Raw genomic sequence first — 144,179 nt, forward strand, 5'->3', positions numbered from 1 at the left:
AAGGAAGATGTGTGTGCTGTGAGAATATATTGCATAGTGGAAACAAACATATTTGGGGGAAGTGCAAATTAATTTAGGTACTTGTAGCCTAGAGAAATATCATGTTAACATAAATATTATTATTATTGTAAGTTGGGGCCTCTGCTGTTATTCATGTTATCAGAGTAAAGCTCTTATTCCTCATACTGTTTTTTAAAATCAATTTGCATAGTATGAAGATGATTCCCAGATCTCTCTCTAGCCTAACTTGTGCCTTTGGATAATGTTGGAGAAATCTACCCAGAAATTTTTCCTCCTTCCTCCCATCCCAAATATGAATTTCCCCATTGTATTCTTTCTATTTCACCTGTTCCCTTTAGGCTTCAAGCTTTGGATCCCAGAGAAGGGTAGAAATGGTTACTGAAGACTTACTTTTTAGCCTGTGCTCCTTCTTCCTCAAAGACATATCTGAATGCCTCAAGGCTACTTCAAAATCAGCATATCAGAACTTTCCATCTTTTCTCTAAAACCTTTTCACTGGTCAGTTTTTTCAAAGCTGCAGTTACTTTAGTTTCTTTGGTCTCAACAAGTCATATGTAAGGTCATAGATTTAGAGCTGGAAGGAACTTTAGATGCAATCAAACCCAACCCCCTTATGCCACAGATGAAGATCTAAGACCAAGAAAGGTTAAATAACTTGCCCTCCATTACACAGACAGTAAGCAGATATCAGATCCAAACCCAGGTCCTTTGACAAAGTCTCAAACTCTTACTACTCCCCTCCCCTCTTGCTGTTCTGGACTATTTCCTTATTGATTTTAATGTTTTTCTACAACAAAGTCTTTGTGTGTGTATTTCAACTCTCCTTTGTCCAATCTAGATAAAAAGGAATTTCATTTGAACAGCATATTCACCATCCTTTCTTCTGTATTTTTCAAGGACAGGTTCTGACAGCTCCTACATATTTGGGTTGGATAAGGAATCCCTGTACCATGCCACTGACTCTGCCTTCTATTGGTGTCTGTCCAAAAGTACAGGTAGGTCCCAAGTTTGCCTCTATCCTAGGTACAGAGCATTGAACTCTTCAAGGTGATAGAGCCTGAGGGATAATATCAATTCACAGCAAACTTTCAGAGCTCCTAGAGTGTGTCAGTTGATAGCTGATTCCTTGGAGGAGCTTTGCCTTAATCTGGGCAAAAAGCTTCCTGAGTTTAACTGTCCTGGGGTTTCTTCACAGGAGTACTCTGGGGCTTTTGGACTACCTTGGACTTTCTGGCTGGAGCATTCTGAGGCTGCTGGAGCTGAGAGGCCTCCAATTGCTATTTTACTCTTCCCAGTTCCTCTGACTGTGATTTTGATCTTATTAATACGTGCAAGTTTTTGAGTGGCTTAATTCTAGTTTCTCTGCTTCATTTATTTATTTGGTTGTTTTATTTATTTAGTTGTTTGTTTTTTGTTTTTGTTTTTTAGAAAAATTTTCCATGGTTACATGATTCATGTTCTTACTCTCCCCTTTACGCCCCCCACCCCCACCTCCCATAGCCGACGCACACTTCTACTGGTTTTAACATGTGTCATCGATCAAGACCTATTTCCATATTATTGATAGTTGCATTAGAGTGGTAATTTAGAGTCTACATCCTGTGTAATTTGGAATTTTGGGTGTTCCATTTAGAGTTATTTGGGGCTCATTTGAGTTTTAAATATTTAGATATATGACAAACTTCTTGTGACCATTTAGGGGACTTGGAAACTACATTTCCCATGATTCAACGGGTTTCCAGTCTTATGTGATGACGTGAGCGACCGTAAAGTGTAGCTTAAATAAAGAGGACTTGATTGGGACTTCTTCTCTTTGGTATGTGGGAGCCATATGGGAGAAGGTATGGCAGGAAACTTGAATTAGATCTTAGCAGGTGCATGGTCATCTTATATTTTACCTACATGGTGATAATTAAAATATTACTTCTTTTCTTAATATCCATCTATATTTATTATAATCATAACAATTTGGCAACCACAAAGGGACATAACTCTCAATTTTTCAGATCTCAGAGCATTTAAAATCCTCTCCATAGCTATAGACATGCTTCTGTCAGTTTTGTGCTTTTCTTTTTGGCCACTTTGCTCAGTTCTTTTGAGCATATTTTCATAAGGGGAAAGTGGCTTTAAATGTTGTGCTTTTGCTGATAGCAGTTTGTTTTTGCCTGCTGATTACCTCGGAAGCTGCTTCAGCCAGTTTGAGCCTCTCACACCAGACCCTCCCTGGAGTCCCTGGGTCTAGCCCTTTCCTGTTGCCCAGTGCTTATCCCTACTCCTGCTAACTGTTCCTGCCGATGCTGACCCCAACGCTGCCTGAATGCCAGTTTCCGGGAGCCTGCTGCTGCTGCTGCCTCTGCCTACTGACTCCTGAGATTCCTGCCCCGCCACCTGTCTGGCTCCCTGCCCTCCCCCACTGTCTCCGCCTCTTGATGCTGATCCCAGAGATTGCTGCCCATGTTTAAGATTTGGGAAGTATGTAAAACTCCGCCCCCCCCCCCTTCTCTCTCATTGCCCGCATCCTCGTAGACATTAATGACATTTTTTTCATTTAATAATTTTTATTTTTTAGAAAAGTTAACATGGTTACATGATTCATGCTCTTACTTTCCCCTTCACCCCCCTATTTCCCCCCTCCCCCATAGCCGATGCGCATTTCCACTGGTTTTAACATGTGTCATTGATCAAGATCTATTTCCAAATTGTTGATAGTTGCATTGATGCGGTAGTTTCGAGTCTACATCCCCAATCATGTCCTCCTCAACCCATGTATTCAAGCAGTTGCTTTTCTTCTGCATTTCCACTCCTGTAGTTCTTCCTCTGAATGTGGGTAGCGTTCTTTACCATAAGTCCCTCAGAACTGTCCTGGGTCATTGCATTGCTTCTAGTACAGAAGTCCATTACATTCTGTTTTACCACAGAGTATTGGTCTCTGTGTACAATGTTCTTCTGGCTCTGCTCCTTTCACTCTGCATCAATTCCTGGAGGTATTTCCAGTTCACATGGAATTCCTCCAGTTTATTATTCCTTTGAGCACAATAGTATTCCATCACCAGCATATACCACAATTTGTTCAGCCATTCCCCAATTGAAGGGCATACCATCATTTTCCAGTTTTTTTGCCACCACAAAAAACACGGCTATAAATATTTTTGTACAGACCTGTTTATCTATGATCTCTTTGGGGTACAACCCCAACAATGGTATGACTGGATCAAAGGGCAGGCATTCTTTTATAGCCCTTTGAACATAGTTCCAAATTGCCATCCAGAATGGTTGGATCAGTTCACAACTCCACCAGCAATGCATTAATGTCCCAATTTGGCCACATCCCCTCCAACATTCATTGCTCTCCTCTTCTCTCATTTTAGCCAATCTCCTAGGTGTGAGGTGGTACCTCAGAGTTGTTTTGATTTGCATTTCTCTAATTATTAGAGATTTAGAGCACTTTCTCATGTCCTTATTGATAGTTTTGATTTCTTTATGTGAAAATTGCCTATACATGTCCCTTGCCCATTTATCTATTGGGGAATGGCTTGATTTTTTATACATTTGATTTAACTCCTTGTATATCTGAGTAATTAGACCCCTGTCAGAGTTTTTTGTTATAAAGATTTTCTCCCAATTTGTTGTTTCCCTTCTGATTTTGGTTGCATTTTTTTGTATGTACAAAAGCTTTTTAGTTTGATATAATCAAAATCATTTATTTTACATTTTGTAATTTTCTCTAACTCTTGCTTGGTTTTAAAATCTTTCCCAGAAATATGACAAGTATACTATTCTGTGTTCACCTAATTTACTTATAGTTTCCCTCTTTATATTCAAGTCATTCACCCATTCTGAATTTATCTTGGTAAAGGGTGTGAGATGTTGATCTAAACCTAATCTCTCCCATATTGTTTTCTAAATTTCCCAGCAGTTTTTGTCAAATAGTGGATTTTTGTCCCAAAAGTTGGGCTCTTTGAGTTTATCATACACTGTCTTGCTGATGTCACTTACCCCAAGTCTATTCCACTGATCCTCCCTTCTGTCTCTTAGCTAGTACCATATCGTTTTGATGACCGCTGCTTTATAGTATAGTTTAATATCTGGTACTGCTAGGCCACCTTCCTTCACTTTTTTTTCATTATTTCCCTTGATATTCTTGATGTTTTGTTATTCCAAATGAATTTTGTCATAGTTTTTTCTAATTCAGTGAAAAAGCTTTTTGGTAGTTTGATAGGTATGGCGCTAAATAGGTAAATTAATTTGGGTAGAATGGTCATTTTTATTATGTTAGTTCGTCCTACCCATGAGCAATCAATGTTTTTCCAATTGTTTAGATCTAGTTTTAATTCTTTGGAAAGTGTTTTGTAGTTGTTTTCATATAATTCTTGTGTTTGTTTTGGTAGATAGATTCCCAAGTATTTTATATTGTCTAGGGTGATTTTAAATGGTGTTTCTCTTTCTACCTCTTGCTGCTCTAATGTGTTGGAAATATATAGAAATGCTGATGATTTATGTGCATTTATTTTGTATCCTGCAACTTTGCTAAAGTTGTTGATTATTTTTACAAGCTTCTTAGTTGATTCTCTAGGATTTTTTAAGTAGATCATCATATCATCTGCAAAGAGTGATAGCTTAGTCTCCTCATTGCCTATTTTGATACCTTCAATTTCTTTTTCTTCTCTATTGCTACTGCTAGTGTTTCTAGTACAATGTTAAATAATAGAGGTGATAATGGGCATCCTTGTTTCACTTCTGATCTTATTGGAAAGGCTTCTAATTTATCCCCATTGCAAATAATACTTCTTGATGGTTTTAGGTATATACTGTTTATTGTTTTTAGGAAAGGTCCTTCTATTCCTATACTTTCCAGGGTTTTCAATAGGAATGGGTGCTGTATTTTGTGAAAGGCTTTTTCAGCATCTATTGAGATAATCATGTGATTTTTGTTTGTTAGATATGTGGATGGTTTTCCTATTGTTGAACCCTCCTTGCAATCCTGGTATAAATCCCACCTGATCATGGTGGATGATCCTCTTGATTACTTGCTGGAATCTCTTTGCTAGTATTCTATTTAAGATTTTTGCATCTATGTTCATTAGGGAGATTTGTCTGTAGTTTTCTTTCTCTGTTTTTGATCTACCTGGCTTTAGAATCAGTACCATATTTGTGTCATAAAAGGAATTCCGTAGGACTCCTTTTTTGCTTATTATATCAAATAATTTATATAGTATTGGGATTAGTTGCTCTTTGAATGTCTGATAGAATTCACTTGTGAATCCATCAGGCCCTGGCGATTTTTTCTTAGGGAGTTCTTTGATGGCTTGTTCAATTTCTTTTTCTGATATGAAATTATTTAGGTATTCTATTTCTTCAACTGTTAATCTAGGCAATTTATATTTTTGTAAATATTCATCCACATCTCCTAGATTGCTATATTTATTGCCATATAATTGGGCAAAATTGTTTTTAATGATTGCCTTAATTTCCCCTTCATTAGAGGTGAGGTCTCCCTTTTCATCTTTGATACTGTCAATTTGGTCTTCTTCTTTCCTTTTTTAAATTAGATTGACCAGTACTTTGTCTATTTTATCTGTTTTTTCAAAATACCAGCTTCTAGTCTTATTTATTAGTTCAATAGTTCTTTTACTTTCGATTTTATTAATTTCTCCCTTGATTTTTAGTATTTCTAATTTAGTTTTCATCTGGGGATTTCTAATTTGCTCGCTTTCTAATTTTTTAAGTTGCATGCCCAATGCATTAATCTCTGCCCTCTCTAATTTGTTAATATATACATTCAAGGATATAAATTTCCCACTGAGTACTGCCTTGGCTGCATCCCAAAGAGTTTGGTAGGATGTCTCATCATTGTCATTCTCTTCAATGAAATTGTTGATTGTTTCTATGATTTCTTCTTTGACTAGCTAGTTTTGGAGAATCATATTATTTAATTTCCAATTAGTTTTTGATTTGCCTATCCAGGTGCCCTTACTAAGTATTATTTTTATTGCATTATGATCTGAGAAGCTTACATTTATTATTTCTGCTCTTTTGTATTTGTTTGCAATGTTTCTATGCCCTATTACATGGTCAATCTTTGTGAATGTACCATGTGCAGCTGAAAAGAAGGTGTATTCCTTTTTGTCCCTATTTATTTTTCTTCTCCACATATCTATTAAATCTAATTTTTTTAGGACTCCATTCACCTCTCTTACCTCTTTCTTATTTATTTTTTGGTTTGATTTATCTAGATCTGAAAGAGGAATATTTAGATCTCCCACTAGTATGGTTTTACTATTGATTTCCTTCTTGAGCTCTGCCAGTTTCTCCTTTATGAATTTGGGTGCTATGCCACTTGGTGCATAAATATTGAGCACTGTTATTTCCTCATTGTCTATATTGCCTTTAATCAGAATGTAATGACCTTCCCTGTCTTTTTTTAATCATATGTATTTTTACTTTGGCTTTGTCAGAAATCATAATTGCCACTCCTGCCTTCTTTTTCTCATTTGATGCCCAAAAGATTTTGCTCAAGCCCTGAACCTTAAACTTGTGTATGTCCACCCGCCTCATATGTGTTTCTTGTAGACAACATATGGTAGGATTTTGGTTTCTAATCCACTCTGCTATTTGCTTCCGTTTTATGGGTGAGTTCATCCTGTTCACTTTCAGAGTTATAATTAACAGTTGTGTATTTGCCGACATTTTGGTATCCTCTCCTAGTTCTATCCCTTCTTCTTACACTATTTACTTTTAAACCAGTGGTTTGCTTTAAGCTAGTAACCCTTGTCCCCTCTCTTGATTAACTTCCCTTTCTACCCCTCCCTTATTATTCCCCTATTTTTATTTTTAAGGCCTAATGAATTCCCTCCCCCTTCTTCTTTTTTGACCTCCCCACTCCCTTGCTCCCCTTGGTTTATCCCTTCTGACTTTCTCAGTAGGGTTAGATAGATCTAGAGATAGATATCCATATCCCAAAGGATATAGCTACTCTTCCCTCTCAGGGTTAATTCCACTGAAGGTAAGGTTTAAATATTACCCCTTAATGCTCTCTTCCTCTCCTTCTTATAATAGTATTCATCTCTTCCCCTTCCCATGCCCTCTTTGTATGTAATAGAATATTCTATTTTTCTTATTCATTCAAGTTTCTCTTAGTGTCCTCTAATATTCATCCTCCTCTTTCCCACCCCCATATCATCTTAGACCATATAGCACTCCAACCTCTCCCTATGAATAATTCTTCTAATTACTATAATAGTGAAAACTATAATAGTGATTAGAGTTCACTACAGAGAATTACACATAACATTTCTCCACTTAGGAATACAAATAATTAGATCTTATTGAAGCCCTTAAAGAGGCAAATTTAAAAAATAAGAGTTTTCTTTCTTTCCCCTCTGTTTCTTATTTACCTTTTCATGTTTCTCTTGATTTTTGTGCTTAGATATCCAACACTCCATTTAGTCCTGGTCTTTTCTGTGCAAATACTTAGAAATCTTCTATCTTGTTGAATGCCCATACTTTCCCCTGGAAGTATATAGTCAGTTTTGATGGGTAGGTGATCCTTGGTTGTAGACCCAGGTCTCTTGCCTTTCTGAATATCATATTCCAAGCCTTGTGGTCTTTTAGTGTGGAGGTTGCCAGATCCTGTGTGATCCTGATTGGTGCTCCTTGATATCTGAATTGTCTCTTTCTAGCTTCTTGTAAAATTTTTTCTTTTACTTGGAAGCTCTTGAATTTGGCTATTATATTCCTGGGGGTTGTATTTTCAGGGTCTAGTGTAGAGGGTGATCTATGGATCCTTTCAATGTCTATATTGTCCTCTTGTTGTAGAACTTCAGGGCAGTTTTGCTGAATAATTTCTTTTAGTATGGAGTCCAAATTTCTATTAATTTCTGCTTTTTCAGGGAGACCAATGATTCTCAAATTGTCTCTTCTAGACCTGTTTTATTGATCTGTCAATTTCTCATTGAGATATTTCATGTTTCCTTCTATTTAATCAGTATTTTGACTTTGTTTTATTTGTTCTTGTTGTCTTCAGAGATCATTAGCTTCTAATTGCTCAATTCTAGCCTTTAGAGACTGGTTTTCCTTTTCAATCTGGTCATTTCTGGTCTTCAATTTACTTGCCTCACTTTCCAATTGCGAAATTCTGCCTTTTAAACTGTTTTTTTCTTGCCTGATTTTGGTTTCCATTTTGCTTACCATTTCTTTTGATTTTTGGGTATCTTTCTCTAATTGGGAGTTTCTGTCTTCTAACCTGTTAATTTCCTTTTGAGCTATTTCCCATTTCTCTCACCAAATCTCTTTCATCTTTCTCGTTATCTCAGATTTGAACTCCAGAGCTTGTGACCAGTTTTCATTATTTTGGGAATGTTTAGATGTGATTTCTTGTTTGTTCTCCTCTGCTGTTTGCTCTGTTGTCTGGATTTTCTCTGTGTAAAAGTTGTCAAGTGTTAAAGATTTCTTCTTGTTGATCTTTCTCTTCTGGGGTTCCTGATTCTGGCTTGCCATTGTTAGCCCAGTGCCTTCTCAGCTTTATCCTCACACTCAGGGTCTGTCTGTGCTCTTTAGGCTCCTGAGGTCTCAGGTCTAGTTGTTCTCAGGGTCAAGCCTCCTGGTGGTCCCCTTGCTTGTTCCTTTGCCCGAAACTCCTTTATCAGTCTCAGGGATCTGTTTTCACAGTCATGCACCCATCTGCAGTGGGTCCCCACTCAAGGTCCAAGCCTGTGCTTAGGATCCTTTTCCGCTCCTGTGTCTGCACCTTCACCCACACCTGCGCTCAAGGTCTGTGTTCAAAATCCATGTGTTCTTTAGCCTCTTGGGGTCTTAAGTCTTGCTGCTCTCAGGAGCCGGCCCTGGAGCTGCCAAGGACTTAATGCGTGCCCCAAACTTGCTCTATTTTTCGCTGGCTTTGGCACTGTAGGTGGTGTGGGGGGAGGGGGTTGCTCAGCTCGCGTTTTAGTGAGAGCTGTTTCACCCCTTTATAGCATGGAAATGCCCCGATCCCAAGTACCTTCAACGCTGCACCCTGTTGTGGGGTCCCTTCATTTGTCTGGATTTGTTTTTAGGTCTTCTTGAGGAGTCCTATATGTTTTGGTTAGGAAATGTTAAGCAGCTGCTTTTTACTCTGCCGCCATCTTAACCCAGAAGCTCGAAAGTATCACATTAATGACTTTTAACCTGAAAGGAGTTTCTACTCCACTACCGCCCTCCACGTGGTTTTTCTAAACCTGACATAGGCTTTTCTCTAGCCCCCACCCCAGTTGGCTTCCACGTGGCCCCAGCTTTTACTCTTCAAACAGGAAGTAAAATGGCAAGCATGGGCTGCATGCCCTATTTCAAACTGAAACTCAGGGGAAAAATTCTTCCCTGTACATACACTAGGCCTGCTCAAGACTTTGAACTATATACCCCTTATGCTCAGAGCAGAGCTCAGTTAGAAGGACCTTGATTGGACCAGAGGTGGATTTTAAAACCTCAGAACTGAATGGGTTTTGTTTCGTTTTAAAAAGTCTCTGTATCTTATTGTATTTTGCTGATTAGTTTTGTGAATTAATTTTGTTGTTTTGTTGATTTTTCTGTTGCACTGAATCATTTTAAGCTAATGAAGTTTTGGCTGCTAGAGTAATTCTGTTAATGATTTTATTGTAACTCCCAAATAGTGAACAAATCTATTAGAACTGGTAAAAAAGGGATTTTTGACTGTACCACTTGTAATCTGTTACTCATATTGTATTTCCTGATTTCTTTAAGGTTTCATTTTTTTAAGTTTACTTGTATTAATCCAATTCTGTTATCTGAACCATTTATGAACATCTTAAACATTTTTAACTTGTAAAAAAGCCCATAAGCCTTATGTATACTGGATTTTCCATCTCAACTATAGGATCACATGTCTTGATAATTGTTTACAACCTTGGAGATTTTGATGCCGTGAGAATTTAAATTATAATTTTATAAGAGGTCTTTAGAATTGACTTTAGATGCCTAGTACTTTTCTGTATAAATGATAAGGCTTTATGTATTTTATTATAAAGAATTATTGTCTTAAAGTGGTAGAGGAAACATGGAAGTTTCCTACCTGTTTATCTTCCCCCCTGTATGCTTGATGTTTAATCTCTATGTTTTAGCTTGCTTTCCCATCAGAAGGATCTAGAATTCCTGAGCATAATTTAGACCCAGAAGGTTTTTTTTTTTTTAAAAAATCAGATTTTTTTAGGCTCTGCCCCACAATTGCTATGGAGGCAGTAATAGTGTTTGTTGAGAAAAGATCTTAGGCAAAGTTGAATGATTTACTATACCTGTTGAATTTGTAACAAGTATACAGTTTTTAAACATTATAACAAGTGGTTATAATAATGGGATTGTTTGCTATTGTCTTTAAATATATTATTGGAAATTATGGTACTTTATTTGAATGTGCATTATAAGTCTGCTTTTTTATGAAAACCATTTACACTCACAATTCATGCAAAAGCTTAACAGGAAATGGATCTCATTTTTGGGTTAAAAACCTTTCACTAGTTCTAAGCTATATATTTTTTGATTTTTAAAACATTCTTTTATTTTTCTCCCTTGTATGTGCAATGCAATATGTGTTCTTTTCTCTCATTTTTTTATCCTTGAGAGCATTGTATTTTTTCCCTGAATTTTTAATTTTCTTATTGCTTTTCCTTTTAATTTTTTTAATAGAGCAATTGATTTTTTCCTTTTTCTCCTTTTTGTACTTAAAGTACATATAATCAATGTTAATCCTTTTTTGATTTTACAGTGATATAAGCTTAACATAAATATATATTTGCTATAATATTAATGCATACTCGAACATCCTTAGACTATATTAACCTGCCAATTATTGATAAATATTATGGGACTGTGATTAATGTCTCTCTGTCTGATTCCAGGAGAAGTTAAAAAGAACCACAAGGTCATGGAGATTGACTGAAAATTTGTAAAGTGCCTAGGAGCAAAAGATCATGCAGATCATGGATTGAGGAAGTTCTATGCCAGTACCAAAGGGCTTGAAACTAGTGTTTGTGGTTTGGGGTTGCAGTTTTCTAATATTTTAGAGGCCAGACTTCCCCTTAACTTAAATTCCTAGTAAAGCACCTAAGATTGGATATCATTATGCCTTGTTCCCTGAGAAGGTGCAGAAAAATCAGACCAGGGAAAGACATTTCCCTTGCCCACATATTTAGTCCTATTATTTCTCTTATATATAGAATGGCAATTTTCTGTAGTCCTGGCTCCTGGATGGGTAATTGCAAACTGCTTAAATCACTTTAATTGGGCCTTGATTCAAGGACCTGTTATAAGTTTATTTTTCCTTACATTTTTGCACATGAGATTTTGACATTTTACATTTCATTCACAAGTTAATTTTTTCCTTCTTTATTTGGATTTTATTCTTTTTTAAAATTTCTTTTGCCAATTGATTTCATACAACCTCGTGACTCAGCCATGTATCCTTAGCTGACCTGGGGTACCCTCTTCAGGAGAGAATGTGTTATTTGGAATTTTCCTCAGGGGTGTGTGTAAGTTTTATAATCATAATGTCTGTATTATAATCTATAATGTAAAATTTTAACTCTTTTAGGAGTAATTTTGGGGGGGAATGTATAATTCTCAGAAGGAAATGTATGTTTTATAATCTATAATGTAAATTTTAAATTCTTTTGAGAGTAATTTCAGGATAAGAAGTTTGCCATCTCCCCAGAATCCAGACAATGAACCTGTTTGGAGAAGGTACCATGAAGATGCCTGAAGAGCCTTCACTGGATCATGAAGGTCCAAATTGAACTTAGGGGTGCAGTTGATTGAACTATGTGGAGTTGAATGCATTTGTTTTGAAAGTACACTCGTATGCCAATAGGGGACTGCCCCAAATTGTTTTTTTTTGTTTGTTTGTTTTGTTTTTTTGTCAATGCAGCTAGTTTTTATCCTCTTTTCTTTTATCCCCAAATTCCTGTAATTTAGAAGTTGATTATGTTTACAAGTCTTTTTTGCTGGATCTCAGGGGGGAAATGTGTTATTTGGAATTTTTCGGGTTCCATTGAGAGTTATTTGGGGCTCATTTGAGTTTTAAATATTTAGATATATGACAAACTTCCTGTGAGCGTTTAGGGGACTTGGAAACTACATTTCCCATGATTCAACGGGTTTCCAGTCTTACGTGATGACGTGAGTGAACGTAAAGTGTAGCTTAAATAGAGAGGACTTGATTGGGACTTCTCTTTGGTATGTGGGAGCCAGGTGGGAGAAGTTATGGCGGGGAACTTGAATTAGATCTTAGCAGGCATGTGGTCATCTTATATTTTACCTACATGGCCATAATTAAAATATTACTTCTTCTCTTAATATCCATCTATATTTATTATAATCATAACAATCCCCAATCATGTCTGCATCAACCCATGTGTTCAAGCAGTTGTTTTTCTTCTGTGTTTCCACTCCTGTAGTTCTTCCTTTGAATGTGAGTAGCGTTCTTTTCCATAAATCCCTCAGAATTGTCCTGGGTCATTGCATTGCTGCTAGGACAGAAGTCCATTACATTCTATTTTACCATTGAGTATCAGTCTCTGTGTACAATGTTCTTCTGGCTCTGTTCCTTTCGCTCTGTATCAATTCCTGGAGGTCTTTCCAGTTCACATGGAATTCCTCCAGTTTATTATTCCTTTGAGCACAATAGTATTCCATCACCAGCATATACCACAATTTGTTTAGCCATTCCCCAACTGAAGGGCATACCCTCATTTTCCAGTTTTTTTTTGCCACCACAAAGAGCGCAACTGTAAATTCTCTGTTTTATTTCTTAACTATTATTTGGACATTTTTTGTTTTATCTTCTCTGGAGTACACATGAGGGATTTGGGCTACTTTGCTCCTACTCCCTCTCTATCTTGCCTGGATTTCCCAATCATTCCTTTTCTTTTCTTTTGTTTTCTTTTTTCTCCCAATCAATCAACAAAACTTTATTTATTATCTACTATGTACCAGGCACTATGCCAGACGATGGAGATAAAAAAAAAACAAAAATGAAAAGTCTCTGCCTTCAAGCAGCATACATTCTAATGGGGTAGAAGAATACAACAGGTATACATATAAATATATACAAAATATATGTGAAATAAATATAAAGTTGTTGGGGCAGGTTGTGGAGGGGGAGAAGAGGCATGAGGAAAAGACTCATGCCTTTGAATAATGTTGGAGAAATCTACCCAGAAATTTTTCCTCCTTCCTCCCACCCCAAATATAATTTTCCCCATTCAATTCCTTCTATTTCATCTGTTCCCTTTGGGCTTTAAGCTTTGAACCCCTGAGAAGAGTAGAAATGGCTGCTGAAGACTTACTTTTTAGCCTGTGCTCCTTTCTCAATCATCTTCCATTTCTACTGTGGTCCAATGATTGCCATTAAACTGATGGAAGTCTAAGCAGACTAGGTTTGGGATAATGATTCTTGCTCTCTCTCTTCATTTTCCCACAGGCCTCCTAACTAGTTGGTTCAGACAATGGAGAAACAAAGCTGAATAGGCATAATCCTTTGTTGCTAGTCAAAGATGAAGACATTTGTCTATTTCTTTCTCAATCTTGCTTCTTTACTCCTCCAAGTGACCTTTTCAGTTTTGGGCCAATTCTCCCATTCCAAAAGGCCTAGTCTCGTTGCTTTTTTCTTCTCAAGGATTTCAGTCCTTATTTCTCTAACAAAGAACTAACTAGCCATTGTTCTATCCCAGCACCCCTTCCATGCCATGGAGTATTTGCCAAACCTAGAAAAACTCTCTTGGGTTCTGCCTCTAGAGATGCCCTGCTCATTTCAGTTACTTCTTTTCATAATCTGCTGGTATTAGTGATGAGACTCCTTCCCTTCACACCCCAAAATATGAAGGGATCTGAGAAGAGAGCTAGGACTTAGTTGTAGACTAACGCCTTTATGCGAAAATGTTTGCTATAGTTTGCTTTTAGGTTATTCTCTATAGAATAAACAATGTGATCACGTTATGGAAAGTCTTTGAATCTTTGAATGCAATATGCAATGAATTGAGAGAGTGGATCATAGACTGTATGAGGTACTAAGCTGAAATAGTGCATATTTTTACACTTTAAATAATATTTTATTTTATTACCTAGATTAATTTTAGATCCAGCTAGGAAGAGATTAATTCATATCAAGAGCTTGGGTTTGCCTGTAGTTGTCTAGGTGTTTGTTAGCTGAGTGTCCTCTAGTGGGCAAAAGGGATATTACAGGATTTTAGCAAAACAAAAAAAAACTGCTCTTGTCCATGTGCCTGAAGGAATACTCTCATTTTTAATGTGGGGCTAAAGGCTCAAATAAAGAGCCAACTTGAAGATAGTTCATACACTGCACCCTCTTGCTGGATTATTAACATTATCCTTCTGTAGGCTTATAGAAAAGGATGTTTGAGTCACTACCAAAGGCTTCATGAACAGTCAGTGTCCTATTTATTAATAATAATTTAATAGCTTACTGTGTTATTATACTAGGCTCCGGGAATACAAAAATAAAATATGATTGTCCCAGATCCTTCCTGCTCCCCATCCAAGAACTTACAATCAGATAGAAGAGCTTATAAGCCATATTTTGGATCTTTATCTCTCTTTGTTAAAGCTTAATCTTAACCATTCCAAAGACTATACCAAAATAATTTTCCTTACTAACTACTGACTAAATGACCTCCCCAGACCAGCACCATTCTCCAGACCAAGCATAAACTTCTAGAAACCCCAGGCTTGGATTTCTCTCTGCTTTCCTTTTTAGCAACTACCACTGACTCTTTCCTCTTTCCAGCAGGAGATCGGGAAAGGATCTACATCCCAGGAAAAGGGCTATATCTCCTGCCACTACATTCTGGGTTCTTCTAGACACATTGGTTTTAGAATAGGTCAGAGGTGCCACAGAGGAAGCCTCTGAGCAACTTCTCACATGAATATCATCACTCAAAGAAGAGTTATTAGTGCCACTCTTCTTCCCTTAAACTGATTAATATTGTGCTCAGAGAGTATGAACCCAGATGATCAAATTTGCAAGTGACTGATATATCTAAACATGATATGTATCTCTTTACAGGGCTCCTGTTGAAATTCCCTTCCTTGCCACATCCAACCAATGTTGACCAGAAGGACAAGACTTTCTCCATGGTAGAGTAGGCCTGAACTATTATGGAAATACCCATCCTTTTACTTTATTCATCTTTTAGATTAGTAGGTAACACCTAGATTTCCAAGGGACAGTTCTGAGTAGCAGGACTGCTGGAAACCTCATCATCTTTGCCAACTCAGTCCCAGGAACACAGCACTGAAAGGGTCCTTCTCTTTTACCCTGGATTTAAGTAAACTCTTTGGGGATCAAGGGATCATAGATTTAGAACTGAGAGGGAATTTAGGGATGCTAAGCATGTCACAGCAAGACTCACAAATGAAAGGTCTTTCAAAGGAACAATTGGTAGATAGGAGACCAGAAAAACAAATGGAAGCCAGAGAAGGTGGAAGGCAAAAAGTGCCTATTTTAGAGGTTCTGAATGCTCAAGATATCTAACTCAGGTACCATGATTTCCCTACTTACTCTGCCTCCATTCCCATTTATGAGGCTGAGCTATGAATAAAAATCTGGGATCTATCTCCTTCCTAGTGTTCAACCTAAGAAGTCAGGGTAATTGGTCCTTTTAGAAGTGATCTAATATAATTTTCCAACCACAACAGCTGTAGTTATTCTACACTAAGAACAAAGAGGAAGAAGCCTGACTATCTGTGAGTGTGAATAAGTGCACGTTCAAAATAAAAAAAAAATTGCTCATTAATTAACATTGAAAAATAAATACTTCTGAATATGATGAACAGAAAAAGAGGATTGCATATGAAATTATGAATATTACATACAGATTAGTTTTTAAAAGTCCATGTTAAATTTAATATAATACCAATACTTCCTTACTTGTCTGGGGCTCCTCCTGAACTTTATTTTATTCTCCTTTGAGTATTTTTAAAATGTTTAATTTATTTTCCTTTATTCTTTTTCTTTGTTTTCCCCCCTACCCCCATTATTATTCTACTAGAGGTAATAGGGCATAGTGGATAGAGAACCTCACTTTGGAAGATTTGGTGAATTTGGGAACTCAAGAAGTCTTCCTGGGTATCTAAGAAGATAGTTTGAGTCCCACTTCTGACAGATATTGGCTATGTGACCCTGGGCAAGTCACTAAACATCTCAGTGTTCTAGGCCAGAGACCTCAGACTCAAGGCCCACAGGCAGTGCAGCTGGAATCATACTCAAATGTAATTGGGAAATGTTTAACAAAATAAATAAAAACATAATACAGAGTATATGTTAATTTGTGGTTTTGTAAGTTAATATGTGATCAGCCGGGATCCATTTTAATTTGAGTTTGACACCACCACTATAGAAGATATTCCTTTATTAGGTGGAAGGTTGGGTCAAATGATCTCTAAGTTCTCCCAATAGGAAGATTTTGTGATTATTTTCCCTATAAATGCCCCTAGTTTTGTCCTCGAGTTCAGCCTAGAAGTTTAGACTAATTGGCCCTTTTAGAAATGATCTAAGATAGTTTTCCAAACACATTAGCTGTAGTTATTCTACAGGGCAACCCACAGCTAGTACCAATTCTATCCATCCCTCCATTTCTGAGATGCTCTCTCTCTCTCTCCTTAGTTAAATCTAAATGGGGTTACCAAGAAGATAGCCTATTCATTTGAAGGCTTTTGCCATTTATGGCAATTTCTAATCAGAAGGATATGCTTTAAACTCCTAGGATATTTTCTTTGGGGGAGGGGAGGGAAAAATCCTTATCTATAGACATATTATTAGATGTAGAAGAGATCTTGGAAATAAATAAGCCGGATTTCTTCACTTTGTAGATGAGAAAAATGGAGGGCCAGTGGGTCTAAGTGATTTGCAAAGGATGACAAAACTAGTTGAGTGGTAGACCTGGGGCAGGAACTTGGGTCTTCTGATTCAAAGTTCAGTTCTCCTTTTATTACATCATTCTGAATTTTTATTTGCTTGATGTATTCTTCAGCTTTAAAAGTAATGTATAGCATTCAAAAAATAAGATAGAATAAACCATTTGGGAATTTTTTGGGAGAATTTCATGTTATTAAAATCAGAGGAGGGGACAGAGGACCAACCTTGGTGCTGGTCAAAATATAAATCAGTGGATTGATGTCATTCAGTACTTGAAATTGTGGAATCAGGACAACCTGGGTTCATTGTTTGCTTCTGACATATATTTGCTGTATGGCCATCTGCAACTCAAAACCTTTCAGTGTCCTAGGTAACTAGAAGACTATAAATTGCAGAACAGTTGTTAGATTGATAGAGGACATTTCCTCTTTGGGAGCTCTGTATAATGGTAAAATCACAGATCTGGACAAAAATAAAATTGAGGACACCTTGTTCATATTGTAAAACCAGCGTTGGGAGTAATTGCTGTAGAATATAGAAAGGAATAAGTGAGCGTGTGAAAAGGAAATTGCTGCTGTAGGCTGGTTTCTAGGTTAAGTTCATAGGATCATAGACCCAAGAGCTACAAGAGGCCAAACCCCTTATATTACTGATGAAGGAATTGCAAAGCTGAGATTGGAACTCATGTTCCATGACTCAGTTTTTAGTGCTCTTTATGTTGTATCACGTTGTTTGATAAATAATAAGAACTCATGTTCACGTAGCACTTTAAATTTATACTTTGCTTACATTATCCTATTTGATCTTCAGAAGGACTCTGTATATACTATTACCATCCTTACTGTACAGATGAAGACTCTAAGGATTAGAAAGGTGAAATCTCAGCAGAGCCAGATTTTGAACTCAACTCCAACTTCTGTACTCAGCCCAGACTACCTCCCTAGGAATGTCTTGCTGGGCTGGACAGCGGAGCTCAAATGACAATTATCTTCCAGACATCTTATGAAAGTCACTCACAAGAAGTATCTTTATAGCTGATATAGTGCTAGGTCTCTATGGGCTGGGTAAGAAAGGCTGTTCATAGCTGAGCTGCATCTATGTTAATTGGAAGGCCCCTAAGCAAGTCATAGGAGTTAGCAAGAAGGTGGATCTCATGGTTCTAGTACATCTGGACCCAATGAATGACTCTGGTGTGTCAGCACTGATTGGGCTGAACTAGAGTCTGTTCAACATAGTGGTAGAATATTGCTGTCTGTTAGCTGGGCATCCCTGGCCACCCTAAAAATCCATGCCTTCTAGGAAAAAGTTGATAAGAAGAAACGAATAATAATTAAGAGCATCAAAGGCATATGGTATCTTCCACTTTAAGAGTGAGCCCAAAGAGTTTGAGTCTGAGGAATAATTTGAGGTAGCAGCTAAGTGGTTCAGTGGATAGAGAGCCAGGCCTGGAGATGGAAGGTCCCGTGTTCAAATGTGGCCTCAGACACTTCCTAGCTGTGGGACCCTGGGCATTTAATCCCAGTTGCTCAGCCCTCACTGCTCTTTTGCCTTGCATCCAATTATTAGTATTAATTCTAAGATGGAAGGTAAGGGTTTAAAAAAGAAAAAGAACAATTTGAGGAAGAAATTAAACATTAGAACTGTTGTATTCACATGGCATGAAGAAATGTCTATGGAGTAAGGGGGAGTGAGGAGGGAACATTTATTAAGCAACTACTACGTGCCGGGTACTGTGCTAAGAGCACAACTATTAACACAGAATCAATTTGAGTGACTCCCAGATATAGCAAAAGTGGCCTCAGAAGATTTTTCTTTTAAAGATGACAGACCTCAGAAACCATGTGAAGGGCCTACTAGTCAATGGAGTCATCACAAAACCTCATAGGGCAGCTAGGAGGCTCAGTGGATTGAGAGCCAGGCCTAGACAATGAAAAGTCCTAGTTTTAAATCTGGCTTCAGAACCTTCCTGTGTGACCCTGGACAAGTCACTTGACCCCTCCTCCCCCATTGCCTAGCTCTCACCACTCTTCTGCCTTGGAACCAATACAGAGTATTGATTTTAAGACAGAAGATAAGGGTTTAAAAAACAAAACAAAACACCTCACAGGCCAAATGCTTTGTGCATAGTGGTGCGTAGAAGAGGATTTGGAAGGTCTGGATTAAGGTAGACCAGTATTCCAACTTCTTCTCTACTCATAAGTCTTTATCGCCTTTTGCTTGGACTATTGCAATAATTTCTTCATCCTACCTTGTCTTGGAGAAAGTTGGGTGACCCTGTGGATAATGCTCTGCACCTAGAACCAGGAAGACCTGAGGTTAAATCCTGCCTCAGATACTTGGCCCTGGTTAAGTCACTTAACTTTTTTATGCTTTAGTTTCCTTATCTGTTAAATGGAAATTATAGTAGTACCTACCTTCTAGGGTCGTAAGAATAAAATGAGACATTTGCCAAGTGCTTTGTAAACCATTAAGTATTTTAAAATTTATTTATTTTTTATTAACCATCACCACCAAAAAAAACATTTAATGTATAAACAAATAATGTGCAAGACATGACTCCACATTGTTTACAATTTATTTTATGTAAACTATATATGTAGGGTAGTATAAACAGCCTTTGTTTTTGAGTGCCCTTTGGATTTTAAACCATTAAGTATGACATAAATGCTAGTTATTATAATTGTCTCTCCCTCTTTATATCCTCCTCCAAACAGAAGCCAAGGTGATGTTTCTATAGCACAGGCTTGACTGTGCCACTTCCCAATTCAATAAACTAGCGACAAAGTTCCCAGTCAAATGAATGCTTCCTTTTGGCATTTAAAACTCTTCATGATGTGGTTCCGACCTACCTTTCAGCCTCTAGAACCCTCCCCACATGTAGGCTTCATTTGAACCAAACTGACCACCTGGCTGTTTTTTACCCACAACACTCCTCCAGCTTCCATCTTTACACCATTGAACAGCTTGTCTCCAATGCCTTGAATGCACTCCTTCCTCATCTTCATCTTTTTAGAATCTCATTTCCTTCAAAGCTTGGTTCAAGTACAACTTTCTACATGAGGTCTCTCCTCTTCCCTCTAGCTATTAGCACCTTTCCTACTTACCTCCATGAGCCTTGTATTTATTTTGCATGTATCTTGTTTCTTAAATTTTACTTTTTATTTTTACCAATTACATGCAATAAATTTCTACATAAGTTTTCCAAGGTTATATAATCCAAATCATTTCTCTCCCTCCCTTCCCTCTCTGCTTCCAAAGCTGGCAATTAATTTGATCTGGGTTATCCATGTATCACATTTTACATATATCTTACTCGTATACATACAGGAAGTCTCCCACAATAAAATGTAAGCTCCCTATAATTCCCTGAAAATGGGGAACTTTATTTTTGTCTGGTGCTTGACCCACAGTGGGTACTTAATAATTGTCGATATACTATTATTATATTTGCTACATGCAAATCTAATATATTAGGTGCCTCATCTGCATTGTATAATTAATTGGGATATCATCTCTGATGTTTCATATCAACCTTATAATGTTCACAGATGTTCAATTATATCCCATGCAACCTGGCTGGGGATACAAATTCTTCTGTCCTTCCAGCATGAGGAATCTGGGCAAGGCATTGGGAGAGGGCAGTGTAGAACAAGGAGAGAGGATGTTGAATGTGGAATGTGGAGGCAGACTGAGGAGAAACATACATACTTTAGTGAAATAGAAATGATGGTGGCCTGATTTACAAGCCAGATGATTTCTTATTATAAGACCTTTAACATTAATGCCAGTGTATTCCTTGGGTGCTAGGTCTAGGAGGAAGTAGATAATTATAGTGCCAAGCGAGACCTGGGAGGCATGGCCAAAGGTGAATGACCAGCAGTGGTGATGACAGGGAGCAAAGCAGGGACCAGAATGGAGGCCAGTGAGGAAGAACATCCACGTGGGATCTAGCCAGTACCCTGTGACTTGTTTTGCCATGAGAGGTTAATCCCCTTCCCTTGAAGTGGGAGATGAAAATTTGAATTCAAGTATTTGGATTTTTTTTTTAGTGGGCTCTGCTAGGCTGCTCACAAAGTGGGGAGGTTTGAATTTGAGCTCCTAGGTTTTTGGCTGCTTAGTCTAGGAAAGATTTGTAATTTGAAAGGGTGCCCATTTTGGTGCCTTTGTTATCTTTGGTTTTCCCCTCTTCCTAATGTTGTTTCAAGCACCGTGTACATCTCTGTTGTTTTTATGAGTAAATTTCATTGAAACAGCAAGCACTGGAGGAGTGGCATTTCCCCCCAGTGAGTGGAGGCATCAAGCCAAGATTCTGAGAGGATAAATCCACACCAAGTCCTAAAGGATAAACACAGCCACTACAAAAGGGGAGAAAGGGAGCTAGCTCTCTGAGAACCCAAGCTCATCTCATGTTGGATGGAATGCAAATCCCATGAGGATGAGTACTGGGTTGACAGTAGTGCTTATTATTATACAGGATCTGATCAACAACCCTCTTCAGTAATTAAAATCTTTTGTAGCCAAATATTCTGCCCTAACTGTAGTATTCTATGTGGTTCTCTCAGTTGAGGCCTATCATGTCATTCTCAGAGCTGGTTGCTTACTTTATATAACACTGGAAGACAAGGTATGTATATGACTTCTTACCTTCAAATAATTCCCTCTCATTCCTTGAAATTTTTCACTTCATCATGATTTTTAAAATTCTATCATTTGAGAGAGGTACATTCTTTTATGTTAATCCAGACTCTTCTTCTAAAATTTATAAGTGTATTTACCCCAGGAGGGTAATTCTAGAACTTTGTATATTATTAGGGAGGGTGGATGTAGGGCACTGATGGGTAAGATTCTGGACAATCAGAGGCAGTATTGAGGTCCCTGATGGGAAGAGAGGAAAAAAGGGAGTACAGAAAAGAAGATGTGTGAGATTAAGATAAGGGACAAATTTTGTCTTTTCCAACTTTTTCTAGTATCAGTCCTGCTTCTAGTCATTTATGTGGCCAATCTTTGTGCAGAAAGAGAGGTTTCTGGGAGTTTATACAAAAGGATAGGTAGGGGATTATCCATCTGGCAAGCAGCTTTTGAAAGCACGATCTGAGAACAAAAAAAAGTTCCATAGGTTAAAGACTTCCAAAAAGCTAAAAAAATAAGTAAATGGAACAGGGGAGATAAATCGGTGGAGGACATCTTCCCCACCCCCCCCCGCCCCCACAGTACTTAGTACTTCCTCAAAATGTCCTTGCACATCAAGCAGCCGAAGTTTAATGAGAGACGTCATATGCATTTTTCCCTGGAAAAAACCACAACTGAGACAAAATGAGAAGTAGCTACAGTTTAATACAAACCTGCACCAGAACACAATGTGTTGGGGTGTTTTTTGTGGTGGTGTTGCTTTGTCTGAAACAGGTGGCTAAAGCACAGGAAAAGTGTGTCCTTTTGAGACTGACACATTCTTAGCACCATAACATTTACGGAGGCATAAGGAAAGTCACTTGGGTGCCTGGGATGTGGGGTGGTTCCATCTTGACCCCAGACCATGCCTGCCGCCTCTGCTGCTGCTGGAAGGAGGTTTTGGTTTCAGTTTGGTTCTGTTGGTTTCTGGTCAGAGTCCAAAAAGCCCTCATCACGGTACAGACTTAACAGAGACCTACTGTGGATTCCTAGCACTACACAACAAGCACACACACACACGCACACACAGTAGTAGCACAATGTTCCCATAACACAACCCCACAAACCTAGAGAGCAGCTAAGGCAAGAAAAACAGCATTTATTCCAGCAAGTACAAGACCAGTTTGAGAGCTGCATTCAATGCAACCAGAGACCATTTTTCATTCCAACCAGGAGAGATAAGAATGTCTTCCAGGTGGCTTTGGGCTCTGTAACGGGGCAAGGAGAAGGGATTCAGGGGAAGAAGAGGGGCTGGTTACTTTTTTATGACATTTGGACCACCTCCTGATTTTCTAGCTAGAAGCTTTTGGGCATGGGAGGGTCATAGATAGAAGGGTCAGGAGGTTGGGGGTGGAGTGTGAGAAATAATGAACTCTCAGAACTGTAATTATGCTGAGAGAGAAGGAATATGATTCCACAGCCCCCCTTTTTCTCCTCCTTCTCCACATTGGGCACTAAATCTAGTTCTAAAATTGATATTGGGACTTGTATGGAAAAGCTCTCCCAGCAAAAGTATGTGGCAGTTCTGGCCTGTCTTGCTGGCCAGCTCTCTCCTATGCTCTTTGGCATCTGCCGAGTCCCACTACAAAGAAAGTGGGGAGAAAGGTAATAGCAGTCTTTTCAAGACTTAGAGACCAGAGAGCAGCCAGAGCTGGCATCTCTATAGCTTTCTGGGGCCATGTTAGAATCCATTCCCCATCCCAGTTGCTGTCACTATGTGCTGTGTCCTGACCAAAATATTGCCTACTTGGCCACCACTTATATGACCTCCTGTAATCTACTTTGGCCCACAAACTATTTGCCTTCTATATTCTGGCCACCAATGACTTGCTCTCTCTAGTGTGCTAGTGAGGGACTATACTTGGGTTGGGAGTAGAGGTTGGGTATAAAAATGCCACAGCAGGTTGGAATTGAGAAAACAGAGCAAGCTTCTAATATTCTACAAGTCCTAGCTTAGACAGAGTTTTTAAGGATTTTTGCATGGTCATAAGAGAAAAAAATGCATGCCCTGTCAACAGTTCACTTGGGAGGTCAATTCTGCAAATGATTTTGCAATTATTAGTGAGGACTGGCAACCAGAAGTTGTCTCATGCCTCCTCTCCACAGTAAGGGTGCATAATCAAGGCTGTTGGGGGAATTCTGGCAACTTCTGAAGTGGCACTAACAAGGGGGCATTGGCGAACTCCCATAAGGGATTAGGAGCCACAGTGAGCTCTAGCAGATGGAAGACTGGTCTAAATAAAAGCAGAGCTAAAACTAAGTTAGAATAGAGCCCAAGAAAAGGAGGGTAACTTCTGGCCTGAGGAACTCTTCCTGTCTTCTCTTTTGCCAAGAAAGAACATCATTTGGTAATAGGAGGAGATACCCTACCCTCATGTAGCTAACAGGGTCTCCAAAGTGTCTGAGTGTCCCTACTGAAGAGCCCAGTGGTTTTTACTGTTGGAAGGTAGACCACCCCCCTCCCTCTTGAATTTGATTTCTTTTCAAGTAAAGAATCCCCTCCATGTTGGGGAAGGGCCTGGCTCAGCCATAAGGAATCTTGGGAAGACAGCCGCAGCAGGTAGGGGTGGGGGTGAGGCTGGCGAAGGCATGGCTGCAGGTGTCCTATATATGGCCTTACAGGACCCTGTAGCTGTAGCCTTCCTGCCTAAACTCCTCCTCCTCTTCTTAGTGAGAGCCTTTTCCCCCTCCTGCTTCTTCTTCTTTTCCCCCTCTCTTGGGAGGCATAAGGTCTCTCACCAGATAGAAGGGAGGTCAGAAGCCCAGGCCTCTGCCTGAAAACTCTGGTCAGCTCAGGGAGCTCAGTAAGGAGAGGATAAGACCATACAAGTCTGAATTTTTAAATAATCGATGCCCAGGCCATTCTTTCAAGACCAGATTCCTGATTTTGGTCCTTGTGAGGATCTGGGAGCTGTGTTCTTATCTATAGGCTTGGGGGAGGGTGGATCCAGGACTTTTTTGGGGGGCCCCATAACCATTTGGCGGGTCCAATATGGGGGATAGCAGGATGGGGGCGTGTTCTATGCCTGCCCTGCCTCTTGGGTTGGTGTTGACTGCAGCATCTCTTGAGGATCATGTCTGTCCTCGTTTCTATCCTAAAGCTAAGTGACACAAAAGCACTGTATTTTTTTTTCCACATGATGCACTAACAAATCAAACCAAACCACTGCTCAAACCAAACGTGCAAAACAAAATCATTTACACGCGCATGGCACGAGGCCTCGCACCGGCTCCCAGCTCTTTCTTCTTGGCTGCTTGTTCTTTGTAGGTGTGGGAGGGTGACTAGAGGGAAGAGGGAAGGGAGGAGGGAGCTGGCAGAGGGTTCATTTGCTTCATCTGTATAAATGCCTTGGCTTGGAACAGGGACCACTGATGAACTTTGTAACTATGGGGTGGGAAGGGAATCTTAGACACGGCCAGGGAGCAAAGACTCTAGCAGGTTTAGGAATGTGGCTATTCGGGAGGGGGAGATGACAGGAAGGAGCATGGGAAGGGGGAAGGGAGGCCTTTTCTTTTGAAACACTTCTGCCAAAGTGCCCTGGACATTGGCTGGCCAGGCTAGGAAGAAGACCATTCAGGCTGATGCTTCCGCAAAGCACCCAGCCTGAGGCAAGTGTGAGAGTTGGGGCGAGGTTGCTGCCTATGCATTGCGGTCAGTGCATAGTGCCGGGTCCTCCCTGGCCCACAGATGCAGCCTGCTGAGGCCAGGAAAGGAAAGGACTATAGCAAGAGGAGCATCGTCCCAAAGTGCTTGTTAGAATTGGCTCAAAGCATAGTGAATGACGTTTCAGACATGTGAAGTGCTCCCAAGTGTCCTGTGTGCCCTCCCTTCCCCCCACCCCCACACCTTCTCAGGCGTTGAACGGTCTGGCCCAGCCTCCCCATGCAACCTGCAGTGGTGGCCAGAAGGTGGGCTGCCTAGCTGCTGCTGCATCCTTAGTTGGGAGGCTGGTCAGCATCTTTACCAAATGCCGCTCGACCTGCCTCCGGGGGGAGCGAGAATCCGAGCCGAAGCTCGCTTTGGAACATGATCATCGATTTGAGAACCTGTAGGGGCAGAACAGGAGAGGGTGAGAAGCTGCTCATCTTGCTGGAGGCCTAGCATGTCTTCACTTAGACGTTTGCCTTCCGTTAAATTGTAGCTTCTCAAGGATAGGGACCGATTCTGCCTCTTTTTGTATCCCTAGAACTCAGCATGGTACTTGACACATAGCGGGCACTTAATAAATGTTTATTACTGACTGATTCACTTGGAGAGGCCATTCAGGCTATTCTATAGATCTGCCCTGGGCTGAAGGCATATTATTATAAATCTGACACCCAGGGATTTGGATGATAGGTATAAAGCCCAAAGATCTGAACAAGCAGGAACTCCTCTCTTGCAAAGTGTCCGCTAACACATAAAACCTGTTTACCAAACTTCAAAAAGTTTTTTTCATTTCAAAATTCTTTCATTGTACTGAGAAATGAAAGAACAAACCAGATCCCAAAGCTCCTGGATAAAGAGATACCAGGAATTATTACTAAAAGTAATCTTTGAAACTCAATGGAATCAGCTAAGTTCTAGCTCTAGGCTGCCGGCACAAGACTGATATTCAGATCATTGAGAGGACCAGGGAATAGGTTCACAAATATCTTAGAGCTAAATGGGTTCTCAGAATTATAACTCGTGTTCAGTAATTCTGTCTAAAATTTCCCCGATCAATGGTCGTATTAACCTTGGCATAAAGACTTCCCATGTGGAGGAATCCAGTCCATTCTACTTCTAAATAGCTCTAATGTCAAGAAATTTTTCCTGAAATCCAACCTCTATTTGCCTCTCAGTTACTTCCTTACACTGCTCCTAATTCTACCTTCTTTGGCTAAGCCAACAGGTCTAATCTCTTCCATGATAGCTCTTCAGATACTTGAAAATACTTGAAAAGACTCATGCCTTGCTTGAGTCTTCTCCAAGCTAAACATCCCCAGTTCCTTCAACTAAATCTTGTAGGGCAGAGTCTCCAGACCTCTTACTTTCCTCATAGTTCACTTCTGGTGCATTCTCAATTATCTATGTCTTCCCTTTACTCTGAGAATTCTCTAGCATATGTAAGAGCAATTCTTTTTATCTTGAGTTCTGCCTGGAAAGAAGGGGATTGGTGACTCAGAGAAGAAGGGGAAGGACAAAGGGTCTATTTTTGGGGAGGAGAGAATGGAAGCAGCCTTGTGGTCTGCCTGGGGAACCATTTGCTTTTCACGATTTTGGATGAATTAATCTAATGAAGCCCTGGGGTAATTGATGGTTCTGGTAGGCCAGTGGGCAGGAGGAGATGGATAATCAACACGCTTTGGGACATTTTAGTTGGGCTACACAATTGTGAGAAGAAACTATGAAATATAAGGGACAGTGACAAGCATTTTGAATCTCAAATAAAGCACCATTTCCCACTCCTTTCACTCCAGGCTTACAATGGGATAGGCTTCCTTCATTTCTACTCTGTTTGGTATTCCTCTCCTTATGAAATGGTGGTAGCAGTCAGCAGTGGAAACTTTCTGCCTTGCCAAGAGGATTTGTATTCTTTTTCATGCCTCTGACATGGTAATACCATGATACAATGCAGACACTATACAGAGAGTATAAGGAAATGCTTAGAAAATAGAGGTTAAAGACTCCTACTCTTGAGAACAAAATAGACAATAGTTGTAAACTAGGTAAATGAAAAGATCTCCAAAAGAAAGTTGAACTCTGAATAATAGAAAAACTAGTGAAGAGGAGAGAGATCTTGAGACAGAATTCTTCCTTCACAGCAGAGAGGATGACTAGGATATAATATTATTGTCAGATAAGGTTTCTGTATTGGATGTTTTTGCTTAAAAAAAAACAAACAACTTTTTTTGGTCACAACTGAGGGCTCAATATGGGTGGTTGAGAAAGGACGATGATTACTCACTAAATGACTAGTTTAAACATTTGCATATTTCTTTGATTACTATTAATAAACCTACACTCCAAAGAGATCAAAGAAGGAGAGAAAGGACTCATATGTACAAAATATCTATAGTAGTTCTTTTGTAGTTGCAAGGAACTAGAAACTAACAGGTGTCTATGAATTGGGGAGTGACTGAGCAAATTAGAGCACATGAATATAATAAAATAGTATTTTGCCATAAGAGATGATGAAAGGGATAGTTTCAGAGAAAATCTGGGAAGACTTGAAGTATGAAGAATGAAGTGAATGAAGTGAGCAGAATCAGGGAAACAATTTATACAATAACAATAATAACAAACAACTTTGAAAGACTTAAGAACTCTGGATCAATGCAATAACCAAACATGATTCCACAAGGAATGATAATGAAACATGCTACATGGACAACTTGGACATCTATTTTGCTTGACTATGCATATTTGTTATAAGGCTTTTCTTTTTCTTTTTCAATGAAGGTGGATGGAAGGAGAAAGAAAATAAATGCTTGTTAACTAAAGAATCAAAAAATAAAATGAAAAATTCTATAAAAGGAAATGGACTAAGATGTGAAGACAGAGTCAAGTTCCTCATCTGTTAATTTAGGGGTTGTACTACATGACCTCTCAAGTACCTTTTGGTTCTAAATATATTAAACTACGACAATAGCATCAACAGAAATATTTCTTAAAAAAGGAAAAATAAAAGGCCTCTTCTATTCCTGGGTCAGTGGATCAGATCCTTCCTTAATCCAATTACCATGCTACTATAGCTGGTGAGATTCTAGAAATGAAGTCATTTTAGAGGTGAAGTGTCCAATTATGGAACACTGAGAGAGTGGTGCTCACTGTCCTTTTCAGGGAGAGATGATAGTGGATATAGCTTCTACCAAGGCAGAACAATTTTTAGGTCTTGGCAAATTTTATAAACTCTGAAATCTCTGCACACTACTTATACATATGAGTTATTACATGTTAGAACATATGAAACTATCATCTTTGCCAAGCAGCAGCCCATGGTCCCATGCTCAGGGGCTAGATGGCAATGGAACCCTATTTTTCAAGGGATGAAAGCTTCTGGAGGAGAAATTGGACCCAGATAGTCTAAGGATCCCTGGTATTTTTTAGGTTGCTCCAGGTCAGGACCAGGGTATCAGAAAAATAAAAAAGAAATTGGAACTCATAAAGAAAAAGAAAAGGAAATAATACATCTTTTCTATGGAGTCAAGGAAATCTAGGTTATTTTACTCAGAATACTCCTCAGAAATATTAAATGAGTGTCCAAAGCAGAAATTCTCAAGATTTTAAAAAGGAGAGTAAACAGCAGAAAGAGGTGGTGTGTGTGTGTGTGTGTGTGTGTGTGTGTGTGTGTGTGTGTGTGTAATTGTGTTGGGGGAAGGGGAAAGAATCAGAAATGAAAGATCCTAGAGAATAAGCAAGAGTCAGAAAATTGGTGGGAGCAATTAAGAGATGGGCTCCCAGAATCCATAGGGATGAGGACAATCACCAGAAGACCCCTGAGAGTCAGTGCAGTTAGACCTTGCTGTATACACAAGAGAATGGAAAGGAAGAGACTTGCTGGGCTGAGAATTTCTAGATGTTGGTCCAAACTTTGCAAAGTCTCAGGTGAGATCTGGAGGTCTTGGATCTATCCAAAAGAGGCCTCTCTGTCTTCCTCTGATTTCAGCATTTGTCTAATGTACTATCTAGCTACAGAACTATGAGAGGCAATGTGGTGTAGTGGTTGGAGCTGGGCTTGGAGGCAGCAAGACATGGCTGGGTTTAGGTACTGCTTTGGATCCACATTGGCTGTATGATGCTGGGCAAGCAACTTAATCTCTCAAGGTCCCAAGCAACATTCTAAGACTAATATAAGACTATAAGACTAAGCTATAGAGAAGGTGGTCAACTATACTAACAAAGGGAATTAACTCCTTGGGAGTTTCCTAGTCACAAATCCAATTGTCTCCTTGCCTGCTCCAAAAAACACTTCCCTATACTATTCTGGTGCTCACTACCATAATGTGGGGGAAGGGATGAACAGGTACCTCAGGCAAAGTTTCCTACTACCTGATGTAACTGCATCGGTTCCTCCTCTTCCCTCCTCCCTCCCACCCTGTCCCTCCCTTGGACCCAGGGACTGACACCCACACTGTGCTGCCCCTGCTCTTACCAGATAGGCTGAAGCTGGACTCGTGAAGGTCCCTCATGCCCCCATGTCGAGTGACTGGCCGGGTGGGAGTGTCTGCAAGTGGAGTTCCCATCTCTTTTTTCCCAGCATGCACAACCACAGCTACATCCCCTAGGTAGGGAGTACGGTCCACTCCCTTAACCTTTAAGCTCTAATAAAGGGGTGGGGTGGGGGAGAAAAAAAAGAGACAACACCATCAGAGCCAAGTGGTTCGACTTGGGGTTTCTTCCAGGGATATTCTCGTTGGCTGACAGAGTACTGTATGCAGCCACACTCACCCCATCTTTATTATAACTCTATGTAGCAAAGGATTTATATATTTTGATTTCTAAGGAAAAATTCCTTTTTGTGTCCCTGAATTGTGGGTAAGTATGTAGAGAAATCCTCTGGTTCATCCCCAACACTAAAGAACCCCAAGGGTAGAGTGGGGGCACATAGCTTCTGGAGGTATTGGAAATCAAGAAGCTCTGTTAATAAAGAATTAAAACCAAAGACTACAGATAGCAGTTCATAGACATTTCTGTGTTGCCTAACATCCAAATGGCAATGACACCTATTGCTGCAGCAGCTTTGTTCTGGAAATAGCATTTATGTTAAATATTTCATCTCCTTCTACTTGAGGCATTCCTCATGTCTGGACGACTCTCCCTTCTTGCTTTCTCCTCTTGAAATCCCTTTCTTCCTTCAAGGCTTAGCTCAGAGACTGTCTCCTACAAGAGACTTTTCTGATCCTGACCTCTATCAATTGTTAGTGGCATCACAACCAAACACTTTTGCCTCAAAGAGATAAACAGTTCTTTCAGAAAATTTGCCATGCTGCAGGTGGAGAGATACAATTAATGGGTGGATACCTATTTCCACTTTAGATCACGAATGATAAGAGGATATTTATTTATTCATCATTTCAAATTTCAATTGTGGAAATAATAAGCCAGGATTGTATTTTACTAACTGGTTAGGATGATCTAGTTGGTTTTCAAAGGAATCTTAACCAAAAGAACAAGAAGAGGCATTATATGAGAGACCTCAGAAGACCTCACTTACAAAATTGTTAGGAAGTAGAGAAAAATGATTGGCCTCATAAAAGGAATATGATAAACTTTAGTTTTAAAAAATACTGATTTATCAAGTTTCCCCCCAAGTGCCACAGAGAGGTGAAGCTGACCCTCTAATCCTATGGTAGTCCAAAGTCTATGATCCTTTCCTGGGCTCTCAATGAAGTCAGTTTCCTAGTGTAGGGATGAAATGAAGCATATATCCTCTACAGGTCCACACTATGCATTCTAGGGATTAAGACAAGGGATGTCCTGTATTCATGCTCTCTCCATAATTTAGGGATGCAGGGACTGGCTCGCTTTCTTTCTTGACCTCTATTTAGGCATATAGTTCTTCAGTCTGCAGGAAACCCTGAGATCTAGCCACATGTATGATTATTTAAATTCTCTCTCTCTCTCTCTCTCTCTCTCTCTCTCTCTCTCTCTCTCTCTCTCTCTCTCTCTCTCTCTCTCTCTCTGTCATATTCACAAACATTAACATATTTAGAACTAGAATTGATCTTAGAATCCACCTAGTCCAACCCACTCATTTTACAGATGAGGAACCTGAAAAGCCCAGAAAAAAGTCACTTTGTTTAAAGTCACACATATAGGTCACATGGAGTCAGTTAGAAAAGCAAGCAACATGCATTTATTAAGGGTTTACTGTGTTCCAGGTACTTTGCTAAGCACTGGGGAAACAAATACAAGCAAAAAGAGAGTCCTTGCCCTCATGAAGCTTACATCCTAAGGACGGGCAAAACAAAACACATAAAAGGGTGCTGGAAAGCTGGGGATGGGGGAATGAAGAAATTATCTGTTGTGAGGGAGTGGGGGAAACATGGCAAAATCTAGAAAGTTAGAAATAGAGGAATGAAGCATGGTTAGCTCGAGCCCCTTCCCTAAATGAAGGCCAAAGGGCAAACTCACAAATGGGAAAAGGGAAAGAAGGACATTCTAAGATCCCATATACTAAGCTGGGATTTGTATTCAGGACCTCTGGCTCTGAATCTAGGATTTCTCCATTGCACCATATTAGATACTAATGCTGGATGAGACCAATGCAGCTATAAATATTAGTAATAAGTTAACTGGCCTCCTGGAATAGTATTATGTATGAACAAGGCTCTAGAAGATGCTGGAAGCAGATATGGAACAAGACAAGCTGTCACATCCCTCTCACATAGCCCTTCATTGACTTTGAGAATGCTGACTCCAAAGTAAAAAATTAAGATAAAGGACGTCAGGGGAAAGAAGGAAAAAGAAAGTAGGCTTCCTTTGGAAGAAAAGAAAACTGCTCCCCTGAGATCTTTCTTAATGCACGTGAAGGTGGCTTTGTTTCCAAAAAATGCAAGCTGCCATTATTATTAATATTTTCAAAAAATAACCTAGTCCAATAAATACCTGCCCAAAGATTTCTTGGAATTCCTTGGATTTCTTGGCTAGTCATAATTTCTAAAATTGGCATTCGGGCATCAGAAAGCTCAGACAATGGTTTTCCACATTACTTTCCTCCCCTTAAGAAAAACACTATATAAAACACCCTATAATTTAACAGTCTTATACACATACACACATTTAGAAGTGCCCCATCTCTCACCTCTCTGTCTCTATTTCTAGAATCACTCATATGATGAGTATGATGCCTTCCAATAGCTCTTCAGTTATATAGATCAGTGATGGTATATGTTGCTTTTTGGGGATAATTGGCTAACCCTTTAAGTAGAAAACTTTGCATCAATCTTTTTAAAAGGAATTTTTCCATAATGTATTACAAATCTCCCAGCTCTAGTAAAAAAAAAAAAAAAGCATATACTGAACATATACTTTATTTATTTATTTGTTTATTTCATTCATTCATTCGTTTATTTATTTATTTATTTGTTTGTTTGTTTGTTTGTTTATTTGTTTGTTTATTTGTGTTTGTTTGTTTGTTTATTTATTTATTTATTTGTTTGTTTATTTGTTTATTTGTTGTTTGCTAAAGCCCTTACCTTCTATCTTGGAGTCAATACTGTGTATTGGTTCCAAGGCAAAAGAGTGGTAAGGGGTAGGCAATGGGGGTTAAGTGACTTGCCCAGGGTCACACAGCTGGGAAGTGTCTGAGGCCAGATTTGAATCCACTGAGCTACCCAGATGCCCACCCCCCCGAACATATAATTTAACCTTTTTTTCAAGACCTCAAAATTATCAGTCCTGTATTATTCAGTCATGAAGAGGAAATGGGGTAATGGGATATTTGACTAAATCTATAATGAAACTTCACTTTTGTTTTACTGGGAAAAAAAATCCCAAACCTCCACATATTGCCTTGCTTTCTTGTCATTTGCCTTGTTCTTGGAGAAGTGGTGCGTAGTATGTAGAGTCTAATGATTGTTCTGGGCAGTAAAACAAGGCATTTTAAAAACAAATGTTACTAATGATATTCATCTTTTTTCCAAATTGTTTCTTGGTCTCAAGTTTTAAACTCCCCCAATAATTTCCAGTCTATATCACTATCCTGTCTTCATTAAAACCTTCCTCTGATGTCTGATCATGATATGGAGGTGAACTTGAGCTCTAAAGAAAGGCAATACTAATGGAATACAGCGATGGCTAGCTCTACCAACTGGAAAAATCTCAGAGTAATGGGCAATATGTTTATCATTTGAGGACCAGCCTAGCTCACTTCAGAGAAACTCATTGCTGGATGTTGTCCATCAAGTAATTTTGGTCACAGTAACCTGTGAAACCACATACTTAGACAAAGAGGAGGTGCTATCTGTGTCAATGGAGGGTGTATGCAGACTGATGAAACACAGACCCTTGAAGTATTAATAATCTTTGGCTTCTCAACAGCATTCGAAATGCTCTCTACTCTTTCAGCATTGGTAGCCACCTGAACTCATCAGCTTCTGAACCTCTCTAGATCAAGTTTTAAACTCCCCCCCCCCAAATTTTCAGCCTTTATCAGCATCCTGCCTTCATTAAAGCCTTCTTCTGATGTCTGATCATGGTGTGGAGGTAATCTTGAGCTCTGAAAGGCAATGCTAATGGAATATAGTTATGGCTTCAACCCTCAACTATCTCACGCCTTTTTAGAGTTCACAAGGAGTTCACAAAGACTTTCATGAGTTTATGCTTTTTCCTCCATTTCTTACTTCTTGCTCTGGAAGGTAGGAAGTGTTGGATCTCCTTTGTCTGCATTTCCAGTGACACTTCCACATCTTGTGGACTTTTCCTCCACCTTATTTCATTTTTCTCCCTTTTGTACATTTCATGTTCCAAATAAGCTGGATTGTTAGCTGTTATGCAATCATATTCTTCTGCCTCCATACTCTCATGAGCATAGGCTGTATTCTGTGCCTTAAACACACTCCCTTCACATTTCCCAAACATTTTTCCCTCAAGTCACAGCTTAGGTGCCATGACTTCACTAAAGCTTCTTTATCTAAAAATGATTCTCCATTGGGGGGCAACTGGGTAGCTCAGTGGATTGAGAGCCAGGCCTAGAGACAGGAGGTCCTAGGTTCAAATCTGGCCTCAGATACTTCCCAGTTGTGTGACCCTGGGCAAGTCACTTGACCCCCATTGCCTACCCTTACCAATCTTCCACCTATAAGTCAATACACAGAAGTTAAGGGTTTAAAAAAAATTAAAAAAAAAGTTTCTCCAAATTTCTTGTAATACTTTGTCTTATCTTCTTTGCCCTAATCATTTTCTCCCTAATTTCACTAGATGGTCATTGAGATCCCTTCAAGTAAAAAATTCTATGATATTTTACTGATCAACTTTTTTGGGTAATAGCAAATCTGGAATCATCATTTATTTAGATAATACTTGGTAGGGGACTGAACTTCTACTAACTAGAAATCTTCCATGGCATTCTTAGATGTGAACTTGAACATTTTAGAAATATTTTCCTGACCTTTGTTGGGAGGTTCATACCAATATAGAGTGGAGGAAAAGAACTACTATAGAAATCCATAAAAATGTTGCCAAATGTTGATGAAATTATTTTAGCATGAATGTTAACATCTTGTATTACCCTTCTGGCTCGATGTGAAGTATCTCTTAGAGGTTGTGTTGATACCTTTTGGATTTCGTCCATGTCTCAACATTGTATTGTAAGTGGGGACCATGACTACCTGTTTGTTGTTGGATTTAATATCTTTTAATTTTCAAACAGGTGCATTCCCTGGCAACCAAAAGTTTCTCTTGTATAGATGAGGTAGTATTGGATTTCTTCTCTTCATTTCTTTTAGTTCCTAAAAGACTGTTTGGGATCATTCTGAACCTTCATGGCATAGGATTATTATAGAAAGCCTTGATCTTTGGTACAAAGAATTAGATTCACTTTTCCCTTCTGCTTATTGAAGATTTGTAGAAATGGGGTAAGAAGTACATCCATGACATTGAGTAACTTTCCTCACCTCATCAATAGTATGAGGGACCCAGCATTATGTAATAGTGGGAATTCCAAAGGGAATATAAGAAATTTGTAGATTAGGGGAATTTTCTCTTAATAGAGGATTCTACTGTATAACAGACAATCCTTTTAAAAAAACCTCATACTTTCTGCCTTAAAACCAATACTATATGGTGGTTCCACAGCAGAAGAAGAGGAAGGGCTAGACAGTGAGGATTAAGTCACTTGCCCAGGTTCACATAGCTAGAAAGTATCTGAGTTAAGATTTGAACCCAGGACCTCCTACACTCTAGGCCTAATCCACTGAGCCACTCAGCTGCCTCCAACAACAAACAATCCCTAAGCTGTCTTTCCAGCTCTCTTAAGAGCTCAAGCTTCTTTGGTTATTTTAGAAATCTGTTAGTAAAGGAAATACTATAAGCTTGATGGCCAGGAATGTTTTATTTTTGTTTTGTATCTCAACTGCCCACTAGAATGCTTGATACAAAAAAGGCACTTTATAAATGTTTGATGAATGAAAGATTACTATCTTCCAGTTACTAACAACTAAATATACAATTATTAGCTAGGCAGTGGATAGAATACTGGGCTTGAAATTAAAAAGACTCAGACTCATCTCCCTGAGTTCAAATCTAGCCTTAGACATTTATTAGCTCTGTGACCCTGGGCAAGTCGCTTAATTTTTTTATCTCAGTTTCTGCATCTATAAAATGAGCTGGAGAAGGAAACGGCAAACCATTAAAGAGTTGGACACACATGAAACAACTGAACATTAATAACAACAATACTATTGTTACTAATATACTAACCTTTTGGCATAACAAATCTGTGCATAGGTTAAAAAAAATGAATTGATCACTTTTATGAAAAGCTTTTAGCAGAGAGTTAGCTAAAAGACTGAACATGGGCAAGAAAAAAAATCCTCAAAGTAATATAGTCAGAGGGGCTTTGAGATTGCAGATGGACCATCCATCTCATCCCAATGAAAGGGAACAGGAAACCTTCCCCCCTCTCTCCTTGTTCTCTGGATCAAATCTGAAATGACACACTTACCAGCCCCAGAGACTAGAACCAGAAATAAGGGGTAAGTTGTAAGGGGACAGATTTAGATTTTATGTGTAGAGAAGCTTCCTAACACTTGGAACTATCCAAAGGTAGAAAAGATTTCCATGGATGTGATGCATTCCCACTTCTTGCAGGACTTCCAGGAGAGGCTGGATGGCTAGGATATTTTATAATGGGGATTTCTTTTTGAATGGGTTGATAGTATGGCCACTGAGGTCTTGTCTAACTCTTCAAACTCTATAATTCTGTGAAAACAGAGGTGTCAGTGGAATACCATATGAATGAGGATGGAAAAGGATGGCTGACTTTGAGGTAAGACTCAGTAATTTGGGTATCCTTTAGAGTAGGCAGGTTAAGGACGATCATGCTATAATGATTACCTTAAACAGATAGGAAACTAGGACTAATGTTGGCAAGTCCCATAACTAGGTATTAAAGATTTGAAAGAACTAAAAAGAAAATTTAGGGTGAATATTAGAGACAATGTAACCAATTAGCTACGTGTCTTCTCTAGCAAAAAGTTTATTTGAAAACGCGTCATGCCTTGAAATGGGAATAAACAATAATCTGAAGATCATATAGTTATATATTTTAATTGAAAAATTAACTTTCATTCTTCTGGTTCCTCGTGGAAAGGTTCTTCTGACTATGGATGGTAGAAGTAGAGGTTAATATCAGATGTGTAGGAGAGTTAGGGGTGGGAATCTGCCTTCCAACTCAAGCTCTCTGGATAGAATTTATAATCCAGAGCTAACTCTAGAGCTGGGGAATAGAGGAATTTTATCCTGAGCAACTAGGAGGTACAATGGTATAGATGCTCAGAAGGGGTGCCCAAGAAAATATCTTCCCTGAATTTGTCTTGAATAAAAACCTAGAAAATGATTTCTTCCTGGGTATTCCTACCCAAATGGGTACATATACTTAAGAACTGTAGACTTGGGGCCAGTTTTAGACCCTTGAGCTGAGTCAGTTTTCCTGACTCTCACCTTGAAACCGTCTCTGTCATTTTATACCCCTGGAAGCCATGGGACCAACCTTCCCCACCCCCCCAAACCCTATTATGTTCAGAGCATTGTACTAGTGGGAGAATAGGGAGAAAACAAAACAAAACAATGTAAGACATTGTAATGACAATGTAAGAGCCCTGACTGAAAGTTCAATGACCACTTTTCCCCTGTTTAAAACAACAACAAACCCCCCTAGAAGTGGGTTACTTTTCAGTTCTAAGTTGGAAGAGATGACCACTGAAATCGCTTCCAAATTCTGTGACTCAGTATAAACTAGAAACAGATGAAGAAGTTGGGGGTAACAAGAGAGAATGGACTGTTTTTTAGAGACTTCTTAATACTTGGGTGGGGAAGAAGAGACCTCATACGCTTTGATGGTTAGTGGGGTTTGGGCTGGAAGACTCTTGGTACAAAAGTTAGAGAAAGAAGTAAGGGATCTACATGCCTGATAGTGACATTCAGGAATAGGTCAGGCTGGAAGCATTTTAAAATAACATTAGGTTGAGCTGTAGAATCCACACTTTCCTAAGGATTACTTAGGGAAGCCATTCTAGGAACAGTGAGGGGAATAGCAAAGTGCCTACAGGAATGTATTTCTTTCACTGAATCTCTTCCAGTCCTGTGCGATCCTCACCTATGTGCCAAGCCTGAAATGGAGGACAAATCTGAAGTACCCAGGGCCCAGAGTTGTCTGTTTGTATTAATATGGACACCCAGGGCTAGATTCAAAGTGATTAAGCCTCTTCTAATCACAGCTAGCACTTACATAGTTCTTTGAGGTCTACAAAATGCTTTATGAATATTTTTTCATTTATTCTCCCACAACTCTGGGAGGCAGGTGCTACTATTATCTTTGTTAACTGCATTTTAGAGATGAAGAAAAATAGAAGTAGATGGAGGCTAAGTGATTTGCCCAGGGCCATGCAGAAAGTATCTAAGGTCTCCCTGACTCCAGATCTGGCACTCTATCCACCATGCCACTTAGCTCCCTCTATATTCCTAAGCAACAGAGAAGTACATAGTCTTCTCTGGACTGCCCAACCAATTGCCTGCCAAGATCCCTAGGTAAAAAATGTGGATGTCAAGGTTATGATGAACATGCAGGACTGAACTCTCCATGATTCAGATTTCCTGTAATAACTTTAGGTGCTGTGGATGATCAGATTTTTGGTAGAGCCCCATCTAGTAAGGTATATTCACAATCCTTCAGGTATATACACAATAGGGTTCCAGGGAATAAAGCAACTCCTGGGCAACCACTGGAACCAGAATACAGTGGAAATTTACCTAGATCAAATGAATCCTACTTGAAGGCTGGACCAGTTTTTCCCATCCTTCTGGTATCTGAGAGTGGGTGCTGAGAGTATTCCCGTCTGCTTTGCTGCTCAAAGAATCAGGGAAGCTCTTTCTTGTGAATTCCATTTTGCCCCACTGACATTTTCTGCTCTCTCTATTTTTTGCCAAAGTGAGATGGGGTTGAAGAATAAAGGTAAAATAAATTTAAGAGAAAAGGTAAAAATAAATTTAAGCCATTCAAGGTCTCAGGCAAGCTGTGTAAGGAGTTGGCAGAAAGTTAGGGATACTAAAAACGAGGAACTAAGGAATCTCTGTAAGCAGCCCAAATACATACTTTACTCCTTCTTACCTTCTCTCTCTGGACCAGCTTCTTATACACAGAATCTGGGAAGGATCGAAGTGGGCAGAACTTGCCTGTGCCCTCAGCACACATAAAGACTCCATTTTCATACACGACGCGTCCTCTGCTGATAGTGACCAAGGGTACTCCATGGCAGCGCATATTTTCATATAAATTTATGTCTCCTCCTTGTACTTGAGTGCTAGCTGATATAGTCCTGGTTGGGCAGGAGGGAGATGCTGGTGTCACAGGAAAATATGAAATGCTTATACCAAGAATATCTATTAAATCCTAGAAAGTTTTTATGGATTGCTATACTGATCTGCCAGGGTATCACAGAGAACACAGCAAAAGAACCACTCTAAAGAGCAATGCATTTTAATTAACTACTCAGAATGTCATAGTGAACCTATCTCAGAGATAGGGCAGACTTGGATTCAAGTCTCATCTATGATACATCTTGGTTTTGTGACCTTGGGCAAGTCATTTAACCTTTTAATATTTTAACTCTCCAAGATTCTAAGTTACAGAGAAGATAGGAGGTTCAATCCAGCCCTTCTCTCTATCTCCCTAATAATTTAACTGGATAAGACTGAACACGTTTATTTAGATTGAGAACAAGTTTAAAATAATTTATCCGCTCCTCTTTAAAACAAAACAAAGCAAAACAAAAACCACTGATCTCACTCTCTCCTTCATTATAGGTATCCACACATGTCTTTAGACAGTGAGCTCCTGGAAAGCAGGAACTATATCTAGCTAATTTTGGAGAGGGCTTATAATCTAAATAATATAGCATTGAATTTCAGGCCTGACATTCTAAGATGTTCTCAGTCTGTGGTATATAACAAACAAAAATATTTGCCTAGATGGACAGGTCATGAAGCCTTAAAATTAAGCCCTAGTCTCATCATTAAAGTCTTTTTCAGTGGAGAATTATTCTTGGGCATTCCTTTATTTTTAAACTGCCCCCTCCCACCAGATTTCTAATGATTTGGAGCGTGGGTAAAGGTGTAGATCAACACGTCCTAGAACAGTGCTTTGAACATAATGGATTCTTAAAAATATTTTGGAATTGAATGAACACAATACCTCAAAGCCCCTTTATCTTTCTAAACCCAGAGTTCTAGAACAGGGGTCAAACAAACTCAGCCATAGGACCAAATCAAGGCTTAAATTTTAAAATACAATAAAACTATTTAAAAATGTAAAAACCATCCTTGGTTCTAGGTATAAAAAAACAACCTGATGAAGGCCTTATTTTGTCAATACTTATTCTAGAACACCAGTTCTGAAGTAGAGATCTCTTAAATTCCCAAGTCCCTCAAAGTCTGGAGCCTGGGGTCTGGTTTTACTTTGTAGCTTCTGGGTCCCACACAACCACATCAGCATCAGCTCCAGGGATGATGCGGCCCTTGCGGGGATACAGGTTGTGAATCTTGGCTGCATTTGAACTAGTCACTGCCACAAAACGGTTTTCATCCATCTTTCCTCCCACCTGGAAAAAAAAAAAAGGACAAGTAGAAGACATAAAATCATGTAGTCATGAAATGGCTGCATAAAGCCATGTTGTAGCCATTGTTTCTCTTTATTCCTTCCAGAGGTCTATTAGCTTGTTCCCTTTATGAAACCAAGGCTGTGTTCTCAGTTTCTCTCCTTCCTCCCTCCCTCCCTTCTTCCTTTTTTCCTTCCTTCCTTCCTTCCTTCCTTCCTTCCTTCCTTCCTTCCTTCCTTCCTTCCTTCCTTCCTTCATTCCTTCCTTCCTTCCTTCCTTCCCTTCTCTTTCTCCTCCCCCTCTCCCTGCCTCTCTCCATTTTTCCTTTTCTTAAACCTTTACCTTTAGTCTTGTGTATTGCTTCCAAAACAGAAGAGAGGTAAGGGTTAAGTGACTTGCATAGAGTTCCACAGCAAGGAAGTGCCCAAGTCCATATTTGAACACAAGACCTCCCATCTCTAGGCCTGGCTCTCAATCCACTGAACACCTAGCTGCTCCCTTTTCTTTGCATTATTCATGAGCATGTAGGCGTGTAGCCTAACTCCATCCAGCCATTTAAAAAATGTATATCATTGCTCTAAAGGGCTAAGAGGTATAATTCCATTATACCTAACAGAAAAAAGCATTTGTAATAGATAAAAAATTGCATCTAATAGAAATGTATAATCTGTTGGTAGCAAATGAGGGACAATGAATCTGTACATCAAGGCCCATGCATTCTGTAAAGCTGAAAATATACTTGCCCTATTCTTCTATAATTTTGTAAAATTTCCAATTTTCATCCTAGGGGCCTATTTTCTGAACTCTCTCAGACCATTTAGATGGTTAGAGGTAGCTTCACCATTCCTGCACATGTTATTATGTTTTTGGTCAAGGACATGGCTTTAAATATATCAAAGATCTGACTAAGCAAAGACCATTAAAACAAAGATGTAGCTAACATTTACAATCATGTAAAATGGTAAAAATGATGCTCCAATTCTTGTTAAATGTACACTGGAGTATATAGAGGATCTCAGTGAACATTACTGCATATATATATATAGCACATAAAAATTATAATTCTATGCTAATATCAATTTTACCTAAAGCTAATAAGGCTAGATATCATAAATTTTAATGAAATATTCAATTAACTTCAATTTTTCTTGCCCTCTGAGAAAGGAGAAAGATTTTTGATTTTTAAATTAAAGGTTTCTATCCTTTCCTTTGGTGGATGTCTTGGTCTTTGTTAACATATCATATGATTTTTGAGTGGCTTATAATCTAAATAATAAAGCACTGAATTTCAGGCCTGACATTCTAAGATGGTTTTAGTCTTTGGCATATCACAAACAAAAATATTTGCCTAGATTGGCCTTCAAATTAAGTCCTAGCCTCATCATTGAATTCTCTTCCAGTGGAGAATCATTCTTGGGCATTCCTTTGTTCTTAAACTAAGCCCCCTCCCACCAAATTCCTAATGACTAAAGGATGGGTAAGTATGTTGATTAATACTTCCTTCTCTGAAATTGTGATCCAGATTGCTGGTGGGTGGCAAAGGTAACTTAAGCCTGATGGGAAACAGTCCAAAATGGTAGGAAAGAATTCTGGATTTAATCAAAGGAGCTAGATTCAAATTCTGGTTTTCATTGACTACCTGTGTGACAGGTAGTTCAGTTTAACCCCCGTGGTCCTAAGGGTTGGGCTGCAAGACCTCTATGGTCCTTTCCAAAGTTCTAAATCTATGATCAAATGATACCCATTTGCCCTGCCTTTGCAGACACCAAAATGGCAATTGAGGGAATCAACTAACTCCTATAATAATAAATGGAAACCCCACCTCAAACAAACTTCTCCATACCTGATCAGTAGTAGGTGATTTGCTTGGGTGACATGGAGATTATGGAAGGTTTAGTCCCCAAAGAACTACTTCTCTGGGCACTATTGTGTCTGCTATCCCCTTTTTATCAACTGGTGCCTTTGGAAGATTCTTTGGATAAGAATTTGTTGCAATAAGCTTATGGAACCCTCCTATGAACCTGCTTAGGCAACACATTGGGCATGAAAACAATGTGATGTTGATTATATTAAGTTATAAAGCTTTTGTACAAACAAAACCAATGTAACCAAAATTAGAAGGGTAACAACAAACTGGGGAAAAATTTTACAACAGATTTCTCTGATAAAGGTCTAATTTCTCAAATTTTTAACTAAGACAAATTTATAAGAATGTAAGTCATTTCCCAATTGACAAATGGTCAAAGGATATAAATGAGCAATTTTCAGATGAAGAAATCAGAGCTATTAATAATTAAATAAAAAGTTATAAATCATTTGATTAAATACATAGAAATTAAAACACTCTCAGGTACTACTACCTCACACCTATCAGATTGGCCAATATGACAGTAAAGGAAAATGATAAATGTTGGAAGGGATGTGGCAAATTTGGAACACTAATGCATTGTTGGTGGAGTTGTGAACTAATCCAACCATTCTGGAAGTCAATTTGGAACTGTGACCAAAGGGTTGTAAAACTGTATATACCTTTTTTCAATCCTGTAATATCACTACTGGGTTGGTATACTAAAGAGATCATAAAAAAAGGGGGAAAGGACCTACTTATACAAAAATATTTATAGCAGCAATTTTTGTGGTGGCAAAGAATATGAAATTGAGGAGATGATCATCAACTGAGAAATGGTTGAATAATTTGTGATACATGTTGGTGATGGAATATTGTTATGCTATAAAAATGATAAAGAGGATGATTTCAGAAAAAGCTGAAAAGATCTACATGAACTGATGCAGAGTGAAATAAGCAGAACTAAGAGAACATTGTACATAGTAACAGTAATATTGTCATATAATCAACTGTGAAAGACTTAGCTACCCTCAGCAATACAATGATCTGGGATAATTCTGAAGGACTTATGACAAAGAGTACAATCCACCATCAGAGGAGGAACTTGTTGGATGTCAGATGTAGCACAAAGCATACTATCATTCGCATTAGCTTATTTATATTTATTTTGGAGTTTTGGTTTTATATGAGTATTTTCTTACAATAATGACCAATACGGAATTGTTTTGCATGATAATATATGTATACTTTAGATCAAATTACCTACTATTTTTGGGGAGGGAAGAGAGGGATGGAGACAATTTGGATCTTATGAATTCTGAAAATGTATGTTGAAACTTGTTATTTCATGTAATTGGGAAAATAAAATATCTTTAAAAAAAGAAAACAATGTGATGCAGGAAACAGGGAAATTAAAAAAAAACATCAGGAGAACCCAGAAAAACTTACCACGCCTCTCTCCCAGATGATACTCATACGATCTTGTACTCCACTCACTCCATGAGGGATCTTAGTGAAATCTTCCTTGCCCATTGCCTTCTGTTTTGTGGTGAAGGGCCGATGGTCAGAAGCTACAATGTTCAGAGTATCACTGAAAGGACAGAAAGACATAATGAGTAATAGGTTAAGGTAGATGCTACTTAGCTATTGGTTGGCCCAAGTTTCAAAATAGCTTATTTCCTGTCAAGGAATTATTCAGAAATGGTTCAAAATCTCAACATCATCAATTAGTTTCTTTAAGTATAAGGACAGAGATGAGTATTATGCATGGCAGAAAATGTCATAATAAAGAAAAAATACTACCAAGATGCCTCTGACACAGTAGCATAGCTACAGGAAAAAGCATAGTCTTAAAAAAAAAGATTCCATCTTAGAAGTGATACTAAGTATTAGTTCCAAGGCAGAAGAGTAGTAAAGGCTAGGCATTTGGGGTTAAGTGACTTGTTCAGAGTCTCACAGCTAAGAAGTGTTTGAGGCTGCATTTGAACCCAGGTTTTGTCTCCAGCTGGGCTCTCTATCCACTGAACCACCTGGCTGTCTCTATTTATGATCAACTTATCTTCCTGATTATCAAATAATAAATTATATTTTTTTCCATAGGAATGATAATTAACTGAAGGGTGAATTTCCGAACAAGGACTGAGTAACAATTATATTATATATTTGACCAATAATAAAGTAAAGATATAGCAACTAAACTATGCAAATAATTTAAAATAGCAAAAATTACTCAAATTATTCAAAGGACACCTCAGTGAACATATCTGTATATACAAAGTACACAAAAATTATAATTCTATTCTAGAAATATTTTCCTCTCCTTTAAAGTACATATTTTAAAAATAAGAGGGGTAGCATTGGAACATGGTGGACAGGAGACTTAATTTGGAATAAAAATAAAATCCTGGGTTCAAGACTTGCCTTTGACACATACTGGCTTTATGACCCTGAGCAAGGCACCTAATCTTTATGGACTCCAGGAAACTCAAGGATTATAAATTGCAATGGAGGTACCAATCTGCATTGGTAAAGGGAATTTCCTTACTGGAAGTCCTCTATACTAATGAAATTACAGGTATAATTAAAAAATCATTGGAAACCTTTTATACGTACTTTTAATTATATATTTTAATTTTTCCCAATTACATGTAATAACAACTTTTAACAAATATTTTCCAAAATGATGAGATCTAAATTGTCTCCCTTCCTCCCTTCTCTCTTCCTTTTTTGACACGGTAAGCAATTCAATCTAGGTTATACATACAGGTTATATATGTATGACCATGAAAAACATTTCTATATTGGTTATATTGTGAGAGAATACTCATACCCCCCCCCCCCCAAATAAAAGCACAAATAAACCTGATTTCCACAGTTCTTTCTCTGGACATGGATAGCATTCTTTGTTATAAGTCCTTCAGAATTGCCCTAGATCACTGTATTGCTGAGAGTAGCTAAGTCTTTCACAGTTGAACATCTGACAATATTACTGTAAAGGTACAATGTTTTGGTTCTACTTATTTCACTCTGTATTAGTTCATGCCAGTCTTTCCAGGTTTTTCTGAAATTATGCTGCATTATTTCCTATAAGCACAGTAGTATTCCACCACCAATATATACCACAATTTGTTCAGCCATTCCCCAATTGATGGACACCCCCCCCCCTCAATTTCCAAGTCTTTGCCACCACAAAAAGAGCTACTATAAATAGGTCCTTTCCCCTTTTTTTTGGATCTCTTTGGGATACAGACCTAGTAATGGTATTGCTAGATCAAAGTGTATGTACAGTATTATAACCCTTTGGATATAGTTCTAAATTGCCCTCTAGAATGGTTCAATCAGTTCATAATTCTACCATATGTTTTTTAATCCTTACATCAAAGTCTTCCCACAACCTTCCCCAAAGAAAACATTTACAGGTTTTACAGATTTAATCTAAAATATGTCTAGCTATCATTACTTAATTGAAATTGAAATTCAATTGCTCCTACTGTCTTAGAACTTCTGAAAAGAGCTTTTCAGGTGAGTTGGGGATAACATCGATGATCCAGATCTCTTAAAAGAGTGGTACAACTAAGTTTCAGGATTTAATGTCTTCTTTACTTTCAGTAAGTTTCCCTGCAGCAAACATGGAATTCAAAACATTGCAGTGATTTTATAGCTATACTCAAAGTACTGTAGTTGATGCTCCATAAATGCTAATTGATGATTTGTGGTTGCTTTTCTTTCTTCTTTTTAAACTGAAAGGCAGTTTTTAGAAGAAAAAGCTAAATTCACATCTTCCCCTCCTCATCTCCTCAGTTTATTCAAAACAACAAAGGACGGTTATTCAGCATTGGACCAAAACAATAAGAGCAGAAAGACAACTTGCCACTGCAGACCGTCTTTCTGAGTTTTCAGTACCATAGGGCCTACTTGACACTTTAATGATAACGTGCTTAGAGGACTTTATACTTCGCCATAAAAAGCAATTACCAGTTCATTGGTAGACTTCAAAAGATGCTTTAAAACATCTCTCTGAGGATTTCCAAGACAGGAACATGAAAGCACACAGCTGTTACCTTTATTATTTGTTTTGTTAGGAAACTGATAGAAAATTTCAGAATGAATCATTAAAGATGACAAGAAATTAAGTTTGGCTTTTATTCCTTTTTTTTTTTTCTAGACCTGTGATTTCATTGGCCACTCCTAGTGCAGAAACTCTGTCTACCAATTCAACTAGTTCTTAGAGATTTGCCAAGAGTAATGAGGTGAGATGACTTGCCCAAGGTCACAAAGTCAATATACATTAGAGGTGGTTGCTGAATTAAGATCTTCCATCTCTAAGAATGGGACAGCTGGGTAGAACAGTGGAGAGTGCTGGCCCTGGAATCAGGAGGAACTGAATTCAAATTCAGCCTAAGAAATTTACTAGCTGTGCAACCTGGGCAAATTACTTAATGTCACCTCAGTTTACCGATTTATAAAATGAACTGGATAAGGCAATGGCAAACCACTACAATATCTTTGCCAAGAAAACTCCAAAAGGGGTCACAAAGAGCTGAATATGATTAAATTGACAAAACCATAACAAACTCTTGAGAACAGCTTTCTACTGACTATACCATACTGCCTTCTAATACTAATTAGGGAGGGATAAATGTGGGGATTGTGAAAGATAAGTATTGCATGCCTCAGAAGAGTGTGTCTGAATGTTAATGAGTAGATTGCAAGGGAAGAGAGATGATACTTGAGATATACTTCTAGTGATCTCTTTCTCTTCCTCCCTTCTGACTAGATATCCTTTATTTTCATTTATTTTTCAGTTACATGTAGAAGCAATTTTGAACATTTGTTTTCTGACATTTTATGATTCAAATTCTCCTTCTCCCCCTCGTCCCCATGCAATAAATAGTCTGATATAGGTAATACCAGTACTTTCATGTAATATATATTTACATATTGCTCATGCCATGACAGAAGACTCATATCACAATAAAAAACTCACAGGGGAAATAAAGTAAAGAATGACATGCTTTGATCTGTAATCAGACTCCACCAGTTCCTTCTTTGGCTGTAGTTAGCATTTTCCATCATGAGTATCTTGTGGATATCTTGGAAACTTGCTTTCTGATAATGATTTAGTCCTTCATCATAGATCGTCATACAATATTTTTACTACACTATACACTGTTCTCTCACTTCATTTTGCATCAATTCATACCAGTCTTTCCAGGTTTTCTGAACTCATCCTGTCGCCATTTCTAATGGCACAAAAGTATTCCATTAAAGACCACATACCACAACTTGTTCAGCCATTCCCTAATTGATGGATGGTTTCCAATTACTTTGGTTTCAGTTTCCAATACTTTATTACCACAAAAAAGCTGCTAAAAACGTTTTTGTATGAGTAGATCCTTTTTTTATTTCTGATCTCTTTGGGATACAGACCTAGTAGTGGTATTACTGGGCAGGGTATGCATAGTTTTTATGACCCTTTGGGCATGGTTCCATATTGCTCTTCAGAATGGTTGTATGAGTTCACAGTTCCATCAATAATATATTAGTGTCATAATTTTCCCACATTCCCTCCAACAATTATCATTTTTTGGGGATATATCAGCCGATCTGATAGGTATGAGGTGGTATCTCAGGGTTGTTTTAATTTGCATTTCTTTAATCAATAGTGATTTATTTTTTCATATGACTATATATAGTTTTAATTGCTTCCTCTGAGAATTGCCTGTTCATATCCTTTGATCATTTATCAATTGAGGAATGCTTTGTATTCTTATAAATTTGAGTCAGAAGGAAAACTACGTCCAGAGAAAGAACTGTTGGAGTTGGAATGTGGATCAAAGCATATGATTTTTTACTCTAGTTTATTTGTGTTTTCATTTTGAGGTTTTGGTTTTATGTGAGTATACTTCTCACAACAATGAACAATATTGGAAATATGTTTTGCACGATAATACATATATAATCCAGATCAAACTGTCTATCATCTCCAGGAAGGGGGAGGGAGCAATTTGGATCTTATAACTTTGGAAAACTTATGTGGAAGATTGTTATTACATGTAAGTGGGTAAAATAAAATATCTTTACCAAAAAAAGGATTTAAACATTTTGAAAAAAGATGAATTTGAACTAGTTTGAGATCCGGTAGAGCTAGGTTTCCGTCTAAGCTATACTTTATAAAAATGATGACTGGAGGTGCCCTTCTTAGTCTATAGACTTTCTTTGGAGTGAACCTCCACTGTTGAAGCTCATTTTGAATCTCTCTGATGCACAAAGGAGTCCCAGATTCCAGGGGCTCAAAAGAACCAGCACTGTCCCCACAGGCTGTTCTAAGAACATTCGTTAGTTTTGAAATTTTTAGCTTCTTTTTACCTAAACTCTTATTCTGATTCAGTGCATTCCTTAAAATATTTCTAAAGGGAAAATTCTAGGTGAAAATATTTCTAAAGGGAAAATTCTTTTCTAGGTGAAAAGTAAAGCCAATATTTGTTAGTTTGTTTTTTGAAATGGCACGTTCCTAGCTTGCCTACACCTGAAGCATAGGAGTCAGGAGCAGCTAGATGACTCAGTGGTCAGAAAGGCAGGTCTTGGGGGGGCAGCTGGATAGCTCAATGGATTGAGAGTCAGGCCTAGAGACAGGAGGTCCTAGGTTCAAATCCGGCCTCAGACACTTCCCAGCTGTGTGACCCTGGGCAAGTCACTTGACCCCCATTGCCCACCCTTACCACTCTTCTTCCACCTATGAGCCAATACACAGAAGTTAAGGGTTTTAAAAAAAAAAGGCAGGTCTTGGGTTCAAATCTATCCTCAGACACCTCTTAGCTGTGTGACTCTGGGCAAGACACTTAACCCCAATTGCCTCTTACTGCTCATCTCCCTTGGAATTGATACTTAGGATTTATTCTAAGATGGAAGGTAAGGTTTTTTTTTTTTTTTTAAGTGCAACAGTCATCAATGGGCCCAATCCTACTACTGACTGGCACAGAAGCATTGACCTGTTCCATTACTGACCTGGGTTAGTTAGTTCTTTCTTAGGCAGCCTTCTGGCCTCCTGATGCTGGAGATTTACCATATTCGTGCCGGAACCCCAAATGACGTTAGCCCTACAGTAGCTCAGAACTCCTGAGCTCAAGGGATCCCACTATCCTCAGACTCCAACTATTATAGGTAAAATCCACACACTCCATGAAAGAAAAATTTTAGATACATGGAGGTCAACGATGATGAAATAGTGAGAATGGTCATTTATAATGGTATTTCTTTTAACTCTTCCTCTAGCTGCTTGCAAAAAGAGCAGATGCTAATCAACGGATGTGCCATTTTTTAAAATTAAAGAACTCTTGTTTTGGGGGCAGATAGGTTGCGCAGTAGTGCCAGGCCTGGAGCTGAGAGGCCCTGTGTTCAAAGCTGGTCTCAGACATGTCCTCTATGTGTGACCCTGAGCAAGTCACTTAACTCTAATTGCCTAGTCCTTATCATTCTTCTGTCTTAGAATCGATAGTTATTATTTATTATTGACTATAAGGGAGAAGGTAAGAGTTTTTTTACAGATTTATTTTTGTTTAAAAGTACAGGTGAATGGAATATGTGTTCTTTTCTTGTTTCTCTCAATTATCTACCCCTACTGAAAGTTTCAGAGGCAGTGAACATAGTGGAGAGAGAACGGATTGAGTAATGAATATCCGTGTTTGAGTCCTGCCCATGATATTTATGTGCCTTTGGGCAAATCTTTAAATTCTCCAACAACTGTAAAAACTACAGGTTGCAAATCTACTGTTATTCTGCATTGGTCCAGCGAGTTTATTGACCAGGGGGTCCCTATACCAATGAAATTATAGGTCCATACCAAAAAACAACCCTAACGGAAAAAAAGAAAGGCAAGACGACCTACCTCTTGGATTTATGCTCCCCTAGACAGGGGTCAGAGGGTCACCTCATGGCAGCCCTCACATGTACATGCCCAAACACCTCTCCTAGAGCAGCCTTTTGAGCTCAGGAATCTCCTGCAGGATGGGAGCTATAACCAGCCTGGCAAAGGGACCAGCTTCTAAGGAAGCTTCTAAGGGTTATCAGTTACACTAAGGGCCTCATGAAAGGGAAAAGCTGACAATTCTGACGGACTTATGACCAAGAATGCAATCCACTTCCAGAGAAAGTACTATTGGAGTCAAATGTAGATAAAAGCATATAATTTTTCAATTGTTTACTTGGGTTTATATTTTGGGGTTTTGGTTTTTTAAGATTACATGCATAAACCAGATTGAATCACCTGCCAGCACCGAGAGAGGGAGATAAGTTAGATCATATAACTTAGGAAAACTTGTGTGGAAATTTATTATATGTAGTTGGTTAAGAACATTTTTTTAATTTTAAATTAAAAAAAATTAAAAAAATTTTCCCATGGTGACATGATTCATGTTGTCTCCCTTCCCAGCTGACAAGGAATTGCATTGGGCTATACATGTGTCATCACTTGATACTTGTGTTTCCATATTATTCATTTTTGTAATAGAGAAATCTTTTAAAACCAAAACCCCAAATCAAATGCCCTTATAAGGAAATGATAAATCATATGTCTTTCTTCAGTGTTTCTACTCCCACACTTCTTTCCCTCAATGTGGATAGCATTCTTTCTCATAAGTCCCTCACGGTTGTCCTGGAAAAAAAATTTTTTTTAAAAAGGGAAAAGCTTTTTTCTTACACGAAACAATATAAAATGCCCAACTTGCCCTTTATGTAAAAGGAACAAAAACTTTATTTGATAAATTAGGATAACATAAAATACTGTGTGTGTATGTCTCCTTTAATTCCATTTTATGCTCAGTGAAAGGATAGAGTAGGAACAGATTGGAGAACAGGGGATAGGAAAAGAATCCCTTCTAGATGAGTTTCTTTCACTTTCTTTTCCTTATCTTTTCCTTTCCCCCTTTCTTTTCTGATCTCCAGTTCTCCAACTCCAACAAGTGGTTATGACTTCCAATGATGAGAGGCTTACTACCTTCTGTGGCCTCTCATTCTACTTTTAGGAAGCATTGGCGTTAGGGAGTTTCCACCCCCCCCTAGCATCCAGTAGAAACTTGCCTCTCTGAACCTTCTCAGCTTTGTTCTAGTCCTGCTCCCTGGGCCAACATATTTATTTCACTTGGCTTCAGGCCTGTGGAAATGATCTGCCTAATGTGGAAGAGAGGAAATATATTTAGAAAGAAGGGGAGAGTGGTGGGACAGGAGGTCCAGGGCATATCCACCAGCTAAGATACACACCTGTATGCATCTGTTCTTTCTGCAACCCACAATCAGCCTCCTGATAGGAATTATCATTTGAGAACACTTTTGCTCTACATTTCCTAGGTTACCAACATTTATAATGTAGGCTTGATGTTACGTGACATATGGATGGATGGACAGATGGATGAATGGATAGCAGGACAGAGGGATTGAGAGAGGAAACACATAATAAAAGTGGGAGAGAAAGAAGAAAATAGAGATAGAGGTGCTAATGTAGGTTTCTGGGGTATTCCTTTGGGCTATGGGTTTGAGAATGACTTACTAATACCTTCTGAAACTCTAATCCTTGTTCACAATTTGACACTTGTTTTTTTAACCCTTAAGTCTTCAGACACTTGCCCTGAATGGGCCAGTCATTCAATAGGTTATTCTGAACTTATTTTGGGGGGGTTCCATACACAAAAGCCCCCGAGCTAGGTGAAATTAAACTGATGTTCAATGTGGCCTCTGGGTGATGGATTCTTCATCTCTGCATAATCTTCTTAACAATATATATATATATATATATATATATTCCCACATGGACACATACACACAGATATACACACATACAAATTATATTATATAGTAATTCATGCTGGTGATGGTGATGTGAGGACAGCACTGTAAGGTCCTTACTTGGCTAGCAGACTCATGAGGTAGGTGGAAGTATTGGTGTCCAGCCTCAGAGGGGGCACTGTGACATAAGCAGCTGCATGGGACCAGTCCTGATGGTAATAGTGTAAGCCTGTCAAAGTGGCATGTGCGGTGGTGGTCTCTGCATAGACAACTTTACCTGAGAAAGGGAATTAGAGAACATTATTGGATGTTGTAAATCCAGTTTTTTTTAAAAGCAAACATTGCATCGAATCTAATTTTTGTTAGCCATTCTTTACTGTTTACTAATTTTTGAGAATTCGAGTGTATCTTTGTTTATAAGTACAAAAGGAAAAGACTTTACTAAGAAATGGAAGGAAATGCCAAATACATGTATAGCTGCAAAATTCCTGTATCCAGTATTCAAAGATAGAAATAATGCATTTCCTCAGACTATAACATAAACAGTGCATTGAGGGCTTTACATGGAAAAAGTGCTTTCAAATAGAGAACAGAGAAGATTTTAGGTGTTTGGTGCAGGAATGTAGTCTGGGATATCCTGTTCATATATAGTAGGGCCTTTGTAAACTGAGGGTTTTCCTTTTCTTGCCTGATTCAGATTCTACTATCTTCTGCAATATGTGGAACCAACAGGATGGGGTTTGGAAATGAACCAAATTAAACATATAAAAACATTAAAGTTTTTTCAATTAAGTTTTCAGTTTTCAGAAGTACACAGAGATTAAGAGTTCACCATTTAAAAAAACCCTTACCCTTCTGTCTTAGAATCAGTACTGTGTATTGGCTCCAAGGTAGAAGAATGGTAGGGGCTAGGCAATGGAGGTTAAGTGAATTGTCCAAGGTCACACTGCTAGGAAGTGTCTGAGGCCAGATTGGAATAGAGCTCATCATTTTGAAACAGCTCATATTTCTACAGTAGTATGATTATACATGGGCAGCTAGATGGCAGAGTGGAGGAAGACTCATCTTCCCAAGTTTTAAATCTGACAAATAAGCATTTGCTAGATATGTGACCCTGAGTAAGCCATTTAACCCTGTTTGCCTTACTTTCCTCATCTGTGAAATGAGTTGGAGAAGGAAATGGCAAACCACACTTTTTATCTTTGCCAAGAAAACCTCAAATGGGATCATGAAGAGTCAGACAAGATTGAAAAACAACTAAATAATATGATTTTATAAACAGTTGGATAGAAGGAATGCTAGTTCTAACTGATCAAATCCAGGATAGTGTAAGATGACTAGAAGAAAAGCATTATTGGAAAAACAGCAGAGGAGAACTCAAGGTTCTGGGCGATCCCAGCAGGCCCAAGTTAGCCCATTTGAAGTAAGAGTTAGAGAAGACGAGTATAGCACTCTTCAAATCCTAAGGCCTGAGCTGAGTTTCATTGGCCTTACCTTTCTCTGCTGCCCGCAGGCTTACCTTGCATCTTAGAAGCAGCAATGACGTCTCCGGCAGAGATACTGGAAACGTTGACCAGGTAAACCGGACAATGAGTCTAAACACAGGAAACACAACTCTCACAAAATAGGTCTTTCAAAGGAAGCAGATAGCATCTTCATAGGGAAAATAACTTTAGTAAAAGAACTCCATTGCCAAAAGAACTCTGTTGGGACATCCAGTCTCTTCTTTCCCTTGAGCGGATGTGGCAGACCTGATAATTTTGTGCCCTGCCTTAGAGCTGATGTGGAAAGAACTCAAGTCGTGGCTGAAGTGACTGTGCATGAACAGGGAGCTGCCACCCACCTCTCTGTCCTGTGCCGTGGGTAGATTAGGGAAAGATTGACCATTGGCATTGTTGCATATTTAAGTGGCCCATTTTCAACCATTATATCAGAAATGGATTAAAAAAATTTTTTTTTTTTAAAATTTTAAACCTTTAACTTCTGTGTATTGACTTATAGGTGGAAGAGTGGTAAGGGTAGGCAATGGGGGTCAAGTGACTTGCCCAGGGTCACACAGCTGGGAAGTGGCTGAGGCCGAGTTTGAACCTAGGACCTCCTGTCTCTAGGCCTGGCTCTCAATCCACTGACCTACCCAGCTGCCCCCAGAATCTGAAGTTTTAAAGAGAGAAGTTATTAATGATTATTATTATTATTAATGATCCAAGACAACTCTGAGGGAAAAAGAATGCTATCCACATTAAGAGAAAGACCTATGGGAGTAGAAATCCAGACGAAAACATGGGTATAAGAGTATAGGATTTGGATTACTGTATTACAAATATGAATAATATGGAAATATGTATCAAATGATAACACATGTATAACTTAGTGGAATTGCTTGTCAACTCTGGGAGGGGGAGGAAATAGGGGAGGGAGACAACATGAATCATGTAACCTTGGAAAAAATTTAAAAATTAAAATTAAAAAATATCTATTAATAAAAAAAGAGAGAGAGGCATTTTAATAGGGCAGAGATGGGGATCATGAAGGATAGTCACTTTGGGGCAGTTAGGTGGCTGAATGGATAGGGATCCAGGTCTGGAGATGGGAGAACCTGGTTTCAAATCTTGCTTCAGACACATCCTAGCTGTATGACCTTGGGGCAAGTCACTTACCCCAATTGCCTAGCCCTTACCATTCTTCTGCCTTAGAAACAATACTTAGAATTAATTCTAAGATAGATGTTAAGGGTTTAAGAAAAAAAGTCACTTCATGTACCCAAGGAAATCTCCAAGTTTGGCATTCTTTCCATTGTCCTTTCTATGATGCTTCTATCTTCTCTCCACCCTCTTTAACTGGTCCCTTATAAGGGAAGTATTGATTGGGAATGGCTTATACTTTGGTAGTGAACCAGTTTTATCTTAGACTCTTAGAGGGGGCTGTATCTTGATCGGGGTTATAGAAAAAATCACAATGAAGTATTTGAGAATGATGATAAATAAACTATAAAAGGATAAAAGGCAACTCTTATAACTTCATCAAGTTGGGGTTCGATTCAAGGAGTAAGAGAGAAATACTGCTTACCCTGTTAGCAATAGTGATAACTCGGTGGGTAGCTTCTGCTTCCAGCTGTTTGGGGAAACAGAGGACAGGAAGGAAACAAGGTTTATCATCTCCCCAAAGCAAGTATTTTTTGAGTAAGTCTCATGCAGTAATAAATGTCTGCCGGTACTAGACACATTTACTGAGCTTATCTATCTTATGTGTTCCTATGTTTTCTGGGGTCCGATCCCTTGAATATATCTGCAAAGAAAGGGCTTTGGACTGTGATCTGGGTTTGACTCCTTTTCCTCTAGTAGTTCCTAGCCATATGACTCTTCAATGATAGTCCACAGGGAATAGGAAGGACTCATATTTTTCAGTTTTTTCCTCTGTTTAGTCCAACTTTGGCCGGACCACCCCGCAATGTACTGCACTGGTTTCTCAACGAAGGACAACACAGAGCTACAATTAAGAGAACAGTGACTGAGGCTTTGCTTCAAGGCACAAAAATTTAGAGAGAGCAAAAATGCACCATAGAAATAGCTTAGCACCTAGCTTGGTCAGTAGCGTTCATTTATGAACCTTTACAATAATTGGTTCTGTTCTCCAGCTCAAACACCCCAGTAATATCTTGCATTATTTTCACATTAGGAATTATAAAATGGTTTGAATTGCCTGCCCCTGAACACCAAAAATGGCCAGTTATGTCTATGCCCTGAAAATGTCTCTCAGGAAAGCTTTAGGCCATACCTGTCCCTAAATTGTAATTTAGGACACTAAACTATCCTGAAAATATAAGAAGGTAATCTCTTATGAAGCGGCCAATTTGTATTTTCAATCATGTAAGGAGGAAAATATGTAAAATTCAATTTCTATTTGTAGGTGTCTCATTAACCCCCAAAAGATTCTAAGTCCCTGAGTGAAGGCTGATGTAAAAAAAAAATCACAGTAAACTTTTCTAACCTCCTCTGGACGGCTGATCTCTATTCCTTCTGGTCCAGTGATTCCCAAATCTAGTGCCTCTCTGGCACCCTGAAAAGAAAAAGGAATTGGCAGTTGTTTATAAGATAGATCCAAATTGGAAATAATGAACCTCAAATAGCAGAACTATACAAAGACTCAGCAATTTTCCTTATTGCTGCTTTACCATTTTTCTTTAAGGAAAAAAACCTTGGGGCTAAGGTTCCCTAACTCACCTTATTAAATGATTGAACAGGACTTTTATTTTTCTAAATGTATTCTAAGTAACCAATGAACAGCTGAAATAATAAATTAAGGACCTGGGATTTCATCAGTATGAGTCTTCCCTCTATTTTCATACAATCTCTCATTATTGGTAGATGATTTTAGAGAATTATTATGGCTGAAAAACATCTCAATGGCCAATGATAATCCTCTCAAATCCTATAGCTGGGATGGGTCTCAGGGGACAATCATACATACAACCCAACACAAGGCTTATATTTGAAGTCTTTTCAACTTGATGGGATCTACCAAAGCTTGGAGGAATGGGTCGAGGGGAACCTGCCGTCACCTTGAGGCCATAATGAGGTACTGGGGCAGGACTTTAGCCTAGGAAATAATGAGGTTAAATATTGCCCATTGGGAGATACTGAAGAATTAGAAGAGAGGGTCTTTGTCCTTGAAGAGCTTACAACCTAGTTAGCAGCTGGAACCACAGGACACTAATTCACATCCCAAGTCGAGGAGTCCAACCACCAAGCCTACCCTTCGTTGCCCTCTTCTTTCTGAATTTTTTCCTCTATACTTGCCTCTGCCACAAGTTCTCCATTTTCAGCATGGACTCGGGCTATTGCACCAATATCCTTGCAAGCACAGAACACTTGATATAATTCACTATCTCGAAGCATATATAAGTCTTTGTAGGTCATAAACATCTGGAATGAGTTGACACCCTTCTCTCTCACAAGAATCTCCATTTCAGCTTTTACCTGGTAGGAGGAAAAGATCAACATATTTGAGAGAATGATGGATGGAGCCTTGAATGGCCTACATTTCAATTCCTCCCTCAGTAGGTGCCAACTGTGTGATCTTTGACAAGTCACTTATAAGGACCCTGGGATACAGAGAAGTTATCTTTAACAGGGAAATAATCTCCAAACTGCCTTCTGTGTGATGCCCAAGCATTCTTTAAAAACTGTGATGTGTTGTTCTTATTTTTGTCCTTATTGTGAATGCCATCAATATTAATAATATTGGGGATGGGGCTTTAACCGGGGTATATTTGCATCTCAGGTACTCAGGAAAGATTCTCTATCCGGGGAAGAGAATGAAAGAGAACAAGGATTTATTAAGCACTCATGTGCCAAGTTTGGGCTTCACAACAACCTTGTGAGGGAGCTGCTATACTATCCCCATTTTATAGTTGAGAAAATCAAGGCAAGATGAAGGTTAAGTGACACAATCAATAAGCATGTTGAACATATGATAATAAGCATATAAGTCTAGATTTGAACTCTGATCTTCTTGACTCTAAAACTACTCTATCCACTGGGGCACCTAATTGTCTCTGGTCCATCTAGGATTTTCCTTGGATGCCCTAGTATTGCATCAATCTGCTGGAGAAAAATTAATGTTTTTTGTTCGCTTTTGTTTTAGATGTTAACAGTTTCTGATACGTTTTCTTTTCAAGTTCAACTGGCTTTTTGAGAATTTTTGTGGTCGAATGCTTATTTACCCTATCTCTTGCATTATTGGACTTATTAAGAGTATGGAAACTGATAGAAATAGTATGGATGATTACATTGCTAGAATACCAGTGCCTGGACATTCATCAAGACATGGTGAGAACATGGGACATTGACCATGCTTTTTTGGTTTTTGTTTTTTTTTGCGGGGGTGGGGGTGGGGGTGGGGGGTGTGTTTGGGTCTATTTTCAAGAAGACCTAGACTGCTTGACTTACTGTGAATATGAATTGAGGCAGCCTGTCTTATATCCTCAGGGGCTGCAGAATCATAGGATAAAGTTTGCCTGAAACTCTAAGTAATCAGCCCCGAGTACTTAATCCCTGCCTGGGAGCCCCACACTTCTTTGGGACTTTGTTTTCCATTTAAATTATTAGCTTGCTTGTCTTAGTAAGGAATAAGATCAGACCTCTAATTGGATTCCTTAGGTGTTGCAAGGATCCCTGGAGACATTTAAAGGGCCTTTTGTGTTGCAGGGACCAGGGAGAATTTTTACTCCCCAGCATTAATCTCAACTTAAAGTGTGAGTCCAGAACAGAAGGGGGCCCTTTAGTGAGAGATGAAGCAAAGGGAGTGCCTCAGCCCTTGTCTGAGGGTTGGATTAGTGTTACTACATAGCACTGATACAAGGTAAATTTGTTCCTCATCCAAAGTGGGAGAGAATGACCTTCCTACAACTCTTATCTATGTTGGGAGCTCTGTAGAGACCAGGCTATCTCGCGGATATCCCTCCTTCTTTTTCTTTTCCTTATCGTCTTTGTTTTAGGGAAGGCCTCTGTAAGCACTAGGACAAGCAATAAAACTTGTAAAAATGATACCTACTTGCAAAAATTATATAATTGAATTCAGAAATGAAATACCCCAACTCTCCAGTATGGCAAGCTTGTGTCTTGGTTAAAAGAATGTTAATTTTCAGACTATAAACTGTGCCACAAAGATTTTGCCAAAAATGATTTTCTGAGGACATCAAAAGCTTAAGTGCGAGGTCAGTATAAAGGATTTAATGCCAAATGACAAGGTATTGTTAATATGGTTCTCATGTACAATGATCCCTTTTAAAAAGCATGAAGACCGATTTCTAATAGAATTATAGGAACAGCTTGGGATTTCCTTGGATGAAAATTTGGCCATGTTGGACTAACCCCAAAGAGATCAAAGAAAGAGGAAAAGGATCCATATGTGCCACAGTTTTTGTAGCAGGTCTTTTTATAGTAGCAAAGAACTGGAAATTAAGGGATGCGCTTTCCACTGGAGACTGGATAATGGACTCAAGGTAAAGGAGACACAATATGGGAATTTGACTATGTGTATTTGTTATCAGGGTTTAGGTTTTCCTTTCTTTTTTCCATTATGGAAGAGAACATGAGTGCCCTTTAATTAAAAACAACAACAACAACAACAAAAAAGACCATACCCCAAGGACCCTGAAATGGCCAAGGGGTTTTCTCTGTAGTGTTTGACAGTAGAGTTGGTGATGGAGGGAGAACCTGGGCCCTGAGAAAGAACTTCTTGGGGTAGGGGAGAGGATAGCTTTCCTTCCTACTACCCCATTAGCCACATCATTGTGAAAAGAATCTCTTCAACCACTAGGAGATACTGCAACTATCAGGGAGCAGGCGTACACACTGGGCAGATAGAGAGTCAGGGGACAGTTACACAAGTTAGTAGCTTCTAGGTGTAGTATCTGGCCTCAGAAAAAAAGGTACTGGCTATGGACTTCAGGGAGTTAACCTCATTAGTTGGGAGTCTTGATTCAGAGAGGAACACATACCTGGAAGTCCATCAAATCACACAACCAACAAGGATTCTAAGCCCAGAGTGTAGTTTTTTGAGGATTAGACAGGGAAAAGGATTAGAGAAGACAACGAGGCATTGTAGTTCTGCAGTTGTGAGCTAGGCCATAGTTATTCCCTATTTGTGTGTCTTACTATTATTGTACTTTAAATATGTGCCCATGATTCCAACACTTTGTATGTATCCGTGGGAGAGTATGTCCCAGGTTTGTGTGAGAGAATAATGCTACTTTCTTACTATTTACCTTAGTTGCTAAAAGTTAATTATGTTTACTGGCTGATTGTTATTTGGAAACACACTAGTAGGGATTCATGCATGTAAGGGGTGACTTTTAAAGTCTTGAGAGTGGCATCAAGCTTTTGGAGACCCAATCTGTGAATGCAACTATAATCTGGGAGAGTATGCCGGGAAGGGTGCTACATTAATAACTTTTAGTATTTGTTTCAGTCTAAACATATCCTGAAGTGACCTCAAGAATATTTTAGAGAGTATATGGCATAGTGGAAAGAACAGTGGCTCTAGAGTCAGAGGACATGAGTTCAAAAATCCTGCCTTTAATGCTAACTACTTTGTGGCCTTGGATGAGTCTTTTATACCCCTGGACTTCAGTTTTCTCAAGAGCAAAGAGAGTTTGGGGGGCAGCTGGGTAGCTCAGTGGAGTGAGAGTCAGGCCTAGAGACAGGAGGTCCTGGGTTCAAACCCGGCCTCAGCCACTTCCCAGCTGTGTGACCCTGGGCAAGTCACTTGACCCCCATTGCCCACCCTTACCACTCTTCCACCTATGAGACAATACACCGAAGTACGGGGGTTTATTTAAAAAAAAAAACATTAAAAAAAAAAGAGTAAAGAGAGTTTGTTCGGGTGCCTCTAAGGACCCTTTTAGTTTCAAGATCTATGATCATAAATGGGTATTAGGGTCATAGATAATAGAGGTAGAGAGCCTTACTTAGACTAGTCCACCCTCCTCACTTCCAGATACAGAAGCTAAGACTTGTAGATGTTAAATGGCTTATCCAAGGTCACAGGTAGCAAGTGGCAGAGCCAACTCATGCCTCCTGAATTGAAATCCAGTTCTCTTTCTACTACACCGAAGGAAATCACCCAGGATTATTAAGGAGATCAATTTCTGAGCCAAGGTTAGGCATCAGAGCTCCATGTCCTTAACCCAGTGCTTAGGACACCAGATGAGAAATTCCTATGGAAGCCCAGCTCTCTGGAATGGATCTTTGAGTTAAGCATTCTAGATAGGAACATCACCTAATGGGAGATATCCAAACACTATCTAATAATTCAGTAAATTCTACAGTGTGAAAAACAATCACATGGAGATAAAAATGAGAGAGAATGAACCAGAATTCCTTTTGGATGTAATAACATGGGTTTAGATCTATGATGGATATCATTGACAGTGAGCCAGGGCTCCAAGCACCATGTTGGGAAACCAAATCTCCTCTGACCTTAGGGATAAGGACCCTCCCAACCCCACCCCAAACATCACCACTTCTTGGAGCTAATTTTTCTTTTGCTTTGTTTGACTGGCTTGTAAGATCAGTTATACAGTGGCATTAAACACCCAGGAGAGCCAGAGGCTAAAATGTTGATGGTGATATACACTTGAAAATAGCCATGATCAAACTAAAGAGACTGTTACCTTTGGGGACCACCAGGTGATTCCCATGTGGAGTGAGTAGTCACAACACACTTTGGGGTCTGCTAAGTTCCTGCACTTCTCATAGGCATCCAGGAGGGAAGTATCTTTGTCAGGTAGAACATGGCCTATAATCATGGTTGTTCCTCCTACCAGTGCTGCCTGTGAGGAGGAGGAAAAGACAAGAGAACGGTGTTAGTCAAATCTTCATCATGTAACAACAAAGTGGAGGTAACTTATTCTTCTTAGCAGAGCAGAGAACCATCTAATCTATGCAAGCTTTTCTTTTCTTTCTTTTTTTGCAGTATGGTACCATAAAAAGGATATTACTGTATATTGAAATAAAAGCCCTCTGTGGATACGGTGAAATAAAAACTCTGCCTACAAGTTTTACTAGCCATGACTGTATTTTTAATTAGTTTAAATTCATTTTGATTTGAAGGGGAAATAGTATTCTATATGAATAGTCTATTTTAAGAATCAATTCAATGAACAAAAATATAAAGTTGAAAAATAAAATTCTACTTTTCCAACAGACTTAAAAGTAAAACATGAAAGAAAGGAATGCCTAAAAAGGGGAAGAAGTTCAAGTTTTTAAAAAAACATATGACAGGGGCAGCTGGGTGGCTCAGTAGATTGATAGCCAAGCCTGGAGACAGGAGGCCCAGGTTCAAATCTGGCCTCAGACACTTCCCAGCTATGTGACCCTGGGCAAGTCACTTAACCCTCATTGTCTAGCCCTTACTGATCTGCCTTGGAACTAATACACAGTATTGATTCTAAGGTGGTAAAGAAAAGAAAAGCGTATGACATTACCAGAAAGGACTGAGGAAAATAAGAGAACTTCTAATTCTTTTGTCTTAGAAATAATACATAGTATGAATTCTAAGACAGAAGGTAAGGGTTTAAAAAATCACTATATGGTCCAGGGACAACTAGGTGTCACAGTGCATAGAGCTCCAGGCCTGGAGTTGGGAGGACCTGGGCTCAAATCTGGCCTCAGATACTTCCTAGCTGTGTGATTACGGACAAGTCACTTAACCCTGTTTGCCTCACTTTTTGCCTTTCTGTCTTAGACTGTTACTAAGACAGAAACAAGTATTAAAAAAAACCCAACAACAACAAAAACTTATCTGGTCCAGCCAAATTGGCCGCCTTTGTGTTCCCCATACACAATACTCTACCCTCCCCATCCCCATAGGCCTGGCCATCTCCTTTCTCTCCTCCTCCTTATCTCCAATGTGCTATGTTCTCAATAAGTTCTCATGAAATTCTTGACTTCCTTCAAGTTGCAGCTCAAGTATTACCTTTTACCCAAAGTCTTTCCTGATCCTTCCAACTGCTAGAACCCACACTGCCTTGTGCTTATTTTATATCAATCCAGCATATATTTATATACAGACATCTCATGTCTCCTGATAGAATATAAGTTCCTTGAGAGTAGAGATTGGTTTTTTTTAATCATTCTCTCTCTCTCTCTCTCTCTCTCTCTCTCTCTCTCTCTCTCTCTCTCTCTCTCTCTCTCTCATGTTTGGCACAAGTGTAATAAAGGCTAGTTGTTTGACTAAGTTACTCTGCTGCTATAACTAGCTCTGACACCTTGGTCTTGTCATTTAACCTATCTTGACCTTAGTGTCCTCATCTATGAAATGAATAGTTTAGATCTAATGATATCTAAGGTATCTTATAGCTCTAACATTCTAGAAAGCAGTATTTGCCCTAATTTCTTATAATTATGATTTGGTGAAAGATCTATTGATAATAAGTAAGATAATGTGAATATGTAGGTCTAGACATTTGGATAGTCATTTAAGGATTAGATAAGTTTTTTGGTATCAAGAAGTTAAGAGGAAAGTCAAAATAAGTGGATAGGCTTTGGGTAAATTGATGAAAGTGATAAATATCTTTGGAATCACCAAGAGTTATAAAAGTCTGTTTTGTTGAAAAGTTTGGTCTTTCAATTGATAACCTACAGGATCTCTCAAAAGTTCTTCATTCTAGTGGGTAGATGTCAGTGTTCTAACAGTGAGGGAGGTAGGGTAAGAGTAGGAAGAAAAAAATCTCTTGCTATTTTAAGATTCTAATAAATGACTCATGAAGAAAACTCATCATATAATAGTCACCCAAAGTCTTAGAATCTCAGAGTTGGAAGCAACCATTGAGCTCCTTTAGTCTAGCCTGATTTTGCAGATGAAAGCAAGGTCCAGAGATGTTAAGTGGGATATACCCAAAGTTATACTCAATTAACATTTATTAAGAACCTACTGCATGTCTACCTGCCTTGCCTCGCAGGGCAGGATTTTCCCAATACATCATGGTATCTCTTTCACTTGTACTCTACTTGGAGGCCACTTGACATCCTGAAGAAGGCTGGCTCCGTGGATTGTTATAGGGCTGGCTAACAGTTATTGGGGTATGGCCTCAGAAGTATCTGTATCTATAGAAACCCAAAGGACCTTTGGATTCCTGTGCTGTCAAGACCCAGAGAAGGATTTTTCTTTAGTGAGGCAGCAAGATGGAGCAAGGGATGGAAGTTCAATCTAGAGTCAGGAAGACCTGGACCTCAGATACTTCCAGTTGTGTGACCTTATCTAAATCACTTCACTATTCTCAGTCTCAGTTTCTTCATCTGTAAGATGAGGGAGTTGGACTCAGTAGCCTCTGAGCTTCCTCCTAACCTTAAATCTATGTTTCCTAGAATGCTATGTCCTGTGCCCTTCTGGGCATGTTAAGCTAGCCTACATCTCTTATGAAGGGTTGAGTTGCCAATAACGCCCCCCCCCCCATGCTTTACCAATCTCCTCTTTCTTTACCAGGTCTGCACAGGAGCCATTCTGCCTTAACATGTCTTCCTCTTCTCCCAGTCAAACATATGTGGCTTTCGAGAAAGAAAGGCTCTCCAAAGATTGTTTCAGTTGGAACATAAAGTTGAAACATTTTAAAATTAAAAGAAATCTTTTTTGGGGATGCCATATCACTGCTATGCTGGAAAAGGCCTCTCAGAAATAACTAAAAGGTTCATCTGCTTCCATGTGGCACGTGTATTGGAAAGCAGTCATCTTCCTTGTACAAAAGGGGAGTTTGCCTTTGAATGAAGAATGACTTTGAAGAGGAACAAGCAGTGAGGGGAGGTAGCCCGGTGTGAAACGGGTCTTTATTTGCTCTAGCATTGCTCCTGATCTTGGCAGAGCCTCAAAACCCCCAAAAGAGACTTTCCCAGTTCCAGGTCAGCTTTAATTATTTCAAGGAGAGTCATGAAATTCTATTTTTTAAATTCACAGAATAGTATAATTGTAAGGGACCTGTAGAAGTTCGCTTCGTACCTAATGCAAGAGTCTCTCCTCCACATTCCTAGCAGGCAATTTGTCAGTGTCTGACTGAATGTTTCCAGTGAAGGGGAGCTTACCACTTTGAGACCTGGCCCTCCCTGCTGATGGACGACTCATATTGTTAGAAAGCTCTTCCTCTTAAAAAACTGAAATTTATCTTCCTGTTACTTTCAACCATTGCTCTTTAATTATAGCATATGCTAAGGCTAGTGCCTGTTCTGGAAGATGGTCTTCAAGTACTGGAGGGCAGTCATCACTGACTCTCTTACTTAGATCTTCTCTTTTCTAGACTAAACATTTTTTCAAATGCCTCAACATTCTACATATACTTCTTGGTCACTTTTTCTTGGATACAGGTAGCTAGGTGGTACAAAAGAAAGAAGTAGGACATGAAGACAGGAAGAACTGAGTTCAAATTCAGCTTCAGAAATTGACTAGGCATATGACCCTGGACAAGACAATAAACCTTCATCTGTTTTTGTTTTCTCAGCTGTAAAATGGAAATAAGAACAGCACCTATCTCCCAGGGCTGTTGTGAGGATCAAATGAGGTAACAATTGCAAAGCACTTTGCAAACAAACTAGAAAGTTAATTATATAAATACTAGATACTATTATTATAAAAACTATTAAAAATTGGTGTTTAAACCCTTTTTTTCATTGCAGAGGTGGATTATGGGATATTTGTCAGACAGTTGTTTCTTTTCTTCTTTATTCTATTCTTTGTTACTAGGGATGGTTCTGTGGGGAGGATATATTTGGAAATGAAGCAGATGCCAAAAAAAATCAATAGAATAATTTAAAAGTTGTGCTCAGAACAGAACATAATAGACCAGATATGGCCTGATCAGCATAAGTATAGTGGAACTGTTACCCTCTGTGATCTGCAAACCACATTTCTATTAATCCAACATGAGATTGCCTTAATGATGTTATTTTATTTTTAGCATCAAAGTCACAAAATTGGCTTATACTGAGCTTATCATCTACTAAAACTCTAGTTTCTTTCCCGTAAATTGATGATGAACCAGGTCTCCCCCAACATATAATAGCGTGTGATGTTGCGGATGGGTTTGAAGTCGGTCTCTGATTCTCAAAAACAATGTGACATTGGGCAGAGGTTGATTGTAGAGACAATGCTTTGTGAATCTTAAGGTGTTATAAAAATATGAATTATCATTATTAGGATAACAAGATCACAAATTTAGAGATTTTTTAGATTTAGAGGTTATTTAGTCCAACCCCATCATTTTATGGAAAATAATCATAACTAATATTTATAGTTTAAGATTTACAAAGTGCTTGACACACATTATCTCACTTGATCCTCACAACAATACTGTGAGGTAGATGCTGTTATTATCCCCATTTTACACATGAGGAAACTGAGGCTCAGAGAGGCTAAGTGACTTGCCTAAGGACACACAGCTAGTCAAATACCTACAGAGGGATTCAAAGCAAAGTATTCCTGACTCTAAGACCATGGTCCTTATACTATTCCACACTACTTCCTCCTCCTACATGAGAAAACTAAGTTGAATGATTTGCCCAAGGACAATCTGGTGGTCAAGTAAATTGAGTTTTGAGCCTAAATGTAAAAATTTACCATTATCTGGTAAGCTTAATCTACTCAGGTTGAACGGATTGCTTTAAAAAACAAAACAAAACAAAACAAAAACTCTACCTTCCATCTTAGAATTAAATTCTGTGTATTGGTTCCAGAACAAAAGAGCAGTAAGGGATTTGCCCAGGGTCACACAGCTAGGAAGTGTCTGAGATCAGATTTGAACCCAGGAACTTGGGTCTCTAGGACCAGTTCTCAATCTACTGAGCCATCTTGCTGCCCAAGTGGGCTGCTTGTAATGATGGCAGTTGAACATTAGCAAGTAGCTCACATTTATAGCATTTTATAGTTAAGTAGCTTTCTTCATAACCCTGTAAGGTAGACAGTATTAGTATTATTAATCCCATTCTACAGATATGAAAACTGAGGTCCAACAAAGGTTAAGTGACTTGTCCAAAGTCACACAGCTAATAAGTGACAGAAGACAGGTCTAAGTAACTCTAAGACTGTTATTCCATCATATGTTGAGGCTGCCAAGGAAGTGTTTTGATGACAACGAAGGTAATTAGAATGATAGGATTTGCCCTTTGATGTTTAATTAATTTCAGTTGTTCTAATAATGAATTATTTTCACATTTTTTGAGTCAAGAATAACCAATGGACAACCAGTGGTACACTCTCCATGTTGAAAGAAAACATGGAAGCCATCCAGAACTTGAGTTCGCCCCTTGTGGTGAATCTAGGGAAAGACAGATATGACAGTGGCCCAGGGGAGGCAAGCATAGTGTAGGGTAGTGATGGCAAACCAGTAGCCATTTTCGATGGCACTCAGCCACATACAGAGAATTATGGGGCCGCATGCTGAGGATGAAACATTTGCTGTGGTGTAATGTAGACACTCTGCACTATAGATGACAATTCTACCTATATTAATTTACCTATTTTGGCTTATTCAAATACAGTTATATATTACAATTATACATTTTTGTTACTTCAACTATAAATATCATGAAATTATGGTTTTTTCTTGAAGTGACTCACCACCCAAGTTATGCTCAATTTTTTAGCAAATTTTGACACACCAAGCTCAAAAGGCTGCCCATCACTGGTTTGCCTTCACTAGAGGAGATGGTCACTTCTAATGAGATCACACACATTCAAATATTTGGGTAGAGGATGTGAAGTATATATAAAATTCAAACTTGTACATAGTTTGCCCTACAAGACTTCATAAATTATAGCACCCCAATGCCACCCAGTGGCAGTTTGGGGGCAATTGCAGAGGAAGTGCTGAAACTAAACCTAACATTGTCCCCCCCCCCCCCTTTTTTAAAACTTCTTACATTCTGTCTTAGAATCAACACTAAGCATCATTTCCAAGACAAAAGAACAATTAGGGTTAGGCAGGTGGGGTTAAGTGACTTGCCCTGGGTAACACAGCAAAGAAATTTCTGAGGTCATATTTGAACCCAGAACCTCCTGTCTCTAAGCCTGGTTCTCTAGCCAGAGCCTCCTAACTGCCCCCAAACCTAACACTGTGGATAAACTGCAAGCACTTATTAAGTAGCTATGACAGAGGCACTACTCTTGAGGAGAGGGATACATAGACACAAAGGCAATGGTCCCTCCTCTCAGGGAACTTACATTCTATAGAGGGAGGCAAACAGGCATATACAAAATGGATACTTTTTTTTTACAATTTATGAAATTCTTTGGAGGTGAGAAGGCCCTAGCAGATGAGGAGTGGGGGTAGAGGAGTCAGAAAGTGCCTCATGGAGATGGTGGCACTTGAACATAGTCTTAAAGGAAACCAGGAATTCTTTTTTTCTAAATTAAAAAAAAAATTTAACCCTTACCTTCCATCTTGGAATCAATACTATCTATTGATTCCAAGGTAGAAGAGTGGTAAAGGGCTAGGCAATGGGGGTTAAGTGACTTGCCCACGGCCACACAGCCAGGGAGTGTCTGAGGCCAGATTTGAACCCAGGACCTACCATCTCTGGGCCTGACTCTCAATCCACTAAGCCACCTAGCTAGTTGTCCTCCAAAACCAGGAATTTTAAGGAGTAGAGGTGAGAAGGGGACATCCGGAGCATGAAGGACAATCAATCAGTCAGCACACTGGGGTTACAAAGGGCAAGGGAAGACAATCAATGCAAAGGACAAAGATGGGGAATGGTCCTAATAATAATTTCTCAATCTATATTGCACTTAAAGATTTTAAAAGTGCTGTACATAAACATTACCACAGCTTAGTCAATAAAAAATTACTGAACTATTTTCAGTTGATCAATATTTATTAAACATCTATTATATATATGATTGGAGTACTATAAGTATTTGCATAACACTGACCATTGGGATGCCTTATGTTTAATGTCCACAATTTTTCATTAAATATATTATTTCATGGACACAATTTTTATTAAATATATTGTTTTACTGACAATTTTTTTGTTAAATATATTATTTCATTGACGATTTTAGAATTAAATATATTATTTCATGGACACAATTTTTCATTAAATGTTATTTCATTGAAAATAAAAAACAAAACATTTATGCCAGATACCTATGCTGCTATGTTCAGCTTACCAATTAAACAATTTGTCTATCTATGGAATAGCATTTAGAGCCAAGTATAAAGACATGCAGGTACAAAATGATGGGAACTTATAGGAGTGTTTTCCCTATGGCATGACCTTGAGAGTCAGAGTACCTCCTTCCACAGAAGAAATTCCAGGGGGAGTTTCATATCTGAAAAGTTCTGTCTGTGCTTTAAAAATCCTGAGAAGCATTTCAGTGGGATAGGAGCTGAAGGCATTATTTATACTTCCAAAAGGAAGGACAGTCTGATTGGCAGTGACCATGACTGCTTCTTATGGGGCTTTTGGACACAAGGTACCCATGAGATTAGACCAGGGAACAGTAGATACATTTTCTTTCCTTTTCATCACAAAAATTGCCAAGAACTTTTAAAACTGCTTGTGGAGCTGGTATAAAGGGCACACTCATAATTTAAAAGGACTCAAAGACCACCTTTACCCAAGGTTCTATTCTTGTCCTTCATCCTCTGGGTTCTTCTCTTTGGAGATCTACAGTTTCCACTATCATTTCAGTGTCAATGAATTCCAAATGGGCATCTCCATCCTTGACAAAGCTCTCTTCGAAACTAGTAAACCACATTTCCAATTACCTAGCAAAATACTTGGACGTTTCCTCAATAACTTGAGAGGAAAACCTTACTTTTTTTTGCTAAGTCCTGTCGATTCTCTTTGGGAAATTTATATTTCTATCCCTTTCTATTTCCACTGCTACCATGCTAGACCAGGCTTTCATTTCCTCCTTCATGGGTCACCAAAATACTTTTTGTGGTATGAACAACAACATATACTTCATGTAGTTTAGGGGCAAGGGTTTTTTCCCTCTAAAGAGGCAAGAAACCCTCTCTGAGACTTAGTTGGTCCTAAAGACTAAGGCTCAAACCTTTGATATAGCTTTCTGGTCACCTGCAAGGCTCCTCAGCCCTTGATGAACTTGTGGCTGCAGAAGTCAATGCTCCTCCTTGCCAGGTCTATTTCCTCATGGAGACAAGAGTAGCTGTGTCCATCTGAACCAATATTGTATCCTTTTCTATGTGATTGTTAAATTAACCCTTTTAATTAAACATTATGTGACCTATAAATGTCTCACTTTATTCCAATTCCAAGATTGAGCCACCAGAACAGCCTGAGTCATGCCTGGCCCAAAGCCACTTCTCAACCTGCTTCTTTCTACCTCCAATTCATTCTTCACACTTCAGGATTAATTAGTATGCACTGATCTGATAATCAAAAACTTTCAAGGGCTCTCAGTCACCTATGAATAAAATCCAAACTCCTTAAAGGCCTGGCATTTGAAGCCCTCCACAATCTGGCATCTCACATACTCTGAACTCCAGCCAAACTGGACTGTTCTCAACTACTTACAATCTGGCTTCTGATCACATCTTTCAACTAGAACTGCTCTCTCCAAGGTTACCAACAATCTTCTAACTGCTAAATTCATTAGCCTTTTTTTCAATTCTTATCCTTTTTAAAAAAAATTATTTCCCCATCTACATTTAATAACAATTTTCCACATACTTCAATTCTTATCCTACTTGACCTTTTGGCAACTTTTGACAAAGTCATCCTGGACGCACTTTCTTATGTTTTCCTGGTTCTCTTACTACCTGTCTGACAACTCCTTCTTACTTATCTTCCCTGGATTATCATTTACCTCTTGTCCATTAAGTAGGAGTATTTCTCATGTTCCCCAAAGCTCTTTTTTTCCTTCTCTCTTTTTCCTTTTTCATTCTCTCTCTATGCTCTCTTCCCTAATTATCTCATCATGTCTCATGGATTCAATAATTCTATGCAGATTCAATAGTTTTATGCAGATGACTCCTATTCAGTTTTATTTTTAGTTGTGAATTCCCTCTTCCTCCTCTTACATCCATTCAGAAGGCAAGAAAAACAAAATCCATTAGAAATATGAATAGTCATGCAAAACAAAATCTTACATTGACAATATCCAAAAAAGAGAAAAGAAAATATGCTTCATTCTAAATACTGCATTCATTAGTTCTCTAGTAGGAGGTAGATAGCATGTTTCATCATGAATCCTTTGGAGTTGTGGTTGGTCATTGTGTTGATCAAGAGTTCCCAAGTCTCTCCAAGTTGATTATCCTTATAATATTAGTTATTGTATAAATTGTTCTCCTGGTTCTGCTAATTTTACTTTGCATCAGATTATACAAATTTTCCCAGGTTTTGGGGAAGCTATCTCCACAGTTTCTTAGAGCATAATAGTATTGCATCACATTCACATAACTTGTTCAACCATTCTTTAATTGTTGGCCATCCTCTCAATTTCCAGTTCTTTGCTACCACAAAAAGAGCTGTTCATATGGGTCCTGGTCCTTCTTTGTCCTCTAATAAATTTACTAGTGATACTGATGGGTCAAAGGATATGCATAGCTTAAGTTTTTCAGGCATGGTTCCAAGTTGCTTTCTAGAGTTACATGGTAGTTCATAACTCTACCAACTGTAAAGTGTCTCTGATCCCATAAAGCTCCTAAAGCATTTGTTATTTTTCTTTTTTTTGTCACCTTAGCCAATCTGATGGATGTGAGGTGGTATGTTATGAGTTATTTTAATTTTAATTTCTCTGATTAAGAGCACTTTTTTGATATGGCTATTTGCTAGCTTGGATTTCTTCTATTCATTCCCTTTGACAATTTATTGATTGGGAAATGGCTCTTAGTCTTATAAATTTGACTATGTTCCCTATATACTTTAGAAATGAGAACTTTATCAGCGAAACTTAGGCAGATGACTCTAAGATCCAATCCTAATCTTTAACCTGAACTCTGGTCCCATGCAACTAACACCTTAAATACAACATATCCAAAACTGAGCTCATTTTCTTTCTGTCCTAACACATCCCTCCTCTAGACACTCCTGTTGCTGGCCAAGTCACATGCAGTCAATTCTAGCTCACAAGCCTAGAGTTATTCTTAATTCTTGCCTCTCCTCTCCCCCATATAATATTATCCAATCAGTTGTCAAATCTTTTCAATTCTACTTTTACATCTTTTTCATCTAATTCAGGGCCCTTGTTGCCTCTTATATGGATTCAATAGCCTCTTAATTGGTTTCCCTGCTCTCAGTGCCTCATTCTTTCAAGCAATCCATCAAAAAGACACCAAATTGAGTATATAATTTGGGGTTTTGGTTTTATAAGATTGCTCTCTTACAAAAATGAATGATAAGGTAATATGTTTTGAGTTATAATATATGTACAACCCAATGGAATTGCTTGTTAATTCTGGGAGAGGAGAGGAAAGAGGGGAGGGAGACAACATGAACCATGTAACCATGGAAAACTTCTGTGAAAATTTGTTACTGGAATAAAATAAAGAAAAAAAATTTTAAAAGACCAAATTAATATCCTTAAGAATATTGCTTCTATGATTAAATACAAATTCCTTGGACTGACATGTAAGTGTAAGTCCTCTACCACAAGACTCCAATGTACTTTCTTAGCAATTTTTTCACATTACTCCACTTTGTGAATTCTATGTTCTATGCCCATAGGCTATTTCCCAAACTACATTTCATCTCCTGTCTCCCTATCTTTGTAAAGGCTATGCATGCCACTCATGGAAGACTCTCCTTCCTCACCTATCTCTTAGGATTGCTAGGTGGTGCGATGGATAGAGCGTTGGGGCTGGAGTTCAAATCTGATTTCAGACCTCAGATACTTACTGGCTGGCTCTCTCTCTCTCTCTCTCTCTCTCTCTCTCTCTCTCTCTCTCTCTCTCTCTCTCTCTCTTTCCCCCTGTCCCTTTCTCCCTCACCAGTCCCACCCCCAATCCTGGTAAATATGAAGATCTATGATAAATTGTCTTAAACAGAATGCTACCTGGTCTTCTGCCACTCAAGTGGGACAAGAGGTTTCTTTTCTTTAGACCACACCTTTAGACAGAAACCCTTCTCCAGGGCTTTTCTTCCACCTAGTTCTTTCAGTGGACAGGAGAATGACACTCATTCTACTAGTTGAGGAACAAAAAAGTATAAAGCCTTCATTTCCTATAAGTCAGATCCACTCATGGCTAAAAGTGGAAAGCCACACTAGTGGCTCCCTATTGCTTCTAGGACAAAACAAAAAATCTTCTCTTTGGCATTAATAGGGATAAGGCCTAGACCTGTGATTTAATTGAGATAGGGAACGCCAAACTGAGGCATCTTTCTCTCTCCAGGCAAGGTCCGCCTTCTCTGTGATTAATAGTCTAAGAGAGTTGTCTAGATCAAGTGTCAGTAGGGCTGATCCAGATTAAAACATAATTGGGATATGTTTGGAAAAAAAAACAAATAAAAGCCCAATAAACATAGATAATGTGAATGTGGTGTTTTCTAAGTCAGTGTGTACCCCTGCCTGTATCTTGAGTTTCACCACCCCTGGTCACCTACCGAGTACATGTCAGATTACTTAAAAGCATGGTCTTCCTGGTTCTGAAGCCAACTCCATCTAACCAGTTTAAATTGCTTCTAACCTTTTTTTTTCTATACAAATTTCTACTAATTCTCTTCACTACTCCTGTACCAGAGAAACTGGCCTTCTATCTTCTGACCATGTGTCTTTGCATAGTCTAGCTATCTTTTATGCTTGCTCTCTGTCCTCAAGCCTTTTAGAATCCCTAGCTCCATCCTAGGTTCAGTTAATATGCAACTCCGCAAGTCCTTCCCTAAATCTTTCTCTGAATTATTTCATCTTCCCCTTTCCTAATTAATTGCTTTGTTTAATTTTTTAAAAATGTACTTGTGTGTGTAACTGTTGCTTCCCCACCATGAAGGGGAAGCAACTTGTGGGCAGAACTTCCATTTTTGACTTTGTATCCCCAGGCATATGATAAACATTTCAAAAAGTTTCTTGAACAGAAGATGTAGGCATTTCCTGTTTTTCAGTGTGTTATATAGTTCTCCTCTTCACTCATTCTACACTGCTTAATTAAGAGACCTCCTTCACTTAAAAAAAATTATTTCCCCTCTCAATTACATGTAAAAATAATTTTAAAGCTTATTTGTTGTTTTTTTAAATTTTGAGCCAAATTCTTTCTTTTCTCCCTCCTTGAGACAGCAGCAATCTAATGTAGATTATACATGTGCAATAATGGAAAATATTTTTGCATAAGTCATTTTGTGGAAGAGAACTCAAACCAAAAAAATGAAGAAAAATATAATATATTTCTGTCTATATCCAAACTCTGTCTTTCTCTGAAGGTGGATGGCATTTTTCATCATGAGCCCTTGGGGATTATTGTCTTGCAACCCTCACTTCTTGGGAAGATGGCAACAATACATGAACTATTTATCCTATACCTGATTTAGTAATTCTCTAGCGATTTTTTGCAACTCCTTGAAAATGTTCATGCCAATGACTTGGTAATGGTTTTTATGGCTTTTCAATTAGGTCAGTATGTAATGCTCTTCCAGTAACAAAGTGTCAGATTCCACGATGACTTGAAATATTTATGAGAAATAATTGCGAGAGAACTATTTTTATCTTTCAATTCCCAGATGCATCAAGAAATGAGTTATTATATGGAAGAATTATAATTTTTTTACTGGATTAAGTTGAATCAGTCCTTACTGAGTTTTATTTTGTAGGAAAAGTTGTAGAGCAAGGAAGAGAAGAGATGGATGATAGGACTGGAAGAAAGAGAATGATGAGATGAGAAAACTAAAACTCAGAGAGGTAAGGTCTACTCAGTTCAACAGTGCCCAACAAATGAGTGGCAGAGTCAGGACCCAACTACCAGGCTCTTTGAAGCCCAATTCAAGGCTCTTTTTGCTATATCAGGGGCAAGAGATCTTTTGCAGAGTGGGATTGAGAGGGAGGGAGGCATCTGCCAAAATCTCTTTAGCTGAGTACTAGATAAACTCTAAGGATTCTCTTAGGTCATGAACCTATTTTTGAGGTCATCTGTGATTAGTTAGATATATGGAAAAGTCTTTGCAATAATTTTAGAAATTCAGTTCAATACCATGAATTCCAAAACCATTTAAAAAAATTTTTATGCTTTCTTCAAACTCTTGCATTTTTAAGTCCATTTACTGTAATAGGGGTTAGCTATCCTTTGAGCAGAATATCTATTCTTTCTTTAAAGCTCCATTTTCACTAAAGCACTGTTTACTTTTAACTTTATAATTTTGGGAAATTTATTTAACCTTTTTATGTTTAATTTCTCCTATCTACAAAAATAGGGATAAACATACCAATAATACTTATTTCAAGATGCAGTACGGTATAGCGACAGTCACAAAGACCTGGTTCGAGGCCAGTCTCTGACACATAGAGCCAATGTGACTGTGGACAACTCTCAGTGTCCTGGGCATCTCAAAAGAGGTGTGGATTCTGCCTGGGGAGAGGATCTCCTTTTACAGGGAGTTGCTACATAAATTAAAATGATAGGTCTATGGAAGAAAACACTCCAACCCCTACTTTACAGTAGGATGATTATGAAGCACAAATAATATATGATAGCATTTTGTAATCCTTAAAGTGCCATATAAATAATGGGTATCATAATTTCTAATGCATGGATCTGACCATGTCACGTGAACACTTAAAAATTTTCAGTTATTGACCATCACATAATTATTGAACAAAAGATATATACTTGGCCCAGAAGGCTTTCTAGAGTCTAAATTCTATTTACTTTTCCAGTCTTATTTCACATTACTCTCATTCACCAGTAACAAAGGACGTTCCGTGGAGCATGCTCAGAGTTATCTTAGCTCCATGTGGGAGGGAGCTTTAGGGCTTGCTTCCAGCCTTGTGGTGAAATAGCACTGGAAAGGCTTTGGTGTTTTGTTGTGACACAGCAAGCCCCAAGTGGCCCCTTGGTTCTCTTGACCCATCAATGACATCCACAAGAGTGTGGGATGCTGTGACAGTTTAGAGAAAAGATAGCTTCTGGTGCCGTCTCTCTTTGTTCAACTCTAGGTGATACCATATAACTGGGATTTCATGTAAAGGGTAGAGAAACACTGGCCTTTCTCTGTTTCAGAATCATAGAAACTGTGTCTATTTGACAGCTAATCTAGGAATACTCAGCTGGGCACATTTGCACCCGGGCCCTTGACTACCTTTTCTATTTTTGTTTTTCCCTCATGTTTGGTGAGCAATTATCTATCTCAAGGAAACAACAATCAATCTCATGTTGGATGTGTCCAGGCTTGGGGTGACATTATGAGTGTAAGCAGTTCGTAGGCCCTAAAGTCCTTTAAGGTATGAGCTGAATGGCAGCGTGGAAGAAGTTCCTGGCAGCTACCCCAGTGCTCTTGACCAAGAAGTAGACTTACTGAAGCCTGGCCAGCAAATATAACAGGAGTTGTTTGGATAGTGCAAAGCCAAGCTAAAATGCAAAATGCTTAATTATAGAGTTCTACAAACTACTTTATGTTCTAAATGAGGCTTAGCATTAGTTTTCCAGAAGAATATATTAGTATTTATGATTTTTAAGTTTACTGGTTCCTGTTTTAAGATTTCTTTTAATAATGCTCTGAGTTTTTCTTTTATGTTTAACATTTATTTTATGCCCAATAATAATTACCTGCCCCATGCCTGATTCATATTGTATATTTTCATAACTCTTTAACTTTTTTTTTCGGGGGGAACTCTAGATGCCATAACCTAAATCATAAATAAATCAGTTTCCAGGGTACTGGGGTGGAGGTTTAATGAACCAAACAGTATGAGAACATGGAACCTAGCCACCTTTAAGTAAAGACTGGACTCCTCAGTATTAAAGGCAGCCTAAACAATTCACCTGAGCTCAGAAGGAGGAATGGGAATAGCACCCCAAGAGCCTGTAGGGCCAGCAGTAGTCCTTTTCAAGGTCAACTCACTCTGTATTTTGGCCAGTGGTCTACTTACTGTTTCCTATTCCAGTTTTTCCTGGTTCCTGTTTCTGGGTATTTGCATATTTGGTCCCACTCCTACCTATATTTTCCCACCATCTCTGCTTGCTGAAATTCTTAAATCTTCTCTAAGTTGCTTCTTAGATGTGACCTTTTCCATTAAGTTTTTCCTGATTCTCCTCCTCATTCCCTAGAAGCAATTCCCAGCCTCTTCCATTATTCTCATGATATTGTCCTCTTATACACTTACCAGGTTCTAATTTGGGGTGTAGCGTTGTAGGAGGGATCGATCAAGGCAGTTCCCTTGATGAGATCAATGTGATGAGCTCACCAGGGAACCCTTGGTTTGGAACTTTGGTGGTTAATACCTCTCTCTGTAGAGAATATGGATATGTATATCCATATTGGCACCTTTAAAAGGCCAAAGATAACTCTTGATTAGGTCTCAGAGACTAAGGCTGTCCCAAGATGAAATACTTGGTTTGAAGCAACAGCTCGGTATTTCTTAGAAGATGGGTTCCAGTTCTCAGAAGCTGCCCCAAGATGATCTGATTGGTTAAGACTCTTGAGAGGAGCAGCATTCTTTGCCACTCTATAAAAGAGAGAAGACAGACTGTGACTGGTCTCTTTCTTTTCACATTTTTTTCCCTTGTGCTTTTTCTTCTTGAATATAACAGAGTCAGGGACTGAGGAAGGGAAAAAAAATTCTTCCCTTCCTACATTCCCTTCCAGAAGCCATTAGTGGCTGTAAGGGAAAAGAACAAGGAACCTAAGGATATGCCATAGTGTTGATGGACAGTGTTCCTAAAACCCAAATCCCACTTTTAGAAGAGTTCTCAAGTGTGATCCCCACGTTAAGAGTTCAGGGATCTGACCTCCAACTTGTGAGGGAAAAGGAGTTCCTGAGAACTTTACACAGGAACTAAGGCCATCTGTCTTATAATGTACAGTTTGACAGTTTCAGGATTGATGATACCCTCTAGTAATGTGGGATATATCTATTCTCTATCACCAATAAAATGAAATGAAATAGGGTCATACAAGGAATACAATCTTATTCCATTTTTTCCCCTTTCTGTAGCCCAAGGAAACAACAAGGGACTTTGATCTTGATATTAAGATGTTTTTCTGATTATATAGAAAACTCTTTTATTTCAAAAGCCTACACATGTCATCCTAAGTACTTGAGATATTCAGTCAGGGGCTGATGAAGGGTTGACGAGTACTTCTAAAGTGTGAGACATGTGGGCAATTATGAACCACTTGTCAGAGTTCACAGAGTACTGATGACTATAAATAGGATGAAAGCCATGTCCAGAGTAACACTACCATTTTATGGAAGAATCTCATTGAGATAGAATAATAATAACTGACATTTGTACAGCCTTAAAAGTTTTCTCAAAACACATTATGCCCATGATTTATTTCACTTGACCCTCACACAACCCAATGAAGTAGGTAATTAGAGGTATTATCTCTATTTTTACAAATGAGGAAACAATCTCAGAGATAGTGCCAATACTCACAGTTAGTGTGTGTCAAACCTGGGTCTTCCTAACAACAAGTCTGGTAGCATTCTGTCTCTAAGGCCACAATACCTCTTTATAAACCCAAAAGGCAGCATTGTTCAATGATATGCTGACTGACAGGTGAATTAACTGAGCCAAAGTCCTAGTTCTTGGGGCTTGGAGACTTGACACATCTCAGAAAAGACATAGCACAATGGAAGTTCAATTTCTTAAGGAGTTCAATTTCTTTCCCTTCCTTTTATCTCAATAACCAATAAAAAGGAAGGAAATCCTTACAAAAATAATTCTACATCATTCCAGAGGTTGGTACTGAAGTTATAGCAGTTCTTAGAAAAGCAGCTATCATACTTCATCAACATGAGGTTAATACAAATCCTGTTTTCATTGGGCCATGAGTTCTACTGGGATTTTATAACTAATTTGTTCCATATATGAAAGTTCTAATGTGAAGAATTCTCACTTTGACAGCCATCAAGGCTTCCCATTTAAGTGTTAGTTCTTTAGGCATGCCCCTTATCTATAAACAAAGAACACTGAAAATCACTGAGCTGCCACCAAAAGAAGAGCCCTGACGCCTTAATTTAAGTGTAGAGGAATGCCTACATCTTTATAAAGTCAATGGAAAATTTAAATTCTAGATACAAGGGGCAGCTGGGTAGCTCAGTGGAGTGAGAGCCAGGCCTAGAGACAGGAGGTCCTAGGTTCAAACCCGGCCTCAGCCACTTCCCAGCTGTGTGACCCTGGGCAAGTCACTTGACCCCCATTGCCCACCCTTACCAATCTTCCACCTATGAGACAATACACCGAAGTACAAGGGTTTAAAAAAAAAAACAAAAACAAAAAACAAAAAAATTCTAGACACAATTTTTCAGAACCCATTTATATGTATTACACGCTCATGCACCTCTTAGCTTATGAAGAGCTGAGAAGCACATACATAGCTGCCGGGAGGAGAAGAATTAGGGCAGGCTGCCTCAGTGGGCAGAGTAGCAGGATTTCAGGGGCACCAGTACATTTCCCAAGGCCAGTTAGCTGAAGCCTGAAATTCTGAAATGAAAGATTCATGCCTTTGGAGAAGACAGGAACGATTGAAATCTGCTTTCAGATTAAGATATCAATATTACTTTCTCTGTTTAAATAAATCAAAATACCCTAAGCTTAAATGATGCCATTTTTCTAACTTTGCAATGGAAGTTTATCTTTTGTTTTAGGGTTACTATAAAATGCCATTGGACTTGCTTAGGAGGGAGAATTCCATTTAGTAGGGGAAACTTGACCAGTTTGATCCCTTCCCCAAGTAGGAATGTCTGTATTGCCTCTGGCAAGCTTTGAAGAGTACCCTGTGTGTGTGTGTGTGTTTTCCATTCTAGTAGAGGGTAGAACCAGCATTTGAATATTGACTCCAAAGATTCTACCTATTATATCATGTTGTCTCTCTATGAGACCAGGAGGTAGCACTATGACTAAAAGGACTCATGGGAATGACTGCTCCACTATTCCAGAACATAATGAGATCATCTTCATCTCAGTAGATAATTCCATAAATGGCCAGCCAAAGAAACGTCTTTCTTTAGTAGTAGTCGCCCCTCTGCTGATCCCCACAGACTTAGGTGGCCTGGTCCTTGAATAACACATACATAGACCATTGCTATGGCTACAATCAATACTCTGCAGCTCAGTAGGACCTGTCAAGGCCAGCATGCCATAGACATAAACCTTGGAGAGCCAAAGATCCCCTCCTATACAATACTGTAGGAATAGGACACAACAGTTTTGATTCCAGCTGGCAAAAAACAATAACTCAGCTCGGACTAGGAATAAGGAAAGCAATATAGCATGGAGCCAAGGATGTATCTAATTACTTTGTCATGGGAATAACCTGGGTTTGTCCTTGTCAAGGGAGGTAAACCACCTTTACAGGTTTTCCAAACATAGAAACAAAAGGCAAAAACAACCCTCTCTCTCTTCTCCCTTCCCACTCCCATTAAAGTATGCAGAGTAACTGGTAAGAGGCACTTCACTGTTGAAATAAAAGGCTGTTTAATTGAAGTTCTGAAGAAGATGGTCAGGAAACTCTTATTTAAATCAACCCCAGGCAGCCAGTCAGTAGCATTGGTGAGGGGCAACATCCATTATTCAAGGGCCCTGGCTACAGGGTGTCAAGAGGCTTTTAGAAGGTTCATTGATTTAACAGCAACATAATTATAGGCTAAACCAGTAGTTCCCAAATTTTTTTGGCCTACTGCTCCCTTTCCAGAAAAAAATATTACTTAGTTCCCTGGAAATTAATTTTTTTTTAATTTTAATTGCAATTAATAGGAAAGATAAATGCACCTGTGGCCATCACTGCCTCCCTAGACTGCTGTAGCACCCACCAGGGGGTGGTAGCGCCCACTCTGGGAATCACTGAGCTAAACACTTTTAGATAAGGATGATGTCTCTATGTAAACTAGTAAAATCCAAGCACACACAAAATAGCCTACATTGGAAATGAAGAAGAGTAGAATCAACCAATGAACTGCCACAACGAATGGGGCTCTTTCTCTTATTCTTTCATCCCCCCCACCCCTAAACCTATGATGGATCTAGATTGGCCTGAGAGATTGTTGGGCGGGGATAGATCATACAAAGGCAGGGAACATGTTCAGTTCAATTTAATAAACATTTATTAGACATGGTGCTGAGCATAATGGCAGGCACTGTAGATACAAGGTCACAAATGAAACAGACCCTGCCCTCAGGGAGCATATATTCAGCTAGGGGAAAATAATAAATACAGGTAAATACAAAAACTACAAAAGGTATCTTTTTTTTGTTTGTTTTCTTTCTTAAAGTCTATGTTATAAGGAATGGCTGTCTAGGAGGCTGAGAGGGAGAGGGGAAAGGAAACGGGGAGGCAGACAGTGCAAAAATAAAAGATCAGGGGCAGCTGGGTAGCTCAGTGGAGTGAGAGCCAGGCCTAGAGACAGGAGGTCCTAGGTTCAAACCCGGCCTCAGCCACTTCCCAGCTGTGTGACCCTGGGCAAGTCACGACCCCCTTACCACTCTTCCACCTATGAGACAATACACCGAAGTACAAGAGTTTAAAAAAAAATAATAAAAAAAAATAAAAGATCAATGAAAATCAATTTTTAAAAAAATACAAGGTAATATAAGGAGGGATGGGCCCTAAAATTTTGGAGAGGATCTTTTAAAAGGTCTTATGCAGGAGGTAGTAATTGAGCTTAGCTTCAAAGGGAGCTCAAATTCTAAAAGTAGGTGAGAAAGGTGCATATTCCAGGCAGAGAGAGGAGAAAATACAGAAAATAACAAATAGGCCATTTTGATTGTCTCCCTTTTCTCCCCATATACACTTTGTCTTTTGAAACATATTTCTAGAGATTAGGTGAACATCAGCTATCTCTAAATTTCTTTTCCAGGGCCCCTGGTAGTGGGATCTCCTGTATCCGAAACCTAAGCAAAACTTCTCTGGGTCCAGGTGAATATATTTCAGAAGATCCCTGAGGGAGGAAGGCTGCCAAAGGTCCCTCTGTCTTCAGAAGTCTTTATAGGTTCTGACAGGAAGGGAAGAGGCAGGGAGGCAGGTTTCTGAGTCTCCTAGAAAAGAGGAACTCCTCACTTCCCTACTCCCTCAAGAAGATTTAGAAAATAGAGAAAGTCCCTATGGAGTGCCAGCAAGCTAGAATAAGTGCCATGGGACCAAGATGGAACTCCCTAAAGTTGTTCTACAGTGTAGACCATAGGAACCCATATCTAAAAATTAAAGCAAATGCAAGGACTCACTGTCACATGGAGAGAAATATTTAATATGTCCTTAAAAAATGGGGTGGATCTATTCAGCCTAGGACTCTCATCTTTCAGTGCTAGAGTCCCCATACAGCATACCCTGGGAGAGATGCTGAAATAAATATAAATAATATTCTAATACTATGCATATTTCTGTGACTATGTAAAGCATTTTCTCCACACACTGAAAGGAGTATTCTTAGCTTCTAGGAGATGGAACAACAGCACTTTCCCAGACACACAGAACCAGCTGGTTTGTAAAAACGACATCTTGTTCGATGTCATCAAACCATCCTGGCACTTGAATTTGCCAAAAAAAAAAAAAAAAAAAAGAGAGAGAGAGAGAGAGAGAGAGAGAAATAAAGAAAGAAAATTACTATGCCTCATTTACTTTCAGCATCTCTTCCATCTGGGCCTTGCATGGGGCCTGTGCTACTCAGTGCTGCAGTCCATCCAAAGCAAGGAGAGAGTTCAAAGACAGAAGGGCACCCAAGTGCCCACAGCTCAGGGACAGAGGGCTGAGCATGGTGTGAGCTTTTCATTACAAAGCTAAAATTGAGAATTTGGCTGTGGTTATAAAATCTTGGGATAAAGCATTCTGGGCCTTTTCTCCAATCCAGAATGATTATCGCCACTGCAGAGAATCCAATTTAAATTCATTGTGTTTGATACAAAGCCAGAGTATAGAAGAAGCTGTCTCTTGACATGCAGTTACTATGGAAACAGGATATGATCCTCAAAGGTAGCTATGCAGCCAGGAAAAAAAATGGTTGACCGTCTGAGAAAGGAATGGGTCTGTGGAAATTGCTTAGAAATAAAGCCTTGAAGAAAGGTCCTTTGTCATGATGCCTCTTCTAGCCAGGTCCCTTTCAGAAGAAGAAAGAAAAAGTCTAAAATCAAATGAGCACCTGTAGGAATATTTCTAATAAAATCCCAGGCTAATGGATATTCCTAGAAAGAAGATGGTTTATCAACAAGCTGCTGGAATGGGATTTGAGTACTCATACTTTGAACAGAAGCAACTGGAGCTCAGAAAACAAAAGGGCTGGGTGTATAGATTTGGGAGTCACCTGTCTAGAGATGACAACTAAACCCATGGGAGCTGATGAGGTCACCAAGTAAGAGAATGCAGAGACAAAATGAGGAGAGCCCAGTTCAGAGCAGTGGAATGCATCCACACAGAGATGGAATGAATTGGAAGATGAATAAGTAAAGGAGGCTGAAGAGATTTCCTCTTAGAAAGGTAGGATGATAATCAGGAGAGAGCAATGTCACAAAAACCCAGAAAAAAAGAAGGCATCCAAGAGAAGAAAGTGGTCTACAATGGCAAATATATCAAAGAGATCAATAAAAAATTATTTAGACTGACTCCCACTTCTCCTGTCTCATGTTAGGAGGGGAATTATGAGGCTCAAATGAGATAATGGATGTAAAGCACTTAATGTGCTCTAAAAATGACAATTACTAAGCAACAGTCACCAGGTTTCTAATTTTCTACTGAACTCCTGCTCAGTTCAAGCAAGGTTTATAAAACAAAAGAGGAGTATGCTGATAAATGTTTAACAATCAGGCTGAGGGGAGGGGAATATGAGTATACATTTTTAGATTTAATCTGCATTATTAATACTTTCTTGAGCCTAGATAATCGACAGAATAAGCCAAGCCCTGAATTTTTGATTTCTGAGATGGAAATGCCCACACTGAAAATCTTGACAATTGCTTGAGAGCTCCCCTTAAAGCTGGCCCTTGGACACCACTGAATGCTATCCATTCAAACCACTTTTTCCTAGAAGGTCTAATGTTCTTTTTTCCAAAGCAGCATAAAAAAAATCAAAGTCCTAATTAACATTGTCTGCTGTCTTTACTCCTCCTTACTCTGCCTCACCTTTAAATATTTTGGTGGACCTGTGAGTTATCCCCTAGGAGCTGTGGGTTATGTCTTCCCAGATATGCTCTGAATGTGAACCCATTTCCTGAAAGTTAAGTCCAGAAACTGTGAGTTATCCCCTTTGCTAAACATGCTCTGAACTTGAACCCATTTCTCTCTGGACTCTGTAGGTACTTATGGGAGAATGTACTCCTGGTTTGGGGTGATGCTTTGTATCCACTGTTCTTACCATACCACCTGAGTAAATACCCATTACTAAAAGCTAATTAAGTCTGGATGGCTAATTGATATTAACTGACAATCACATTGGGAAAAGTATATTGGTGAGGGGTTTGGGAGATATAGCATTAGAAAATGATCTCCAAAACTTTTGGGTTATCCCTGGAACCAGAGGGGAAAAGATAGCTAGTTTCTCTCTAGGGATCCAATTTCCCGGTTTGAGAGGGTTTTGGGAGAGTGAACTCAGAGCTTATTTTCCTTTTAGGAAGGAAAGAAGGGGAGAGGCGAATCATTTATTATTTGGGTGACTTATTTGATGCATCCTTAAATTAGTAGCCTGGCCAAAGATTCCAACTCTATTGTTGTAAAAGAATCATCTCTGTGTTGGAACATTTTTTTTGTGTGTTTTATCATCAGGTTATGTATGTACTTGTATGTAGGATTAGGTCCTGGCCAGAGGGAGGGACTGTCAAGTTATCAGAGTTTCTTATAGACTAAGATCTTTTAAAAGCCATTTTAGGGAAAGATACCACCAGTAACCTTGACCAGGAAAGCAGATTTTCTGGAGAAGATGCTGTGAGGATCATTATGATTCCAGATTGCCCAACAAGATGACAGCCATAGAGGATATCCCCAGAAATTAAACACTACATCATGAGACTGTGAGTGAGCCTTTGGATATTAGGAACTGAATTGTGGGGGGTTGAGACCACCATCTACTTCTGTCCTTCCCATTCTTCATTGTAAAAACCTTGTGCCAAAAAAGGAGAATGTTCCCTAATGGTGCCTTGTCAATGTGCCTAGCTATTATTTTTTTTTTTAAACCCTTGTACTTCAGTGCATTGTCTCATAGGTGGAAAAGTGGTAAGGGTGGGCAATGGGGGTCAAGTGACTTGCCCAGGGTCACACAGCTGGGAAGTGGCTGAGGCTGGGTTTGAACTTAGGACCTCCCGTCTCTAAGCCTGACTCTCACTCCACTGAGCTACCCAGCTGCCCCCTTAGCTATTATTTTTAATTTGTTAAGAAACATTAAAATGTAGTTAGGCCTTCCATAAAATGTACAATATTGTTGGGCTCTTATACACCCTGGTGAGACAATTCTGAAATGTGTGCATTCACACACACACACACACACACACACACACACACACACACACAATTCATTGGGGAGAATTAACATGTCTCCCAAAGAATCAGAGTTATGGGGGAATTGTGTGAATTTAACATAAATTTGTATTCCTCCTCTTTCCTTTCTAAAAGGAAAGTTTTGAAAATCCAATGGATTAAGAACATGGCTTCCTGGCATCGCGGAAGATGCTTGTCTCTTGCTCCACATGACTCCTAGCATCCGGAAGACTGGCCTCTGATCCAGACTAAGGTCAAGTGTGTCCAACGAGGGAAACCCAGAAAAAGTGACATCACTGGAGTTATAAGTTAGGGATCAAGGAAGCAGCCTGGCCTCTTTTTGGCTTTCCTGGTGGGGCAATGTGGGTGGTCTCTTTGCTAGAGAACAGAGACAGAGGGGAGCAGTAAACCTAGATTAGCTATGTGACTGGCCGTGTCATTATGTGCCTTTTCTCTCTCTAACCCACTTTCACAATCTAATAAATAATTATAAATTAATATAAGTCTTCAGAGAATTTTAATCCTAACAGCTTTAAACAATTTAAACATTTCTTTGAGGGTAATTCTTTACTTCTTCATAATTCCTTGTTTGTATTGTGTTTCAGCGTCCCAGGCATTCATTACTCATCTGAGCATGCATAGAAAAGGGCCATACTTTTCCCTTGACTGTGTATTGTAGAAAGGGCACTGGACTAGAGAGACAGAAAAACCTAGATGTTAGCCCCAACTTGACCGTGTACTAGACATTGGAACTATTAAAAAGTAAAATTTTTTACAGCTGAAGATGACTGCAGGGATTATATATGAATCAATACATATAATGTTAATTGTAGCCCTTTCCAACCCTGAGCTCCAAACCATGCTCCTGTGTACTAGCCATCATTCTTTTCCTCTTCCATTTCTTTCCCGTGGCTATCTTGAATTCTGTCCCTAGGATGACTTCTTGGCCACCATTTCCAAACCATATTGCCTAAATTCTAGCCTGGTCAACATCTTCATCCTCTTCATTTCCTTCCCCTGATAACCTTGGAATCTGTCCCTGGAACCACTCTGACTTCAAAAGGTAAGCTGTAAGCTTTTAACTTTACATTGTCCCAAACCAGTCCTTTTTATCACTTCTTAGCCACCATTTTCCCCAAACTATGACTTTTTGCCCACCCTCCCCACACCATACTCCTCTGCCACTTTATTAAAAAAAAAACAACTCCATAAATGCTTTCTCAATTCATCTATCACTAATCATGAGCTATATGCCAGACACTGTGCTAGGTGCAGGTAATAATACAAAGACAAAATAGCAAAATAATTTGTGCCCTCGAGGAGCTTATATTCTCCTGGGGGGATATAGTATATACCTAGTCCAACCATATCATTTTGCAGGTGAGTTAAATGAGTCTCAAGGACTTGTCCAAGATCAAACAGCTAGTTAGTATGGGCTAGACTAGAGCAATCAATTAATGAAGCAAAGTGAATATTAATCACTTTCCATGTACAAGGCCTATGCTCAGGGCTAAGATAGTAAATAAAGTAAAAACGTGGCTCCTGCCCTCAAGGAACTTATGTTGTGATGAAGACTCAGAGGCAAACACCTATTTAAATATAATATATAAGACATATAGACATATCTATCTATCTGTCCATCTGTCTATGTATCTATCCATGTATATGTCTGTCTGTCTTTCCATCTGTCCTTCCATCTGTCCATCTCTGTCTCTGTCTCTGTATCTCTCTCGTAAATGAGAGGGACCTGGAGCCCAAAGATCCTTGGCCTTCATTCCTGAACACTTTGCACTATCTTTGTGTATCCCCAGGATGAAGAGACAGCATGGTGGAGTGCATACGGGCCTTGAAGATAGAAGTCTTGGGTTCAAAGCCCACCTCTGACACATACCATTTATGTATGTCTCAGACTTGGACAAGTCATTTGTCATTTCAGTGCTCTAAGGCAACTCTCTTAGACTATAAGTGGCAGACTTTCCCCACCTAGGAGTTTCCTATATCAGTGAAATCAGAGGTCTACTCCTTATGCCTTTGCCTATCCCTATCCCTATTCTCATGATGATCAGGAAGAATGAGTTTAAACTCTTACTTTCTGTCTTAGTAACAACTCTAAGAGAGAAGAACAAGAGATAGACAAACAGGGTTAAATGACTTGCCCACGGTCACACAGCTAGTTGAAGTGTCTGAGGCCAGATTTGAAACCAGGTCCTCTCAATTCCCAGTCTGGCACTCTACACACTCTGCTCCTTAGCTTCCTCTAGCTAGATATTTGATTATAAATAATAATAATGATGATGATGATGATGATGACGATACACAAAAATAAAGCAGAAGAAGAAAATGGAAGAACAAAGCCAATGGATGGGCACAACTTGGTCAAGGGCAGACAGAAGGCAGAAAGAGAGGGACAAAGAAAACAGTTCAGAATAGGAGGATGAAGTAATTTGGGACGATAGTCTTGGATGTGAAGAAATTTGGTGCAATGGGTCAGAGTAATGGACTTAGTCAGAAAGACTAACATTGGAAGCTTGCCTCAGATGCTTTCAAGCTGGATGATCCTAGGAAAGTAACCTCACTGAATCCCAGTTTTCTCCCCTGTAAAATGAGGATAATTATATCACCTACCTTCCAGGGTGGTTGTGAAAATCAAAGGAGATACCATAGAGAAAGTGCTATATAAATGTGAACTATTACTATTAGGAGATGAATAATCAGTTTATGCCATGGCGACACAGTGTTCTGGCTGCCCATGCTGAGTTCCCTGCTGGCTACTCTAATTATTACAGAGGAACTATTTTGATACTGGTGGCTTAAACATCTTTTGACATGAAACTCAGGCTACATTATCTGACAAAAAGTATAATTTCTTTGGCAAAACCTTGTTAAAATATACTTTCTTAAGCTGAACTCTGAGTAATGGAAAACCCAGTAACATTTACCAGATACATAAGGAACTGATTCAAATTCAGAAGGGCCATCCCCCACTTGACATGTGGTCAAAGGATGTGAATAGGCAGTTCTCCAAGGAAGAAATGTTAACTATCAATAGTCATATGAAGAAATGAAAATTAAATCAACTCTGAGGTTCCTCCTTCATACCTAACAGAGTGGCAAAAATGACAAAAAGGGAAAATGACAAATGCTGGAGGGATGGCAAAAAAATGGGCACATTAATATGGGTGGAATTGAACAACCATTCTGGAAATTATTTTGGAACTATGCTCAAAATGTCACTTCACTGTACAAACTTGCTCAACTTAGAAATACTAAGACTAGGTTTATTTTCCACAGAGAAGAGGAAAAGGACTTGTATATTTTAAAATATTTATAGCAACTCTTTCAGGAGTGACAAAAAACTTGAAAATTAAATGGTGCCAGTCAATTGGAGAATAGCCAAACAAATTATGGCATACAAATGTAATGGAATGCTATTGTATCGCAGGGAATAATCCCAAAAGGGATGGTGTTTCAGAGAAATTTGGAAAGACTTGAATGAATTAAAACATTGTGAAGTAGGGGCAGCTGAGTAGCTCAGTGGATTGAGAGTCAGGCCTAGAGACGGGAGGTCCTAGGTTCAAATCTGACCTCAAACACTTCCCAGCTGTGTGACCCTGGGCAAGTCACTTGACCCCCATTGCCCACCCTTACCACTCTTCTACCTATGAGCCAATACACAGAAGTTAAGGGTTTAAAAAAAAAGCATTGTGAAGTAAGAGAACCAGAACAGCTTATACAATAAAAACAAAATTGTAATGACAAATAATTTCAAAAGACTTAAGAACTGATAATGATGTATTTTACCCATCTCCTGACAGAGAGGTAATAGACATCTATGTATAGACCTCCCAGGCTGTGACTCCTTTCTTGGATTTCATCTAGCATGAATTTCTATAATTTCGTTCATTTTAAAATAAAAACCCTGACCAACTTCTGTCTTTCCTTCCTTCCACTTACCTTCCATTTTAGAATCAATACTGTATATTGGTTCCAGGGCAGAAGAGCAGTAAGGGCTAGACAATGGGAGTTAAGGGATTGCCCACGGTCACACAGCTAGGAAGTATTTGAGGCCAGGTTTGAACCCAGTACTTCCCCATCTTTAGGTCTGGTGCTCTGTCCACTAAGCCACCTAGCCAGCCCTATATTTTCTTTTTAGTTGCTATTCACTTTTCTATATTGCATCTACTTTCTATGGCTATAATGTCTAGGTTGGTGGGCAAACTAGACAATTTTTTCCTTCCTCTTTTCTTTTTGGTTTAAAACTTTTTTGAAAATATTTGCAAGACTAGGTAAATAAAAGCTTAGGAGATTGTTAGGTGAATTCCACCTCTGGCTAGGGACCTGTCATTTCTATCTTTTAACATGTTCCAGAAATCCAAATCTTGTTTTCAGACACGATCTTCTTAATCAACTGTTTATTTCCTAAGTTTCCCTTTTTTTTTCTCATGAAATCCTTACCTTTGATTGGGACCATCAATTAAAAAGCTGTAGTTCTTAAGAATTTATAAACCTTAGAAAAAAATTTTTTACATCTTTCTGGTAATGTCATTTGTACCCACATGAATGAAAAAAAAAGCAGGTAGTAGTTGTCTGGTTTTACAAGTCTTGGGAAATTCTCTGTTGGATAACTGCATACCTGTCTTAGTCCCAGGAAGAAAACAGACTCTCGATGGTCACTAAAGATTTACTAAAAAGCTGCTTCAGTATTCCATGGCAGGAAGCCACCAACCACCACTGCTCATCTCTTCTTCCCATGTGATATCACACTTAATGAAGCTTATGGATGCATATCATTATTCCCTAGGAGGATACACAGTTTCTTCATTCCTAAGGGCGTTAGCTTCTCTTTGCAAGAGCCTCATCTCTGGTGCTTAGTTCCATGGAGTCAGTGATCCTTTTCTCTTTCTCCTTTGCATCACAAAATCGAGACTGCAGGTAGAGTGGTTTGGGGGCAATGATGAGGTCTAAGCTATGACAACTTCCTCTGTGGATGACTAAAGAGGAATGAAAGCTAAGTATGTTCATGAATCAAGAAGTCAGGCTGTTCGAGGACCCAACTAAATAAATATTGGAATCCCCAAGCACAGGGTAGGTCAAGTAAGAATAAAGAAGAAAACTCACAGGCAGGAAGGACAATATATAAGTTTTTTTTTAGTTTTGTAGGTATGCTTGTTTTTATTTACATCTAAAATCAAAGGCTGAATGTTCTAACTAAAACCTGCATGGCTTTATGGGCTGATAATCAACTCTATGCAAATATCTTTTATTCTATGAATTTGGAAGTGGTATAGACACTGTAGGTTTTGGCAGCAATTGCAGTGAGAATTGTTAGAAAAACGATAGTAGATTGCATTTATAATAGTGTTTAGGATTAGGGCAGCTAGGTAGCACAGTGGATAGAGCACTAGGCCTAGAGGAACTGGGTTCAAATGTGACCTCAGAAGCTTCCTAGTTTGTATGACCCTGGGCAAGTCACTTAACCTCAATTGCCTAGCCCTTATTGCTCTTTCTGTCTTAGAATTGGTACTAAGAGAAGGGAAGGGTTTAAAAAAATGGTGTTTAGGTTTTCAAAGTGTTCTCTCAAAAGCCCTAACATAATATAAGTAGGTAATATAAGCATTTCTATTCCCATTTTGCAAATGGGAAACTGAGGCTCAGAGAAGCGACTTGCTCAAAGTCGCAAAATTAATAAATATAGGAGAGAAGACTCAAGTCTGGATCTTTTACTTTTGAGCTCAGAGCTCTTTATATAAGATATTTGTAAAGCTTTTACTTAGCACAGTGCCTAGAACATAATAGATGCTTAATAAACTTTGCTGATAACTATAAGTCTGAAAAAAGATATATAATATATGGCATATTTAAGCTCACAATTATGGCATATGTTATCTCATTTGATCTTCACAACAATCCTATGAGGCAGATACTACAAACATCCCTTTTTTGCAGATGAAAAAACTCAGAGAGAATAAGTGATTTGCTCAGGGTCAAACAGATAGGTACCCCAGCAGAATTCAAATCCAGATCTTCCTGCCTCCAACTCCACCCCCACCACCCATTGACTAACCTTTACATTGATGCCTCTTGGTGACTACAGGTTAAAGTGTGTCCACAACTATGCCCAAAGGACTAAAAAATTGTGTATACCCTTTGATCCTGTAATACCATTGCAGGGTCTGTATCCCAAAGAGACCATAAAAAAGGGGGAAAGACCTACTTGCACAAAAATATTTATAGCTGCTCTTTTTGTGGTGGAAAAGAATTGGAAACTAAAGGGACGTCCATCAATTGGGGAATGACTGAATAATGACTGTGGCATATGTTGGTGATGGAATACTATTATGCTATAAGAAATGAGATGCAAGATGATTTCAGAAAAAGCTGGAAAGATCTTCAGGAACTGATGCAAAGCGAAATAAGGAGAACTGGGAAAACATTGTACACAGTAACAGCAATATGGTGGAATGATCTGATAAGACTTAGCTACTCTCAGCAATACAGTGATCCAGGACAATTCTGAAGGATTTATGACAAAGAATGTTATCTACCTCCAGAGAAAAGAACTGAGGGAGTCAGATGCAGATCAAAGCATATTATCTTTCCCACTAGTTCATTTAGTTTTATTTTGGGGTTTGGTTTTATATGAGTATTCCCTTACAAAAAAGACCAATATAGAAGTATGTTTTGCATGATAATATATGTATAATCCAGATCAAATTGCTTACCGTCTCCGAGAGCAGGGAGGGAGAAGGAGGGAGACAATATGGATCTCATAATTTCAGAAAATGAATGTGGAAAATTGTTATTAGATATAATTGGGAAAATAAAATATTTTTGAAGAAAAAAAAAGAAAGTATGTCCAAGTAAAAGCAGCTTCAAAGTGAAACATAGGCCCAAGAATATATAATCTCTAGATAAAAACAAATGGCAGCTATATGGCTTCCTATTGAGCTCATAAGAATCAAACATCTAAGAACTATATCTCATGATCTATACTGAGCTTCTTAAACTCAATGAAATAATTTGATTCTGATATTTATCCATACCTATAGAATCACAAAAAATTTTTTGGACGAGTCCTTTAGAATGATCTAAAACAAACTCAATGCTTTATGGGTAAAGAAAATGAAGCCCAGGATAAGTGACTTGTCTAAAATCACACAGCTATCCCAGTGGCAATGTCCACACTAGAAATCCCAAGATGTTATAGTGGGAAAAGGCAATGGCTCTATTGCTAGATGACCTGGTTTAAATCCCATCTCTTATTGTTTATTACTTGTACAATATTGGACAAATCACTTTCCCTCCCTGGCCTCAAAGTCCTTATCTGACAAATGAATGGGTTAGAGCAGGTGGCCTCTAAAGTTCCTTCCAGCTCTCTTTCTATGATCTTAACTGCCAGTACTCAGTTCTTCATATTACTGGACTAGAGGAAATCTAAGATTTTTTCTGACACTAAATTCTATGATCTTATGTTTTCTATCTCTGACACTCTTAAGAGCTGTGTGACCTTGGATAAATCATGTAACCTCTTTGAGTTTCCCCTTCCTCGTTTATAAACCAAGAATACAAATACCTGTTCTGTCTGCCTGAAGAAAGTGCTTTACAAATCTTCAAAAGCTATGCAATCTGAAATACTATTGTAGTTTAGAGGCAGTATAGCACAGTGGTTAGAAGACCAGTCTCAAAGTCAAGAAGACCTGAACAGTAGTCCCCCTGTTGATATATATTGGTTCTATGACAAATCCCCAAACACAATGTCTAGAGTATTTGTTGCTGTTAGGTTGTTCCAATAGTGTCAGATTCTTTGTGACTCATATTTGATTTTTTGGGCAAAAAAATTGGAGTGGTTGGCCATTTTTCTTCTCCAGCTCATTTTCCAGATGAGGCAAACAGAGTAAAGCAACTTACCCAGGGTCCCACAGCTAGTATCTGAGGTCATATTTGAACTTACGAAGATAAGACTCCCTGATTCTAAGCTCAGTGCTCTATGCACCATGCCACCTAGCTGCTCTGAGTCTGGAACACTAAAAAGTGGCTAATTAGTGATTGTTGACTGACAATGTCTTAGGGCTCTCTAGGCAGCTCTTTAAGGTTTTAATTCGTTACAGAAAAGATGCCTACCTGCAATGGAAAGAAGGTGGTCACTATACCAGTGAAATCACAAATGTTTATTCCCTCTGTCCCTTATTGGTATTTTTTCTCTTACCTTTTAAGACAAGAGTGGCAAAGGGTTAGGCGATCTGGATTATGTGACTTGCCCAGGACCACACAGCTAGGAAGTGTCTGAGGCCAAATTTGAACCTAGGTCCTCTTGACTCTGGGCCTGGCACTCCATCCATTGTGCTACCTAGCTGCCTCTCATTATTGTTTTATTACTTACTAAAGGATGATCACTGGCATTAGGCACACCCCTCTGAAGACATTGCCTTCCATCACTTCTACAGGGACTGATTCTATAGTCTCTCTGCCTGTCACATGCCAGTGTCTCAGTCTCAAGAAGCTCTTCTAGGTGCCTTCTAGAGGCAATGTGCAATACTAGAAAGAGTATTAGGTTCTGAAGTCAAGAGATCTTGGGTTTGAATCTTGGTTCAGCCTTTTCTTAACTATTCATTTCACCATTTTAGACTGTCTCCTCATCTGTAAAATAAAGAGGTTGGATTGATGGCCTTTAAGGTCCCATCCATCTTGGAATCCAAGCAAAATCATCTAAACCTTTAATTAGCAGAGGCAGATGAATGCCTTTTCCCCTGGTTCTGTCCTTAGCAAATGAAAAAAAGCTCTTAATACAACTTAATACGTAGATAAAGCATCTGACTGATATTAAAATTGCATCCTCGGGGGGCAGATGGGTAGCTCAGTGGAGTGAGAGTCAGGCCTAGAGACAGGAGGTCCTAGGTTCAAACCCGGCCTCAGCCACTTCCCAGCTGTGTGACCCTGGGCAGGTCACTTGACCCCCATTGCCCACCCTTACCAATCTTCCACCTATGAGACAATACACCGAAGTACAAGGGTTAAAAAAAAATTAAAAAAAAAATTGCATCCTAGATTGGGATATGAAGGCGTGGTTTGTACAAAGCTAATAGGGGCCTTTATTAGATAAGAAGTAATGAATCATCCAGTTCTGAATAAATATAGTGACTATGAACCAGGGATTCTGATCTGGAGTGCCGGGTTCATTCATCAAAGAATTCTTTTAGTTATTGAACTGTCCTAATTACTTAGCTTCTCTGTCACACTTGCTACTGGTTTCTCAGGGACGTGCAGCTGTTACCACATAAAGTCACTTGTGCCCATTCAATTGGAAAGCTGTGGGTTGATTGAAAGGGTAACAAGCCCGCCATGTGTGGCCCTGTGACTTATAGGGGGAAGAGTTATTTATGGGGGTGAGGAAAAAGTCAAATGGGAAACAAAGATTAATAGGCAGGGAGGACCCTTTATGTCTCATCCCTAAAGAGAGGAAAAAGTTAACTGGGAATTTAAAAGACAGAAGGAAACCTTGGCAAAACATCAAAAATGCCTGGAATTTCAAATCCTAGGAAAAGAAAAAACAGGAAACAATGAAATAAAGGAATTTAAGAAGAGCAAACTGTCTTTGGAAAAATCCCTCTTCTACAGGAAACTTTTCTTAACCCCTCTTAATTCATGTGCCTTCCCCTTCTCTTTTTAAATTTATTTACCCTGTACTGTATATAGCTTGTTTGGACCTTTTGTTTGTTTGCTTTTCCTCCTATTAGACCACAAGTTCCTTGAGAGCAAGGGCCGTTTATTGCCTCTCTGTATCCCTAGAGCTTAGCACAGTGCTTGGCACATGTCATTGTTCAGTTATTTTGGTCATGTCCAACTCTTCATGACCCCATTTGGAGTTTTCTTGGTAAAGATACTGGAGTGGTTTCCCATTTCCTTCTTTAGTTCATTTTACGGGTTAAGTGACTTGCCCAGGGTCACACAGCTAATAGGTATTTGAGGCTGGATTTGAGCTCAGAAAGATGAGTCTTCTTGACTCCAGGCTCAGCACTCTATCCACTGTGCCATCTAACAGCTCCTGGCACATAGTAGGTGCTTAATAAATGTTTAATGACTGACCAATTGGCATAGGAAAGGTTACCTTTTCAAAGGATAAGTGGCATTCTTAATGAGAATATTAAAAAAAGATGATTAAGATCACAGATCTGGATATGGAAGAGACTTTAGAGGTAATCCATGCCAATCTTGTCTTTTTACAGATAAGGAAATATATAGAAGCCGAGCCAGGTTAAATAGTTTGCTCTCCATCATGTAAATTGTTGAGTGATAGATTTTAAAAACCTAAATGCAAAACTTGACATTAACTGTTAAGTTAATCAAAGCAGGATGAATAAAGCTCTTCCTTCCTTCCTTCCTTCCTTCCTTCCTTCCTTCCTTCCTTCCTTCCTTCCTTCCTTCCTTCCTTCCTTCCTTCCTCTCTACTCTCTCTCTTTCTTTTTCTCTCTCACTTGTAATCTGTGGCAATTGAGGAATAGTAGTTCACATTTTTACCTTTCTTTATACTTCAATAATGATCACAGTGCCTGGTGCATAGTAGGTGCTTAATAAATTCTTGTTGATTAAGTGACATTGATTTAAGTGCTTTCCTCTGACTTACAGATCCCGATGACTTACAGAGTGTAAGTACTGTTATCTCAATGATAAGAAAATTGATGTTTAGATAATCCAAAGGAACTGCCCCAAGTCACAGTTAATAAGTGACTAGGTTACAAGCTGCAGACAGAGTTACTGTGTCAGACTCACACTCACATAATCATTCAATCAGAGGTTTAGCGCTGGGAGGCACTTTCAAGGTCATGTATTCCAACCCCCTTATTTATGCTAGGCTGTTGCCTGTTACCGAGTGTCTTTTTGTGTCAAAGTAGGTAAGTAGAACGATAGCATTTATTATTTACCTTTTATTTCAACTCTTCTAATGATGAGTTGGTACAGACATACATACATATAATTTTTAAGGAAAATAATAGCAGCTGACATTTATATGGCACTTCAAGGTTTGCAAAATGCTTTATAAATATTAATCTCATTTGGTCCATAAATCCTATTTTATGGATGAGGAAAATGAGGCAGACAGTTTATGTGACTTACCCAGAGCCACATAACTAGTGTCTGGTGTCTGACTGGATTTGAACTCAGATCTTTCTGATGTCAGACTGTAAGACCCGAGCTCTACCTACTGAGTTACCTAGATGCCTTCAAGCTAGTGCCAGAGTAAAGGATGATGAATATCTTGGGAAAGGAAAACTGTTCAAGAGAAATCCTTGATGAGGAAAAAGAGTTAAAGATCCATTTGGAGTCTGAGGCACACGGTTTTCACCTGGTTTTCTTGCAGCTCTGCTTGTGGATGCCAAGTTAATAAGAATAGTTTAGGGACCATAGAATTCAAAACTTCACTGATTCTTCTGTTATAGACAAGAAAAACTCCACTCATAATGGAACTGATCTATCTTTCTTAGCCAATCACCTGGGTGAGCTTTCCTTGAGATTATCATTCTATTCTAAATAGATGCTTAAAAATGAGCGAACACTTTAATGGGTCACTAGTAGAATACTGGGTTACCAGTGGCCTTTTAAATATTTCATGTGGCAAGTACTTAGCATCAACATTTCAGGGAAAGCCTAAAATGAATAAACCCGGGAATAGAGGACACAGAAATGCACTTTCTCCAGGGTCACTTTCAGCAGCTTACCGTGAAAATTTCAAACAAAAAGAAAAATAATCAAAATAACAAGGGATAATAAATTCAACGAGTAAGAGGGGAACTGGTCTGTCTCTGCTTAATAGAAATCAACAACCATCAAGGACAATAAATAACTTAATTTCTAGGATTCTGTAAGATTTGTAAAGTACTTTCTTTATGACAACCTTGTGAGTTGCAAGCTTTTATTATGCCCATTTTAGGAACAAGGAAATTGAGGCTTAGTGAAGGTGTGATGTGCCCAGGATCACACAGCCAGTAAAGGGTCTCTGAGTCAGAACTGGAATCCAGATCTCTCTTGGCTCTAGGTCCAGTGGTCTTGTTACAAGAAGCATGCTGTCTCTTTAATACAAAGAAAGCTAGGGTACCAGAAGGATTCTGTATTATCTACAGTCCCCATGATAGGACAATGGAATTGTATTTGTTTGTTCACTTAATTAACAAACATTTGAGTACCTACTTTGCATAAAGTAGCATAAAGGATTCAAAGTTAAATAAAATGTGATTCCTGCCTTTGAGGAGTTTATAATCTAGTAAGAAGGAATTATCTCCTACAAGAACACAGATAAATCTACTATAATGTGCTATGGGGTCTCATTGTTGTTCAGTCATGTCCCACTCCTCTTTGTGACCCAATTTGGGGTTTTCTGGGCAAAGATACTTGAGTAACTGGTTTGTCATTTCCTTCTCCAGCTCATTTTACAGATGAAGGAACTGAGACAAATGAGGTGAAGTGACTTGCCCAAGGTCACATAGCTAGTAAGTGAAGAACTGAAGGCTCTTCTCAGGTCTTCTGACTCTAGAACCAGTCACTCTATCCACTGCAGTGCCCTGGGCCATGAGAGAGATCCAGATTGCTATGGAGATGAAAAGGAAGCAGATAAGGCAGCTATTTAAAGAAACTTTTATGAAAGAAGAGCTAGTATAACCCTTCATTTGATACAAAAGGAAACCAGGGACTAGAAAATAATCAAATGACTTGTCCATGGTTCCCTAGTTAGTGGCAGAAAGAGCGCAGGCTCATATTTGTTCAATGCTCTTTAGACTATGTTACCCCATTAACATTTCAGATCACAAATTCTCTAATATGGGACCATTTCCTCCTTAGTACATAGTCAAATCTTGCCAATTCACATAATTAAAAATTAGGGACTAAAAACACTGAATAAATAAAATTCATTTTTATGATCATCTCTGCAGAGCATAATATCTATAACAACAATCTCTTCTATCAGTAAATATTTTACATATTGAGAAAAGATTTCCCAGATATGGGAAATATAGGTAAAAGATAGTAATGGCAATTAAATTTTTTTTAAAAGCATGATCAATTCTGCATTCTCTTAACTGCAATGTAAGACAAGTACATGGTACAACCGGGATGATCCCACAGAGAAGAACAGTGAGTGAAGAAATTAGCAGCAAGATCCCTGCAGTCATTTTGTTCACACAAAAGAGTATTTAACACTAATAGCAGGATTTGACTGGCAGCCACCAAGAAAGGTTTACCATTCTGAAAATATTCATGAGGTTCTGAGACTAGATAGTATGGAGTCATGATAGAATTGATGCTAAGATGTCAGGTTATCTAGCACAAAAGGAATAAAGACACATTCATTTCCTCCCCAACTTAAATGCAGTTACAGCTAAAGATGTAATAAAGGGCTCTTATTAAATATTCATTTTAGTTCAAAGAAGGTTTGACTCTCCTGATTTTTTTTCTGATGAAGAGGTCCTTTGAAATATATAGGATTTCTTTTAGTTTCAAGTGACACTTGCTAGCCTACTTGAAAACAACACTTTGGTTCAATAATAACCCAATGTTTAATAAACTCAAGAACATAAACTACTGGGAAGCCTTCCTATCCAACAAAAATGGCCAGCAAACTGGAAATCATTATTAGAGAATAGATTTGGACCTGGCCTCATTTCCAAATGAATATGAGACCCTAAGTTTATAAAAAGGGATAATATTTATTTAAAAAACAAAAACAACCTTTAGATAGAAGGTAGCACCCCCAGGATCATATAGAACAGGGGTCGGCAACGTATGGCTCTCGAGCCATATCTGACTCTTTTGAGGGCCAGATATGGCTCTTTCTGCAGGAGCCATAAAGTCAATTTTTTTTTTCAGGCGCTGTTACAGGAGCGCGCACTGTGAGCACTGTACGGCTCTCACGAAATTACATTTAAAAAAATGTGGTGTTTATGACTCTCACGGCCAAAAAGGTTGCCGACCCCTGATATAGAACATCATCTCCCCTGTTTTACATTCAAAGTGTTTCATAACTTCCCTTCCCCTATCCTCTAGCCTTTACAAGTGTTTCCAAGTGTTCTTACATCCTGCACTCCTGCCCTCCCGACATATTTTGCAATCTAGTGATGTTGGTCTCTAGTATCCTTGCTGTTCTTTTAAATTTTATCTTATTTTATTTTTAAACCCTTACACTGTGTCATAGAATCAATACTGTGTATTGGTTCCAAGGCAGAAGCATGGTAAGGGCTAGGCAATAGGGGTCAAGGGTCAAGTGACTTGCCCAGGGTCACACAGCTGGGAAGTGTCTAAGGTCAAATTTGAACCTAGGACCTCCCGTCTCTAGGCTCTCAATCTGCTGAGCCACCTAGCTTCCCTTTCCTGGTCTTTGCTATTGTTTAAACAAGATACTCAATCTCCCAACACTGGGCATTTTCACTGGCTGCCTTTTCCCCTCTGGCATGCTCTCTCTGAACTTCTCTTTCTCCCAGCTTCTATCAAGTCTCAGCTGAAACCCTCAACTTCTAGAATAATCCCCTTCCCAACCTCCCTTAATTTCCCTGTTGATTATTAACAATTTATCCAGCTTCACAGAGTAAGCTTGTTTGTGGTTGTTTGCACATTGTCTCCCCCATTTGACTGTGAGCTCCTTGAGAGCAGGAACTGCCTTTTGCCTTCCTCTGTACCCTTAGAGCTTAACAGAGAACCTGGCACATAGTAGGCAATTAATAGATGTTTATTGATTGACCGACCTTTCACAACCATGACTGAGGGAGAATTCTTAACAAAACAAGGAGAGGTGGTCATAAGAGAGAAAATAAGATAATTCAACTACATAAAATATGAAGGCTTTTGCATAAACAAATCAATGATGGTAAAATAAGAAAGGAAATGGTCAAGTGGAGAAAATCTTGATATTAAACTCTGGTTTGGTTTTTGATTCAATAAAAATATAATATTTAGGTTTGGTTTGGGGGGTTCAACAAAGAAATGCAATTTATTCTAGCTTATAGTTTACAATCTAATTTCTATCGTTTCCCTGGATAGAATACACTTCTGAACATTTTGGAAACTGTTAGGTTGGTGGAGGTGTTGCTCATATGTTCTAATTCCCCTGCCAAAAGTTTCAATATTAAGCTCCAAATGTCATCAAAAGTCACGGAAATAAACAGCTGTGCCTTGAATACTATGATTTTGAGCACCAATATGCATAAATGGCCTTGCATGGGTAGCTGCCCTCCAAGGAGCAAGAAGCCCAACAAAATGAAGGTTATGTTTTAAATATTGTGTGTGGAGAAGCCCTATACAAAGGCAAAGGGTTCACTGGCAATACGAAGTTGAACATTTTCCATGAGACCTTGCTATCTATCAGTGATGTGCTGAATTTAAAAGCCAGCCTATCCTTTGAGAAACTGGCAGGCGGTGTGAGATTACTGCAGCATCGGGCTCTCGATCCAATGTCTATAAGGTAATGAAGTTATCTACAAATGTAGATGTGTTTGTGTATGAATATATATAATATGTATGTAATACATGAACAGTGAGTTGGGCCAAGAACTGAATAGGAGGAGGAGAGAAGATTCAATTCGATTTGGGAAATGGCAAGCATTTTCAGTTATCCCTTGAAAAAGCAGAGACTTTCGCTTTCCTATTTGTATTTTTAGGGCTTAGCATGGCGCTGTAGACACAGTAAGTACTCAATGAATACTTCATTCATTCATTCATTCATTCATTCGTTCGTTCGTTCGTTCGTTCGGTTCATTCAATCCTAGGCTGTTTCCTAACAAAAAAGCCCATCTTTTCAACATCCTTGTTGTCCTGAGGATGTTACATAGCTGCAAATTACTGAGCACCATGAATCTTAGAGAATCAAAATTGTAGGTTACCTAAAGTGTCATGTAGAGACATAGAGCATATTGCCAATGATGACTTATTTACAAGGTGTGGCATCCAAGACATCCAAGACTGGAAAAGGGAGTGAACCAGATGTGTGGAACAAATGAGAACATATATGTATACACACAAGAATATGTATGTACACATGTGTAAACATGCTGACAAGTTTGCATATCTATATATACTGTTTTATACATTTTAAAATGCTTTATCAACATCATGATCATTGTTATTCAGCAAGAAAGAAGGCATAGTCTGATATTGCACTGGTATGTATGTACAGAATACTAAAAAGACCTAAAGACAGAGTTTCAATTTTTTGATTGATCTTCTGCAAGGACACAAATAAGAATTGCACAGAATGAAGAATGGGTTCCAGTCTGTGGCAGGAGAGGGGAGCCTCCACCCTAGTGAAATCAGAGTCTCTTTGAAGTGCCAAGCTGCCTAGCATTTAGCATTCTCAAGTATTTGTTGTTCCAAGTATTTAGACTTGGAAATGAAATACAGTCATATTCTTGATCGGGTTCCATTAGTTTTGTCAATCTAGAGCAGTGGTTCCCAAACTTTTTTGGTGTACCACCCCCTTTCCAGAAAAAATATTACTTAGTGCCCCCCATCACATACTATCACCACCCCCTTACAGTTATTCACTGTCCCCAAATGCACCTGCAGCCATAACTGCCCCCCGGATCACTGCAACACCCACTTTGGGAATCACTGATCTAGAGGTTAGGATTAATATAAGAAATCAGGTTATGATCTCTTTTGTCTATCTATATCTATTTCTGTATCTATCTGAGTTACCTCTCTTTCTGTAGCCATCCATCCAACCATCCATCCATCTATCCTCTTCTCTCCTCTCCTCTCTTCCTCCCTCCTTCTCCCTCTCTCTCCCTTCCTCCCTCCTCCCTCTCCCTCTCTCTCTCATATATAAAATAGGTCTTTCTTGATCACCATGCATATTGGTTCCCTACACCAGTGAAATCATATGTTCATTCCATAAAAAATTACATGTATACCTCCTCCACATATCCCCACACATTACAAGTGATGGTATATATTTTTTTTTAACCCTTGTACTTTTGGTGTATTGTCTCATAGGTGGTAAGGGTAGGCAATGGGGGTCAAGTGACTTGCCCAGGGTCACACAGCTGGGAAGTGGCTGAGGCCGGGTTTGAACCTAGGACCTCCTGTCTCTAGGCCTGACTCTCACTCCACTGAGCTACCCAGCTGCCCCAATGATGGTATATTTTTATTCAGGAATTAATTACTTATGACTTAACTGTACAAAAGCAATTCAGATCCAGTTCAGTAAATGTTAGATGTTGTTAGTGCCACAATCCATTCAAACTAAAAATAGAGCTTAATAGCATTTTGTGAGACTGTTTTTAAAGGATAATGATGAATGACAATGAGAAACATTGATCAAAATTCCAATTTCTAGTCTCCAAAAGAAGTGCAGATAACTCACTGAAAAGGAGACTGAAACCTTCTATGAATTTTATATGTACATATATATATTCATCTATTCTATACCTTAAAAAGCAAAGAAATCTTCCTCCTCCCCTACCCAACCTTCTCAATTTGTATTGTCCTCCCAAAGCTTTATCATATATGAAAATTAGTCTGGGGTCATAGCCAAGCACTCAACCTGCAAGGCTAATTTACTTTGCTCCCTCTCTCTTCCCACAATTTCCTCAAAGGCTAAAAGGATACTAATTGAAATAATTTTAAAAGTCATTCTGAAAAGTAAATTCCTCAAAATAGATATGGCTATTCTCTCCCTCCCTTGGGCACAGTAAATGAAGTGCTCAAATTCCAAGGGCCCTCCCAGATTTACTAACAACACTAAGAAATCACCATATTTTCTTGGTCCCAACATACTACTTTTTCCAAGAGCAGAATGAACCAAAAGAGTCCACCCAAGCAATGCCAACATTACCTTCGTTCCATGGTAAAAATCATCCACACAGGTAGCATTCATAAAGGTCTGGTGGAAATGAGTGCTGGTATCTATGCCCCCAGGAATCACCAATTTTCCAGTTGCATCTATCACCTTGGCTCCTCCTGGTATCATGAGTTCTCTTCCCACCTGCTGAATGATGCCGTTTTCAATATAGACGTCAGCCTCATGGGTGCAGTCATCATTTACTACCTTGCCTCCTTTGATGAGAATTCTTACACTGGCTGAATTGGCAAGCATTTTCCTAAGGAGAGAACATATCACACATTAAAGTTCTTTCTCAGGGACAGTCAGATCACTCCATTCCCCATCATGGCAAAACACTGTCCCCAAGTCCTGGATAGATAATATCTAGCAAACTATGAGGAAGGAGCAAGACTTGGTTGCTTGGAAATTATGACATAACCATACTAAAGTATGCTATGCCATAACAGGGGCCATATAGACCAAGTCAAAAGGCAGTCAGACTCATTACATTTTTTTTTCTTTTTCTTTTTTTCAAACCCTTACCTACTGTCTTAGCATCAATACTCTGTTTTGGTTCCAAAGGAGAAGGGTAGTAAGGGCTAGGCATGGGAGGGGGGTTAAGTGACTTGCCCAGGCTCACACAACTAGGAAGTATCTGAGGCCAGATTTGAACCCAGGACCTCTTGTTTTTGGGTCTGGCTTTCAATCCACCGAGTCCCTCAGCTGCCCCCAGACTCATTACATTTCAGCTGAACCCTTTGGTTTCCAGACAAGATGAGTTGGCTGGGGCTCCCATTAAGAATTAAATCTCATTAGAAGCTTTGGGGGCCCTGAGCTGCTACTGGTAGATTCCTGCTGTGAGGAGCCTAAAGACACTAAGTGAGCTCTCCATTCCACACAGGAGTAGGGTCATGGTTTGCTGAGATTAGGTGATCTTGAAATAAATTGCAACTCCCCTTTCACTTCTCTTCGTCAGTCTTACAGGTCACTTATAGCTCACCCATCCCCCTTCCTCAGATCCATTTCTCTGTTCCAATCAGGCCACCTCAGCATTATTGATGTCTTTTGTTTTTACAGAAGTCATTTTGTAAATCAAGATAGAGAGGAAGCTACAAAGTAGTACCTGTAGAAAGACCAGAATTCAAGGGGACCTTTAACACACACTGGTTATGTGATTCTGGGTAATAATTAACCTCTTTGTGCAACTCTTTAAGACAACAGTTGCAGATGAGGTGCTGACCTGCAACTAACAGAAGGATTTTCTCATCTGGAAGCTCCCTGGACCAGTGAAATTACAGGTTCACGCTTATCTCTATCTTTGGGTATACCCTTCCTCTCACTATAGTGAGTCTAAGAAGGTGAGTTATATTGGGGGTAACTAAGAAAAACAGTAAAGTAAAACTAACCAAGAGAAAGAGCCAGGGTGTCTGATAGTGTTTGCAATTTTCCATTCACATAGTCCCTTCACCTTCCCAATAAAAGAAGATATTTCTCTCATTTTTCTAGGGCCAAAATGGAGCCTTATAATTCTGTGGCATATGGCTGCATTTTATTGTTCCTTCCAGTATATTTCTATAATCGTGAATGATTTCTTTTTTTAATTGTTTAATTTAATTTCTTTTTTTATATTGCTCATTTTTGTAAGTGAATTATCATATAAAACCCCAAACCCAAAACATAAATCCAAATAATGGAGAAATCTCATGCTTTGATCTGAATCTGACTCAACAGTTCCTTCTCTGGAGATGGATAGCATTCCTTGTCCTAAATCCCTCAGAATTGTCCTGGATTGTTGTATTGCTGAGACTAGCTAAGTGTATGGTGTTTTCTTGGTTTTGTACTAGTTCCAATACTTTTCATGTATCTGATTTTCTCATATTCCTAATCCTTTAAACAAGTATGACATAACATTACATAGCATTTGAATATCACAATTTGCATGGCATTCCGCCCTACTTTGTTTATAGTTCTTTACTACTACAAAAAAGTATTGTTGCAAATATTCTCATATACATGCAATTTTTCTTTTTATCTTTGACATCCTTGAGGTATATGCTTGGAATTGGGATCCTTGGGTCAAATGTAGGAACAATTTACTTTTTTTTTTGCAAATTGTTAGTTAGAACAATTCACAGTTCCCCTAACAGTGTGCCTCTTTTTTAGCCTCTTCCAAAAAGGATTATTTCATCTTTTGACATCTTTCCAATTTGAAGGATGATTAAAAGTTAGTTTTATTTAATTTGCATTTTTATTATAATTAAGATCTAAAGTATATTTCTCTCTCTCTCCCCCCCCCCTCCTCTGTCTGTCTCTGTCTCTCTTGTAATCAGTGTTGGTAACTCCAAGTTGAGAAATCTCGACTGATCAATTGCTCTGCAATTTAGGCTTAGGGACTCGTCGGAGGATGACTTGCCCAGAGACACACAGCCTATTAATAATGTGTGAGAGGTAATCAGGGTCTTTTAACATCTAAATCACTCTCTACCACAACTGTCTCATATAGTTCCTATACAGCTTAGAAATCAATTTTGCTATATGTATTTAGGAATTTGGGAATTTTGACCTATTCAATAATCCTTCCTTCAGAGCTATTGCTTTCCTTTTTGGAAAATGTTACTCAGGACAATTTAAGCTCTAATAAAATTGCCCAGTATGATATCTATCATGACTCGTCTCTTCCCCATTGCTTTTTTTTCTTAACTCAAAACTACAACAGATTCTTCAAGATCCCATGGATGAGCAGAATCTGTAATCACCTGAATAACATTGATCATTTAAATAGTTAATCTGTTACCATCAAAAGGAAAATAACTAAAGTGGACATGACTACCAGAAGCAACACTCACTACTCCTCCACATAAAGCAACTAAGAAGAAAGCAAGCTTTGACAGTGTGTCGTTCAGACGAATGTGATACTTGTCCTATGTGTTTATCATAATGAGTTATTACCTGTATCATATTTCCTTGAGAAGTTCCCCCAGCAGGCATTTTAGAAGTTACAGTTGTTTCACTGTGTGGCAGATTAAACACTTAGGGCAAGGGTGAAGACCTCTGGGTTGTGGGCTGAAGAGAACCTATAACTTGACTGTGGCCCCGAGGAGAGTGTTGTGGGGAAGATACATTCTAGCCCCCACTACTATAGTCTACAAAATGATTTCCCTTTTGGTAGACTGTAAGCTGTGACCCACATTCAGAGCAGAGCCTCTAATGGAATAACTACGCAAATACATCCACATGGAGCACTCCCAGGTGGGGATCTCCTCTTCCAATGTGGATACCAAACCCATCTGTAACTTAGTAGATTGGTCTTCAGGAGCTGATTTACTCAGGATCATGCATCTAGTAAATGGCAGAATTAATAATTGAGCTCAAGTCCTTCTGTGAATAATTCTGTGAATTATTCTGAGAGGCAGTGTGGCATTGTGGATAGTGTTAGACCTGGAGGAAAGGAGTCCCGAGTTCAAATACCACCTGTGACATTTGCTAGCTCTATGATCCTTGGCAAGTCCCTGAGCCTCAGGTAACTCTGATTGATCCACTAAGTTGAAGATAGTTTATGATCTTCCCTGGAGGAAGGCATCCTCATATACAGGAAAACATATTACTGCTGTAATTTACTGAAGCCTATAACCTAAGATACCATCCCAAAAGCAGTTTACCTTCTATTAACACTCACTTCAGAATCTACTAACTACATCCCAAACTCTGCCTCTCCATTGCCTCTCAATCTGTCTCTCTCCTTTCTTTCTCTCTTCCCTCTTCCCTTCTTTCTTCTTTCCCCTCCATACTTCTCCTTCCTCCTTTCTATACTTCCCATCCTCAGGTGCCCTTCTTAAATGACTATAATATGAAATGGAAGCATATTTTTCAAGTATTTGTTGTAACTATTGAGGAAAACTTTGTTTTTGATTCTTAATTTTAAAAGGAATCAAGCTGAATCTTTTCTCTCTAAGGAAAAGAGGATAGATTAGGCTGCCTTTTCCTGTATGTAGGTCAATGGCTCTTCAGAGGATAAAAGGGCTCAGCATTATAAGTAAGTAGCAAACCACTGCAGCTCCAGGGAATCCATATAGCTTTTTCTCTACTTTAGAAATAAAATTGCAATGTTGTTTTCCCTAGAATCTAGTCATAGTCATAATCTTCGAGTTGGAATGAACCTTATATAGGCCATTTAGTCAGTCACCTCACCTCTGATTTAACACTCCTAGTGACAAGGAATAGTATCCCAAAGCTATCTTATTCCACTGCTGAATAATTTGAATTGTTAAAAATTTCTTGATTAAAAATGAGTTCAGGGGACAGCTAGGTGGTTTAGTGGATAGAACACCAGTCCTAGAGTTAGGAGGACCTGGGTTTAAATATGGCCTCAGACATTTCCTAGCTGTGTTACCCTGGGCAAGTCACTTAACCTCCACTGCTTAGCCTTTACCACTTGAATCTAGGACTACAGGGGTAAGGGTTTAAAATAAAATAATGAGAGGGAGAGCCAAGATAGTGGCTTAGTAGCAACAAAAGATGAAATCATTCTGATAGTCCTTCCAAACCAATTTTTTAAAAGTGCCTCAAAATGACAGGAGTCAAAATCCAAGAGCAAGATGGAATAAGGGGGCTCTCCCACTGAATACAACTTGAAAGGTGGGTAGAGAGACTGATTTTCATGTGATAAGGGAAAACCAGAAGCAAAACTGCACACAGACAAGTGCTGGGACCTGGACTACATCAACAACAGAGCATCCTAGACCCACCCCTTGAAGTCCTAGGCCCTGGCATTAGCCCACAGTGAGGTCCAGAAAGTTCACAGTACTTGATCCTTTTGGACCTGCACTACAGTGAAGATCTAGCTCCAAGACAAAAAAGTTCAGTGTCAAGCCCTGCAAAGCAGCAACAGCTCTCAGAATTATCAGCCCACAGGCAAAAAAAGGCTGGGAAAATGAACAAACAGCAAAAACAAAACAAAACAAAACAAAAAAAAAACAACTTAAGCCTAGAAAATTTCTATGGAGACAAAGTGAAACACAGAGTCAATAGGGTATGTGAGATCCAAGTAACCACATGCAAAACTTCAATAAAAATGGAAATGGGTCTCAAGCTTTGGAAGAAACTCAAAAAGGAATTCAGAAATCAAATAAGAAAAATGAGGGGGGAGGAAGGAAAGTAATGCAAAATAATAACAGCTTAAAAAGCAAAACTGGTCAACTGGAAAATGAGGCACAAAAATCCAATGAAGAAAAGATTTTTTAAAAAACCAGAACTGACCTAATGGAAAAAGAAGTAAAAAATCCAGTGAAGAAAAGAGTTCCATGAAAAGTCCCAAAAAAAGGACCAAATGGAAAAGGAAGTTTTGGTCATGGAAGAAATTCAGTCTTTAAAAATTAGAATTGTGGGAATAGAAGCTAATGATTTCATGAGACATCAAGAAACAAAACAAAATTAAAAGAATGAAAAAATAGAAGAAAACATGAAATACTTCATTAAAAACAACTGACCTCAAAAATAGATACAGGAAAGACAATTTAAGAATTATTGAACTTTCTGAAAGTCATGATAAAAAACAACAATCTAGACATCATATTACAAGAAATTATCAAAGAAAACTGCCCTGATATTCTTGAACAAGAGGGTAAAATAGAAATTGAAAGAATCCACAGATCACCTCCTATAATAAATCCTCCAATGACAACACCCAGGAATGTTATAGCCAAGTTTAAGAGCTCCCAGCCAAAGAGAAAATACTGCAAGTAGCCGGGAAAAAAGCAATTCAAATATTATGGAGTCCCAGTCAGAATTACACAGAATCTAGTAGCTTCCACATTGAAAGACAAAAAGGCTTGGAATATGATATTCCAGAAAGCAAAGGAACTGGGTTTACAACTAAGAATCATCTACCCATCAAAACTGACTATATTCTTTAGGGGAAAGTATGATTATTTAATAAAATAGATTATTTACAAATATTCCTTAAAAAGTTATGAGTTCATCAGAGTAGAGAACTGATGTAGTTTGGATGTAATTGTTGGCATGGCACTGAAAATTTAAATGACTTGCTTAGAGTTGCATATAGTTGTATAGAGCCAATATATATCAGAATCAGAACCTGAATCTTCCTGATTCTAAAGTAATTCCTCTATTCACAGTACCACACTGCCTCTCTTCCTTATAAAGACCTGGAACCTGCCTTCCTAAATCTGCCTATTAGGTCACAGTGCCTGGCATATATTAGGGACTTGCTGATTTTGTCCTGATCCTACTTTCAGGAACAAGACAAAACAAGTGTTATTCTCTCTTATACATACCAGTCCTTCAAGAATTTGAAGACAGCTATCATATCTTTCCTTAGTCATCTCTTCTTCTGTTTCCAAATATCCTCACCAGATATAGTTTCCAGATCCTTCATCAATCAATGACACCTATTATGTACCAGGAACTATACAAAACCCTGGGGATACCAAGAAAGATAAGAGACAGTCCCTATTCTCAAGGAACTTACCATATAATTCTATTTGCCAAACTTCTATTATGAAATCTAGTTTCTCAATGCCTCTGTTAAAGTATGGTATCTGCAACTGGATGTGATACTCCAGATGTGGTCAGATCACTTAAGAATTCAACAGAATTATTCTACTTGCCTACTTTTATGCAAAATGAGCTCTTTAGAAGAAATGTTTCATGGCATTTGTGTTATAATTTTAATGTTTAGAGTCACACTTAAATGTGTAAGTCTAGACCCAGAAAAAGTTAGTACATCTGTCTTCTACTACATACAATCCCTGGCCATTTAGAATACTACCATTTATTTTCATATTTGGTGATGAATCTTTAAGGAATCAGGGCCAGTTCATTTCCCCCAAATGGTACTCATCTTTGTGATGCTTTGCATCTTTAGGCTTGATATCAACCAATAAGAATGATCTAACAATGAGAGTTACTCAAAACCAAAATGGGCTGTGGCGAGAGGTGAAGGACTTTCCCTCCATGGAAATCTTCAAGTGGACTCTGGATGACCCCTTGTGCATTACAGTTTAGGTTTCTTAGTTTTCTATGACCTAGCTTTTATATCCATTTCTGGTATTTCTGCCTACAGACAAGTTACTTAAACTCCTGAAGCTTCTTCAAAATAAAAACACCAATACCCAGAATACCAACTTCCTAGGGTGTTGTAAAGCTCAAAAAAAAAAAGGATATTAAGAAGAACCATTATTCTCCTTGAGCTTTTGTTTCCTCAGCTGCAAAATAAAATAAGTTCTAGATTACCTACCACAAGGCTATTGTGAGGTTAAAAAGAGAAAAGATATTTTTAAAATAAGCAATTGTCACTTTTTCCAAAAAGTTCAGGTATTTCAGCAGAATGCAAAACCCCGGAGGATAAAGACTGTTTCTTTTTTTTTTTGGTCTTTATAGCCCTAACACTAGCATAGCACTCAGCATAGCATATAGTAGGTGCCTAATAAATAAATTTAATTCCATCTTTGATATTTAGAATCAATCAATCAACAAGCATTTATAAAGTGCCTACTCTGTCCTGGGCACTGGGTTGATTGCTCAGGTTAACTAAGAGGACAAAAATAAAATTGCCTCTATTCCTGACAAGATTTTTTTAAAAATCCTTAGTTTTTGTCTTAGAATTGAAACTAAATATCAATATGGTTTAATAAAGCAGTTTAATAATACTTAATACATCTTTCTTCCTGAACATTGTGAATAGACCAATCTTGGTTTCCAGGTCACACAGACTTTGGACACTGGGTTAGATAACTACTATGTAGTTTCTATTCCCCAAGCTTCTCAAAAGGGGCTAATGATATATAATAATATAAGGAACTACATTTATAGAGCGCTTTCCAATTTGCAAAGTACCTTTGCTTGGAACTCTCCTGTTAAAGAGAAAGATTAAGAAAAGCATCACTCGCTTGCATGCTGGCAGCTCCAATGAAACAGCAGATAGTAAACCCTGGCTCTTCTTACACTTAAATAATATGATTTCATGGACTTTTGATCCTCAGTATCATTCTTGCCCACAGGAGAAAAGTAAAGGAGCTGACCTACTGTATATGTCAATTTGGCAGATAGTTTTAGGAACTGGCAAGGAGGAGGATCCCTAACTTGGGAAATTCAGGAAAGAAGACAGGAGAGAGGAGGCAAAAAGAAAGGAGATGAATAGCTAAAGCAATGGAAATTTCTACACAATAATACAAAACAACAGTGGAACGAAGTTGAATCAATTTGCTAAATTTGTGCCAGTAAAAACCAAACCGAGTCCTCTAATTTTACTCTATCTTTTAAAAATGGACAAAGGCCAGGAAACTAATTTGTACTTTAAGTTCTAATTCATTAAGTAGGTAAGGGTTGTGAGCCAGATAGAGCTCAGCCACCACAGCCAAAGAGAACTTAGTTGTTTTTAGAGGCAGAGACAGTCTTGACTCCCATTGCATGGTAAAAGTAATGCCACATGGTGAGCTGGAAAAAAGGATAGAATCCATGGGAAAAGGAGAAATTTAGAAGTGATTGGGGGTGGTTGGGTATTGATTGGTGTTGAAGTTCTGCCTAGAACCCAGTATACTTAAAAGCACATAACGTATAATCCATATTTAAGTGGTAATTTTAAATTTTGTGGAAAAATTAGAATGTTTATAATTAAGATTGGATAGTCTACATTACTGAAGATACTATGGTTTGTTTATACAAGTTAACCTAGGTGTTAACTTGGAGGTCATAAAACCTGGGCTTAAGCACTATATGAGATACTATGTTGTTGTTTTTTTAACCCTTCCTTTTCATCTTAAAATCAATACTGTGTATTGTTTCCAAGGTAGAAGAACAGTAAGGGCTAGGCAATGGGGGTTAAGTGACTTGCCCAGGGTCACATAGCTAGGAAGTGTATGAGGTCATATTTGAACCCAGGACCTCTCATCTCTGGGCCTGCACTGAGCCATCTTGCTGTCCCCAGATACTGTGACCTTAATACAAAGAAAATTTCAAATAATAATATGTCAATGGGAATCTGAGGAAACAGATTAGTGGAACTAAAATATAGCAAGACAACCCATTGTCATCACTTTGTGGGCTAATGATTGGTCCTCCATAAAGCTTCATGGGTCCAGGTGGCTAAGTTACCATGTTTAATATCTTCTACTGGAGAGAGGAGAAAGAAAGGAGAAGCAAAAGGTCCTTTGATTTCACATATCCCAGCTCTTTCCTATAATTGTAGAAACGCAAAATTTGAGAGTTGGATAGGACTTTGGTGACCATTTAGTCTAATTCATTTCAGAAAAGAATTCTCACTCTTAACATACTCAGAAAGTGGTCACCCAGTCTTTGCTTGAGGACTTCCAAGGTGAGGGAATCTATCATATCTTGAAACATCCTGAAGAAGAGAAGACTTGGGGTTGGGAGAGAGAAGAGAGTGAAAAGGTATGATAGGTATCTTCAAGAGTTTGAAGGGTCCATGTTATGGAATAGGGATAAGGCTTGTTGTTCTTGAACCAGGGGGCAAAACTAGGAAAGCTGTGAGTGGAAGCAGTAAAGATTAGTTTTAGCTTGAGATGGAAAACCATTTTAACAATTAGAATTCTTCAAAAATGGAAAAAGGTCTTTATAGCCCTAGCATAGTATTCAGCACATACTAGGTGCTTAATAAATATTTGAATTGAGTTCTATCTTTGATATTTGAGATCAACCCACAAGCATTTATTAAGTTAGCAGGTAGTGTGTTCTCCTTCACTGGAGGTCTTTGAACAAAAGTTAGATAAACACTTGTTTGATGGGTTACATAGGGGATGCTTGTTTAGGCATAGGTTGAACTAGCTGGCTTCTGAGGCTTCTTTCCATTTCCAGTTTCTAGAATTATGTGGCTTGGTATATTATTGTGAAATCCTACCATGACCTTTCAAGTCAAAAGTCAGATTTCCAGTTTGGAGCTAGAGAACTGCTTACCATCATGCCCACCCTCCTCACAGTACTTTAAAATTCTCTTAGAAATACAGGAAACCTTTGGAATCCCTCAAAGACTGAAACTATTATTTTCAGATCAATGAGAAAAGCAATAATGTTTTCTAATGTGTTATTTACCCCTACCCCTTTTGGATACATACCTTTATCTAGTTTAGTACTTTTGCAAAAAAAATTTATAAAACATGGCATAAAGATGGTGTTTTTTAAAAGTACCAAAAGGGGTCCAGCTAGGTAGCTCAGTGAATTGAGAGCCAGGTCTAGAGATGGGAGGTCCTAGGTTCAAATGTGGCCTCAGACACTTCCTAGCTGTGTGACCCTGGGCAAGTCACTTAACCTCCACTGCCTAGCCCTTACCACTCTTCTGTCTTGGAATCAATACACAGCATTGATTCTCAGGTAGAAGATAAGGATTTTTTAAAATTACCAAAAGCTTAAACAAAGAGTTCTGAAAGATTAACAGAGAGCTAAGTTGTATGGGTGGGCACAAGGCCTCTAGTAATTCCCTTCTCTATATTAAGATGTATAGTCTTGCCAAGTCTCTTCTTCTTGGTGGTTGCCTTGGAAGATTCATATGAACTGATACCAGATGAAGTTAGCAGAACCAGGAAAATGTTTTACAGTAACAGCAGCAACATTGTAAAGACAAATCAACTTCTAAAGATTTAAGAACTCTGATCATTGCAATTACCAATTACAAAGAAGTGATGAACTCAGCATGCAGAATGGAATATCATTTTTTGGACATGGCTAATGTGAGAATTGGTTTTGCTTCACTATGCATATTTGTTATAAGGATTTTCTTTTTTGAAATGTGGATGAGAGGGAGAGAAAATAAATGCTTGCTAGTTAAAAATAAAATAAAAGTTTAAAAAAGATAATGATGTTGCCTCACCTTCTCCTTTGAGTTCATTAACATCCACTCATCTTAACTCTTCTCTTTAGGCTTTCCTGCATTCCATAAGGGAACAAATGCTTCTAGCCCACATGGTTGACTGAGTGTGTAGTAATGTTTTGATGTAGTAGGATCTTGGGATCTTCTCAAGAATTAAAAAAATTTGCAAAGCACTGTCCAAAAATAAAGTCTTAAACAACAAAATGCAAATCCTGTTGCTTAACTTGATTGTTAAATATTTTCCCAGAATCTCAGAATTTTAAAATTAGAAGGGGCCTTGGTAGCCATCTAGTCCAGTCAAGTCAATAAGCATTTATTAAAATTTTACTCTGTTATCAGGAACTGTGCTAAGCTCTGGAGATACAAAGAAAGGCAAAAACATAGTTCTAGAATCTCTGGAGGTCCTCAGGAAGCTCACATTCTGATGTGGGTGGCAATATCTAAAAAACTATTTAACAATATCTATAGTGAAGATGGATAATCTTAGAGGGTAGGTATTAGCAATGGGAAAAAGATTGGCAAAAGCTTTCTGCAGAAGGTGGGATTTGACCTGACTCTTAAAGGAAACTAAGAAAGCCAGGAAGTGGAAGTGAAGAGAGAGAATATTGTAGACATGGGAGAAAGCCAGAGAAAAGGCAAAGAATCAGGAAATGGAATGTCACGTGTGAAGAACAGGGAAAAGGCCAGGGTGACTTGCTCCTTAGCAAATATGGAGTGGGGCAAAGGAAGACTAAAAAGAAATCCCACTCTAACATACCCAATAAGTCATTGGTGAGCCTCTGCTTCTGTGCTTGAAGAGAAGGAACTCAGTACTTCCTGAGGCACCCCATTCCATTTTTGGTCAGCTCTAATCAATCAATCATAAAGACATTTTTCCTTATATGAAACAAATTTGCCTCTTTTTGATTTCTATTCATCACTCCTGGTTCTGATTTTGGGAGCTAAAGAGGGCAAATCTAACCCCTTCCCACATTATAGTCCTTTAGTCTTAGGAGAAAGCTATCAGTTCTCTGCCCTTTCCTCCCTCTCCCAGCCCCATTCACAAGTCTTCTCTATGTTAAGCATCTGCTTATTTCAATTAATCCTCTGATTACATTAACTTGAGGCACTTCACCATCCTGGTTATCTTTCTCAGGATACATTCCAGCCTAATGTCCTTCCAAAACTGTAGCACCCCAAATTGAATATGATACTCTAAGTGGTCAGATAAATTCAGACTACAAAGGGGCATAACCTCCTTATTCCAAGATCACTTTAGTTATTCTGATTGCTACATCATATTATTGGCTTATATTGAACTTTTTCTCCATTAAAACCCATAGATATCGGGGGCAGCTGGGTAGCTCAGTGGAGTGAGAGTCAGGCCTAGAGACAGGAGGTCCTAGGTTCAAACCCGGCCTCAGCCACTTCCCAGCTGTGTGACCCTGGGCAAGTCACTTGACCCCCATTGCCCACCCTTACCAATCTTCCACCTATGAGACAATACACCGAAGTACAAGGGTTTAAAAAAAACCAACAAAAAAAACCCCCGTAGATATCTTTTCAGACAAATTGTTATCCAATCATGCCTCTCCCGTCTTGTATTTTTGAAAATGACTTTTTGAACCAATGTCTAAGACTTTACATTTATCCCTATTAAATTTCATTTTATTAGATTCAGTCTAACCCTCTGGAACAGAGTAGACAAACTACTTGCTAGAGACCCAAATCCAGGCTTTTTAATAGCCTGTGACCCAAGAATATGAAACTCACAGATGATAAAAAACAGGTGGCAAGTCAGATTTAGCCCTCAGGCAATAGTTTACTGACCTCTGCTCTAAACTGTCAAAAACATTTTAGATCCTGACTATCATCAAATATGGTCCTATGCTAAAACATTATCTTTGTCAAGTTGCAATCGTACAGAAATACACAATTTTCAGAAATTTACTAAAATTTTCAGAGATAACTAAGAGGCAGAAAAAGGAATTAGGTAGGGATACTGGAAATCACATGTAGAATTTGATTATATATCATAGAATAATTGTTCCTATTGTGCTGATACTAGGATTTACATAGTGCTTTAACATTTGAAATTTAAAAATGATTTCATTCTATCCTCATAACTATCCTGGGAGGTAGGTACAATTGTCATTTCCATTTGATAAATGAGAAAATTGAGGCAGAGATTAAATGACTTGCTTAGGGTCACACAGCTAGAAAGTTTATGAGGCTGGGTTTGAACTAAGGTCTTCCTGACTCCAGGCCCAGGACTGTGTACTATGGCCATGTTGTTGCCTTTCTTAAAAGGCTCCCAGAGTGAGATAAATGGGTATTACAAATAAGACACCTTTTACTGCAACTGAATCCCAGAAAAAATGTGTACTTTGTTTCAACACTTCTGAGATCCTGTCACTAAACCCTATAATTAAGCAGAAGGTTTGAGCATATAGCTTTTTCCTCATTATAAATGGAATGTCACAGAATCTTTCCTGACCACCAGCAGAAATGAAAAAATATAAAATATTTCAATGCTAATAGAAAGGATAAATCATAAAAATAGAATCCTGGAACTGGAAAGAACTTGAGAAGTTACCTAATTAAGCCCCTGATGCTAGGAAGTCCTATAGAGATGCTATCTAAAACAGTTGCCTCTCAGGGTTTTAAGGATCTCTTGGGATAGATGTTTCACATCCTCTTTTATCTACTAGAATTTCTTATCACCATTAACATCCACCATTTCTTCTCTAGCAATATAATCTAAATCTTGCCTGCTGTGATTTATATCCATTTCTTCTAGTTCTTATTTCTATAGAGATGGAGACTGACCAGCCCCTTTTCTCCCATCCTTCCCTATTTCCTATTCAAATCTATTTAAAATTTCTTAATAAATCTCATTTAACCTTCATTTTCCTTAACTTCTTTTACCAAAAGTACCTCCTTAACTTCTTTTACCAAAAAGTTTTGCTGTGTGGCTTTTAGATCTTATTTGTGGCTTTCTAATTTTCCCAAATATCTCTCACAAATTAAGGCTTAAATGAATCTTTACTGACCAGTGTGCTGTGGCCAACGAGAATACAGTGTTGTCAGTAGTGGAAAAAGCTGACAGATTGCCTCTGTGAGTCTTCATAGCCTTCCCTCCTCTGCTCCCAGTTCTCTACTATTTTAGTGGTCTGACATGATTGAGGTTAATGACGGCAAGAGAGGTGATGGAAAAAGACCAGCCTCAGACACTCCCTGGCTATGTGACTCTGGGCAAGTCACTTAATTGCCTAGCCCGCCCTTAGTGCTCTTCTGCCTTGAAACTAATACTTAGTATTGATTCTAACTCAGAAGGTAAGAGTTTAAAAGAAAAGAAGCTAAGAGATGATTTTCCAAAAGCACATGTCTGACCATGTCACCCCTCTACTCACTAAACTCCAGTGCCTCTCATTACATCAAATATCAAATAAATGTAAAGTCCTCTGGTCTTTAAAGTTCTTAACAAAGGATCGCTCTACTGCAAATACTAATAACATGGAAATAGGTTTTGAACAATGATACAGTGGAATTACTTGTCAGCTTTAGAAGTGGGGAGGAGAAAGTGGGAAGATGGGAATAATGAGTCATGTAACCATGGAAAAATATTCCAAATAAAAAAGTTTTTAAAATAAAGTTCTTAACAGCCTCCCCATTTCCTGTCTTTCCAGTCCTCTTCACATTGCTTCTTTTACACACCTTCTACAGTTCAGCCACACTGTCTAACCTTATTTGTAGTTCCTCACACATGATGTTCCATCTCCTTTTTCTGTGCCTTTGAAGTAGTGGTCCTCATGCCGAGAATTTTCTCCCTCCTCATTTCTACTTATGATCCTGGTTTTCTCCAAGCCTCAGCTCAAGTACTACATTCTGCAAGAGACCCTTCCTGGTCCCCCAGCTACTGACTGATGCCTTCCTGTTCTCAGGTTACCTAGGGTCTCCTCTCTATGGATCTTGCATATACTCATTTATATATAGGTTGTGCCCCTCATTAGAATGTAAACTCCTTAAGGGAAGGGGCTAGTTTTGTTTTTTCTTTGTATTTCTGGCTCCTCCCATTCCCAGCTATTAATGGCTCCCTGCTCCAAGGTGAACCTCCTCAGTATGTATCTTATATTATTTAGGTATATATTGTCTCCCTCTTTAGAATATAAACTCCTGGAGGGAAGTGGTTGGTTTTGATTTTTCCTTGTATCTCCAGTGCTTAGCACACAGAATGCATTTTATCATAAATGCTTGATAATCAATGGATTGATTAGAAGGAAGGAGGCATTGATCTGGTGGAAAGAACACAGCACTTGGAAGTCACAGGACCTGAGTTTGGATCTCAGTGCTGTTGCGCACCATCTCTGTGACATTGGGCAGTCACTTCACTGCTCTGGGTCTCAATTTTCTCAACTGTAAAATGAAAGGGGATGGACTATATGATCTCTATTGTCCCTTTCAGCTCAAGATCTATGGGCCTATGAGCCTTTGAAAGAGAAAATACTTTGGGTTTCCTTGGGAGTGTCTGCCTGTTTTTGTGTCCAGTTACCTGGCACAGAGCAGGCACTTAATCCTTGGATTTGGAGGGGAAGATACTTAGAGAAGGAAACTAGAGTCTAGTAGAAGCACTAAAGAGAAAGAGGAAGGCACCAAAGGTGCTGAGGTAAGAGGCAACAGGCTACAATGGGGGGGGGGGTGGATAGGGTGAATCACTATCTTTAGAGTCAAGGACTGAGGTTCAAATCCCATCTCTGACCTTTTATCTCTGTGTGACTTTGGGGAAGTTACTTCGCCCTCTAAGTCTTAGTGACCTCATTTATAAAATGAGAGGATCAGCCATACCACTGCTGCTGGGTTTATACCCCAAAGAGATCATAAGGAAAAAGACATGTACAAAAATATTTATAGCCGTGCTCTTTGTGGTGGCAAAAAACTGGAAAACAAGGGGATGCCCTTAAATTGGAGAATGGCTGAACAAATTGTGGTATCTGTTGGTGATGGAATACTATTGTGCTGAAAGGAATAATGAACTGGAGGAATTCCATGTGAACTGGAATGACCTCCGGGAATTGATGCAGAGTGAAAGGAGCAGAACCAGGAGAACATTATATACAGACATGGCTACACTGTGGTAAAACCGAATGTAATGGATTTCTCTACTAGCAACAATGCAATAATCCAGGACAACTATGAGGGACCTATGAGAAAGAACACTATCCACATTCAGAGGAAGAACTATGGGAGTAGAAACACAGAAGAAAAACAACTGCCTGATCACATGGGAGGATGGGGATATAATTAGGGATAATGACTCAAAATGAGCACCCTAGCACAAATTTCAATAATATGGAAATAAGTTAATGACACATGTAAAACTCAGTGGAATTGTGCCTTGGCTATGGGAGGGGAGGGATAAAACATGAATCCTATAACCATGGAAAAATTTTCCAAATTAATTAATTAAAAATGTTAAGATTTAAAAAATAAATAAATAATGTGAGAGGATCAGACTAGATGTGACTTCCATGATCCATAGTCTCTTCTAGCTCAAAATTGACAATCCTATGCTTAGGGTAAATGTGAAGACTTGTTCTATCATTTCAGTCATGTTCAACTCTTTGTGACCCCATTTGGGGTTTTCTTGGCAAAGATATTGGAGTGGTTTGCCATTTCCTTCTCTAGCTCATTTTACAGATAAGGAAACTAAGGCAAACAGGGTCAGGTGATATACCCAGGGTCACATAGCTATAGTAAGTGGCTGAGGCCAGATTTAAACTCAGGAGGATGAATCTTCCTAATTCTAGGCCTGGTACTCTAACCATTGTGCTACCTAGTTGCCCCATTAAGAGTACAGGAGGAGGGGCAGCTGGGTAGCTCAGTGGATTGAGAGTCAGGCCTAGAGATGGGAGGTCCTAGGTTCAAATCCAGCCTCAGACACTTCCCAGCTATGTGACCCTGGGCAAGTCACTTGACCCCCATTTGCCCTCCCTTACCACTCTTCCACCTATGAGCCAATACACAGAAGTTAAGGGTTAAAAAAAATTCATTGAAGAAGAATACAGGAGGAGAAAAAAGCCAAAGAACCAGAAGCACTAAGTGATGAAGGCCAGAATTTATAAAAAAAAAAAAAAAAAAAAAAAAAAAAAAAAAAAAACCCAAACTAGCAGCCTTCCTGATTCATCTTCCTCCCACTTTAACCTTTGGTCTTGGTCCTGACTCTCTAGGATCAGTTATATAGCTTCTCTCTTTTCCCTCTTCCCAAAATCAGGGCTGCATTTGATGATTTTAGGAGGGGATGATGAATGGATTGGAAGGGCTCCAGAAACATATGGGTCCTTCATAGCACTAAATCCTAGCCTTAGATCTCAGCCCAACCATCTGTCACATTTTGCTGATTACTTTCTCTCATTTTGTTGGTTTCTGTGCCATGAACCATGAAGGCACAAAAATCCTGAAATCCTCTCTCCTAGATGTGTGGATAAGACCATATTCCTTCCTTGTGGTAAGGATTAGGGTTCAAGCCTTCTCTTAGTTCTGTAAGGGGAGAGGTCATGTAATGTGCTTCTGGTAGTTACCTCCTTGGTTCTAGCATTAATCCTTTTCCCATAAACACACACTGGGTAAAAAGAACCATTTTGGAGAGACCCTGAAAGACCAAAAAGGGGGAATAATTCAATGGAAAGAACATTGTACATAGAATTGGATGGATTTAAACCTGGGTTTAAATTCTATTTCTGCCACTACCTATGTGATCTTGGCCTCACATTTTCATCTGTAAAATGAGAGAGTTTGGATGAGATGGCTTCGCAGGCATGCCTAGCTCTAAATCTATGATCCTATGAATTTTTAAGAATAGAAAGCACAAACTTAGGAGTGGAGCGAATCATTTAGTGCTAAAAATAAAAAAGTCAGTGATCAATTTTCATTTTAATTTATATATTAATTATACATTATACAAAATGGGATTTTAAAAATTCATTTCCATTTTCTAAAAATAGCCCAACTTCAGTTTCAAATCAACTCGAAGATTCATTCTATGTTTTACTACTTTCAAGGTTGTTCATTAATAAGAGTCCTGAACATTTGACTAACTATGTGCCTGAGGCTAGTTCAGTTCTGACTAAGTGCTCTGTGTCTCAATAAAGACTGAATCTGACCAGAGCAGGTCCAAAGAGTCCATTCACATTTGGTAATTGTGTCCAAGAAGGCTGCACTGTCTCCCTCCCTATCATCATTCCAAGGTTAGAAACACTTGGGGAGACAGAGTAAGTGCCAGATTTCCCCAAAAAATTAGATTTCTCTTGGTTCTAGTAAATAGGTTTGGATCAATGCACCTGGGGTCTTTCCCAGCCTATCTCAGTTGAGTCTGTACCCTTGAAGAGGTTCTAGAACTGATCTAGTCTCAACAGGATTCTGGGAGGGAAGGCTCAGAAAAACCAAGGGACTTACCTAGTTTCATTCTTTGTAGGATTGACATGGGTACACCCAATACCTATAAAATTCAGTTAGAACCAGAATGGTTTTAAACTGGCTTGTAGCAACTTGATACAAACTTCTTAATTCCTCTAATACCACAGTTGTGCTTCATTACGGCACAAGGAATTTCAATGTAAAAGAACAGCCCGATATCAGAGAACTTGCTAATCTTTGAAACCGAGATTCCTTCCATTCATCCAGAAAACAACCAACCAATAAGCATTTATTAGATTCCCTACTATGAGCAAGGCATTGAGCCAGGTAGTCAGAATACAGAGACAATAAATAAAACAGCTCACACCACCAAGGGGCTTACATTGTAATGGAAGAAACAATATTTATGTACACTGATGTAATATACCTTAGAGAGGAAGACACTAGTATCTGGGAAAAGCAGGAAAGACTGCAGAAGGTGGTTACAGATTGTGCTGAGTCTTGAAGGAAAACCAAGGATCCCAACAGATGGATGTGGGCAGAGAGCACATTCCAGGTATGGAGAACAGTCAGGACAAAGGCATGGAGAGGAGAGATGGAAGGTTGAGTGTGAACAAAATCAAGAAGGCCAGTTTGACTGGACTAAAGAATGTGAGGAGAGGAGAACCTTGTAACATAAGGCTGGAAAGGTATTTTTTTAGAGTCACAATAACTTTATTACATTACAATAATTAGGAGTACAGTTTATGACAAAAATATGATGACTTCAGATCCCTTGATAGCACTTTATAAACATTTATAAAGGTAATCTTAGTTAATACAATGGTCATCCAAAATTTTTATATCTGATTTGACCAATATTTCTAGGTCAGGTGGTAAAGAACTTTAAATGCTAAAGAGAGGAGTTGATATTCAATTCTAGAGATCATGGGAGGTCATGAAATTTATTGAAAAGGAGTGACATGGACAGAATTGTTCTTTAGAAAAATCTCTTTTGACAGTTGTGTTGATGGAATGGAGAAACTTGAGTCAGGAAGACCAATTACGCAGATGCTACCTTTCAAGAAAGAGGTGAGAAGGGTTTGGACTAGGGTGCAGTTATGTAAAGGGAGTGTATATGAAAGACCCCATAGAAGTTGAAACAAGATTTGGCAAATGAATGGATGGCATAAGAGTGAAGAGTTAAGGATGACATTAAAGTTGGAAATCAGAGTGACTAGAAGAATGATAGTGCTGTCAGAGGAAATATAGAAGTTTGGAAAAGGGATGGGTCTGGAGTAAAGGAAGTGAGTTCTATTTTGAAATTCCTGCAGAACCTCCAGTATAAAATGTCTAAAAGGCTATTGGTGATGCAGAACTGGAGCTTGAGAAGGGAGGACTACGAATGAATATCTATGTATCTCTGAGTCATCTGCACAGAAAGGGTAATTAAATTCAAGGCTCAGATTGTCTCATAAAGAAGAAAGAAATAGTGGAAAGATGAAAAAAAGTTCAAAGAAAATTTGGTAAGATATGTAACTAAGCAAAGTCATCCCTAGATCACTTAAGAATGAAAATGAAAGAACTACAGACAGAAGGAAAATTGAAAAGGTTTTAAAAAATGATTTTAACTAACTTTTTTCCATCAAGTACAGTGGAACTATCACCTTGGACCCTAATATCGAAGTCTTGGATGTGCTTCTCTGAAGAGGAAGAAACAGCAGATATCTGCTGGTTGACTGACTGACTAGAAACAATTCCTTATTAACAAAACAAAAACATCATTAATTGCAGCATTTCCTTTCCCAACTCTGCAGAATGTGTCTTTATATTTTCTAAACTTAGGTTAAAGTGGGTGCCTAGTCAATGTTTGCCAGACTGAACTCAATAACAAAAAATGTACTGTCCCCACAGAACTATTCTGATATAAAATTTTCATAGAAAATGTTTCTCTGAATGAACATTCAAAGTCACAGAAGTTTGTTCTTTCAGGATTTTCATGTGCCACTCTTAGAAGTTTCCAGGCAAAATGACAAATGCTGGATAGCGCATAGAAAAACTGGGACATTGATGCATTGTTAGTGGAGTTGAGAACTAGTCCAATCATTCTGAAGAATAATTTAGAACTATGCCCAAAGGGCTATAAAGCTATGCATATCTTTAAAAAAACTTTTCATGACTCATTATTAATGTCAAGAAGGCACACAACAGACCTGTTATTCTCAGTTGCTTTCCACTGTGGAAAAAGCAGATTCTGAGTTTAGAGGAAATATCTTCTCCCCAGAAAAAAATGTTAGAAATCACAGAAACAGCTATGCATGTCTTTTGACCCAGTAATACCACTTCTAGGTTTGTAACCTAATAAGATCAAAGAAAAAAAAGGACCTATATGTACAAAAATATTTATAGCAACTCTTTTTGTGGTAAGTAGCAAAGAATTGGAAATTGGAAGGATTCACATCAATTGGGGAATGGCTGAACAAACAGTGATATATGATTGTGATGGAATATAATTGTGTTATAAGAAATGATGATGGAGATGGTTTCATAAAAACTTGGGAAGACTTATATGAACTGATACAAAATGAAGTGAGAAGAACCAGGAGAATGTTGAATACAATAACAGCAATATTGTATGATGATCAAATGTGAGCAACTTAGCCATTTTGATCTATACAATGATCTAAGACAATTCAAAAGGACTTATGATGAAAAATACTATCTACCTCTAAAGAAGGAACTGATGAAGTCAGTCAGAGTCAGATTGAAGCATTATTTTTTCACTTTATTTTTCTTACTTTTTTTTGCAACATGGCTAATATGGAAATACATTTTGCATCATTTCATATGTATAGTTGACAATGCATTTCTTGCCTTCTCAATGAGTGGGAGAGGGGTGGAAAGGAGAGGAATTTAAAAAAAGTTTAACTGGGGGCAGCTGGGTAGCTCAGTGGATTGAGAGCCAGGCCTAGAGACGGGAGATTCTAGGTTCAAATCCGGCCTCAGACACTTCCCAGCTGTGTGACCCTGGGCAAGTCACTTGACCCCCATTGCCTACCCATACCACTCTTCCACCTATAAGTCAACACAGAAGTTAAGGGTTTAAAATAAAAAAAAAGAAAATTAAAAAAAAAGTTTAACTGTTAAAAACAAATAAATCACAAATGTATATGTCTATATAGATACACATACATGTATATACACATATACAAATTACATACATGTTTCCAGGCAGTTCATCAGAGAAGCAGCAACAGTACAATGTGTTTTGCCTGCCTTTCTTAATACCGTCTGCACATGCCTCTTCTGGGAGGGGTACATTTCGAAAAGCCACACAATTCCATATGGCTGCTAGCTGACATCAGCTTAGTTGACAGACTTCGACTTGGCAAAAGGCGTTGATGGACACTGTGTCATGAATGGTGCTAATGTAGTCAATATTTTTGCCACATGCAAAGAAAAGGATGTGCACACTCTTCAAATACCCATATGGATACATGCAGAATCAAGAGAAAAATGTAAAAACCTCTTTGATGTGATGGGTTTGGGTATGAAGGGCCAGTCTCTACATTGGTAGCCCCAAGATATTAAAATAACTAGAAGAAGGCCTCTGAAGCATGGAGAAGATCCTCTGTGTAGGATTTATTGGAAGACATGGACAAGAATCATGTAGGATGAAGAGATGTAAAGGCACATCCATACTAATGAAGTAAAAAATCTGTCAAAAGAATGAAGTGCCTGGGAGTACCAGTTGTTGTAGAACAACTGCCAAGGAGAGAAAGAAACCAACTTTAGTCATTAACAGCATGCTCAGTCTATGACATGGCTCTTAATACATAATCACTCCCCAGTCTACTTTGCTGGATTATCATACACATCCTATTCCCTCCAATTGACTTTTTGCTTCTAATACAAAGGTGTGGAGTCTGTCAAAGGTTTACTGCCCTTCCCCATTTTCTCTTCTTTTCTGGCAGTATCCCTTTTTCTCATGCTATCAGTTATTACCTCAGTGTGATACAATAGGTTCCCACTTAGAACTAAACTTTATTACAGAGTCTGAATGTTTGGATACAAACTTTATTACTATTGATAGAAGAGTATGAATGAATACATTCAGTTCCCTGTTACTCAGTGTCGACCTAAGTTCTGATGTGGCCCTTTGACTCTTTTCCTTCTATATCTTGTTAACCTTATAAACTCCAGTGGATTCAGTTATCCTCTCAATGAAGATGATGTCCAGATCTCACTGTCCAGCCTTAATCTCTTCTCCTAAGCTCCTATCCCATATTGCCAGCTACCAATTTGGACAGCTCCACAGGCATCTTAAACAGCACATCCAAAATATCTTGAACTCATCTGTGTCTCCAAAATATACTTATTTTTGTAGGGAGCACCACCTTCCTTCCAGGCAGACAGATTCATGACCTCAGAAATATCTTCAGCTTTTCCATCTTCCTTTCCCCTCTCTCCCAAATAGCCAATCAGTCGCCAAGTCTTGTGTCATACACAACATCTCTCTCATTTGATCCTTTTTTTCTCTACTGACATAAAGATCAACCTAGTTTGAGTTTGTACCACTTCTCATCTAGACTATATTGCCACGGCATGATTGGTATCCCTATTTCTAATCTCTTTCCCTCTCTACTTCATCCTTCACACAGCTGTCAAAATAATCTTACTAAAAAAAGCATACTTCTAGGGGCAGCTGGGTGGCTCAGTGGATTGAGAGTCAGGCCTGGAGACGGGAGGGTCCTAGGTTCAAATCTGGCCTCAGACACTTCCTAGCTGTGTGACCCTGGGCAAGTCACTTAACCCCCATTACCTAGCCCATACCTCTCTTCTGCCTTGGAGCCAATACACAGTATTGACTCCAAGATGGAAGGTAAGGGTTTAAAAAAATTTTTTTAAAAGTGTACTTCTGACCTTGTTGTTTTCATTCTCAGGGAACTTCAGTAACACCCTACTGCCTCTAGGACAAAATATAGGCTTGGTTTTTAAAACCCTTCACATTTTAGCTCCAAGTTACCTTTCTATCATAGCATTCTCCATCATGCACTCACTATTCCAATATTAAACCAGACTTATTTTCCACAAAATACAACATTCCAGAATGGAAAATAAAGACAAAGATTGAAGTACTTGGGTCTCAGAAGCATGTTTGTCTTAAGGATATGAGTAATTCTGCCAAAGTGTTTTGCTAGACAAACAACTCTGAAAGATTTAGGAACTCAATGATCAACCTTGACTCCATTCCATCCTTCTACCAGACAAAATAATTTTAAATCTGCAGTATAGATAGACACTATATATAACAAGCCCATGTCAGCTGTGGCCAATCACCAACCATATCACTGCTTTCTATAGCACCTACCATAAAGCCTTAGAAAGAACAGGCATAATAAATGTTTTGGGGATGGATGAATGAATAAATGCTCTATTTCCAATCCCAAATACAAAAAGAAATGGAATGACTAATGTGCAAATTCACCATCCTTAGGTGAGTTAGCCAAAATGATTTCAAACACGACTCAGATTTCAATACCAGAAGACCTACATTATCTTCTTTTGTTGGACATTTGTCACCAAGATGTGGTAAATGGTGGCCTGTGCCAAGCCATCCCACTTTTCTTCTGTCCATTCTATACTCCAGACATTGCCAAACTGATATTTCCAAAACACAAGCTGGACCCAGTCACTCTTATGTTCAACAAGCTTTAGTGGGTCCCTACTGCCTTTCAAAAGTCCTCTTTTTGCCACTTAAAGCCTTTTAGTTTGGCTACAACCTATCTTTTCCAGGTGGAGCACTGGAAAAGTGTTGGCCCTGTAGTCAGAAGGACCTGGGTTCAAATTCGACTTCAGATGCTTATTACCTGTGTGATCCTGGGCAAATCACTTAATCTCGTTTGCCTCAGTTTCTTCATCTGAAAAATTAGCTGAAGAAGGAAATGGCAAACCACTCCAGGATCTCTGCCAAGAAAACCCCATGTGAAGTTACAACTAATCACAAACAACAGCATTATCTTCCAAGCCTGAGTATGTATTATTTCCTAGTCAGGCACTCCGTACTCCTTGTTATTCCTTGCAGATGACATCATATCTCATCTTCATGCCTTTGGGCAGGCTTTCTTCCACTCCTGGAATTCTTTCTCCTTACCTGTACCTCTTAGAACCCATTGCTTCCTTTAAGGCTCAGTCCATGGGAATCCTCCTTCTAGAAACCTTTTCTGTTTCCCCAGTTGATAGAACTTCCTTCACATTTGACATTTGCTTATCTGTGAACATGCTAAATTTCCATCATAGAATGTATGTTCCTTAAGGGTACTGACTTTCATTTTCATATATGTCTATCTCGTACCTAGTGTCTAGTGTAATGCCTGGTACATAGTAGGAACTTAAGATGCTCATTTTTATTGATTGTTGGTTTTGATGTTGAAGCAGAATCAACCCCCTCCTCCCAGATAGTTCCTTATTTCATCTTGTTGATTTCTGTCATTTGGGACCACCATTTTTCAAATCATTCGAGCTCAAAACTTTCTTGCCATCTCTGATTCTTCTTTTTCTTTCACCACCTAAACACCAAGTCAGTCATTAAATCCTATTAATTCGTCCTTTAAAATGCTTCTTCCAAATATGCCTTTTCCATTTTCACTGCTGCTTCCCTGGGGTGTATAGCTGTTTAGGTAAGACTAGTACTTCTAGTATGGGAGCTTGCTAAGCTTTTTCCAGGACTGCTCACACTCCTTTGGTGTTGAGCTGCCATCCTGTTCTTACTTGTGGTCCCAAGAAGCTGAAGCATGCACAGTGGCCACGTCCCAGTAAAACCATCTTGATAGAAAGGCTAAACCTGGTTGAGGGTAACCTACAGGCCTCAAACCCATGAGTTTGGGGGTTTTCTACTCCATGCATGTGAAGGGTCTACCTGACATTGCATTCCTATAGCTGTAATTCAAAGGAAATATTGTCTCAGCCACATAGGGGAAACGCTAGAGCCCTCCCCTCTGTGGTATCAAAGCCATGCTCCACAATAGAGTATTAAGCACTGAGAAAATGGAAGTGAGATAACCATTTGTTCAGAAAGTTTAGCCATGAAAAAAGAGGAGAATAATCAAGCCATAGTTGGAAGGGAAAGTGGGGTCAACAGATGGATGAGTGTTTTAGGACTGGGGAGTCTGAAATGTACAAGAAAGAGGAAGTGATGGAGCTTAACTTGTCACTAATGATCAGAGCTAATGCCGTCTTTGGTGTTTTGGAAGATATCTAGCTCACTGTAAGCACTTGAACAGTCATTAATAATGGTGATGAGAAATTTAAGACTGAAACAAGAGACTACATTAAAAAAATGTATGAGATGATGAAATCTAAAGTCGAGAGAGATACATTTTGGACATTTTTGGACATATGTGGAAATTTATTTAACCAAATTTTCAGTTAAGAATTAAGGGTTTTATATAAGATAAACAATTGCTTGAATGCATGGGCTGAGGCGGACATGATTGAGGATGTGGACTTGAAACTACCACATCAATACAACTAACAACAATATGGAAATAGACCCTGAACAAGGACACATGTTACAACCAGTGGAAATGTGCGTTGGCCATGGGTGGAGGGAGAGCGGGGGGTGAAGGGGAAAGTAGGGGCATAAAGTATGTAAACAGGTTAAAAATGAATATTAATAAATGTTTAATAATTTGAAAAAAAAGAATTAAGGGTTTTATTTTTTTAAAATAAAAAAATTGCTCAAGCTGGAGGGGAGAGGTAATGGGAGGAATAGATTAGTTCTTAAAAAATCAACAAAGTGGGAAAAATAGACTATAGGATACAATATCAAAGTAAATTGGTTATGAGATAAATAGGCAAAACAGAAAGTGCTTATACTTAGATTTTCATAATTTATAATTTTTATTCTTTATAATTTAGGAATTTGAAAGTGATTTTTTTTGTAAATATTTTTCAAGCAAAAATTATTTCAAAGAATTTTTCAAAGTACTCTAAGTCAGTCATAGTAGTGTATATCTATGATACTAGTTGCTGGGGATACTTCAGCTGGAGGCTTTCTTAGGCTCCAGAGTTGCAGTGGGCTCTGCTGATCAGGTTTAACATTAATGTGGCCTACCATAGGGGTAGATAGGGCAAAGAACTACTGCATGACCTATAGAATGGGAGAACTGGGCAGGAAAAGAGGCAGCAGGGTCAGAAGTGGATTGGGTCAGGAACAAGTTGTCTCTGCTGGTAAAACTGAGACCATAAGTAACTCTAACACTTTTTGAGCTGGGTAAGATGGGGAAATCCAGTCTAATTTTTTTCTTTTTTTAAAAAATACATATTTTTTCAAAATTATGTCTTGAGTTCTACTTCATTGATTCTCAAGAGTAAAGGGGTAAAAATCAGGATGAATCTCTCATTCCTCTTCAATAAAGGCCTTTCATCAGAGAATTCCAAGACTCTTCATGACGTATATAGTAACCCCCCCCCTTAACAGCTGAACCTTAGGCATGTTCCTTTGCCCTCCTCTGTTTGGCATATATTGTACCAGTTGTCTTTGAACCATGTAAGTGATTCCTTAAGCTCTTAAAGAGATTGCAGCTGCTCCCCAACAACTGCCATCATCAGGCCAACAGATTTGACCCAAGAACTTGCAAGAACCAAAGAAGAGGGGTAGGATTAAAACTCTTTCAACTAAGGAACACTCTTCTGAGTTTGTAGTTCTTATCTTATGGGTCTTGGAGGTTAAAAAAAAATGTGAGGAAAATGGCTATGATGAGGATGAGAGTATCACTCATCTGGGTTCCCTGATTAAGTTGTTTAAGATACATATTTTCTGAGAAGAGAAATTGAATAAAAGGATCTGAAGTCTACCCCTGGAAAGGACCTTGGAGATCATTTGCTCTAATCTCCCTCATTTTTGAGATTAGGAACCCAAGATTGAAGAATTCAAGTGACTAGCTAGCCTAACAATACATGGGTAGTAGGGGGAAAAGGTAAATTTTTTTCTCCTCTTAAAATTTAAAAGCTTATATTCAGTTCTTGAAAAAGGAGTGAGATGAGATGAAATGTTGTTCCACTTCTTTTCAGGAGGCCCTGAAACCAATCTACTTCTTTCTTCTTCTTTTTTTTAAAATTCTTACTTTTTGTCTTAAAATCAATAATTCATATTAGTTCCAAGGCAGAAGAGTGGGAAGGGTTAGGAAATGGGGATTAAGTGATTTTCCCAGGGTCACATAGCTAGGAAGTCTCTAAGGTCAGATTTGAACCTATCTTTAGGCTGACTCTCCATCCACTAAGCCATCTGGTTGCCTCCATTCATTTTTTTTTAATTGATCTAACCCAGAGAAAGCTCCCATACAAAGTATTTATAGCAGCACTTTTTGGGATAGCAAAGAACTGAAAACCTAGTAGATGGATTGGGGAAATGGCCAAACAAAATGTGGTACATTTCATACTATATATATATACATTATAAAATGTATACATGTAAATTCCTCCCAGAATATGGAAAGATTTGAATTGATGTAAAGTGAGAAAAGCAGAGCCAATAACACGACTACAATAATTTAAATAGAAATAACCACCAGAGGGCAATCAAAAATGAATGTTGCAAAACCACAAACAACAAGGTTGGCCCCGTTGGCCCCAAAGAATAGATATGAGGAGACATCTCCCACAACTCTTTTGCAGATATGGGGGCCTGTGGGTATGAAATATTATATATTTTTTCAGTGAATTCAAAAGCTTTATTTTTGTTCTCTTTATTCTTAAAAATATTTTTTAAGAAATGGCTCTTTGGGATGGGGATAGGGAATGATGGATGCAGAAATTTAGATGATATAAAAAAATCTATTTTATAGAAAAAATTAAGATAGGACTATGCCCTTTGGGTAACCTATCTCATTTCCTTATTTCATCACCTTGAATGATCCATGAGCCATCCCCATTTCTTTTTTTCTCATATCATAAATAACTGCCAAGAACTCATTTAGAGGAGCAGGTAAATAAGATGGTTCAGTGGGTAGAAATACAGGCTAGAGATGGAGGGTCCTGGGTTCACTTCCTTGCTGGGGGCAAGTAATTTAATCTCTATAGCCTACCATTGACCACTCTTCTGCCTAGGAACCAATACACAGTATAGATTTCAACAAGGGAGGTAAAAGTTTAAAAGAAAAAGCACAATTTTAAGAATGAAAATCTTGAACTCCGACTACTCTTAAGTCTACCACTCACCTGACTTTCAGATTCTTGATCTCACACTTAAAACCTGCTCCTCTCTCCTTTTCAAATGAGACTGCTTACTTAAGTTTTGAACTGCTAAACAATTCCACATTTCTCTAAGAACTGCTAGACCAGCTTCTTCACATATTCCATCTTAGACTGATGCCTTCTCCCAGAGGTTCTTAACACAATCTCCTGAATTGAAAATTTCATTGCTGAAAAAATCTAATCTTATGAGATTTCTACTTTACCTACATTTGGAACTATTGGAATCTGAGTGGCAAAGATCAAGAGGACAAATAGAAACTTCCTTGGGTTCATCTTGGGAAATAGACTCAAAACTCCTTAGGATGCTCAGGAATACTTATTGGTCCCTATTACTTCATTGTCACTATCCATAAGAATGTTTTTTTTTTTAAAGATTCACTAAATGAGTTCAGCTTCTATAACTTTCTTTTTTATTCATTGTAATATGTTAAGAGAGGGACTGACACGTGCTGGTTGTATGACTCTAGGCAATATTTGACCTCCCAGTGCCCTAGGAAATCAAAACTGTAAATTATAGAGAATTGCCTATCTGCGTTGGTAAAGGGAATTTCCTCACCAGGAATTCCCTACCACAGGCCCAGACCTCCTTTCTACCTCCCACTCCCTAAAATTATGACATTCAACTTATATTTGTTTTAGTTGGTCATTTTCCAGTCATGCCTGACTTTTCATGACCCCATTTGGTTTTTTTTTTTGGCAGAGATACTGGAGTGGTTTGTTGTTTCCTTCTGTAGTTCATTTTACAGGTAAGAAATCGAGGCAAACAGGGTTAAGTGTCTTGCCTAGAGTCACACAGCTAGCAAGTGTCTGAGGCTGGATTTGAACTCAGGAAGATGAATCTTCTGACTTACCACCTAGATGGCCTTCTGAACTGGACAATAGACTTTCAGGACTTCCTTCTATGAACAGAACCCTGCACCAGACACAAATGGGTGCATGAAAAGAAAGAGAAGAGTAGCAGTTCACGTAATAGATAATAAGTACTTGTTGAATTATAGGTGGTCCATCTTCTCAAGGAAACTTCTTTAAGGATACAAGTTTTCAATATGGTTATTCATTCCTTCCACCGATGATCTATATACCCCCTCTCTAATTTGATACATGATTTCAGGAATTGCTATGGCCGAAAGATTCATTGCCTTGAGGTCAATCTTGTGATATATGCCTTTGTGCTCAGCTTCTCCAAACTGAAGTAGGCTCAGCTGACAGACATACTGTCCACGACTGGGCTCATGCTTGAAGTCTTTCCAAAGTCAAACCTAGCCAACCTTGTGGTCCCTCCCAGCTACACATTAGAGGAGAACTTTTGTGAGGATGAGGGGATATGGCGAAGTGAGATGTATACAGGTGAAACAACTTAAGAAAACTTGCCAAAAACATAAGAACAAGTACAAAGTAATATATTGCAAGTGCTGAAGGCATTAGAAGTAGATGAATAGGGACAGCCAGATGGTTTAGAGGTTGGAGAGCCAGACCTAGAGATGAGGGACTCTGGATTCAAATCTCACCTCAGACATTTCCTAGTTGTGTAACTTTGGGCAAGTCACTTAACCCCCATTGCCTAGCCTTTACTACTCTTCTGCATATGAACTTATACTTAATATTGATTCTAAGACAAAAAGATAAGGGTTTTAAAGAAAAAAGGAAGTAAATTATTGGTATTACTTAGCTAAGACTTCCTATTCTATGACAGAAAGTAAAGGTTAAAAAAAAATAGATGGATGGTATTACTTAGCTAAGATTTTCCAAAGGAAATAGATTTTCAGGCTGGATTTTGAAAAAGTTAGTTAGGGTCATAGATTGGTGGAGAAGAACAGGAAAATCATTCTCAGTAGGGAGAGTGGCATATGCAGTGAGCAAGCTGGTGTTGAAGATGGCAAACAGATTGGTTTCGGTAAGGTCAAAACAGTAAGCAAACTCAAGTAAAAGAAGAATAAGCTACCCTCCATCTAAAATGTGTTTCCTCCTTACTTCTAACTTAGAAGCTGGCTTTAAAGCCCAGATCAGGCTCTGTTTCCTACCCAAGGTCTTTCCTGAGGGTCCCAGTTACTAGCACTTTGTCCCTCTTGAAATTTTGTACATATTCTGTTTGTTTGGTCGCATACATGCCATCCTTACCCCACTTTGCCAGTACAAGCTCCTCAAGGGCAAAGACCATTTTTTTCACCAAATTTTCAAATGTTTTCACCATTGTATCCCTGGTGTCTTGTATATTTTATTGGGTCATCTCACTTGTGTCCATAGCAAAGATACTGGAATGGTTTGCCATTTCCTTTTTCAGCTCATTTTACAGATAAGGACACTGAGGCAAACAGGGTTAAGTGGCTTGCCCAGGATCACACATCAAGTATGTGCCTGTGACTGAATTTGAACTCAGGAAGAAGAGTTTTCCTGATTCCCAGCCCAGTTCTCTATCCACTGTATCATGTAGCTGCCTTTGTCTTGTACATATTAAGTACTAAATAAAAGTTTATTAAATTGAGTTGAAAATGAGATTGATAAGAAACAGGCTTTAAAAGCCTTTAAAGGCTTAAGTGAGGAATGTGTATTTTATATATAGATCTGTGGTGGTTATGGTAGGTTCTGAAGTAGGGTTAAAACTTGATTATAATATTGCCTGAAGATCATTACAGGTTCTGGGTGTAAAAGATAATGTAAGGAGCACCTAGGTGCCTTAGTGGATTAAGAGACAGGTCTATAGATGGGAGGTCCCACATTCAAATCTATGCTCAGAAATTTCCTCTACTGTATGACCATGGACAAGTCAATTAACCCCCACTGCCTAGCTCTTACCTTCTTCTGCCTTTGTACCAATACACAGTATTGATTCTAAGGTGGAGGGTAAGGTTGTTTTTTTTTTTTAAGATAATGTAAAGGACTATTTCATTTATTGTATTTGTAATCCCCGTTGATTAGCCCAATACCTAGCCTATAGTAGGTACTTGATAAGTATTGGTTAATTGGCTAATTGGATGCAAAGAGACCTAACTTAATTGCTAGCCACCGTATTTCAGGCGCAAAGTGATAAGGGACTGTAGGTTAGAGCGAAGGGACACTATAGAGCAAGAATTGGCAGGAGGTAATGGTTTACTGGAGATGAGAGATGGTAGGAAGTAAAAGGTTTGGCAGGAGAAAGAAGCAAATTGGAAATGATGCCAAGATTTTGAGTCTAGGAGACTGAGGAGCCATTGGCTCTGATGGGAAAATCAAGAATTAGGTGAAAAGATGGCATCCTTTGACATTTTAGGACCCCCACAAGAGTACCTGTTATATTAGCTGTCAAATGCTCAAAACCTAGAGATAACATCAATGCATGCTACATCTGCTCTGGGTTTATAATGCATCATTTAAGCCAATGAGAAAAACAATACTATCAACTCAATCATCTACCAGAGTAAAAGGAATGGGGTGACCTGGGCAAACTCTACTGGAGAGTAAAATATTATCAAAAGCTCTGGAATTCACTCACTGTTGTATTCATGTTAACTATATAAGTTCGTAGGGCTTAGGGCAGTGATGGTGAGCCTTTTAGAGACTGAGATGCCCAGTCAGGGGAGGGTAGGAAGTGCTCCCATTGGGCTGCTGGGCAGAGGGGCAGGTGATGGGAGAAATGTCCTCAGGCAGGCATGGAGAAGGGGAGGGGAGAAGTCCCCTCTGGCATAGCACATATGCTGTAGGTTCACCAACACAGGCCTAAGGTTTCCAAAAAATAATTATAAGGTCCAATAGTACAACTGGCTTGAAAACCACCTTGATTCTTTATCCTAGACCCATGACCAGCTTCCTGCTCCCTTTTCCATGCTAGAGTTATGTGATATCATTTTCTAGGCTGACCATCTCAAACTATTAGCGTCTTTCCTCCCTAAACACCTTAAATTTAATTAACTGCATTTATTTAGTTCTTTTAATGTATTATTGTTATGTGTAATTTATTTACTCTATGTCTATTCTGTATGCATTTATATATGTCTTTATTGTCTACCCCATTAATATATAAGCTCCCACTAGGTGGTAGGGACTGTTTCATCCTTCGTATTTGTATTTGCATCCCCAGAATCCACCTAGCACATTACCTGGCATGTGGTAGGTATTTAATAAGTGTTGACTGGTTGACTGATGCAAGGCCCAAGCTTGCCCTCCAAACCACTATGTCTACTCAACATATTCTATCAGTGTTGGCTGAGAAAGATCGCAGCACTTAAGCATTTGAGGTTTAAAAGTTCTCTCTTTGGCAGCTGAGTCAGAGTTGAGAAAGGGGGAAACAGATCCAATCACTGAAATGAGACCCTGTGAAGAACTCGTTCTTTCATTTCCTGTAGGACTAAAGGTCCTCCATGGAGTAACTAAGCGCCTTTACAAAAGAGACGATAAAGCTGAGGACCTGAAATCAGAGCTGCCCTGGATGATGGACATTTGGCCATATGCCTATCGAGGCCAGCTATGTAAACAATAGAAAACAAAAGAACCCAATCATTTATCCTTCAGTTATTCACGGGTTGCTTCTGCCTCACCAAGGGAGGCTGAGGTCTCCAGACACAAATGTGTATGAGATTTATACTGATCATAGTAGAGATGGTGATGATGATGCACCCAAGTATTATGTGAACTGCTACCTCAGTACTATCACCTCCTCTTCTGCCATCCTGTCCAGAGCCCAAGAGTGCACATCATGTCCAAATGGAGCCCCCAAGGAGTTTATAAGCCCTTTCCCTTGGATTTCTCACTTTCTGCCTCGTATCATCCTTCTTTGGGGGGGTATGTCCTATCCTTGCTGTAAGGATGTAGATTTTTTGAGGATAGGAATATCTTGTCTTTTATCTTTGCCTAGCTAGCAGTATAGGGCAGATAGTTGATACAGGGAACAGAGTGCCAGTTCTGAAGTCAGGAAGATCTGAGTTCAAACCTAGCCTCAGACATTTACTAGCAGTGTGACCCTGGGGCAAGCCACTAAACCCTGTTTGCCTCAGTTTCCATACCTATAAAATAAGCCAGAGCAGGAATGGCAACTCATTCCAGTATCTTGGCCAAGAAAACTCCAAATGGGGTCAGAGTCAGATATGATTGAAATGACTGAACCACACCACCACCAGCTAGCAGGTATTTAAGTTAGTTGAATTGAGTTGAAACATGAAATGTTGGCCCCAAGTTCAATTAAAGCTGACTCCCTTGGCTGAGTTGATGATTTGTATTTACAATCACTTGCTATAAATGTTACCACAATATACATCATTCACGAATATTTTTTTCAAGACAGCAAAACATTAATGGAGTATCTACAATGTGTTAGTCACTGTGCTAGGCAATAGGGAGAAAAGACCAAAAAAAAATTCCTTGTTTCCCTCCCCTTAAGGAAGGAAGCAATCTATAAATAAGTAAATAGAAGATACATGTGAAAGAAATATGAAGTCAATTCATGGAAATAGAGATGATAGCAATTGGGAGGACGAAAAAAAGGATTCCTAGAGACCTTAGTGTGGAGGGAGTGTGTTCCAGGCATGGGAGACAGTGTAAATGCACAGAAGTGAGACACAATGTCATATCTGGAGAATAGCAAGTGTGGCAATTTTGCTGGAATGTGGAATGAAATGGGAAAAGAGGAATAATTCATGAAATATAGATTGAAGTCAGCTTATCTTTTAAAATATCACTAGAAATTAGTAGATATTTTCTCCTAAGATGGCTTTGGTTGGAAAAAATGGGATTTGGGGGAAAGCTCTAACTAAGCCCTACCCAGTTAACATCTTTTCTTTTTTTATTGATGTCCATTTTTAATTTTAATGGTAAAGGTGCTATGTGGAACACTACTGCTTCTGGAATGGACAAGTCATCCTACCACTGTATTATCAGTTTATTTCCATTCAGTTCACCCTAACTAACACATTTTGAAGTATGAGTCAATGTTCCAAAGTCACAATATTTAATTACTAGATTATGAAATTCACTATGACAAGTGGTCCAACCAATATTCTTTCCCAATTCTTGCTCCTATAATCATTACTCTAATTTGACTCTATTCTGCTTGGCCCCAGAAGGTAGAACTAGGAACAAGGGGTGGAGGTTGCTTACACTGTAAAGCCACAGTTCTAATCTGATACCTTTGTAGTGGGTATTAGTAATCCAGGTTCTCATAGAATCTGAGTTAGACAAAAAACTTCAGAATTCATTTAGGTCAAACCATATCTGGATAAGAGTCCCACCTATAAGAAGCCAGCCATATAGCTTTTCAATCCTTTGTACTTCTGTATAACTCTAGTTATTAGAAAGTTTTTCTTTTATTAAAAAAAAAACCCTTAACTTCTACCTCGGAATTAATACTGAATATTGGGATTGCAAGGCAGAAGAGCAGTAAGGGCTAGGCAGTGGGGGTTATATGATTTACCTGGGGTCAAGCAACTAAGAAGTGTCTGAGGCCATATTTGAATCCAGGACCTCCCATCTCCGGACCTGGCTCTCTTGTCCACTGAAGTCACCTAGATGCCCTAGTAAGTTTTTCCTTACATCCATTATAATTTGTCTTTTCACAATATTCATTCAGTTCCTAGTTTGTCCTCTGGCACCAAGAAGAAGTTTAACCCCTCTTCCATGTAAAAGTCCATGAAATAGTTGAAGTTATCATTCAATAAACATTTATTAAGTGTCTTCTATATGCAATGCACTGTCATATTCCCCCTATGTCTTCTCTAGGTTAAACACCCCCAGAATTCCTCCAACTAAACCTCAACATTCCATGCTCTGTCATGGTTCTGTCATGGCTGCCCTTCTCTGAACAATCTCCAGATGATCAATCTCTCTCTTATGGGTGGCACACAGAACTGAACAAAATACTCCAGATATAATCTAACCTGGCCAGAGAACACCAGAGGCTCTTAACTCTCTAGTTCTGGATGACATACATCTCTTAATCCAACCTAGGATTACATTAGCTTTTCTTTTTTTGGGAGGGAAGGGCTACTAAATTACAAAACTAACGAGATTCACTAAAACCTCTATATCTTTTTCAAATTGCATATCTACTTAAGTTTCATTGTATGGTTGATGTTTGGGTTTTTTTTGGGGGGAGGGAATTTGGTTACAAAATCAAGAACATAATACTCACAATCTAAATGTTAATATTTTGAATACCCCCATGGTATCTCTGTGAAGTTGATTTTTTTTGGAACCAAACTCAAAGACTTTATCTTCACAATATCCAATAAAAATAGATTTGGCCCAATATGCTAGTATGTTGAGATCTTTTGGGAATCTTGATTTTGCTCTCTAAAATGTTGGCCTCCTCTTCTAACATTGTGTCAGTGGCAGATTTGAGAATTATGCTCTCCAACTTTTCTATAAGTCATCAGGAAAGATCTTAATCACAGCAAGACAAAGCAAAGACCTTGGGTCATTACACTAGAGATATGATTTCAAGGACAGTGAGTCACCAATAACTGTTCGGACTCAGTCATTACATTTCCAGCTTTAACACAGGTCTCTAAGAGATATTGGGGAAGGACAAAAAGAAATAAACATTCATTGAAAAAAATTAAATTAAAGTTAAAAAATTAGAAACATAATTATCTTTCACCTTCCAGGATATACTCAGTTCTCCTACAATAAGATAGTTCTCACTAAAGGCCCACTCATCCAGTAGAGGAATTATCTCAATGAAAGGTGAGAATCTCTACTGTGAAATCTCATTGTATCTCACAAGCCATTTTTGCATCTTCACTTTCCTTTTCTCCTCTTTATTTCCTCTTATCAGGGAATAAGTACCTCTCCTAGTAAAGCCTAAGCCCTGTACTTTTTGCTTTTAGTCCCATCCCATCGCATTCTCCATAATTCTTTCTTGTAACTTTAAGATTTGATTGATAAAGTAGGTCTCTTCAGAGGAGGGTCACCATGATGGGTAAGGGACTATAAGATCCAATTGGAGGTATTCAGTCTAAAAAGAGACTTAGAGGGGCAGCTGTGTAGCTCAGTGGATTGAGAGCCAAGCCTAGAGACGGGAGGTCCTAGGTTCAAATCTGGCCTCAGACACTTCCCAGCTGTGTGACCTTGGGCAAGTCACTTGACCCCCATTGCTACCCTTACCACTCTTCCACCAAGGAACTAATACACAGAAGTTAAGGGCTTAAAAACATAAATAAACAAACAAATAAATAAATGATCGAATGAACAAACAAACAAACAAATAAATAAGTAAACAAGCAAACAAACAAATAACTAAACAAATAAATAAATAAATGAACAAGCAAATAAATAAATAAATAAAGAGAGACTTAGGAAGACATGATACCTGACAGAAGAGAGATCCTATGGTCATAGATTTTGGAGCTGGAAAAGCCATTAGAGACCATCTAAGTCAATCCTTTTACTTTACTTGTGAGGAAATTAAGGCTCAGATATTAAATTACCTTCTTAAAAGTCAAACAGGTAATAAGTGGCAGAAATGGAATTCAATCCCAGGTCCTCTGACTATAAACTGAATGGTTTTTTCCACACTGTCTTCCCTGATTAATTAAACTTTTTTTCTGCTTCACCTTAGAAGGCAAGACTAGAAGCAATAGATGGAAGCTTAGGATAGATTTTGCCCAGATATAAAGACAATCCTCCTAACAATTAGAACAAGCTGAAAATAGAATGTTCTCTCTCAAGAGGAAGCTGGTACACCATCAACAGCTCTTCAAAGAGGCTGGACTGACTACTTGTTGGGGTTATTGAAGAGAGGAGATTTTGATTTTAGGTTTAGATTTGATTATATGTTTTATAAGTTTTTTTAAAAAGGAAAGAAGACAGGCTGGACTCAGATTGTAAAGAGGTTTTAGCATCCAAAAGCAGTATCCTAAAGGGAGCTATTGGAGCTGGCTAAACAAAGAAGTGACCCATATAGCAACCAGTCTACCTTATAAGCTTCTTATCACACTTAGAGATGACCTCAAAAATGAGGAAAGGTTTCTTCCCCATCTCTTTATCACCCAGTGAGCCTCATCTAGTATTTTGCACATTGAAGCCACTTAATGAATATTTGGAGGACTGAATTGGCTACAATAACCCGAGTTGTCTTTTTGACCAAGTAGCTGACAAAGGTTGATGTCAGAAATATAGGGGTAGAAGGAGGAAGTGAGAAGCTAAGAACATCAGTTCATCATCGTCGCTTACATTTCTATCAGATTTTAAGGTTTTCAAACCACTTTTCTCCTGACAACCCTATAAAAGAGGTAGGGCCAGTAAAATTCATATCTGGACCTGAACAGGCACAAAGGTCTGAATAACCGATTTAGTGTTGGAAAGGACCAAGTAGGTCGTCTCATGCAGCTCTCTCATTTTATAGATGAGAATAAGGAGGTTTACAGAGGTTAAGTGACTTGTCCAAGGTCACACAGGTAATAAATGTGAGAATCAAGATTTAAACCAAGGTCCTTTGACTCCAATTTCAGTACACTTTCTGCTGTATAATGAAGCTAAAAAGGAAGCAAAGTCCCATAGTGCATAGTTCAGGGTTCAGGATGGGACCTGGGGCAGTTCAAGTATATAAAGATCTAGTTGCCCATGTATCTTTCAGAAAAGCCAAGGAGTTGAGGGAGCAGGAGAGGCAATTTCCTACTTTATTTCTCCCTCTCTGGAAGGAAGTGTGGAAGGAGAAACAAATTTTAGAATCAGAAGACCTAATATGAATCCTGGTTCTGCTGTTTATTACCTGTGTGACCTTGGCCAAATCCCTTAACTTCTGGCACTTGGTTTTTTCATCTATAAAATAAGATAATCTTCGGGGTCTCTTTCAACTCTAACTTTTTGATCCTATTGACCCTGTTCTCTCTACCAGGGATATAAGTCTTAACCATGTGACTGAGGAGACACTCCAGCTACAACCTAGAGAGAGAACTACAAAGACCAGATTAAGGGGTGCAGGAAGAAGCCCTGGAGCCAGGGCTGCAGTTCGGAAACTAAAGATGGGCCAGACAGACATATGAGCTAAGATGATCTTGTACTTCTGACTTTCTTGAGTATTTGCAGCAAATCCCTTAGTCCATCTCCCTCCCTGGTTTTCCTCCCTGCCAACTCATTCAAACTCCTTTCTTCTTTGGCTCTTCAGAAAAATTGGTCAAAAACAGTCTCTCACTACAGGAGCCTTTTCTAAGCTGCTATATGGAGCCAGGGACAATGCTCTTAGAGGAGATCAGCTAATCCTGGCCCTATCCAAGCACAAACCCAGAGAAGGAGAATGTGGAAGGAAGGACAAAGGAGGATTCTCACTTCTATCCACAGGTGCCAGCTCTCAGTCACAGAGAAGATCAAACAGTGATTAATAGAGGGAAGATGGACAAAAGAAAATCTGAACTAAGTCCTAGAGGAAATGTCATCACATGTATATTTATTAGCCTAGAAATAGTCTTGGAAAGGAAGTGATTAAAAAAGTCATCATGCTTTTGACCAGATGAGTCAGACACTGGCAGAGATTCATTACCGACTTTCTGCATGTGGATTGGAAGGGTAACATTAGATAGCCCAGTCAGTCCTTCTCATTTTCCAAGATTCACACGTTTAAAAAAAATCTGAACAAAAACAACTATTAGTGAAAGAAGGGGAAAAAAAGGTCTGCAAACTCAGAAAAGACTAGTATTATTCCGTTCTTTTACTTCAAGGATTTTTTTCTTCAGCTATTACACATTCAGTCTTTTTCATCTGACCCGAATGCCCCAGGCTCTCTGGCTGTACATAGCTTATTAAATCCCTTTCATTTGAGTGTGTGCACTTAGAAATATAAACTAAACAGTAGCAAAGAATGTCAACATTCCTAAGCAGTCATCATGGTTCCACAGACACAAATGGGGCTACCAGTAGCATCTGATGACAAATCCCTACATCGATCACAGCTTTCGAACCCTATCTTCTACCATGCCTGGAGATAGATTGAACTAACTATAAGAGGCAAAGCAAAGAGCTTGGGAATCCTCTCTTCCTCCACGTCTGGGGAGTTGGTTGAACTGACTATACAGAGGCAAAACAAATAGAGGCCACCTTACACAAATGCTTTCTGATGGCTCCAAAGATGGATCGCTGAGGTTTATGTATTCTCCTTTAATCCTGCCTTCTAGAAAGCCCTTTTGATAACTATTAACTCGGCACTTTTTAATTGACTAGAAAGTTTCTAGGGTTCAAACAATAACTCAGCCTTACGACCACCTGTGCCCCTTTGGGTGAGTTACTTAACCTTTTTGCTCCTCAGTCTCCTCATCTGTAAAATAAGGGGTTTGGCTTAGACGCTGTCCAAGGTTCCTTACAGCTCTGGATGTAGGATCCTGTTCTCCTGACCATCACAGAGCAGGATGCGTCCGTCCGGTCCTCTGGTGATGGTGTATGATAATAGTTCCTCTAGGCAGTCAAGCATTGAACTTTTGTAGCGTACTTTCTTATGTAGTAGGTGTTCTGATCAAATAGCAACCAAAGAGAAGTCACAGTATCGCTCTCAAGAAACCATAGGCTCAGTCGGGGAAAACAAAATCATACAAAGAAGAAATATTAAGACAACAGTTACAAAGAAAGCAGTGTCTGAGGAATAGTGCACACTTAATAAATGCTAATTTGCTGACTACAGAATGACGTGCCCTTTTCCGGGGAGGTCCACATCTGCAATTTCATGAGGATGGGAACTCAAGCTGAAGACATTCCCTCCACCGATCATTCAATCAACAAGCATTCGTTAGTGCCAGGCATTGGGGATACAAAGATAAAATTAAAATAATTCCTTACCTCAAGGAATTTATATTTCATCTACAGAGACAACATGTGTGCACAAGTATATTTAAAAAAATGAAAAATAAACACAAAGGGGCAGTTATGGATAGTGGATAGTGCACCAAGCCTGGAGATGGGAGGTCCTAGGTTCAAATCTTGCCTTAGATACTATTTAGCTATATAACCCTGGGCAAGTCACTTAACCCCAAGGGTCTGGTCCTTTCCACTCTTCTGCCTTAGAATGGATATTTGGTATCAATTCTAAAACAGAAGGTAAAGGCTTTAAAAAATAAACATAAGGCAATCTTTTTGAGGGGGAGCACTAGGTCCAGTTGGTATAAGAGGTAAGAGGTGAAATTTAAACTAATCCTGAATAAAACCAGCAATTCTAAGAGAGAAGGTAAAGGAACAGAAGCTCGAAGGAATATTGTGAGTTGAAGTATGGCTGCTGTGTAAGGCTTTGAGTTAGAGTTCAGGGTTAGAAATGGAATTGGTTTGGCTGCTAGGTGGCACCACAGTGCACAGAATACTGGACCTGGAGTCAGGAAGACTTGAGCCTAGCTTAGACCTCAGATACTTCCCAGCTGTGTGACCGTGGGCAAGTCACTGAACCTTTGTTTGCCTCAGTTCCCTCATCTCTAAAATAGGGATAATACTAGTATCTGCCTCTCAGGGTTGTTGTGGGGATCAAATGAGATAATAAGTACAGATGGCTGGCACATAAGTGCCATACAAATGTTAGCTATTACTGTTGTTACTACTACTATTATTATTAGGGTAGCATGCACCTTGTTACTCAGAAAACAAAGAATATTCTTTTTTTGAACTATTAGTATTGCATATGGGCCAAATTCAATTCAATTCAATTCAACAAAAATTGATTAAGTATCTATAATGTGTGAGGCAATGAGCTAGGCTGTGTACATTGGGATATCAAGAAAAAAAAATTTAACTATCCGTCCTCAAAAAACTTACATTTTAGTTGTAAGAGGAAGCGTCTAAACCAGGAGGTTATGATCTCCTGATGCCTTAGGAACCTCAAATGGCTGACAACCATGATCCTGTGGCACCAGACTAAATTAACATTGGCTAATTTTGTCTCTGCAATCTTCTGAACG

General features: G+C 38.7%; 1 protein-coding gene across 1 annotated transcript; it reads right to left on the reverse strand.

Annotated features, from left to right (window-relative positions):
• Nucleotides 1-25,571: 25,571 nt before the first annotated feature.
• Nucleotides 25,572-103,164, reverse strand: DPYSL5 (dihydropyrimidinase like 5). Its single transcript, XM_044661006.1, has 12 exons — nucleotides 102,891-103,164; nucleotides 61,192-61,350; nucleotides 56,813-56,992; nucleotides 56,004-56,072; nucleotides 55,083-55,127; nucleotides 53,536-53,611; nucleotides 52,137-52,293; nucleotides 43,686-43,827; nucleotides 40,251-40,393; nucleotides 38,905-39,112; nucleotides 29,728-29,896; nucleotides 25,572-25,657 (listed from the first exon to the last, which is right to left on the reverse strand). The coding sequence occupies exons 1-12, from the start codon at nucleotides 103,149-103,151 to the stop codon at nucleotides 25,572-25,574; spliced, it is 1,695 nt and encodes a 564-aa protein (XP_044516941.1). The 5' UTR covers nucleotides 103,152-103,164.
• Between the last annotated feature and the right edge of the window lie 41,015 nt (nucleotides 103,165-144,179).

Source organism: Gracilinanus agilis, chromosome 2 (assembly GCF_016433145.1).
Source record: "Gracilinanus agilis isolate LMUSP501 chromosome 2, AgileGrace, whole genome shotgun sequence".
Taxonomy (NCBI): domain Eukaryota; kingdom Metazoa; phylum Chordata; class Mammalia; order Didelphimorphia; family Didelphidae; genus Gracilinanus; species Gracilinanus agilis.

Coding starts and splice junctions, on each gene's coding strand:
- DPYSL5 (XM_044661006.1), bottom strand. CDS start 103,151: ATGCTTGCCAATTCAGCCAGTGTAAGAATTCTCATCAAAGGAGGCAAG. Junction 61,351..102,890: donor ATTTTTACCATGGAACGAAG/GTAATGTTGGCA, acceptor TCCTCCTCACAG/GCAGCACTGGTAGGAGGAAC. Junction 56,073..56,812: donor ATGGAGAACTTGTGGCAGAG/GCAAGTATAGAG, acceptor TTTTCTTTTCAG/GGTGCCAGAGAGGCACTAGA.